Source organism: Dermacentor albipictus, chromosome 6, assembly GCF_038994185.2.
Source record: "Dermacentor albipictus isolate Rhodes 1998 colony chromosome 6, USDA_Dalb.pri_finalv2, whole genome shotgun sequence".
Classification (NCBI taxonomy): Eukaryota; Metazoa; Arthropoda; class Arachnida; order Ixodida; family Ixodidae; genus Dermacentor; species Dermacentor albipictus.
In genome coordinates, this window is record NC_091826.1 from 123,790,012 (window position 1) to 123,934,190 (window position 144,179).

At 46.3% G+C, this 144,179-nt stretch overlaps 1 protein-coding gene across 1 annotated transcript; it reads left to right on the plus strand.

Annotated features, from left to right (window-relative positions):
* The first annotated feature begins 11,763 nt into the window (after window positions 1-11,763).
* Window positions 11,764-80,492, plus strand: LOC135899469 (putative phospholipase B-like 2). Its single transcript, XM_065428742.1, has 12 exons — window positions 11,764-11,917; window positions 18,094-18,354; window positions 24,351-24,597; window positions 27,626-27,723; window positions 28,114-28,343; window positions 45,689-45,780; window positions 55,585-55,745; window positions 62,076-62,168; window positions 62,232-62,303; window positions 65,040-65,192; window positions 72,249-72,408; window positions 80,269-80,492. Exons 2-12 carry the CDS (start codon window positions 18,122-18,124, stop codon window positions 80,440-80,442), a joined length of 1,713 nt encoding a protein of 570 aa, XP_065284814.1. The 5' UTR covers window positions 11,764-11,917; window positions 18,094-18,121; the 3' UTR covers window positions 80,443-80,492.
* The last annotated feature ends 63,687 nt before the right edge of the window (window positions 80,493-144,179 follow it).

Consider the following 144,179-nt stretch of genomic DNA (forward strand, 5'->3'; position numbering starts at 1 on the left):
CATATTTCCCCCCTCATCTTTTATGAGGTTCAATACATACAAGCATTTGTCTCGCAAACCAGATTTATTTCAAGGGAATTTTCCACGTCTCACTAATTTCTCTCGGCGTATTCGAGTGCTGATTGCCATGTTATAGTTTTTTAACGAAGTTTTCCCTCAAGTCTAAATATTTTAAGGCAGTTTTCCTAGTCTCTAAAACCGCTCGAGTTCACGCTGCTCCTCTGGCGGCCTCTGACGCTGCTCCTCTGGCGGCTAACATCAGTCGCTTTCCACATAAGTATGAAGCTCGGAGCAGGAGCTATGGCGCTTGAAAGTAACCGGTGGCTTGACGAACCAACCGACTGAGCTACCTTTCCGGGCAACGTTGAAGGGTCACGAGTTCAAATCACATGGTATGTTCCTTTTTCCCCCTTTTTTTCTTTCTTTTTAATGCCTTTTCCTTCATTTTATCACTGTACGGAAATCCTCCTGAAAAAAAATTATATATCCTCAATTATGTGTGGCCACACATGTGCAGGTCATAAATACCAGGTTCTCTAGCCGAGTGCCATCCATGCGGTATAACCGAGCTCAGATTGGTCCACCTTGACTGATCAAATAGGGCACCACTGTAGGTTAACTGAGGCGTACAACTCCTGCGGGACCCGCCATGGTTGCTCAGTGGTTATGGTGTTTGACTGCTGAGCACGAGGTCGCGGGATCGGACCCCGGCCACGGCGGCCGCATTTCAATGGGGGCGAAATGCGAAAACACCCGTGTACTTAGAATTAGGCGCACGTTAAAGAACCCCAGGTGGTCGAAATTTTCGGAGTCCTCCACTACGGCGTGCATAATCAGAAAGTGGTTCTGTCACGTAAAACCCAATAATTTAATTTTTAATATAACTCCTGCAGGGACGGTAGAGTATCCGTCTCCAGTGCAAGAGGACCGTGATTTAAATCCCGGTGCCGCGCAATTCTCCACCGGAAAATACAAAAAAAACCTTGTGTTGAGAAATTTGCACAAACAGGCCTGGAGTGCGGCCTGATCCCGGTGACCAGAACCGGTAACGCATTCTCTCACCAGAGCAGGAATGGCCACCCTGGTGCAATACTTGGCCACAACCTCCTATATGAATACAACAATCAAACCCCGGCCCTCAGTCTTCAGCAGCCGCGAAGCAACTGACCACGGCGGCGGTCAGATCTGTGACGCTGCAGAGGGTGCTAAGAATACCTGGCTCCGGACAGGCCGCCATTGGAATCTGAAACTGGCAACGTTTAACGTTAGAACGCTATCTAGTGAGACGAGTCTAGCAGTGTTATTGGAGAAATCAGAGGGTAGTAAATGGGATATAATAGGGCTCAGTGAGGTTAGGAGGACAAAAGAAGCATATATAGTGCTAAATAGCGGGCATGTACTGTGTTACCGGGGCTTAGCGCAGAGACAAGAACTAGGAGTCGGATTCCTGATAAATAAGGAAATAGCTTGTAGCATACAGGAATTCTATAGCATTAACGAGAGGGTGGCAGGTCTTGTTGTGGAACTTAATAAGAGGTACAAATTGAAGGTGGTACAAGTCTGTGCCCCCACATGCAGTCATGATGACCAGGAAGTCGAAAGCTTTTATGAAGACGTAGAATCGGCGATGGGTAAAGTCAAAACAAAATACACAATACTGATGGGCGACTTTAATGCCAGGGTAGGCAAGAAGCAGGCTGGAGACAAGTCAGGGGGGGGGGGAATATGGCATAGGCTCTAGGAATAGCAGAGGACAATTACTAGTAGAGTTTGCACAACAGAGTAATATGCGGATAATGAATACCTTTTCCCGCAAGCGGGTTAGTCGAAAGTGGACGTGGCGGAGCCCGAATGGTGAGACTAGAAATGAAATCGACTTCATACTTTGCGCGAACCCTGGCATCATACAAGATGTAGACGTGCTCGGCAAGGTACGCTGCAGTCACCATAGGATGGTAAGAACTCGAACTAGCGTAGACTTGAGGAGGGAACGGAAGAAACTGGTACACAAGAAGCCAATCAATGAGTTAGCGGTAAGAGGGAAACTAGAGGAATTCCGGATCAAGCTACAGAACAGGTATTCGGCTTTAACTCAGGAAGAGGACCTTAGTGTTGAAGCAATGAACGACAATCTCATGGGCATAATTAAGGAGTGCGCAATATAAGTCGGTGGTAATGCCGTTAGACAGGAAACCAGTAAGCTATCGCAGGAGACGAAAGATCTGATCAAGAAACGCCAATGTATGAAAGCCTCTAACCCTACAGCTAGAATAGAACTGGCAGAACTTTCTAAGTTAACCAACAAGCGTAAGACAGCGGACATCAGGAACTATAATATGGATAGAATTGAACAGGCTCTCAGGAACGGAGGAAGCATAAAAACAGTGAAGAAGAAATTAGGAATAGACAAGAATGAGATGTGTGCGTTAAGAAACAAAGCGGGCAATATCGTTACTAATATGGATGAGATAGTTCAAGTGGCTGAGGAGTCCTATAGAGATTTATACAGTACCAATGGCACCCACGACGATAGTGGAAGAGAGAATAGCCTGGAGGAATTCGAAATCCCACAGGTAACGCCAGAAGAAGTAAAGAAAGCCTTAGGAGCTATGCAAAGGGGGAAGGCAGCTGGGGAGGATCAGGTAAAAGCAGATTTGTGGAAGGATGGTGGTCAGATTGTTCTAGAGAAACTGGCCACCCTGTATACGCAATGCCTGATAACCTCGAGCGTACCGGAATCTTGGAAGAACGCTAACATAATCCTAATCCATAAGAAAGGGGCGCCAAAGACTTGAAAAATTATAGACCGATCAGCTTACTGTCCGTTGCCTACAAAGTACTTACTAAGGTAATCGTAAATAGAATCAGGAACACCTTAGACTTCTGTCAACCAAAGGACCAGGCAGGATTCCGTAAAGGCTACTCAACAATAGACCATATTCACACTCTCAATCAAGTGATAGAGAAATGTGCAGAATGTAACCAACCCTTATATATAGCTTTCATTATTTACGAGAAAGCGTTTGATTCAGTCGAAACCTCAGCAGTCGTGGAGGCATTACAGAATCAGGGTGTAGATGAGCCATATGTAAAAATACTGGAAGATATCTATAGCGGCTCCACAGCCACCGTAGTCCTCCACAAAGAAAGCAAAATCCCTATAAAGAAAGGCGTCAGACAGGGAGATACGATATCTCCAATGCTATTCACAGCATGTTTACAGGAGGTATTCAGAGGCATGGAGTGGGAAGAATTGGACACAAAAGTTGATGGAGAATACCTTAGCAACTTGCGATTCGCTGATGATATTGCCTTGCTTAGTAACTCAGGAGACCAATTGCAATGCATGCTCACTGACCTGGAGAGGCAAAGCAGAAGAGTGGGTCTGAAAATTAGTCTGCAGAAAACTAAAGTATTGTTTAACAGTCTCGGAAGAGGACAGCAGTTTACGATAGATAGCGAAGCACTGGAAGTGGTAAGGGAATACGTCTACTTAGGGCAGGTAGTGACCACGGATCCGGATCATGAGACTGAAATAGCCAGAAGAATAAGAATGGGTTGGGGTGCGCTTGGCAGGCATTCTCAAATCATGAACAGCAGGTTGCCACTATCCTTCAAAAGGAAAGTGTATAACAGCTGTGTGTTACCAGTACTCACATATGCGGCAGAAACCTGGAGGCTTACGAAAAGGGTTCTGCTGAAATTGAGGACGACGCAACGAGCTATGGAAAGAAGAATGATGGGTGTAACGTTAAGGGATAAGAAAAGAGCAGATTGGGTGAGGCAACAAACGCGGGTAAACGACATCTTAGTTGAAATCACGAAAAAGAAATGGGCATGGGCCGGACATGTAATGAGGAGAGAAGATAACCGATGGTCACTAAGGGTTACGGAGTGGATTCCAAGGGAAGGGAAGCGTAGCAGGGGGCGGCAGAAAGTTAGGTGGGCGGATGACATTTAGACGTTTGCAGGGACAACATGGCCACAATTAGTACATGACCGGGGTAGTTGGAGAAGTATGGGAGAGGCCTTTGCCCTGCAGTGGGCGTAACTAGGCTGATGATGATGATTATGATGATGATGATGATGACCCATAATAATCGTAAACTCGTCAACTGACTTGGAGCCAGTGAGTACAAAGTTTTCAATATGGGTGACTCGCCGCGAGCAGTAAGTGAGGTGCACAACGACAAAGAATCTGTGATTATTACCGCGTCTGTCCTGGAAGATTGTAGCTTTCGTAAAGCTAGGACAACAGCTAGGAATTCCGCTAGGTATATTGGAGTGAAGTCGGGAAGCCGAATAGAAAAAGACCAGTCCCTTGATGATGAAACAATTCCAACTCCTGCCTTTTCTTCACTCTGCGAAGCATCGGTTACTACAATTACGTTAGTGTGGAGTTGATTCAAGTGATCCTGGAGTAAGCCGTTAAGAATATGCGAGGGAAGCTGCTTTGCATTATTTGGGTATAGTTCATCATAAGTAATAACTAGTGAATTCTAGATGCTGCTTTCCGTGATTATATCATTTATATTTACGTCTAACGGATTCAATAACGATTGCGCCTCAAAGCCACGGCACAGCACTCAACTTTATGTAAATCTTTTTTTTATCCTCCCCGTAAACTCGTACATCTAGCTTCATTTTTTTTTAAATTTGTCAATTATACTTCGTTCTAATAACTACCACATACAGCAACAAAAAGAAAGCACTCGTATTTGATTCCGTAAAGCGAAAAAAAAAACAGTCATAGCAATCGGAATGCAGCCCTTAGGGCCGCTACTCCTTTCACTAAGTCGTAAATAGGTTCGTAGTACTTACGCAATAACGTATTTCGCTCGTTCGAACCCTCCCCCATGGGAGAGCGGCTTGCGCCGGTTTCCCACGCTAAAAGCGGCCGCCGGCCTAACATTTTCCTAGCATTGAAAGACTCTCGAATTCCTCGGTTTAAACTAGTACAATTGCGCTGCCCTAGCAGACACGGATGGATGGATGGATGTTATGAACGTCTCCTTTGGAACGGGGTGGTGGGTTGCGCCACCATGTTCTTGCTACTATACTGCCTAATATTCTACCTAGGTTAAACAATGAAAAAAAGACACATATAAAACACTATGAACTACCACGCCCAAATTTTCTGATCCCCTATTGCGAACTGTGCTTTTGTACGTCTCCCTCTTTTGTCGTTTCCCTACTTTTCTTCCACCAATCAACCAGTCGCCTCCTACTAATGTCTATTGCCGACATGTTTGCTTTAACACTGCTCCCTCTGAACCCAAGGGCTTCAAGGAGGGCAGTGGTTCTTAAATCGACTGCTGGGTAGACGTCTTCACATTCTAATAAAACATGCTCCGTAGTTTCCCTAGCTTTACCACAGCAAGCACATGCTTCTTCCTTCTTATATCTCGCTTTATAGGTGCGTGTTCTAAGGCATCGTGATCTCGCTTCGAAAAGTAATGAGCTTCCCTTTGAGTTATCATAAATGCTTTCTTTCCTGATTTCGTTTTTTCCTCTTAAGTAGTTATTCATGGCAGGTTTCTTTTCCATTGCCGCCACCCATGAGATTAATTCAGCTTCTCTGACTTTCCACTTGACCTTTGTTGTTGTGTTGTCCACCCTACAGGCCGCATACTTGATGGTAAGCTTCCTAGTTCTTTTCCTCCACTGTGAATCAATGTTTTTCCTGTACAGATACCTGAACACTCTCCCAGTCCATTTACTTTCTTCCATATTACTGAGCCTGTCTTCATACTGAATTTTACTGCGAGCTTCCCTCACTTCAAAACTAGTCCAGCCCATATCACTCTGCACAGCTTCATTTGTAGTCTTCCCGTGAGCGCCCAATGCGAGGCGACCACTGACCTTTGGTTCCCGTGGAGTCCTGATGGTACCTCTGATTTACAGCAAACAACCGCATTTCCAAATATAAGTCCTGGAACCATTACACCTTTCCACATACCTCGGAGGACCTCGTACCTATTGTATCCCCATAGCGCTCTGTGGTGATAGAGAAATGTGCGGAATACAACCAACCCTTATATATAGCCTTCATTGATTACGAGAAAGCATTTGATTCTGTCGAAACCTCAGCAGTCATGGAGGCATTACGGAATCAGGGTGTAGACGAGCCATATGTAAAAATACTGAAAAATATCTATAGCGGCTCCACAGCCACCGTAGTCCTCCATAAAGAAAGCAACAAAATCCCAATAAAGAAAGGCGTCAGGCAGGGAGATACGATCTCTCCAATGCTATTCACAGCATGTTTACAGGAGGTATTCAGAGACCTGGATTGGGAAGAAATGGGTATAAAAGTTAATGGAGAATACCTTAGTAACTTGCGATTCGCTGATGATATTGCCTTGCTTAGTAACTCAGGGGACCAACTGCAATGCATGCTCACTGACCTGGAGAGGCAAAGCAGAAGAGTGGGTCTAAAAATTGATCTGCAGAAAACTAAAGTAATGTTTAACAGTCTCGGAAGAGAACAGCAGTTTACAATAGGCAGCGAGGCACTGGAAGTCGTAAGGGAATACATCTACTTAGGGCAGGTAGTGACTGCCGATCCGGATCATGAGACAGAAATAATCAGAAGAATAAGAATGGGCTGGGGTGCGTTTGGCAGGCATTCTCAGATCATGAACAGCAGGTTGCCATTATCCCTCAAAAGAAAAGTGTATAATAGCTGTGTCTTACCAGTACTCACCTACAGGGCAGAAACCTGGAGGCTTACGAAAAGGGTTCTACTCAAATTGAGGACGACGCAACGAGCTATGGAAAGAAGAATGATAGGTGTAACGTTAAGGGATAAGAAAAGAGCAGATTGGGTGAGGGAACAAACGCGAGTTAATGACATCTTAGTTGAAATCAAGAAAAAGAAATGGGCTTGGGCAGGACATGTAATGAGGAGGGAAGATAACCGATGGTCATTAAGGGTTACGGACTGGATCCCAAGGGAAGGGAAGCGTAGCAGGGGACGGCAGAAAGTTAGGTGGGCGGATGAGATTAAGAAATTTGCAGGGACGGCATGGCCACAATTAGTACATGACCGGGGTTGTTGGAGAAATATGGGAGAGGCCTTTGCCCTGCAGTGGGCGTAACCAGGCTGATGATGATGATGATGAGCGCTCTGTGCTTCGTTATGGCTGCGTTTCTCTTCCCCTTTATTGTTATGTCTTTTTCCTGTGTTTCCATATATCGATTGCCTTCGTTTATCCATATACCAAGGTATTTATATTCTGTTACCCACGGTATTTCTTGGCCCTGTATCTCCACTGTCTGTTCACTGTTTTCATTGAATACCATAACACCTGATTTTCTAACATCACTTTGCTTGTTAGCTAGCAACACAATGTCGTCCGCATAAAATAAACCTGGGAGTTGCTGCTCTATTACTGTACCCGCCTGTTTGTATGAGAGATTAAACCCGATATTACTTCCTTCTAGCGCCCTCTCCAGCCTCACCATGTACATCGTAAACAACAGCGGGGATAAAGGGCACCCCTGCCTCAGTCCCTTGTTGATATGAACTTTCTCCTCGCTCCTCATCCCTTCCCATTCAACGCAAACGGTATTTTCTAGGTAAATCTCTCTCAAAAGCTGTATACAATCGTTACCTAAGCCTTCCCCTTCCAGGATATCCCACAAGATGTTGCGGTCCACGTTGTCGTAGGCTCCTGTAATGTCTAAAAAGGCTACATACAACGGTCTGCTTTCTGCTTTTGATATTTCAATACACTGAGTAAGAACAAACAAGTTGTCATCCAAACGCCTACCTATTCTGAAGCCATTCGGAAGCTCTCCCAAAATGCCATTATTCTCTGTCTATGTTTGAAGCTTTAATTTGATTGCCTGCATTGCTAGCCTGTATATTACCGACGTAATGGTCAACGGTCTATACGAGTGAATTCTGTCTTTCTCCCTCTTTCCTTTATAAATCAAATTCATTCTACTTTGACGCCAACTGTCTGGTATTTGTCTATCTTTTAAAGTTCTTTACACTGCTTTCCCCAGAGCTTCCTTACTTTTTGGTCCTAGTTGGTTTATCAGCCTAATGGGAACCTCGTCTAGCTCTATGGCTGTACGCTTAGGAATTTTCTCTTCCGCTTTCTTCCAGTTTAAATTTGTTAGCACCAGCTGCTTTTCCCCTTGGGTCTCTTTCATGCTCTTTTTTTCAACAAGTATAACCTCGTCATTGCCTTGGTAAGATTCGGCTGTTGCTTTTCGGATGTAATTTATTTCCGCTTCTCCTTCGAGTCTGTTTTCATCTTCGTCTAGGATATGTTGTTGTATTGTTGTTGACTTCCTGCCTAATAATTTTATGTGATTCCAAAATATTCTAGGTGCGGCCTTGTGTTTCTCACGTATTTCTGACAACAAACGTTCACTTTCACCTTTTAATTTTGCTTGCACCAGTATTTGAACCATAGACTTTTCCTCCCGGTATATTTCCCATTTACTAGTTACTTCGTCCTGTGGCAACTGCGCCTTCTTTGCCTACCTGTGCTCTCGAGATGCTTTCTGTCGTTCGGCGATCGCTTCTCGTATCTCCCTGTACCACCAGCTTTTCGGTTTCTTTTTTCCTTTCCAACGAACATGTTGGTTCTCTTTCCGTATTTCTGTCTTTATTACACTTATAAGCTCGCCATATTCCCACTCTTTACATGGCCATTTGCCAAGTTCTTCCTCAACTCTAGTGACTGTATTTGCTATTTGTTCAGCGTTCAAATTTGGACTGGCCATTTTGCTCTCCTTGATCTCTTTCCCAACTACATATCCCATTTTCAATATGATGCGTTTATGGTCACTCCCTGTGCTGTTAAACCTTCCTCATCGATGACCATTTCTCTCAACTTATCAACAATTCTTTCTGTCATCAGGCAGTAATCAATGGTCGATTGCCGGGTTCCCACTTCCCACGTGATCTGTCCCTCACACTTAGGCCCTGTATTCACGATCACGAGATTAGTTTGCTCACAAAGGTCCAGCATTGACTTCCCGTTATTGTCGGTATAGCCATCTAAATCCTGTATGTGGGCATTCATGTCACCTAATAGGACAATTTCAGCACCACTCCCGAAACCCCTAATATCAGCGCTTATGCATTCCACTAACTGTTTATTCTTCTCTGTGCAATTTTTTCCGGTCCACAAATACGTAACGCCCAGCCAAGTTTCTTTCCCACTCATTGTACCTGATAACCAAAGATGCTCTTGACATTGTGAATTTACTCTTTTCCATTTGGCTCCCTGTTGGATGAGCGTTCCGACTCCCCCTCCCTTTCTTTCCGACTTAGTTCTGTTGCAGCCTTCCCAAACATAATTGTCAATAACTGGTGGCTCTTCTGAGTCTCTAAGGTGTGTTTCTGTAACCGCATACACCCCTATTTGTTCTCTATGTAACTGCTCCTCAATCTCTGCCCACTTTTCCTTTCTTCCGCCGCCCTGCATGTTTATGTAACCTATCGCATGGCGAGCTCTTTTTCTTGTTTTCCTCCTTTTTCTATTATCGACGGCGATGCTCTTCTGATGTTGCCCTAGGGGACCTTCTTCATTACTATCTACTCTTACCTGCTGAGCGCACGCGGGCCCCCTAAAAAAGCAACAGCGCGACCACCAAGTCGCCAGCCCACTTCTCGTGCTAACCTGTAATTGAAGTGGATCCCGTCTCGTTTAAAACCACCGCAACTTCTCACTTCCCTGTTTACTTCGACAACCTCGAAGCCTTTCTCTCGGCTCATTTTCCATATTGCCTCATTAGCAGCCACTACGGCTCTTTGTATGTGACTGTCAGGCACAGGCACCTCCGGCACCGTGCACACCACGATCTGCACCTGAGCGGATAGCTCACGCAAGTCGTCCACCCCCTTCGCCAAGCGCTGGGCTAGTCCTGGCGCTTTCCTGTTTAGGACGTCATTTTTCCCACCTGCTACTATTACGAGGTTGCGCATGTGGGCATTTTCCGCGAGCTTCTCTTTTGCTCGTTCCATGACAGAACCCAGTGTGTGCCCTGGAAATGTCCCTACCGCCACTCTTTTGTCGCATTTCACCCTCTCCACAATTGCTTTCGAACACCCAGCGAGGTTTGAATAGCCTGCAATAATCACCCTTTCACTCTCACCTACCTCTCCCTGCTTCCCTTTGTCATCTTCCGCGTGATTCGGACTCGACAAGGGGCTTTGTCCACTCGGCTCCTGCTTTTTCCGCGTAGCGGCCTCAAGGTAGGTGCTGCTCTTTCCAGCTAACCCATCATCACCCTGCCTGCGTTTCACGTATTTCTCTGACCCTCCCGCGCCTGTCGCGCCGGGGGTCTGCGTTCAATTGTCACACACATTCTCGGTCACAATGGCTGCCCTGTTCAGCTTTTCCTCGGCTGCTTCCAGTCTCTTTTCAACTACCTTCTGTGCCTCACGTTCTGTGTTTAGCTCATTTTTGAGCTCTTGCACCTGTTTGAGAAGCTCTTCCTTCAGCCCAGTATCAACATCACATTGTGTGGCGGTTGATTCGGCGCCCTCTCCATTCTCACCCGTCTCCTCCTCTGCCTTGAGGGTCGTCCACCATACTGCCTGCTTTACCGGCTTAGGGGAGCGAATTTATCATTAGGGGAGCGAATTCCCATCTCGTTAGTTGAGCTATTCGCATCGTGCTCGACATGCTGCTTGTGGCCGGAGAGGTGGGATAGGTGCTGTGGTTGTGTTATTTGTGCGTTCGAGCTTCGGTGCTACGGATCCCGTCCACGTCGGCCCCTGTCGGATGGTTGGATAAGATTACGGTGCGGATTCTTCTAGACTCCAACCTGCTGCTCTTCGATTTGGTGAGGTGTTCCGGTGGCGCTTTTTGTCCTTGGTTTTCTCCAGTGTTTAGCTGAGAGTGTTTAGCTTCCTACCTTGTGTAGTGCTAGCTTAAACTTCGGCTAGGCGTCGGCGCCACGTGGCTTTCACCGCGATGGCGGCCGCTTCGCGGCTTCGGCCGCTTACGTTTTTCGGGCGAGTTCCAAAATACGCGTCCAATGTAGATGTTTGCAAGGCGCTCGGAAAACGCTTTTCGTTGACCGACCTTAACGCAGTGCAAGACTTTGGTGCAGGAAGGTTCGAGATAACGTTTAACACTAAGGCCGCGGTTGATCGCTTCTCAGCTCATCCCGCATTGAAGGTTCGTGATGTGGAAGTTCGTTTTGAGTATAGAGGTGTGCGAGTGAAGTTGGTTAGGGTGTTTGGCTACCCCGCGGATCTTCCGGGCCAGGCTCTTGTCTCGGAGCTGGAGGTCTTCGGAAAGGTTCATGGGATCTCCGAAGAATGCGTGCCCGGGTTGCCTGCCGTTGGCACGGGAAACCGGTGCATTCGGATAGAGATGGCGCGGCTCGTTCCTAATCTTCTTCGTGTAGGTGAGCGTGTCGTTCAGTGCTTGCTGCTTAGAGCGAAATGTCAATTGCCAAGCCTGGCATGACGAAGGCGGCGACATAAAAATCACCTCGGTTTACTCGGGAGCGTTTCCCTTAGATACTACAGCAGTTGAGCCAGGTAGCATGTCGCCACGGATCGATGTGCACCAGCCTTGTGCTATCTACGAGACGTTGGTCAAGCATCCCTACGCGCTCGCTTGCCCACGAACAATCTCGAAGCACCGCACAGCTGCGTGCAGTTGGCATAACCCTTTCGCATTCACAACTCACAAGAAGGGCTTAGGTGTCCTCGGATATTTACCCTTTCTCTATTTGCGCTGCAGCACGCATAATGATATTTGATACGAGCACGCTTCGAGCGAATCCTGTGTCTCCCCGCGCCCTTTGCCCGGATACGGCGGCGTTGGAGGATGCTCGACGACGCCAGTAGCGCCAATACGTGACGTAGTTCCCGTCGCGATAAGCCAGTGCGCTGCGCGGAGCAGCGAAGACGGACGGACGCCGGCGTCTCCCTACGGTAAGCTTCGCTTCTCGTTTGTTGGCCGCGAGTAGATTGTAAACAACGCGTGTGAGGTCAGAGACGACATGGTGACATCGCGTGGGCACCATGAGGCAGCGCTTTGGAATGCCAGTGCTAATGCGCCCAGAAGTTGGTGAAGTTACAACTTTATTTTGTGCATTTTACCGAGTGAGCTTTCTCAGTTCAACGTGTATCGACGAACTGCGTCCGCGTTTCTGCGATCGTAACTAATCTTGATGGCTAGCGTTAGACTGACATGAAATTCGCTTCAAGTTTTTGATTATTGGGAGCGCTGCAAGCCACTCGAGGTTAAATTTCCGCTTTCGAATCCCGTACTCGGCAAGCACATTATTTTCCGGACCGAGTCTTGGCCTCGGCTAGCACTAAAAACAGCTGAACGCTTTGCATATGTTCTAGGCAATGAAGTACAGCCTAAATGGGCAAAGCCAACATTACCACATGCCGTATCTCTCCTAATGCAGTACTAATTCTTAAAGAGCGTCATTATATGTTACGCCACAGCAACACTTTACAGTATAATTCACAGTCCGACTGCGCTGTTTATACACCGTATATTTCAGTGCATTTGAAGAGAATTATCACGTGTGACAAAACAGCTTCGCTATCGGCGCGTATACCAAAGAAAACGATTAGGTATAAGTGAGCATGCGTTCGTTCACGTAATGAAGTATGTGCAAAGCATAAATATTGCGTCTGTATCGTGGCATCATGGTGTCACTACGTCCGCCAAGTTCGAGAAAAGCTACCCAAATTTCTTATAGCATCGAATACTCCGGATATCGGTGGCCGACGTGCGGCAGAGCCGTTTGTGGGCATCACCGGCACTTGACTTATCTTCGTGCCATATCTTGACAGAACCTATCGTCAACTTCGAGTGTGGCTCTTTCCCATGCATTCAGGTGCGCCCGTAACGACCGACAAGCTTTAAGCTCTTTTACAGACTTTGGCTCAAAAGCTGAGACAGCAGAAGCGCTAACAACTGGTATCGGAGTCCTACGGGGTATTAATATATTTCCATTCAGACATCTCGGAAAAAGGCTGATGGAATTTGGTAAAGCTGGCGGGCAGCTCCTTTTCTTTTGCTATAGTGGTTTTTATATCAGCAAACTAAGTCATATTTCTGCCGTCAAAGATAATGTTTGAGAAGTGGATCCTCACATATGTTTACCTTTTCACGCCCATGAAGCCGCATCTGTTGGGTCATGATACCTGTTCGTCACAGGTATGAAGGGAAATTGTTGTCTCTGTTGAATATATTTTTCTTCTTTTTTTCTAATATTCACAGCTTTCTGAACAAGCGCGATCAACGGTCTTCATTTCGCGGCACAAACAATGCTGATGTAGTCATACTAACGAAAACGGTGATAGCTAACGCCGAAATTTTTTTTTTACAGCGAACCTGCATAACTGTACTTTCCAAGGAAATTTTCGTGCCGTAAGCAATAAACTCCCCATACATGGGTTGATCCCTAAGATAGTGCAATGCCGCGCCGACCCGCGGTGGAGGTATAGTTCATCATTAAGGGGCCCACATACACAGCTTCGCTGGTCATCCTTGTTCACTGAGTGGAAGGACACTGAGTTAATTTTAATGTGAGGAGGATTTCAGAACTCACCGATGTTACCGCTGCGTTAGAACAGTAGCTGCCGTCCTAATCGCTTAATGTTTTCACGCTCCTGTTGCCTGCAGTTTGCAATAAGTGCGCGCTTTCGTTCGCATTGGTTATAGTAACATGGCAACAAAAAGTCACAGCGACGTATGAAATAGCCGGATCTGGTTCTGAAAATTATAAACAAAAGTGCCGTTAATGCATGTTGGTAATGCATGCATTGCTAACATTTTTCGACGTGATTTGCCCACGCATGCACCGTGCTTGTACGTATTCTTTCGATACCGCCCTTCGTATGGTGTGCTCTCAGAATGCTTTGGCATGTATTTCATATATCTTCGTGTCTACCTCTTTTTCGCGCCATACCGTTTCGATTACTTGCCCACCGACTACCCCAAGAATCCGAAATCACAAATAGTTCAGTCCTTATTCACAAACAGTTCAGTCCTTATTCTGTTGCTTTCTACTTCTACCTTCCTAAGTCTGTATTTTCTTGTCGCGCTAATATGGATACCTTAGACACCTGTTTTGACATGAAAGGTGTAACTTCATTATTGAATAATTTTTTGCGAAACAGCATTTGGTCGATGCGTGCAACACGTTCGCTAAGGGCCTTTAGACCAGCACCACTTTTGAGATATCCAACCCAAACCTTGCAGAAAGACCGGCCTTGCGTTCTCTGGGAAACGATGAACTTTTTTTAAAGAGATTATCCTGGCAGAGAGAATAGTTTCGTTGACGGCGCGTATGCCAATAAAAACAATTCTGAGAAATGAGCATGTATGTGTGGGTGCGCGTGTGTGCGTGTTTGCAATGTCTTTTACATGAATCGGCCCAAGGAAACCGCGAGATATCGTTGCACTCTGAATAGATATCCTCGTTTGAAAAACAAATGGAATATATACGAACAGTTCAGATATATCTGGTTATTTGCTAATTTGTCAAGTAAATATATGATGCATAAGTTACTTAACTGGGTTGCGAATTATCCTGTATGTGAGCATGTTATAACGTAGACTGGCGTCTTTAAGATATTGGTCCACGTAAGGTGGGACACTTTTTATGTGCTAGTGTTCACTTTTCGAATTGTGTAACCTCATACGGAGATTCCCTTCCGTTAGGTATTGCAGAAAACATGCAATTTTCACTTTGCATAAATGGCACGATACGAATGCATTTATTGCACATTTAGTTGCCTTGATTAAGTTTTCACGTTTTGGTGTGGCGAGCTTTTTTCGAAGCCTACGTGTACCTATTATTCTGCTTTAGGGCAACCGAAGGCACCGAAATTGTCAATGCCTTTTTTGGTCAAGTGAATAGAACACAAAGTAGCCCCAATGAGGTATCAAAATTTAAGAAAAATTTTTGAATGACATCTAACCTTTATTAAAGTCGGTATTGAACAGATGGATGAACTTGAGTAGGAAGAGAGAAAACCCGGCGTCCCGCATGGGACATCGTCTCGGCAAAAAGATTTTCGAACCAAATTGCGAATCACGCATAGCCAATCACTTCTCTACCACCAAGATTGATCGTACCTTATCTTTCCTTCTTTACAACGTTATTCCTCCTAATTTCGTGAATGTGAGCCAACAAACAAATGTAATAGAAAAAATACCGACAGTGCATGTCCTTTATGTTAGCTCTTCTCAGACCGATATAATAAAAGTGCGAAACAATAACAGGACGTCGACCCACGCAAGAGGCCGCATTTGTACCAGAAAGCTCCCGTTCGTGCATAGCGTTCGCAGCCAGTGTTTCCCGGTAATTTGATTGAAAACATCTTTATTTGCAGAATACTCATAGAACTCGTGGGTGGACCACCTAGTCCGGTAGTCCACTGGTTATTGCTGCTGCGCTGGCCCTCGCTACCAGCCAGTGCTGACGGTCAGGATCATCGCTGAGCAGAATAGCCTCCCACTGCTCTTCTGAGGGATTTGGAATGGGGTCAACTATGGGATTAAATTGGCAAGCCCACACCATGTGGTAGAGGTTAGCTACCTCTCCACGGTGTGGGCATTGCAGGGAGTATAGTGTAGGGTACCACTGGTGTAACTTAGCTGGCGTTGGGTATGTATTAGTTTGTAGTCTCCTGAGAGTGTTCTCTTCTAACTGATTGAGGGATTTATGTGGTGTTGGGTACGCCTTCCTGGCTGTTCTGTATGGTGCGAGATTGTCAGCATACACTGCTTGAGCAGTTAGGTCGCAGCACCCTTCAAGGTCATCAGGGGGAGACGCCCGGTATAGAAGAGCTTGGGTATGCCTGTGAGCGGCTTCGTTTCCTCCTGGTAGTTCCAGGTGACCGGGAAACCAAATGACTAAGGCTTGGCTGGGTGGATGCTGCTTAATCAGCAAGGACAACCGTGACCTGTGAATTAATCCATTATTGAAGTTGGGACAGGCGTTCTGGGAGTCAGTGAGCACGTCGGCGTTGGGGTTAGATGCTATAGCTAATGCAATAGCTGCTTCCTCTGCGTGAGTGGGGTTGGATGTTTTCATTGAGGGGCAGTTCACCATAGATTCTGAAGGTGTTGAGACCACAATAGTCATCACTCCATTCTTTGGCTCTGCAGCGTCCACGTCAAGGGTGTTAGGTTGCTCGTCCCATTTCTTCTGCAGGGCTTCCCCTCTCGCTTTTCTCCTTTCGAGGTTATATGTGGGATGCATGTTCCGCGGAATGGGGTACACGTTCAAGTGTCTCCTCCCATCCCGTGGTACCTCTTCCCTTTGGTCTATCGTATAGGGCAGATTAATATGGATCTTTTCGAGCAGATCTCTATCTGGTTTTGTGAGTGCGAGCCTATTGAGTTGTGAGAGGCATTGTGCTTCCCACATATCTTTGAGGGCATTATGTACTCCTAGAGCCATGAGATTTGCCGTTGGCGTGGAGTTTGGTGGCCCCAGTGCCGTCTTGTAGGCCTTCCTGATCAGTGTCTCCAACTTTTCAATTTCCGACTTGGAGAGGTTTTAAGGAGTGCCATCGCGTACATTATCCGAGAGATCATGATAGCCTGCACTAAGCGGATGGCTTCCCCTTTCCTTCATGCCGTGGTGCTTATTTCTGATTCGATGTATCATCCGGAGGATTTGCTCGGTGGATGTTGTAAGCTTCTCCATAGTGGTGGTGTTCTGTTGCCCCTGCGGCATATGCAGCCCTAGGATATTGATCTCCGTGGATTTCAATACTGAGTGGTTGTCTATATGCACCGTGATATTCTGCGCCAGGGGTGCCCTCGAGTTCTTCAGGATGAGCAACTCGGAATATTCCGGCGCACACTGGAGGCCTCTCTCCCTGGCGTACTGGTCTACCGTGTCCGCTGCTGCTTGAAGACGCTCCTCGATCTCGGTGTCACTCCCCGAGTTGCACCAGACAGTGATATCATCCGCATACAATGTTTGTTTGATACCTGGGATTCCGGATAGAAGGCCTGGGAGATCTTTCATAGCCAAATTGAAGAAAAGGGATGACAGTACCGCTCCTTGCGGAGTTCCTCTCGGGCCTAGAATGACGGGATCTGATTTTATTCCACCGAAGTTTATAGTGGCTTGCCTTGCTGATACGTTTTTGATATAGTTGTAGGTTCTGGTGCCACAGTTGGTGTCGGCGAGGCTTTGCAGAATATTTTTATGCAGAACGTTATCAAACGCTCCTTTCAAATCAAGTGCCAGGATGTTCCTTGTCTGTGACTTGGTTGGTGTCTAGAGGAGGTCCTTGTACAGGTACAAGATGGCGTACTGCGTCGATAGGTGAGGGCGAAAGCCGAATTGAGTGTTAGGTAGGAGGGTGTTCTCTTCTAAGTATCTACTGAGTGTCGTGTTGATGACCCTCTCTATGAGCTTCAACAAACACGAGGTCAGCGATATCGATCTTAGGTTATCCAGTTGAAGGAGTTTGTTCGGCTTCGGAATCAACCGAACCTCGGCCGTCTTCCAGAATATTGGTAGCGTTCCTGTAGCCCAATGCTGCTCGTTGAAGCATTCCACCAGCGAGGTGATGGTGTCATCGCTGCGGTTAAATAAGAGCTCTGCTGTTATTTGATCTGGACCTGGAGCTGTATTTTTTCTCATGTCCGCAATTTCTGCATTGATTTCTTCTTTCGTGAGTGGGATGTCCAGCTTGGCATTTGGCAGCCTAAAATACTCCGGTTGTTCCACGACTTGGGCCATGCACAGACAGGCTCACGAAGATTGTACACACCATCCCGGGTACGGACACAGAGCGTTTCCCGGTAAACTTTACTCTTACATAACGCGTAGTTACCGGGCAACATGAAAAGCAGTAAGGCCCTCTGAACTCTATCACGTTCCGCTCTTAAAGGCGTAGTTTAAGCTCCTCCAAATTTTTTGAACTTATGTTCACACGAAGACATACAATGCTGCCTACAGCATCAATAAACATCATTATACGCCAGAAACCCTAAAATATGTATACAAAATGCTCCAAACTACAAAACAAGGCCAATATTATGATTCACATGTGTTTCTCAATATACCGAGAAATCGCTTATCATATTTGCATGCTTATGTTTTCCTTATGTGCAGGTCTTCTACTGTGAAAACCCAAAGCAAAATGAGGCACTCGGGGATGTCCATTGGTATATTATTTCCGCTTTCTTTCCTGGCCGGTTTCTTGGTTGCGTGTGAAGCAGCCGACTGCAAATGGGCTTGGGCTGCACCGGAATTAGGAACCAGTCGGCTGCAAATCTACGACGGCAAGCCGCCGTCGGCTCCTCATCTTGGTGGTTCATCGGCCTTGGCCCCGGTGGCATGGGCGAATTTTCGAGACGACATCGAGAACAGCGGGTGAGTATGGAGCAAAGGCGCAGTTTCATGCTCGAATACATTTTTTCCCCTGGAAAACTGTGTATTCGCTCTAATACAACAGTACTGAAGTGTACAGAAGCATCTTGAGTAACGCTACGCAGTGCAACGAATCGCTACACGGTCACCCAGTGGCAAAAGGAGGCATCTTGAATAAACAGTAAGCATGATGAGGAGACATTGTTGTTATGACAAAACTGTACATAATCGGTGCTTTCAGTGCGCACGTTAAACGCACAAGAATGAGTAAAACTATGCTGTGGCAGGCATATTTTGCGCAGCGCATGTACTAATTGTGGCTGTTGAAGCCACTCTGCACAACCGAAAACTTGCATTTCTTATTTCTTGCACACAGATGTTTACGGGGTGCTTTTATTGCGATAGCAATTATAAGGACACCCCAGGTGCATTTCTGCCGTTGGCGTCACGCTTGAGGTTCCGTATAAAGTCCAACGGCGATAAAGCCGTCGCCACGCGCCGTATGTTGTGTGCAATTAAAGTGTGCGATGGTGAACCGGCGAACGCGGTTCAATCTCGCGTGCCTGAGCGAGGAACGCAGCCCGGATGCGTACCCTCTCCTGTCGCGCGCGGGGCACGGTGGTCAGGCGAGGGAGGAGGGAGGCTCTTCGGCGGCTGCTGGGGTGCCTCGACGTCCTCCTCACCCTCCGCTCTGTACAGAGTGGAGACAACCACGGCGCCGACTACGGCGTTGGTCACGCGAATCGCGGACGCCGTAGGGACGCGTTGCCGGCGATCGGGTGCCTTGAATGCGATCTGCGACGTGGCGAAAGTGCGTGCCTGCCTGGGCCTCTTCTTCAGCACTATGCGCACTTCAGAGTGCGCATAGTGCCCGTAGCTTCGTATGCGCTGTGCTTTCGACGTCTCGTTCTCGTTGAAGCGAGAGATGCACGAAGGTCAATTCGCTTGCTGCTGCCCCGATTCCTTACTTCAGTATCTTGACATCAAGTTTCCGCGCTCATCCAGAGAGATGCGTTCATGTTTACCTGTGCGTGCGTGCCACCACGCTTGTTAATTTAGCTAAATTCTAGTTGGTTTCAATCCACGATAGAACGTGTAAGCGTGAGTGAACAAGGACGTAGAAAAACGCATTATACAAAGACAGCGTTGTCTCCGTGTGTTCGTTTCTTTCTGCGACCTCGCTCAGTCACGCTTACACATTCGATCATTGTTAATTTAGTAAGCGAATGCTTACAAGTTTATGAGGCCGATAAAACAACTATCCTGACTTCGTATAGCTATCTACTAATTTGCTATCGTAATCGGTGCTTCGCCTTTCGGGAGAAACTGTGGCATTTTTTCAGATCACATGGTAATTTTGAAATTACCTGTGTGGCTGCGTAATTTTGGTCCTGGAGCTGGGTTACTCGAAGCAGCGGAGATTACTCGCACGAGTAAAAGAAATGCCTATTCGACTGTTTAACATGCTTTCACTAAGCGATTTTTTAATGCATTACTTTACGGCTCACGTTGCAACTTACGAATCGTGGCCGGTACGTTTGCCAGGCCACTCAGAACGACTCCAAAGGATACCACATGTTCCGAGATATGCGCAGTGAAAGTTGCGATAAAAATTGAACATTGCTTCAATTCTTTTTTAAAGAAAATGCCGTTGTATGCACTGAAGCGTAAAAAACTTAACTGAATGCCCGTGTATATTGTCACACACTGTGAAAATATCTCGAAAATTGTGTTGTCCTGAAAGTTTGTTCCAAGTTGATATATCGCTTGTGAACACACAGTCTAGGATAGGTTCTAGACTCCGGTTCGTGCACGCCAGCTATTTTTAACGATACCCCGCTAGAGGATAGTATACGTCCACATTTATTGCGCGCATGACTGCCTGGATCACGGCGCGAAGCTCCGGTCTGCCGTTGAGGGCTTTTCGCAAAAGAGCGACTGTAACCGTAGAAATTTGCGCTCGTCATGCGGCTCTCTCAACGCGATGATTTCAGCGAGGGTAGTTTGGTGATTGATAATGGCATGTGCGTTGATGGCAACAGCTTACATACATTTGAGGATGATATACAACTCGGGCGTGGCAGAATCGACGCGACGACAAAGTGCAACGACGTCTACGACGCGCGATGCGTTAGAATTAGCGATGCGTTATTTCTAAGCGTCGAGGCGTTTCTTCGTAAAGGCGAAATAATTCCCGTCGGTTAGCAAAACTTACTCGGTTATAATCGATCAGGCAGTACTATATGCTTTTTTTTCCTTTCGAAGAGCAGCGAAAAGATGGTAAACCCTCTGGTGGCCGCTGAATACCAACGAAGGTGCAGCTTGCTATGTCAGGGAGATCCTGGTGGGCGTCTAGGGCATCTTGTTCAGGGACACGCTGGCGGATAGTAGGAGCAAGTGTTCACCTGAGTGAAGCTCGAAGAAGTAGAACGGATGGACAGGAGGCAGGGAAACCATTAATTGGCCAGGGAGACCCGGCGAAGACCCAACCTTCCCTATGATAATGACCATGACATGCAGGTGATGAACAATACATATGATCGGTACGGGCTTATACGTATTAGAAAACAGGTAGGTTTGCCCGAAGGAAGATGCACCGACCTAATGGTAATCGGTGCAAAGTTTAGCGCGGCGCTTGAACTGACAGCATGGTGTTCAAAGCATACGACACATCTTGGTCCCTCGCATCACTCAAGGCAACTCCTGCTGGCTGCAAGGAACAGCGCCCTCTGCTACGAAACATCTCATATGGCGTTGGCGTTATCAGTGTTGCAGGCGTCGCGCCTCAATGATGCATGAGATCAGGCGGACGCGAAACTGTCGATGTTCGGAAAAGGTGCCAAGCGTTAATCATTGGGGTGTCAGGTGTCTGTGCGAGGGGTATCGGGACGAATCGGGCCGTCGGACGTGTTTATTACTGTTAACATATCTATTCATCCACACACACACACACACACACACACACACACACACACACACACACACACACACACACACACACACACACACACACACACACACACACACACACACACACACACACACACACACACACACACACGCGCGCGCGCGCGCGCACTCGCACACAATGAACGAGAAAAACGAAAACCGGGGACCTGATTTTTTTTTATTAGACATATCACAAGAAGCCAAGAAACAAGTACGTCTTTTTTTCCTCGCTTCTTAAGAAATGACTATATATATAAAGGAAATATATGGTGTTAATACGAAAAAGGGTCTTTATTACCATTTCAATTGCGGCAAGGCCTTCGTCAAATTAAGCAATGTGTTACTGGCTAGGCCGCTTACGTGGGCTCTGATATCGATAATGCCGCAAACACACCTCGTTGTGTGAAAACGAGAATCATAGTTACAATAGGTAAATCGATTGTACATGTGGATATTGAACAACCAATGTTTGCAAAGGCGTTCTGATAAAGTGACGCAGAAACTATAACATTGAACACATGTTTCATGAGTAGCATGTTCTTAAGAAAGCGCAAGATCAGATGAGCTTCAGAATAAGAACTTGAGAAAAAGAGCATGATAATTAAAACTAGGAAAGCACGATGACTGTAAGATTGAAAATAGGGCCACTGTAAGAGCAGTGAGAGGCAAGATACTTCTGCCGAACTTTAGTTAATACCCGAATGAAGAGCGTTAAACTTGTGCATTAAATTTGAATAGCGTTAAATTTGTGTATTTGTGTATTCGCTAACTTATCGCTTGTGATGCGATTTAAAGCCTGACTCTATCATTGTGGCTTTAATCTTTTCATGAGAGCTGCAGGTCATATTAACTTGCTTGGACGTGAAAGATTTGGGATGCTTCTGGGATGTGCTCGGTTGTTGTTCAAAGGAAACAGAAAGCTAGCATATGTCTGGCCAATGTATTGGCATACTGCACGTTCAGCATTCAAGCAAGTAAACTACATTAGCGTTCTCGCAGTTGAAATCACCGTCGACTGTTATTGAAAAGTCGGGTGCTCTGCTAGTAATCATTTGCGGTGTTTTCATATGAATGGAAACATTGCATCGTGGTTTCTTGCAAGCGTGACATGACAGCCTGTATGCATTGAGGCTTTAGTTTTCGATGACACGAGCTTGTCGGGAAGGTTGCGCTAATGCCACTAGGCTGTTCGGGGTAGTTCCCTGAAGTTGTATTTAAGCCGTTTGCTTTGAGTCAATATATTATATCGTTTTTTTTTCTTTTAGAATACGGCTTCATTTGCGCCTGATGCCGAATATGTTAGGGCGAGGTTTGTTTGTGAGCGCGGCACATATCGTTTCTCGCCACTGAGTAGCTTCTGCGATAGAGGCGGTTAGCATGCTTCAATGCGTCATCAAATATTTTTGCCCGGTATTTTTCTTCCCTGAGCGCCTATCACAAATCTTCATAATTTTGCGTGAGCTCGTGCTTATTGGAAGATATTCTCTCACATCGGATGGCTTCCATATATGGGATGCTCGTTTCGCATAAGGCTACTGTTTAAATGAAATAAAATAAGATCAATTTTATTCCCCAGTTTATACGCTGGATTGGCATTTTGGGCCAAGAATTCACGTGACCCAAGAGAACAGACAATGCACTAGTACAGCAGTCTGCGCACATGTACAATAATTCACATGTAATTCCAGCGAGAGCTGGAATTCTTCAAGACCCGAGTAGCTACGAACGGAATATTGAAACATTATTTTCATCCCGGTGAGTTAACAGCATGTGAAGAAGTTTTAACGCGATGAATCTTATAGAATACTACTCTAGCATTGCTATAGCTATATCATATATATATATATATATATGTGTGTGTGTGTGTGTGTGTGTGTGTGCGTGTCTGTGCGTGTGTGCGCGTGTCTGTGCGTGTGTGCGTGTAGATGCATAGATATGTTAACAGTAATAAACACGTCCGACGGCCCGTTTCGTCCATGTTCATGCATGTTCACAACGGCACGCCCCATCACACCACACCATATTACACCGCGCCACGCTATGCTGTGCACTGGTCCACGTGGGCGGTGCCCATTTAGAAGAAGAGAAGCGCCTGAGGGAGGCGCCACGCAGCGTGACGCCATTTCTCGAGGCGACGGAAAGCCCGCGCCGAGGAACTCACGGACGGCTTGCGTTCAAAGTGCAGAGGCAACCCTGTCTCCGTGCCGGAAGATGATAATGAACTGTATGGTGCCCTGTATCCTCCTTTTGAATGTCCTTATTAGAAATGACAGATAAAACTTCAGTCTACTAGAATTTACAGGTTGGGTGATATTGTGAACAAGCATTAGGAAAAACACAGAAGCAATATTTTTTGTAACTTGTTTCGGCAGTAATCAGCGTAAGTAATGCGGTCCTGCACAGAGGGTTGGGGGCCAGAAACCGCATTGTATGAAGTTCTGACTTGTTGTCCGAACGATTTGGTTTTGTGCTCTCAACTTTCCTGGAGTTTTTCGTTTAGTGCCCGGATAATGGCTCTGGATTTTGGCTCAAGCTCACTTGAAGGTCGCCGACAACTGAAGCTAAAAGCATTTCATGCCAAAATTGTCTGCTTACACTTGAATGTTGATGAAAGTTATGGAAATCGGTCAAATTTTTACTCTTTTCATTGAAATTAAATTAAAGAAAGAGATGTAGCCACCTCACTATAATTGTGACGGCTCCTCCTTTTCATGAGTTTTCGTTGCAGTGGTCATGAATATTTGCGAAACCATTTTTTTTTGTCGCCGACATAAAGCGGGAAAGTGCCGAAACAAAATGGGATAGGGGTTAATGTAAACCGCTACAAACAAAGGCGCTGTCCTCGGGAATAACTACAAGCTGCGCATGCGTCTGTAGTTTCTTTGTCAGCATTTCCGTGCTTTAATGTGCTGCTCTTTTTCGTTACCCTCATCAGTATGCCTTTGAACGTGTGATTCCAGGAGATAGTAAGCATGTTTTTTTTTTCAGGTCTGTAGTAGATCGAGCGTTGACTCTGTTGCTGTAGCTACATCGCCGGTTGATTTTCTCAGCTGGGCCTACCTGGAGGTGGAGTCGAGCCCGAACGTCCCGGATGAAGTCCAGGCTTATGCCGCCGGTGCCCTGGAGGCGTACCTGACGCGCAGTCTGATGGAGGCTCAGTGGGAGAACATGTTCGCCCACTACTGCGACAACCAGACCGAGTTCTGCACCAAGGTGTACGATTTCCTCCAGAAGAACCTCGACTACTCGAGCCGGAACGAGAAGCGTCTGCGAGCCGTCGACCCGTACTGGAACCTGGTAGGCACTTCGTATAATTTTAGGAAAAGCGGACGCCCGTAAGTTAAAATAAAGGGAAATTAATATATCTTTAACCCTTTACTGCACAATTTTTTGTTTCCTCAAAATATTATTCATGGCGTTGTAGGGAAGCATAATAGTACCTGTACTCCCATGGAAACTTACTTTAGCGAATGTCTGTGGTTTCAATTAGCAGAAAAAGGGTATGTTGCATATTTGCAACAATGTGCCAATAAAGAAGAAGTTGAAAGTAAAAGATAGATTTAGTGCGATTCATACTCAGATGCTTATTTGCACAAGACAATCATTGGTGCACCTATGATTTAGTGTGGAACAAAAAGAAGCACTTGTACATGTTTGTGCAGCACAGGTGGTTCCCACACTTCGTGCAGTAAGTCATGGAGATTCCCGTCCAGCCAGGAAACAATGCAGTGTTTTCGGGTTATTGTCAAAATGTAGAACATCGAAGCACAGACGTAAAGCTGTGCCCGTGACGACGTGACACAGCAATGTGCGGAGGCACAGCGTACTTTTGAAAAGAAAAAAGGAAATTTGACCAGAGAACATCTTGTCCACACATTGAATCGAAACGGACTTACACTCGTGGCTGTTGCGACTAATTGAATAGTCACTACCTTCACTATCAGGAGGAATTTCTAGGCCATACCAGCGTTTCGAAGCCATTTCATTATTCCAAAGAAAATAAACCATGTACACGTTGTTGCATTTGTGCAACATAGCAACGTTCTGTCGCCAGGAACAGACTATTCCAAAATTACATTATTTTTTTGAACCTACAGAGTCAGAAGGATGTGGAGCATAGCGTAACAAATTTTTTTTCGCTTTGTCTTATGGAGAAATACATTTACAATTTGTAAAACTTACCTATATCACTGCTCGTGGGCGCGCGCAGCCTCCGCCACGTTTGTTTTGGTAGAAGATGCAAAGAATTAGCACAGATTGCAGCACAAGGTGCCGCGTTTTACAGACCAATGTTGCGGATATGCAACAACATGTACAGGAAGCTCGAAACTGACTTTGCTTCGGTTTTTAACGCCGTTCATCAGAATGTTGCGTAAATGCAACAAGGTGCAGTAAAGGGTTAATTTGTGTTAAATGCCATGCGCACTGTAAAGAACAGCAATATAATAAAGTGTTTGGATGCTGTTTAGGCTATGTTACTACCATTGGAATTAGGTTGCGTAAGCCTTATGTGGAGCTTTGAGAGACTAGTTTTAGGCACCTACTGAACGACTTCACCAATGAACTGCTGGGTCAGCCTTAAACTGGAATTAGTCTTTTTACGAAGACTTGAAACTTTATTTACAAAAGCAGCAGTCATGTTCGTCTGATCCAGTGCAAAAGTGTAGCGTTTGTATCGTGCATCTGCGGCGGCTTTTTATTTTAGACAAGCAGCACGACCATGGTTCTGCATTTCTGCCTCGATTAGATTCGAGGTCCATTCATTCTACCTCAGGGACAGTACACCATTATTTGGCAGTTTTGTTCTCCACTTACCGACACGATCTTAAGAAATTCAGGTTTCAGAAAAGCTGCGCCAGGGACAGATACATTATAGCTGCGGCACCTACTCAAATATACTTCTGGTGAAGGAACAGGGAATAGCAGGAAGGAGTAGGGTTGTATGTCATGAACCTAGTTCATTTGTATTTATGTTTTATGCGAAGCATACTAGCCGCACAACCATGCTCTTCCTTGCTGCGCCGCGCACGGCCGCGTAGCTACCATGTGACGTCATAACAGCTGTAAAGCGGACGCTTAAGCTTCGCCTTCAAGAGTGGAACGCGACAGCGTTCCCGTCGACCCGCCAAGGGGTGTAAGACAATGGGCTACGGCGCAGCGACTACGCGCCCCACATCGGACGCGGTGAGCGTCGAGCAAGGCAGCGTTCGGCGCGACAACGAAATGTGCGCCTGAGCAAGCGACGCACGCCTGAGCCGACGCCGACGACACCGGCTTTTCTGCGACACGAGCTCCTTAACGCTGTCGCGTTAAAATAAAGGCTAGTAAGCTTCGCATCCTGGGCTTAACCTTAGCTAAGCCACAGCCATTTTTTTAGTATAATTTTATTTAAAAGTAGCATTTGGTCCCTGTACGGTCCGTTTCGCTACCCATAAGCCCAAGGCGACTTTAATACGACATATTTCATTGTATTGAAGTGCTGAAAAACCGATGGCAGCCCATCCGTGCTTTACAGGTTCACACTTGTTGACCGACGAAAAGTATGCTGTTCACATTGAGGTCGTAGAAATTATGAATACAGAGCTGCGAGTTGGTGAGGGTGCGTCGTCGGGCGGAAAGCGACAGTAGAGAAATGAAGAAGCCTACAAAATAAAATGGCGATCACAGAGTAACATGCTCGTTGGAGTTCATCGACAGCGGCGTAGCGGCCGCCATCTTGTCCATTTTGTTTGAGCGACAAGGCAGAGCGTGCATTTAGCATGCATTTTGTGTATACGAAAGCTGTGCCGTCTCTGCCTCTAATCAGGCAATTACGCTTGAGGAATGCAGATGAAAATGACCTCAAAACTTGCTTGGGCAGGTCCGCTCATTCGACATGAAATTAACGAGGTTTTATCGGTAGGAGTTTCTGCAATGATCATTTTCAGATTCTCTACCGCACCGTCATTACTTACAGGACCACTGGCTTTTATCGGAATTCTGGAGCTACCCCGATGCCTACAAAGAACGGGATCCTAACGGATCCTTAAATTTAGTCTATGCTGGCACACCACATACATTTCTGCAAACACGCATCAAATATGCATTGCAACAAAGTTCATCGTGATTCCGTTTGAATGGCTTCTATAGTCATTTCGCTTGGTCATTAAAAATGCGTAAACTTACTTAACAGCCTTGCAACTTGAATCATTCAAAGTTATGTGAAAGTTTAACTCAACCTCTCAATTCAGCCTTTCGCATTGAGATCACGTGGTATTGAAGTGCACGTGGCATTTATTTTTGTGAGATTTACACGATGGCGTTCTTTCATTTTCTCATTCGGCAGGTACACCTCCAAATGCGGCAGCTTCGTGGTTTGAGCGACGCCTTCGAGGAGGTCCCGCTTGACGCGTCGCGGGAGACTACAAATGTCACCAGAGCTTTGTAAGCTCTTCCACCAATACAGCTACCGACTTTTCTTCAGTGAAAAAAAAAACAACAACATTCCCTGATTTCACGCTTATGATCTATTGACCCCAGTGTACTGAACGTAGCGGGAAAAGATGTTGAGCAGTCGATAAGTGCATTATTTCATTGCGCTTCTGCATGCACTTAGTAAAAAAATATGAACGTAATTGCAAGCTGCTGAAATTCCCACCATACTACTTAAATTGAATGCGCTAGTGACGGTTGCATATTAGCAACTTTTTTTTACCTAACTATCAACTGTGATTATTGTAAGTGGACCTTTTGCTCGTTTCGGTGAACCGAAAGTGTATTCGAATGCACTGAATTTAAACGCAACGGTGAAAAGAGGCCGTTACCATTTTCCAGATTCTTCAGCCTCGTGGGAGATTTCTTGGATCTTGAGCCAACCCTGAGGCGCACTGCAGATTTGCACTCTCTGAGCCTGGTACCAGCATGTTCGGCATTGGTTAAAGTCGTCGGTGACAACGAAGATCTCTACGTGGCCCACGACGCGTGGTTCCTGTACAAGAGTATGCTGAGAATTCAGAAGAAGTACACATTTCCCTGGCACTACGCGCCCGACACCATGGGACCAAGTGAGTATGCCGCGGTATGCGTTCGCTGCATGCACCGTTTGCTCCCGCATAGTAAACTGTGAGACTTGCGCCTTCGACATTTGATATACACGAGTAATTTGAGAAGCACTTGAGAAGCCAATCATGAGCAGAATCGCAGTCTTGATCTCCATTTTACCGTGGCTCGCACACACTGACAATTTTGTTTCTCACACACGCAAAAAAACATTTCCTCTGGCACCTATGTAGCCTACAATGACAAAACTATACCATATTTTGTAGATTATTGAAGAAGTGTAGTAATTAAAAAACCACTGCACACGCGTGTATGGTCACGCGTGTGAATGGAAAGCCTACGAATCTTGTGCTGAAATTCGCGGGTATTTAGGTATAAACAATCAACTAGTGATTATCATCAAATGCGTAACAAAAGAAAAAGCACAACGTGACAACTTCGCCGTTGCTTGTAGATGATTTACTAAAAGCCCTCGTATTACAGGTGCGATTAGTAGATGTCACTGCATCCATGTTCTTCAATATTGTTTTACGTGTTATAGCAAAGCAGCTTTCTGCACCTTTGTCCAGCAAGCATGCTTCCCGTTGCGGATGAGTGACACGTACGGTAAGCACAAATCAAAACGCGATCTAAAATTATCAGAACACCCGCTGGGCGTTAGCTGAGGGCTTGGGAGGTGCAATCGCTATATCGCCAGCATCGAAGCGTGAAACCTTTCCAAATGTATTTTTTGGCGTATGAATTAACACGTTGCTACTAATGCAGGGGAAATGAAAAAAATGCAACAAAGTATCCGAGCTTCTTTGCTTTTTAATTTACGCTGATAAATACTTTCAGTAAAGTACAAGCAGCGGATAACAGCACAGTAAGGAGAGCCTACTCATCGCACCTCAATGCATCGAGATGTCACCATCAAAAGGCTTCCTCTGTGTAATCAAAAAGACCAATCATTCGAAACGAATGTTTAGATTTGCCGTCACTAATACCCATCTAAACTAATAGTCAATGAAGCTAAATAGAGTAAAAGGAAACGAAGGTTTCCTACTGAAGACTCCTTTATTCGCAGCTCTTATCCCGCAGATATTTCGCCGTCTCCTGACAGAAATTATCCGAGATTGAGAGGGAAATTATTTGATTTTTGGGGAAATAGTATATGTAAGATGCAAAATTTCTAGGGTAGGTTCAGGAATGTTGCAGTGGGCTTCAAAATCAAACGGCAGTTAATTTATTGCTAAAGAATTTGCAGTCTTGCACATCAGAAACGAGGCTGTCGACAGATACGCGGATGCCAACGAAGCGCGTGCGCAACCGTGCCAGTAAACATGTCGCGGGACGTGCTTACGAGGCGCATCACGTTTGCCGCTCTGCCAACCACTAGTGCCGGGCGATCTTCCTTCGTGCTCAAAATAGCTTGTTCTCGCACAGACGCTTGCTGCGGGCTTCTGCAAAGTGGGCAGTAGGGCTTGCATATTTTCCGTTGCAGCCGACGAGCTACCTCAGCACTTTATTAATGCAGAGGCCTGTCGGTGCAACGCACTGCTTGCCCGGCATGAAGTATCGACTGTACACGGCACATCGCGCACTCTCCGCCATTTCTTTCGTGTGCTTCTTCAGCCTACCTGTACAGGAAAGGCAGTGTACTGATGGTCCAAGCCAGTTACGCGTCACGTCGGCAGCATGGACGCTGAACTCGTTAACGCAGAAACGAACTGTCAGCAAACTGCGATGAGTGTAGGTGTTTTTTTTTCTTTATTGAGAGTAATGCGCTTTTATTAGCGGGAACAGTTGACGGTATACCCCTACAGTAGCGAAGAAGTGGTCAAGAGTAATCGCTCCCCGCACGCCCACTTGTGTCAGCAATGATGCCGATGTCTCGGGCGCAGCAACAAGAATTGTTGGCTACAATTTAAGGAAGTCGCCTGAACATATGTTCACATATGTGATAAAGGTGTACTTTTCAGGGCAATATGCAATGGTCCATGCAGCAGTCAACAACTTATGTATGCAAAAACTGCGCAGTTTCTATCCTCACGTCGGGTGCGTGCCTACTAAGCTTGTTTTCCCCGTGTTTCTGCCCAAAACATTATAACCCGGGTCGCACAGCCACCCCGAAATGTCGGGTAACAATAAGATCGTGAAATACAATCCTAACTCCCCAGCAGCAAGGCGAAGCAGGTAAATTTCTACACAAGTGAGATTATGAACGAATGTACGCGACATTATTTGTTTACTTTTCAATGCCTGGTGTCTTTCTCCTTTCCCTGTGAGTCGTGTGTGAGGCTATAGGAAAGGATTTATGGAACGTCTTCGTTGCTCATCATGCGCGCCAATCCTTCTCTGTTACTTTGGGAGTACCTTGAATTGAATTTATTTTCCTGTTCAATGGAGGAGCGGAGTTGGCTCAGGCACTGATGATGCTGATGATGCCCTACCGCAATACGCAACTTGCAGGCACTAGGAGACTGCACCTAAACAACCGACATTAGGCGATTTGTTCGCAAAGATTTGCGAGTTCTCTCCTTTTAAATCCGAGTAGCGCAGAGTAGTTCGTCAAACTTCCTGTTTCGCTTTTATTTATTCAAAAAGTAATGAATTGGTAAAACCCCGCATGTTTAAAAAAATCAATGTCTTTTAAGTGTATCTGGTGGTACTAAAGCTCTAGTAAAGTAAATGTTCATGGCAGCTTTCGTCTGCAACTTCCTGACAATCGTATACTGTCAATAAAATAACACAGTAAGTAAATAAAGCTGCAACTACTGCACATTAAATAGGTTTTGTCCCGGGGTCATGTATTCTGGGCTTTTACAATTTCCACCGGCCAAGGGCCTGAAGACTGCACCGCGTTACTGAAACGAAATTTGAGAAGCCAGCGTGCAGTAGGAGTTCTACACGCCGAGGCAGGCGTCTAGGCGAGGCAGGCATTTAACGCGTCCTTTATTTGCACAAATTTCGCGATTAGAAATTGTCGCTAAATTTAAGGACATGCGAAAATTTTAGGGATGAAACATGCACGCTGTGCTGAAAACTGAAAATTTATTTCGCCCTTTAGTTCTACTAGCTCTGCCTTCAAAACCATGACAGATTAGATTTGCTTGCCTGCGCAACCTTCCGCTGTTTCAGTTTTCTCAAATCCCGTGAAAAGATCTGCATTTCTGAAAGGGCGTGCTGAACTGGGATGAGCCAAGCTGGCAGGCAGCGGCTGCATCAGTCAGAACGTTAGAGGCACTTTGTCGTATATGCCTGCTTCACCTACGTTGTGACTGTCGGCAACAATTGCCCGAACTTGGTCTGCATTTCAAACTTGAACACTTTGTTAAAATGCAGGTCTAGGGACCACAGAGGCCTTGTCTACAGCCATCTAGCTTATAGCGGAAAGTGCCTGCTCAGTGAGTCGCGAAAAATTTGACGAATACATAATAGAAGGTATTTTTTAATACACAAGTTCTATATTGCACAAAGGTACCTACACCTTGGGTATTGTATAAAGGTGGGACCCCTTTACTCTCAAAGAAGTTTTAAAAGGGGTCCCTAGAATATATGCGTTTGTATAAACACAATAAGAGAATGAATATAATAAAAAGCCGAGAGTGTTTGCAAAAGTAGAAATCTGTTGCGTTCTTATTGGTTGAAAGATGTAAGCATGAAAGAGTGAATGTTAGTTTTGTAAGGTATAAGGTACTGTTGTGATGTTAGGTCTGTAGGTAATTTATTCCACAACTGTGCTGCCCTACACGAAGAGAAAAAAATGAGCCATAATTAGTGCGGCCGTTTGACACGACTAGCTTCTTCTCCGTTATTGGTCATAGTGGGTGCGCAATATCCAGATAAGTAATCTTTACTGAAGGGCATAAGGTAACCTTGCACAATATTTTTGTAAAACGGGAACTTATAATGGATGCCATCTTTTGCGAGTAGCATGTTAAGCATGAGAGCTAGGTAAGCGAATCTAATCAAGTCCATACTTTTCAAGCAGAGCATAGCTCGAAGCACAGTATTTTTTGCAACAGTAATATGCAACGAGGTGGTGGGGCATGTGAGTCCGTAAATTGTAACTGCGTACGTAATATACAAATGTATGAAGTTAATGTCGAAAGTCAGAAGTGTATGTAATATGAGGACAAGACGCAGTTTATAATGTATTTGAATTTGATTATAGGTAGTCCATAGGCGGAGAGGTTTAATTTTCCTGGAGGGGGGGGGGGAGGGGACGGTCTGGGGCCCGATTAGCTTTCCGAAGCCCATATATATACATATATTTTTTTCTTGCCCTTAAGAAACTTCCTGTGGCCTCGACGAATTGAGCGCTGAAGTGACGGCGTTATATGAGTATGTACAGGACTCATAGTAGGAGACAGTACAATTTCAGAGGCTGAGACCCTTCGGTGGTGTAACCTTCCTTCGTCTAATTGTTGCATACTTGGCTATCACTAGTACTGCTTTGCATTTCCGGCGAAAACGCAGCCTCACTCTCTCTTTTTTTTCTTTTTCTGTGAGTCCGAGTATAGCCTCTGCTGCGCATGAGTGCTGTAATCTGATTTCGAGTGAATCCGGCGTAGCCTCATTTCGCTTACTGAGTGAGTTGTTCTCCAACTTTCCAACGTTCTCCAAGTGAGTGAGCTGTTCCCCAACTTTCATGCACGAAGACTTAAATATAAAGCAGTAGCGTTACACGGAGAAAACCTAGTCCAAATTGTTTGCAGTACAGTGGAGTAGCCGCCAGTAATACTTTCGCTACTGAGATTCAATTCGGTAATTGTAATTATTTATTTAACTCGAGAAGTACTATCCTCATTTTCAAAGTGTCAATGACTCATTTGTAGGCACCCAAGATGACATGTAACTGCGGTGTTTTCAGCGACGTATTAAAATTATGTACAGTATTTCTCGACTGGCAAAGAAACCTTACGAAATATGTAAAATACCACATGAGTGCACTTACACCAGCATCCTAAAGAAGCGCCCTCAAATAAGGTGAATGAAAGCAACTGCATTGCCTATCTCAAACCTGAAAAGACAGCGCATCACCTTGATAATAGTATTGAAGGAGCAGCAACATCAGGTTTCGCGGCTTCGCAGCTACTCATTCCTCTCATTTCTGTGTCACACTTATTATCCGTCTCTAAAGGCCAGCTGATCACATCGATAACAAAAGCCCCTTGATAACGCGGCCAAAGCGGCGCTCAAAAGCAATGTAATAGGCATAAAATATTTCAAAATCCTGACTTTGCTCGCACCGTACCGAAAGAGTGCGTGCGAAGCTATATTTCGCGCTAGAAACTTGCGTCGGACCAAAGACAATCACGAAAATGTATACGTGCTGCAAAAACAAGTTCGTGTCAAAAAATAAAGCGAAATAAACAGACCGGGAAGTGACCAACATATAGAGAATAGGCAAAACCGATGCGTTCAAGTAAATAAACATACCGCTTCTAAATTAGTCGAATAGGCAATCAAGATGTGTGCACATAAAAAAAAAATCAGATTTGCAGTGTGCCCTTATTATCTACGAATGCGCAAGCGCCGTTAAACACCAGTTGCTGCCTAGAGGACGTGTTCGAATAGGTCTCCTTTTGCAGCTACGCATGCAGCACTGTGTCCGTTTTATTACATCTTCAGTGGCTTTCTTGATGACCGACGCCGGAATTCAACGGCAAACATCCGTTATCCTTGTCTTGAGCTTATCTGACGTCCGTCTCGATCATGTAAGCGCGATATTTCACATAACCCGAAAGAAAGAAATCGAGTGGAGAGAGGTCAGGCGACCCAGCCGGACGAATTACCGGCCCTTGCCTGCCAATCTATTGCGCATGAAAAGTCTCATCCAGCTAGCTTCGCGCTCGGCTGCTGCTGTGTGCGGTTGGCCCATCTTGCTGTTGCCACGGAAGTGGAAGGTGTGATAGCACGACTTCGCTGAGAAACTCATCCACTACTTCAACGATTTCGTTCACGTAACGCTGTCCAGTCAGTGCGTGAGCGATTATGATGGGACTGATTAGAGCTCCGTCGTAAATTCCGAACCATGCATTGAACGACCGCTAGTACTGGTGCCGATTAAGCTTTACCCAGTGTGCATTGTAGCCACTGCAATAGTGTGCATTATGCAAATTTATCTGGGAACTTTTGTGATAATTTGCTTCATCTGTGCACATGATGTTGATCAATAAGTCCAGTGACTCATCGGCTTCTGTGAGGACCCAATTCGAGAAATCTAGACGATTCTACAGGTCCCTATCTTCCCAGCATTGGTGCTAGTTAAGGTGGTACGGGTGAAAGTCCATAATTTGGAGCCCTCCAAACTGATGACTTGGAAATTGGTACCTGGGCGGCCACGTCCCGCACGCTAGCATGAGGGTTTGAGGCCATAAATGCTAGAACTTACGGGCGTAGGCTAGGACTCAAAGATGGAATCCTACGCCGCGGTTTCTTGAAACTGCCGGTTTTTCTCTGGTTTTCTGATAGTAGTCGACGTGGTTGGACTACCGCCGCACTTCAATGAATGATATATATTTGCAGCCTACCTCCTGTTGTCTTTTTCAGCTCCCAAGGCAAGGATCATTTTACCTTCTGCTCATTAGAGAAAGACATGGCCACGACTGGGACGAAACGAAACGCACCTTTAAACGCCTGCACTGGCGTTGTGAATTCACTTTTGTGGTAATAGGTCTTGTGGCAAAAAAAAAGAAAAAAAAACACCAGTGGACTTTATCTATGCTAAGACAACAGCTATCATAGCTTGTTTCCAACTAACACCAAACGCGACGTGTTACTTCAACCGGGGCGCGGCAGATAAGGCACTAGCTCGATAACGATGTCTTTTTATTTCCTTTATTTCGTTATGGATAACTCAGAGGGAACCTGTTCGAGGGCGCTGCTTTATGATCCAGCTGGGAGTGCAGTCACCTTGTACTCTCCATATTTCGTGGGATTTATTTATCAGTCGGGAAAAATTAGTGCGCAATTAGTACGTCGCCGAAGATACCCCAAGTTAGATGACCCTTGGCTGTGTCTACAAATGCCTCATTGACAGTTTGATAATTAGTATAGTACGTCTCGAGTTAGGTAATTATAACTACCTAATTCAATCTAAGTAAGGAAAAAGTTACTGGCAGCTACTCCACTGTACTACACTGTCAAAGAAGCACGCCAAGCAATTGGAAGCGTGGTGAACGTACAGGCAACATATTCATTCTCTAGACATAAGCTATCCATACCTTTATAAATATTGGTTGAGTGGCCAGCTCCATCTACTTCAAAAATCTAATAAACTTTGTCTTGTGTGTATATTTACATATATTGTGTATTGCGTTTACAGTGGAAACTTAAAACAATGTTTGAGCAAGAAAATACGGATCAGGCAGCCGCTGCTAGTGCTTCTAATGCGCGTGTCTTCCTATTGCTAGGATTTGGAGAAATAAAGCGAAAGTATGAATTAAGAGCTATGTATGTCGGCGCCATCAATGATGCAGTAAACTATTAGCCCAGTAAAATTGCAAGTGATAAAGTCGAGGAAAGGCAAAAAAAAAAACTTGGAATGATGTGAGTGAAAAATTCTGGTAATGACACTTTGGGTGTGTGCGTGTTCGGGGGAGCGGGTCTGCGCCCGAACCTAAGGGGGGGGGGGGGTCGGGGGGGTTTCGGGGGGGGTCTCAGCCGCCCCCCCGAAAAACATTGGAGAAGGCTTGGGCCGCGGGAACCCCTACCCCCCCCCCCCCCCTACGTGGCACCTCATCATCATAATCAGCCTGGTTACGCCCACTGCTGAGGCCTCTCCCATACTTCTCCAACAACCCCGGTCATGTACTAATTGTGAACATGTCGTCCCTGCAAACTTCTTAATCTCATCCGCCCACCTAACTTTCTGCCGTCCCCTGCTACGCTTCCCTTCCCTTGGAATCCAGTCTGTAGCCCTTAATGACCATCGGTTATCTTCCCTCCTCATTACACGTCCTGCCCATATGCCCATTTCTTTTCTTTATTTCAACTATGATGTCCTTAACTCGCATTGGTTCCCTCACCTAATCTGCTGTTTTCTTATCCCTTAACGTTACACCCATCATTCTTCTTTCCATAGCTCGTTGCGTCGTCCTCAATTTTAGTAGAACCCTTTTCGTAAGCCTCCTGGTTTCTGCCCCGTAGGTGAGTACTGGTAAGACACAGCTATTATACACTTTCCTTTTGAGGGATAATGGCAGCCTGCTGTTCATGATCTGAGAATGCCTGCCAAACGCACCTCAGCCCATTCTTATTCTTCTAGTTATTTCAGTCTCATGATCCGGATCCGCCGACGCAACCTGCCCTAAGTAGATATATTCCCTTACGACTTCCAGTGCCTCGCTACCTATTGAGAATTGCTGTTCTCTTCCGAGACTGTTAAACATTACTTTAGTTTTCTGCAGATTAATTTTTAGACCCACTCTTCTGCTTTGCCTCTCCAGGTGAGTGAGCATGCATTGCAATTGGTCCCCTGAGTTACTAAGCGAGGCAATATCATCAGCGAATCACATGTTACTAAGGTAATCTTCATTAACTTTTATCCCCAATTCTTCTCAATCCAGGTCTCTGAAAGGTCATGTAAACACGCTGTGAATAGCATTGGTGAGATCGTATCTCCCTGCCTGACGCCTTTGTTTATTGGAGTTTTCTTGCTTTCTTTATGGAGGACTACGGTGGCGGTGGATCCGCTATAGATATCTTTCAGTATTTTTACATACCGCTCGTCTAGACCCTGATTCCGTAATACCTCCATGATTGCTTAGGTTCGGACTGAATCAAAGGCTTTCTCGTAATCAATGAAAGGTATATATAAGGGTTGGTTATATTCCGCACATTTCTCTATCACCTGATTGATAGTGTGAATATGGTCTATTGTTGAGTAGCCTTTACGGAATCCTGCCTGGTCCTTTGCTTGACAGAAGTCTAAGGTGTTCCTGATTCTATTTGCGAGTACCTTAGTAAATACTTTGTAGGCAACGGACAGTAAGCTGATCGGTCTATAGTTTTTCAAGTCTTTGGCGTCCCCTTTCTTATGGATTAGGATTATGTTAGCGTTCTTCCAAGATACCGGTACGCTCGAGGTCATGAGGCATTGCGTATACATGTCGGCGCCTATGAGGTAGTAAATGTATTTTCGTGGACGTGCTCATTGAATTGAACTGAATTTATTCTGCAACAAAGCTGTGATGACAACCAGGCGAAAAAAGCTACATGTTGTAGCTTGAAGGGAACCTGGCCACCTCAAACACAGGGCAGCTTCGTAGCGGTGTATAGAAAGCATGCGTTTTACCTAACACTGTTAACAAAATGGAAAAAAAAGTAGCTGTTTCTCCCGAAAAGCGAAACATCGAGTGCAATAGCAAATTAGTCGACAGCTATACGAAGCGACAATAATAGCTTTGTGGGCCATACAAGCTTGTAAATATAGGCACAAAAACAAAATTTATTTATTTATTTATTTATTTAGTCATACTGTTAACCCTCACTTGAGGGTCGTTACAATAACAAATTAACAAGCACGGTGTCATGCGCACGCATGCAAACATGAACACAAAAACTCACTGACCGCGGCAACTCGATGTCAAAACGCTGGAGTGAGGAAGCGTGGCGGCAGCAGCAGCGAGCGAACTGACCTTCGTGCTGCGTCTCGCATCAACGTGAACTAAGCCGCGGAAACAAAGCGTGCGGCGTACTCTTCCCCCTTCGCAGATGGCTTACAAGATACAGCAGCCCAAGCGGGCGCGCGCGGCCGCCCTGGCCGCACGGAGTAGAATGCGCCTCCTGCACTACCCTCCTCCCAAGGCCTTGCGTGCGACGGAAGACGGCGCGCTTCCTCTCTGCTTCCCACGCTTAAGTGTACGAATCCCTGGCTCACCCTCGCACGTTTGTACTCGCACATATAGTAGATAGGGCGCACGGCGACGATTTTATGGCTCTTGGACTTGATACCAAACCTCACTGCGACGGCAGAAATGCGCCTGGAGTGTCCATATATTTACTGTCGCAATAAAAACAAAAAAAATATGCTGAAAGACACGCCACTCTCGATCAGATTACATAAACAAACGACCGTGGAAAGATTTGACAGCTTTGTGAAAGGGGTATGATAGTGATGAAACGAAAGGGAACTGAACTTGTCACCGGCAGCAGAACTCATCGTAAAAACATTTCACGTAGTTTTTTTTTAATGTAGAGCAGATACACTGATGCTATTTTCTTTGTAGATTTAGTTTAAAATTGGCGGTAAAAATACTGACACGTGTACTTGTCTTTATCGGGTGACACGTTTCACCGCCTAACAAATGTTATCGCACAGCACAGGACGCGCTTGCATGTGTGGGAACTTTCTGGAATGTTATCGATGGTTCCATCCACCGTCTGTGACCTAATGAGTGAGTGAGTGAATAAACTTTATTGTAGGTCCGGCGAGGACGCGAACTCGTCACGCGCCCGGCTAGTCCCACGTCGGGACTGGCAGGTCTAGCCCCCCGGCCCGGTCGCGGGCACGCCGGACGGCCAGGATTTGTTTTTCTAGAGCGGGGCTACGCAAAAGCGAGTCCCACTCCTCCTTGAGTCCCACTCCTCCCGCAATCCCCGAGCATGTGAGGTAGAATGGAGGTCTGGCCGCAGGATGGGCAGGTGTCGTCGCGATACCCTTCGGGGTAAGCCTCGTGGAGAGCGGACAGACACGGATATGTGCTGGTCTGTAGGAGCCTAAGCGAAACGGCTTGCGCCCTATTCAACTTGGGGTGAGGGGGTGGAAAGACCCTTTTGGACATGTAGAAATATTTAATAATCTCGTTGTGAGTAGCGGGAGCGTCCCTGTGACCGTAGAGAGGAGTGGAGTCAGTGCTCCTTATAGAGGAAGCGCGGTCGGTGAGGTCACGCGCAGCCTCGTGCGCAGACTCATTGAGGTTCGGGGCAGCACCCTCGACCGATCCTACGTGAGCGGGAAACCAGTGAATTGAATGGTTTGTGAGAGCATGTGGACTCGAGCCGCTAAGAAGACGAAGAGATTCCTTTGCGATGCAACCCTTTTGAAAAGCCCTAACTGCCGTTTTGGAATCACTATAGATTTCGGACCCACGACCGTCTAGCAGGGCGAGGGCGATGGCGACTTGCTCGGCGACTCCGGGGTCTGAAGTGCGAATGGAGGCGCTATTGGAAATGTTTCCGCTCGAGTCGACCACAACGACGGCAAAGGTCTTCCCGTCACTGCACTCCGCAGCGTCGACGAAGCTTGCGCTAATGTCGTGTCGCTTGATCTGTTTGAGGATGGCTGCTGCTCTGGCCTTGCGTCTGCCCTCGTTGTGGACGGGATGGACGTTTCGGGGCACAGGGGCCACTACGAACTTGTCTCAAATGCACCTAGGGATCGGGGTACTGACCATCTAGAATTCCGCAGGGTGGTAACCCAGCTCATCGAGGATGCGTTTACCTGCCGCTGTGGTGGCCAGGCGATTGAGTTACGTGCGTTTTTGGGCTTCAGCAATCTCCTCGGTGGTGTTATCGGTATGATCGGTGTTATCGGTAGAGATCCTCGGTATGGGTCCTGATGGGTAGCCCGAGAGCCCCCCCCCCCCCGTCACACACCCCCCCGTCACCCCCCCCCCCCCGTCACAAGTGCCAAGTCTGATGCTGCTTTCAGAGACTCGTTTCCAATCTTTGGGTCTGCCTCCCTTCTCTTTTCTGTAATGTAGCAGCTCCGACTTGGCGGGGGAGCATCGAAGTCCGGTTGGGCGGAGATACTCCTCGATCACGTCAATCGCCTCCTGCATGGCTTCTTCGACTCTGCCCTCGCAGCCGCGGGAGCACCATATGGTGATGTCGTCGGCGTATATAGTGTGCTTGACGTCCTCGACGCGCGCCAACCTCTCGGAAAGACCAATCATACAGATGTTAAACAATGTTGGGGAGATGACGGCACCCTGAGGAGTGCCCCGCCCTCCGAGGGGCACATCTTCGGAGCGGAAGTCTCCAATGCGAAGCTCAATTGGCCTTCCTGTCAGTTAGAAAAGAGCTGACGTAGTTGTGGAATCTGGAACCGAGACTCAGGTCTGAAATGGTCTTGACGATGAAGGTGTGGAGCACGTTGTCGAAAGCCTTCTCAAGATCCAGACCGAGCAGAGCCTTGACGTCTCTGGAACGGCCATCCACAATCTGATGCTTGATTAGTTTCATGGCATCCTGCGTTGAGAGTCCGGCGCGGCAGCCGATCATGTTGTAAGTGTAAACCTCGTTGTCTTCGAGGTACCCGTTAAGCCTGTTGAGGACGACGCGCTCCATGACCACGCCGACGCAGGAGGTCAGAGAAATCGGCTTCAAGTTTTCGATGTTCGGGGCCTTGCCGGACTTGGGAATGAGCACCGTGCAGGCCGTCTCCCATTCTGCAGGTACAATGCCGCTCTTCCAGGACTCGTTTATCTTGTCGGTCAGAAAGACAATCAACACGTCGTCGAGGTTTCTCAACATTCTGTTGGTGACTCCGTCCGGACCCGGCGCAGACTTGCGGTTGAGCGCGAAGATGGCCTGTCTGACCTCGGCAATGGAGAAGTCTTCATCCAGCTCGGGTCGTGGAGGGTCTCGGTAGTCCGGGAGTTGGGTCGACGGTTCTCCGTCGCGACGGACAGGCAGGTACTTCTGTATGAGTTTTGCGACGAGTTCATCGACCGTGTTAGACATGGTGGCTTCGTGAAGGGCCCGGGCCAACGTATGCCTTTGATTTGACTTCGACCCGCTTTGATCGAGAAGGTGCTTAAGCATACCCCAGGATTTGCCGTTGCGCATCTGTCCGTCGATGGATTCGCAGAGCTCGTCCCCCTGCTGCTGCTGCTGCTCGTCCCACTGCTGTGACCGAAACTTGCGTAATGTGATTTCATGTCGGCGCGACGCGAATAATGTAGAACTTTGTGGAAGGCGCGCGGGTCCCAGCGATTAGTCTGGAACATTCGACGATTGATGTATAAAAACCGACGCGCTTGACCCATTGATAAGATTTTAAATTCTGTGAAAATTATCTAATAAAACACCCATAGTTATTATTTTTCGTTGTCTTTTTCTTCTGCGAAGTTCAGTTGTGTGGCCTCTGTCGACTTGCTTTTATATACTAAAATTGAATTTTCGCATAAATATTGTGTGTTGCAGATAACATGTCTGAAGGAGGTAACTGCACCTTGTCAAAAATTTCGGAGAACGGAGACAATATACACATCGGATGTTTATTGAACATATTTGTTTTATTACTTCCTTTAAAAACCTTTGAAATTTTAAGGTGCATCGTAAATGTGCCTGAAAAGAACATGTCATTATTAATATGTCACAAGTGGTCACAAATGCTAATTGGGCAATGTTTTGGTAAGGCGGCACAAAAAGTGTCTAAACTAGATGATGAAGTGTTTTCTGGAAGGGCGTTACCTTAGGGACCTCTTGTGGGTCAGTAGGTTCAAAAAAGGAAGAATTAGGGCTACTAGTTTTCAACGTGGAGTCTAATTGTTGCTTATTTGTCTCGGCTGTGGTCACAATAGAAGTAAGACTTGCGAAGTAACTATTGAAGGTTTGAGCCATTACACAGGTGTCACATGCTATTGTGCCATTCACAGAGATACCACGTAGGCTATTGCCAATGCACGTGTTTGGTTTAGTATTTAGAAATTTCCATGTTGCTCTGACGTCCCGCTGCGCTTGCTGGACCCGAACAACTCCGCTCAGAAATTTGACTTAAAATTCCCAGCCCTTTCTTATATGGCCTATACTTATCTAAAGTAACGCTGTGTGGCTTTTGCTTTAGTTTCGTGAACCGAATTGTTCGTATATATTGTTGGTGGTCACAGCTGTGTAAACCTTCTGCAAGTTTTTTTCATTGAAGCATCAAATACAATGTAGTATTTGTATAAAATATGGGTCTGTAAAGGCTTTGCATTACTGTTGGATTGCGCTGATGCTCAAACAGGAAGGTGGTCTTTAATATCAGATGATAAAGTGCTACTTAAAAACATGGTGCCAGGTGTGCTTATGATTATGTGAGCTAGTGTGCTCTGTCTTGAATGAGTAAAGCGTGTTGGTGATGTAAATAATTGCCTAATACGCACCTGGTTAGTATATCTGTGTAATTGCAGTTGGAAAACTCGCTTTATTTAATGTCAAGGTTAATTGAGGTCGTCCAAGAAAACGATCGCAGTAGTGAAGTAACTTTTTTTTTCGAGCAATTTTCCAGCTCTAGCAGAAACTTACTTGTCTTTTTGTTCTGCGATGACCTGTAGATCACGCCTAGTAATGTGCGTTTGTTCTTGTGAGGCGCAAAACTTTAGGATTCTTCATCAGATGCGTCACGTTGATAAACACGTACATCGCACCGCGCGGACCTAAATGCAATGTCGTCTCTAATTTTTATATGTCACCTCTTCACTGCACCAGCGTACATGGTTTTAATACTTGTCATACTGGAACGTCAAAGGTGGCAGACACGCAAGCTCGAAATTATTGCCAGGTACGGCGTAACGTTTAAACGCGTTTTCGGGTAACCAAGTTTTGAACGAAGCAATGAAGTGAAATGTGTGGTTCAGTATGGTGAAAATGGCTGAAAATTCCACGTAGTGCCTCTTGCTCTTTATGTTTACATTCAATAATGAGAAGCAACATAAATTCGCCAGCTGGTTACTGAATTCAGAGGGTTTTAGAAGTTCTAGCGCCGTTTTAGGCTTTGCTTTCTTTTGCGTTAAAACCTGCTATCACGGGATAACGCGCAAGTCGACTTGCTTTCTTATTTGATTTGTTTATTTGATACATACTGCCGGCCTGAGTGTCAGGCCTTGGGCAGGAGTGGGTATATATGAAACAATACAAAATGAAGGAATACATTGGTACAAAAATTGCTTATCAGCACCATGCTAACATTGCGCGTAACAGCACTTGGGACTGCGCATAACAAAGTGAACATTCGATATTACAGCTCACATATATAAAGCAAGAAAGAATACAAGTGAAACAATACAAAAAAAATTCCACATAAACAGCATCCCAACGTCGCGGATGGCAGCACTCGGCACTGCGCATAACAAAGAGTATTCGATGTTACAGCCCACAACGAACGCACATGAAAAACGCATGAACAAAGGATGCTTGATAAACAATGCAATTACTTATCGCAATCGGCCAAGCGCGCACATGAAAGACGAAATAGTGGGGCTTTCGACCACCTCAGCGGGCAGGTCGTTCCAATTACGGATTGTACGCGGAAAGAACGAGTATTTGAAAGCATTCGTTTTGGCAAAATATTCACAGACTTTCCTGGAGTGAAACGATCGAGTTTGCCGTCGCTGTAATGGTTGAAAGTATAAATTCTTATCTATTCCTAATTTATAATGATACAGTAAATAGAAGAGTTTTTGTCTATCACGATACCGCCTTGCCTCCAAGCTCTCCAAATTGGCTGCCTGTAAGAGGGCTGTAGGGGATGTTGTCCAACTATAGGAGTTATGAATAAATCTGACCGATTTCCTCTGTACTTTCTCGAGTTTGTGAATTTAGTTTTTGTATGGGGCTCCCACACTACTGCGGCGTATTCGAGGATTGGTCTTACATAAGTTTTGTAGGCCAAGAGTTTAATTTCTGTCGTTGATGTACCTAGAGATCTGCGTAAATATCCTAAGCGTTTCATAGCTTTCCTGGTTATGTAAGTAACGTGATTATTCCAACGAAGATCATGGTTAATTAATAGTCCTAGGTACTTGTAACTCGATACTTCATATAGACTGGTGCCACTGAGGACGTAAGTAAACTTAAAAGATTGAACCTTACGTGTTACCTGCATTGCCACTGTTTTCTTGATGTTAATACTCATTTGCCACGTCAAACACCATGTCTGTACGCAATTTAACGCATTGTTTAACAATTCCTGATCTGCGGGAGTGCGGATTTCTTTATAAATAATGCAGTCATCTGCGAAAAGCCGTGCCACTACAGGAAGATCCCTAAGCAAATCATTTATAAAAATCAAGAACAATAAAGGTCCTAGTACAGAGCCCTGAGGGATTCCAGGGCTCTGTCCAGGATCTGGCAGATAGCGCTGGTAATATTTTTTCTTCCAATCATGGCACCTTGTATTCGTCCATAGAAATTTCCACTGCTTGTTTTTCTTGAGCTTCAAGGCCTCAGGAAAGAAAGCTTTGTTTCTTGAACTTGTGATCGTTGAAAAAAACTTGATTTTGATTCTTGCTTATGACAAGATTTTTCGCACTCAAGCGGGCGTTTTTGGTGTATTGTGCATAAAACCTTGAAAGTAGAAGATAGCCCGAACGCTTTGTCGGTGCTGTTTCACGTAGGAGATGGTCACATTTTCTGTGTGATGAGTTATCGTGCCAGCGGTGCTGTGGCGGTTTTGACAGTGGCAAACGTCTCAATATTGCCAAGTGGCCACGTATATATTTACAGAATCCCCAATTCACAAACAACCGGGGCCAAAAATTAATAGAGCTTTACAGTCGCCATTACGCTTCTGAAGTTTCTATATAAAGTGTAACAAAATAACAGACAGCATTTAGGCTACATTCTCAATGCATTCACAGACGCTGTTTATTCATATAGTTTCCAACAAAGTGATTGTTCGCTTCGGTACTTTTGCAAATATTGATATATCCTGTCTCGAGTGTATGGTAGATGCAGATTGGTGGTGCAGAGCGAAAGAAGGCTGAAGGACCACAAAAGACGAGGACCAGCGCTTACTGCACAAGGAAACCTATCGCTTGCAACGAGGGTTCATATAGTGGCAAAACGACAGAAGAAATGGTAAACCTCATAAAACAATGCAAATGTCAATGCAGACCTAGTATACAGGGAAGGTATCGGCACTTTTGAAAGTGTTTGTATATACAGACACAGCATAAGAAAAGGTGCTGCACCAAAGACAGAAAAGGAGGAGATGGTTTAGACAGGAAAACCGCAAGTTTTCAACTAGCTAGCTTTTGCGTCACAGGCGTCAATGTGAGGAGTTCACTACATATGCCCAATGTAGCAACAAACCAGAAAACCCACTGAACTATGAGCATGATGTTTACGTCACCGCAACATACCGCTCATGAACTGTCACTCGCCGCTATACAAAGAAATAGAAGTTTTGCTAAAGCATGCGTTCCCTCTCGAGCCTATGCAAAAGCTTCTATCGGCCATCTGACCCCGTTATTTTCGCTCCTGCCCAGAATATTGGTCCCGCGAAGTCGCTGAGCGCAAATCCAAACTTGACAATGCACAGGCAAATGCGCGATACCGTTGTTTCTTACCGTAGTCTCACGTATTGTTGCACGATTACTAACGCAAAAGTCCGTTTTATTTTGCGTATACTGAGGCTATGCTTATATTACAGGTGATATCATTCCCGGCCACACCATAACCATGTCCTCATACGCCGGCAAGCTGGTTTCCTTGGACGACTTCTACCTGACATCTGCCGGTCTGGTAAGAGTACACGGTGTTCTTCGATACCGCACGCGCTGTTGTACACCCGACGTGGGGCTGTGAACAGGTTACGTGTGTGTCCGTGTTACTTAATGTAACGTTTCATATACCCGTCTGAAGGACAGCGTAACACATGTTAACATCTAAGCACTCTTGACGCGTCGTAACGCGCAATGTAGTTTTCGGCGTAAGTGCTCTCGAAACGTTCCAAATATACCCGTGGAACCCAACTCACGATGGGTGCCGCCATTATTGCGATTCGCACTGAAGCGAGGAAAACACACACCGCAGCACCACCGTCACCGAAACGCGTCGTGTATGGCACGTCAATTTGGCGTGCCGGCAATTTGGCGTGCCGTGCGAGCCCGTGCGAAAACGTTTTGAGCACATTCAGTTGGAGTGTTCGTCAAGGAATGAATCATCATCATAATAATAATAATTAACATCATCATCGTCATCGTCATCATCAGCCTGGTTACGCCCACTGCAGGGTAAAGGCCTCTCCCATACTTTTCCAACTACCCCGGTCATGTGCTAATTGTGGCCATGTCATCCTTGCAAACTTCTTAATTTCATCCACCCACCTAACTTTCTGCCGCCCCCTGCTACGCTTCCCTTCCCTTGGAATCCAGTCCGTAACCCTTAATGACCATGGGTTATCTTCCCTCCTCATTACATGCCCTGCGTATGCCCATTTCTTTTTCTTGATTTCAACCAAGTTGCATTAACTCGCACTTGCTCCCTCACCCAATCTGCTCTTTTCTTATCCCTTAACGTTACACCCATCATTCTTTCCGTAGCTCGTTGCATCGTCTTCAATTTAAGTAGAACCCTTTTCGTAAACCTCCAGGTTTCTGCCCCGTACGTGAGTACTGGTAAGACATAGCTGTTATACACTTTCCTCTTGAGGGTTAATGGCAACCTCCTGTTCGGGATCTGAGAATGCCTACCAAACGCACCCTAGTCCATTCTTATTCTTCTGATTATTTCAGTCTCATGAGGAAGGAAGCAGTGTGTCAAAATGCAGAGAAGGGTGGTGGCCGAAAAGATCTTTACGAAGCTGATCCGAAATATGTATTTGCTGCTCTAAAACGGACAATTCAGGCTCGAATGTGTCAAATTTGCTTCTCTAAGAGCGGCCCCAAAACTTCTTTTATTGCTTCCATTTTTTCCCTCTTGTTTTTCATCCTGTACAATTATGTATAATTCATACGCATTTGTTCGTCACTGTCCTGATCGCCGTAGCACATACGTATGTATACCACATGGGCCCACACTAGCCTTGGCTTTGGGCCCAACAGTTCTTCGCTTATGTTGATGTACAAATTTATGATGAAATAAATAATGTCTAATGTCTAAAAGCCAGCGGTCTGGTGACGGGACGAATTATAGGCGAAGGTCACGAACGGTAGCATGCTGTCCCAGTCTTTGTGGTCGACAGAACCGTACATAGAAACCATTTACGTCAACGTTCCCGCTCCGTTACTCCGTTTGTCGGTGGGTGGTTGGCGGTGGAAAAGTTGTGCTCGGCAGAACAGGAGCGAGGTTGGTCTTCAACTACTCGGGACGAGAAGGTGCAGCCGAGATCAGTGAGGAGTTGCCGGGGTGCGCCGTGATGGAAGATGACGTCATGTAAAAGGGAATGTGCCACCTCAATTGCACAGCTTATGCACAAAGCTGGCGCGATCGCGTACCGGATCGCGTAAGCAGTCGCGACAACAACCAGCTTATTCCCAGATGTCGACGTCGGAAAAGAACTGAGAAGATTGAGACCAACGCGAAAGAATGGTTCCGAGGGCGCATCGATGGGTTGAAGGCGTCCAGCAGGCAGCACAGCAGGCTTTTTGTGGAGCTAACAGAGCGCACAGGCTGTAACGTAGTGGTGCACAGAGGGGTACACAGGCCTGGCCAGTGTGCGGTGGCGTACGCGGTCGTAAGTACGCGAAACGTTGAGGTGGCCTACAGTAGTGGCATTTACCAATTTTGTTGCGTGACAGAAGTCACATATAAACATCTATTTAAAATTTTTACATTGTATAGAACGGTGCATAAGTAAGATGGGTGTCGAGAACGATTCGACCTCTACACGGCAAATCGCCTTCTTCGAACTGGCGCCATACTTGGCTGCGCCATGACAATATATATATATATATATATATATATATATATATATATATATATATATATATATATATATATATATATATATATGCAGAATTGTCTGTATATACAGTTTTATTGAAGGCCCCGCCATATTGCGATAAAGCATGTCTTACTATTATTATTATTAATATTATTATTATGTGAGCGCTGTCCTTCGTCCGGTGCTATGCCGATACGTAGAATCGCACTGGAGGGCGCACGGCGTACGGACTAATTGAAGCCGAGTGGCAAGTTTTCGCGTTTTTGCGCAGAGGTCTCAACAAGGTTTTGCGATAGGGGAAACTTCTTAGCGCGTCGTTAGTAAGCTTTGAGCTTTGTTATAGTCAAAATGTCGAACAGCGAAGGGCTTATACAGGTGCTACCACAGCTCTGCCCGCGATAGGAATGGGAGGCGGGCCAATTATGAACATTGATGACCCGTAATACACGTACAACATGTCATATTGTATGTCTATGTAGCCTTGACTTATAATAATACGATTTTCTAAGCATTGTTTGCCAGGCGAAAGACATCAAGCTTTAGAAAATAAAGAACTGCAATATAACTCCACCGGAAGGCTCATTAACATGGATAAATAGACCTGATGGCAGTGGCTGCGAATATGCCGAGATAAACCATACACACGCGACGCGTTCAGAGAACATACGCGCTCTTAGGTCTCGAGTGGTGCCTGTTCAAAGCCACCTCAACGAGTCAAGCTACTCTCTGCAAGGGCAGCTTTATTTTCTCAAGTATTACAGCGCAGGCTGCGTTGCGTCGGCCACAGATCGCATCGGCGAGATCCGGAAGCGCGGAAGAGCCCACGCGAACTAGGGGCTGTCGGAACAAGGTAGGCATGGCTTTGGTTACAGAACGAAAAACAACAGGTACTCGTTTTCTTCGCCCGTGCTTACTGTTTTCCCTATACGTCCCTGGCCAAATTCCACCGTTCTCGGTTGCCAACCTTGGTAATCTTAGAATGCATTTGAACAGAGTAACTTGAAGGTGCGTGCACGAATAATTGACTTCGTCCGTTCGCAACAGCTTACTGACCATACGCGCCTTTCGTTCATATCCCAGTTTTATCATGGGTGCCGAGTTCGTCACCATGCGCTTACTGGAGACAAAATCTGAACATACACTCGACGAAATTGATGGCGTCAATAACACCTGTTTATGCTGGAAATCAAAAGCGGACGCTTATCTGCAATCGCTGCGGGGGAATCGTCATGGCTAAAGATACACTTCACATTCGCTTCCGAAAGTTATGTTTGTAGGCGAGTATAGTTAATGAGTTAATCAACAAGCGTAAGACAGCTGACATAAGGAAGTATAATATGGATAGAATTGAACATGCTCTCAGGAACGGAGGAAGCCTAAAAACAGTGAAGAAGAAACTAGGAATTGGCAAGAATCAGATGTATGCGTTAAGAGACAAAGCCGGCAATATCATTACTAATATGGATGAGATAGTACAAGTGGCTGAGGAGTTCTATAGAGATTTATACAGTACCAGTGCCGCCCACGAAAATAATGATAGAGAAAATAGTCTAGAGGAATTCGAAATCCCACAGGTAACGCCGGAAGAAGTAAAGAAAGCCTTGGGAGATATGCAAAGGGGGAAGGCAGCTGGGGAGGATCAGGTAACAGCAGATTTACTGAAGGATGGTGGGCAGATTGTTCTAGAGAAACTGGCCACCCTGTATACGCAATGCCTCATGACCTCGAGCGTACCGGAATCTTGGAAGAACGCTAACATAATCCTAATCCATAAGAAAGGGGACGCCAAAGACTTGAAAAATTATAGACCGATCAGCTTACTGTCCGTTGCCTACAAACTATTTACTAAGGTAATCGCAAATAGAATCAGGAACACCTTAGACTTCTGTCAAGCAAAGGACCAGGCAGGATTCCGTAAAGGCTACTCAACAATAGATCATATTCACACTATCAATCAGGTGATAGAGAAATGTGCGGAATACAACCAACCCTTATATATATCTTTCATTGATTACGAGAAAGCATTTGATTCTGTCGAAACCTCAGCAGTCATGGAGGCATTACGGAATCAGGGTGTAGACGAGCCATATGTAAAAATACTGAAAAATATCTATAGCGGCTCCACAGCCACCGTAGTCCTCCATAAAGAAAGCAACAAAATCCCAATAAAGAAAGGCGTCAGGCAGGGAGATACGATCTCTCCAATGCTATTCACAGCGTGTTTACAGGAGGTATTCAGAGACCTGGATTGGGAAGAAATGGGGATAAAAGTTAATGGAGAATACCTTAGTAACTTGCGATTCGCTGATGATATTGCCTTGCTTAGTAATTCAGGGGACCAACTGCAATGCATGCTCACTGACCTGGAGAGGCAAAGCAGAAGAGTGGGTCAAAAAATTAATCTGCAGAAAACTAAAGTAATGTTTAACAGTCTCGGAAGAGAAAAGCAGTTTACAATAGGCAGCGAGGCACTGGAAGTCGTAAGGGAATACATCTACTTAGGGCAGGTAGTGACTGCGGATCCGGATCATGAGACAGAAATAATCAGAAGAATAAGAATGGGCTGGGGTGCGTTTGGCAGGCATTCTCAGATCATGAACAGCAGGTTGCCATTATCCCTCAAAAGAAAAGTGTTTAATAGCTGTGTCTTACCAGTACTCACCTACGGGGCAGAAACCTGGAGGCTTACGAAAAGGGTTCTACTCAAATTGAGGACCACGCAACGAGCTATGGAAAGAAGAATGATAGGTGTAACGTTAAGGGATAAGAAAAGAGCAGATTGGGTGAGGGAACAAACACCAGTTGATGACATCTTAGTTGAAATCAAGAAAAAGAAATGGGCATGGGCAGGACATGTAATGAGGAGGGATGATAACCGATGGTCATTAAGGGTTACGGACTGGATTCCAAGGGAAGGGAAGCGTAGCAGGGGACGGCAGAAAGTTAGGTGGGCGGATGAGATTAAGAAATTTGCAGGGACGGCATGGCCACAATTAGTACATGACCGGGGTTGTAGGAGAAATATGGGAGAGGCCTTTGCCCTGCAGTGGGCGTAACCAGGCTGATGATGATGATGATGATAGTAAAGCGGTAGCCTGTTGACCTTTAGTCATCCGAAATTCCAGCAATCTCAGATGGAACGCGTTAGAATCGCACTAATTCGCTATGGCACTGCTACTGTTCCGAGCTACTACTGAGAGATGCGGCGATCTGCACATTACAGTGCGAGGAGGTGTATATCTGTCGATCTATACCCGTCTATCTATCTACAAGTCTATCATGCCCCGCCCTACCGATTCAGCTCGCAGTGACGGACAGCGGCCAGGAGCTGCTGGGAACATATGGGTCCCGTAACTAGGGAAGCACCCCGTCTGGTACCTGCGTGCACCACCGATTTATTTCGGGCCGAGTAAACGTTGCTTCATCATCGTCATCAGTCTATCGTAGATCAATCAAGGGAGTTTTTAGACATGTACTGATAAGATCCTCTGAGCTGGACTTCTGTGCTATAAGTTGGCCTTGTCACCTGCAGCGTTACCTGACTGAGCTGTCTCGGTTGCTCTGTTGCCATAGCCAGTTGTTCGAATATGCGGCTTTTTTTAAGATCTGAAGGTAGTCCGCTAGAATTAACCTCCTCCGATACACTACATCCCCAAGCTCCGAGTGGCGCCTGACACCGGCAAAAATTCCGAGAGCCAGTGGGGCTATACTAATCCAGGTACAACCATATTAGGAAGACCCACTAAGCTTCAACAAACGACACTCCCTCACCAGAACAGGAAGTGGCGTCCCTGATGCAATATTTGGCCAATCCCTTCCGAATGACTCATTCGATTAGCCAGTGGTTCTCAGTCCCTAGCAGCTGCGGAGCACCTGACCAAGGTGGTGGTCAGACCTGTAACGCAACAAAGGGTGATAAGAATCTCTGGGTCCGGACAGGCCGCCAACGGAAACGGAACCTGGGAACGTTTAACACCCGAACTATCACGAGTGAAGCTAGCTTAGCAGGACTCTTTGAGGAACTATCATACATTGTTTGGGATATCACTGGTCTTAGTGAGGTTAGAACTTTGTGAGGCTTGTACAGTGCTGTCTAACGGAATGTCCTCTGCTATAGAGGTCTCCCAGTTAAGAAGCAATGCGGGGTAGGATTCCTAATCCAAAAGGGCGTAGTGGGCAGCACTGACGAATTCTACAACGTTAATGAGAGGGCAGCCCTATTTGTAATCAAACTCAAGAAATATAGTATAATGGTAGTACAAACCTATGCTCCATCGTCCAGTCACAGTGATGATGAAGTAGATCAGTTTTATGAAGATGTTGAATTAGCGATGAGAAAAGTGCAAACTCAGTATACTGTAGTAATGGACAATTTCAATAAAAAGCGGGGGAAAAGCAGGCTGGTGAACAAGCAATTGGCAACTACGGCGTCGATTGTAGGAACGTCAGAGGGGAGGTGCTGGTAGAATTCGCAGACAGGAATAAGCTGCGAAAAATGAACACCTTTTTCAGGTAGTGTAGCAACAGAAAGTGGACCTGGAAAAGCACTAAGGGTGAAACAAGAAACGAAATTTATTTCATGCTTTCTGCCGACCCCATCATAGTGCAGGATGTAGAAGTGATAGGTAGGGTAAAGTTCAGTGGTCATAGCTTAGTGAGGGCTAGGATTCACCTCAATTTAAAGAGATAAAAAGTTAAATTGGTCAAAAAAAAACAGGTCAACGTAGAGGGCAGTAATGGTAAAAGCAGACAAATTGAGGCTGGTACTTGCAAACAAATATGCAGCCTTAGAACAGAGACATGATGACATAGAGGGAATGAATGAAACCGTAACTAGGCTGGCTTCAGACTAGAAATTCAAGTGGGCGGCAAGGCACCAAGGGAACCAGTAGGCAAGCTCTGCCAAGCAACGAAGGACCTAATAAAGAAACGACAAAGAATGAAACAGTTCGACTCCAGAGATCAGATAGAATTCGCGAAAGTCAAAACTGATCAACAAGGAGAAAATTAAATATTATAGAATTTATAACGTAAGAAAGACTGAGGAAGCAGTAATAAATGAACGCAGCATGAAATCAGTGAGAAAACTTGGCATAGGACGAGCCAAGATGTATGCACTGAACGATAAGCAGGGTAATTTCATCAGCAATCTCGAAGGTATAGTAACAGCAGCGGAATAATTCTGTACTGACCTGTACAGTACACAGACAAGTCAGGATACCTCCATTCGAAGCAGTAATGAACAGGATGCAGAAGCTGCTCCTATACCTAGCGATGAAGTCAGAGGGGCCTTGCAAGGCATGATAAGGGGAACAGTGGCAGGAGAAGATGGAGTAACCATCGATATAATAAAATATGGAGGAGATATCGTGCTTGAAAAGCTTGCGGCCCTTTTACACAATGCCTCACGACTTCAAGTGTACCAGAGAACTGGAAGAATGCCAATATTATATTACCACAAGAAGGGGGACGTTAAAGAATTGAACAATTATGGACCCATTAGCTTACTTTCAGAGTTGTAGAAAAATACTCGCCAAGATAAATTCCAATACAGTAAGGGTAACACTTAGCTTCAGTCAACCAAAAAAAAAAAACATTGTGGCTTCAGGAATGGATATTCTACAATGAATAACACCCATATCATCAATCAGGTAATTGAGAAATCCGCAGAGTGAAATCAGCCGCTTTATGTGGCTTTCATAGGTTACGAAAAGGAATTTGAGTCAGTAGAGATACCGGTAGTCACACAGGCATTACACATTCAAGGAGTACAGGACCCATACATCCTGTTGTACTTACGCTTCTGGATAAGAACATTTATGTGCTTATCCAGAAGAAGAGTATGAAGATACCTATAAGGAAGGGGGTCAGAAAAAGAGAAACAATCTCTCCAATGCTATTCACTGCATGCTTGGAAGAAGTATTCAAGCTAGTAAACTGGGAAGGCTTAGGAGTGAGTATAAACGGAGAATATCTCAGCAACCTTCGGTTTGCAGATGACGTTATCCAGCTCCGGAACACTGTGGGCGAGTTAAATAAATGATTGTGGACTTTAAGGGAGAGTGTACATGAGTGGGGTTGAAGATTAATATGCAGAAGACAAAAATAATTTTCAGTAGACTGGCAAGGGAACAAAATTTCAGGACCGCCAGTCAGCCTCTAGACTCTGTGAAGGAGTACGCCTACCTAGGCCAATTACTAACAGGGGACGCCGATCATGAGAGGGACATTTACAGAATAAAAATGGGATGGAGCGCATACGGCATACACTGTCAGCTCCGGGCTTGAATCTTATCATTATCTTTGAAAAGAAAGTGTACAATCAGTGCATCTTAGCGGTATTAACATATGGGGGGGCATAAACTTGGAGACTGGCAAATAAGCTTGAGAACAAATTAAGGACTGCGCAAAGAGCGATGGAACGAAGAATGTTAGGCGTAACGATAAGAGACAGAAAGGGAGTGGTGTGGATCAGAGAGCAAACGGGGGTAGCAGATATTCTAATTGACATTAGCAGAAAGAAATTGAACTTGGCAGGCGATGTAATGCGTATGTTAGATAGCCGAACCATTAGGGCTACGGAATGGGTTCAAAGAGAAGGGAAGCGCAGTCGAGAACAGCAGAGGACTAAGTGGGGCGATGAAATGAGGAAATTCGCAGGCGCTGATTGGAATTGGTTAGTGTAAGACAGGGGTGATTATAGATCGCAGGGAGAGGCCTTTGTCTTGCAGTGGACATAAGAGGCTAATGATGATGATTATTTTTGAATTCTGTTACCTCAGCACAGCAGCTCGCTGCTTTACCCATTCGACCATTCGACCCAGTCGCCCAGGTAGGTTGGAAAACGGTTAGACGCAAACATATAAGCAATCATACATAGAGAGATAAATAGGTAGCCCCAGTAAAGTACGTGAAGTACCACCAAAGAATGCTAACGCATTAAAATCCGACAAGACCCACTCACGATGACTGTCGACGGTAATGCATTTAGTATTGAGTCAATATAGCTACGCAATGTATTGGCATCGTCGAAAAGATTTATGTATAAATCGTGCACTGCAGCGGGTCTCATCTTTCGCGCTTCCCTAAGAGCATTCGGCGCCATCTAGCCCTGCAGCCGCGAAGCCAGCACTTGGGCTCCAAAATTCATGGCGCGCTGGTGCGTGCAAACGTTGAGAAACCTGTCATGGAGGCCGCCGGACTCCTGTCGTGATTTTTTCTGGATATGCTGCCTCATCTAGGGGCGCTGCCGAAAAGGCTCCTCATGGCTGCCGAGACGAGAAGCGTAACGAACGCTGAGAATATTTCCCTTGCCTGCTGCACACCCAATGGTAGCTACGCAGTGATCGAATGTTGGTTTGACGGTTGACTTAGAAGCCTGTTTCCACACCACTGCAACCTGATGAACTACCCATTCTACCGCAGACTACCCAGTCACGGAGGTAGGCGAGAAAATGGTTAGATACAAATTTACCTTGATGCGTACATAGATAGATGCTCCAGGGCCACGGAATATATGTATAGTAACCCTGGATGCTAAGCCATTAAATACAAAAAAAAATTGATGTAGTACACTCCAGCACCCTAACGCTTGAAACGGTAGCGCTGTGGTACGCTAGCGACGCTTAGCTAAAACTGTCAATTTATCCAAACCCTGGCAGGCCGTGACAGAGACGTCGATCGAGAACAGCAACCCGGACCTGTGGCTGCTGATCGACGCAGAGGCGTCGCCGCTGACCTGGGTGCGCGCCATGGTGGCGTCAAGGCTTGCTACCTCCGGACGCGAATGGGTCGACATATTCGCCAAGAAAAACTGCGGCACGTGAGTATGGCTGCACCGGTGCGTAGGGTCTCATTGCACGGCCTGTGTAAGAATTGCGCTGGTGTAGGCGCCTTTGCAGTCTCCCCCGACATTCGGCGACATCTGCATGACGTTCAACACCTACGCGTCGGGCACTGTGATCAATTTCCGGTTCCGCTCGCGGATGCGATGGTACTGTCAACCACAAAAATTTTACGCAGCAAGAAATCTCAGAAAAAAAGCTAAATGTCTGGGAAGCCTCACCATGCAGCCTAGTATCCGCATTTACAAGCCTCTACTAATATATGTGAACAACATTCTGACGTTATGTTTTACTGACTGCTGCTGTTACTGACTGCTCAGAAATTTGAACGTTTTCCGAGATCTCGTCCTCCGTAAATCTTTGTGGTTGACTGCACATTTGGTAGTTGCTTCGATGTGCGAAGGCACATGGCCGGGAATGAAATCTCAAGCTCGTGAGATTTGGCGGTCGCTGTTGCTAAGGCCGATGAATCTCTGAATTTTTTCATATCCCGAGGCAACAACGGCAGTACTGCGTGCTTATCGTGGACGCTCTATCGGTTCGTTTCCCATTTATGGTTCTCTCGTGCATTGTGGAATTGGTAAAAGGAGAAACTTCACGAGCCATTGCTGCCTTTAAAGCGTGCTAGCCATTAGCGATGTTCTCGTGTCAATTTCGCCAGCTGTCATGCCAGTTTGGCAGCAGTGAGTTTGGCAGCATAAACAAGTTCTATTGGGCATGATGTGTATCTAATCCTTAGTTCTTTACTTCAATCACGAAAGTATTGCTCTGCGGCATAGTGTGCCATTACGCACTACCATCCTTTTTTCAGCTCTTTTTCATGTTTATGATTATCATGAGCGTCACTATAATGTGCGTGTTTATGACCGTATCTCGTAGTGGATGAAACACAGATGACCATATATTTCGCAAAGGAGTAAGTGCCGGATGTTTCTTTGAGTGCGGAATGCATCTTTTAAGAGACGCCGTCTGAGCTCCGGGTGGAGGGCAGGGAGGCGGTGGGGGCGCGTTCCACTCCGGATGACCCGTGCAGCCGCGCGCGTCCGCCCGAGCCGCTGTAGCTCGAAAGCCATCTGCGACGGGGACAGAGTCCGCTGTATTTTCGCGGCTTAGTTCGCGTTGAAGCGAGAGGCAACACGAAGGTCAATTCGCTCGCTGCTGCTGCCGCGCTTCGTCACTCCAGCATTCTGACAGGGAGTTTCCGCGGTCATCGAGTGAGATGTGTTCACGTTTTTTAACATGCTAACAATTAACAATCTAAAATGTTTAAGTTAGTAAGTATGCACACGTTTACAAGATTACATGGCCGATAAAGCTACTATTCTTACTTCGTACAGTTGTCCACTAATTTGCTATCACAATGGATGCTCGCCTTCTTGGCGATTTTTGATTTATTTATTTATTTATTTATTTATTTATTTATTTATTTATTTATTTATACTGCATTCCTGTTTGGCTATATACGGAGTGGTATATCTAGTGAGCGTTCCATGGTCTAATCTTGCAAGCGTGCTCACTTGATATCCGCAGGGGGCCCGCCCTGTTCAAAAGTGGCGGGCGCAAACTGCCATTCCTGTCGTGCTGCCCGAGCCTGTTTCACGCCATTTCAGCACCCTACGGGTCAAATGCGAGCGTGCATAGCCGTGGAACCATCATATTTCTGCAACTAATTGCACGATTGTTGCCCTTACAAATACTGATGAGCGTAGGATTGAGTTTGATGCAATATTCTTACTATGACTGAGTGAACTGTTAGTGTGCGCACGTATTGCGTACTTCTTCTCGTCTTTCGTCCGGGTTGCGCTGCCCACCCATAGCAACTTGTTCAATCACCAACTCGCGCAGCTTGCCGTGTAAACTGAGTGAGCTCTCTCGAACGCGATCTCCCCGTCTCTCGGATCGGCACACGTGCTGCTGAGCTATGCCTCTCTGCCGAGCGAGAGGCTAGCTCTGATTGTATCAGGGAATATGGCTGCATTTTCCACTACAATCAATATAGTGCGCCAATGGTGTCATGTGTGCTCGCGACCCGTCCATGGTCAAGTAATGGCTTTCTTTGATCTACAAAGTAAGGCGCGGGTGTATGGCACTCTTGCAAAGACGAAGGCGATCATCGCATTAGCGCTCACTGCTTCTTGTACACACGCTGTAGACAGAAGGTAAAAAAAAAGCTTACCCGAAATTGCTTAGGCCAAGAGGGAACTCCGGAGCGCATTCTTTTTTCTATTTACCATAATTGGATATTCTTGAGGCCAGAAGAGTCGAGCACGAGTATACGAAGTCAGCCAGTGCATTATGTCGAACCGCCTGGACAATCTAGGCTCCTACGCGACATAGGTGGTTGGCGATGTTTGAGCTCCGCAAGCTTTACTATTAATATTATTGTACCGGCGAAGCGAGTGGAAGCGCACGAGTTTACTTAGCTACGTTTTGAGGCGATGATATTGATTAGCGGCTGTAGCTGATTGGGGTTCGTTTAAAACGCGGAGGGTTTTTTTATTTCTTGTGGTCGGCACGAAAACCAGTGCACGGGCGGCTAAAGTGAACATATCACACGTCGGAACGCTTGAACCGCTGAAGGTGTGGCGCGTCACATTCACGCTACCGCTCATTATTTTGTAAGGACTTTCACTCCACACCGTCCTCATGTTCACGGCAGAAACTCTGACTGCTACGTACAGCAACCACAAGGACCGTAACCCCTAGTTAGAGTGCTATGTTTCATGTATAGTTAATAGGAATATTTATTCGTTTACAAACGGACTAAAAGTTCACCGTCACACCTAACGCCGCCGTATTTGTTGCTGGAAGTCATTCTACGTTAACCACGAGCTCAAATTTTTCAACATGGTGGTGGACAGTGTGAGAATTCTGTTCTAATGCAAGCATTATTCTTTGTCGCACTTAATCAGCGGTCCGAATTGCGCTCCGCCAGCGTTATCACCGCAATCGGTTGTACATGAAGAGCGAATCGGCTAAAACTGAGCGCCCTATAACGTGAGGATGTACAACATTTCCTTTTCTCGCCATCCAAAGTTTCACGTTTGCACTGTATGAAAGCAAGTTAGTCTCGCCTGCACAACAAATAATGCTGGCCTGCCTCCTTATGCTTATATTATCGGTTCAGGGCAGTAAAAATGCCTACATTTCTTTTTACCTTGGTGGCTTACCACCGTGCAGTAGGACGATCGTTCGTTGACTCTGTCACCGACAGCAGGAAATATCGGTCCCCCTTTTTAGCGCAATATATTTGCCCTAAAGTTGCCTCTAGTGGTGAAATATAACAACCACTTTAAAGTTTTCTGTGTTGGCTGTTTTTGGACATGATTACCATACTCTTTTTCATTTATTTCGATCTTCATCATCACTGCTGGCGTGTTTCTCAATTTGTCATTAAAGCGAAGCTTTCTTTGCCTCTTCGATTTTTCCACTACTGCTGTTGCTTCTGTCGCTGTCTTGCTCGCCGCATTGGGGGAGCAGAGGTTAACTGGGGGGCAGCACGAAGCTTGTACGTACACGGCAGGTTCGCTGCAGAGGGGAAATACCATGCGAGAAACTCCTTTGGGCCTTTCCATCGCGTCCTGTAATGAACTCTAGAGCTTCCTCAGCGTCACTAGAATACTCCCTAGACTGCTGTAATGGTCCGTGAGCACTGCGCCGGTTAAACGCCGCTCACGGACGCAGGGCTCCACAAGGACTCTCGACACACGTTCAACGAGATTAGAAAGTCCTATCAAGTCCTCCCGCCCCACGCCAAAACTCTCCAGGCATTAGTTTGCCACCCTTCGCATGCCGCAGACCGGGTCCTATCGCAGCCTATAGCGAGGCTCAGCTGATACGCGGACCCGTACGAGCCCGATTGTGCGGATTGCGGAGATCCCTTCTGCACTTTAGAACACGTGCTCTGGCGGTGTCCCTCGTTACGGGACCACAATCATCTCACGACGGAAGGAGAGTGGGAGGTGGCGCTCAAGAGCTGCACCCTGGCCGCTCAGCTACGGGCCGTCCAGAGGGCCAGGTAGGCAGTGAACTTTAATCATGTCCTGAGGAGCTCCTCAGGACATGATTAAAGTTCACTGCCTACCTGACACTCTGGACGGCCCGTAGCTGAGCGGCCAGGGTGCAGCTCTCCTCAGGACATGATTAAAGTTCACTGCCTACCTGCACCTATAAAAGCACTTCACAAGCTGCAGCACTTACCTTCGTACTAACGCGCCACGGTACAGAATGGCAGATAGGAGGCAGGGTGAGAAGGATGTAGAACGCGTATAATCGATGCAGTCACGGGACTAGTGAATGAGAGTATTGCCACTTCTTGCTCCTGGCAGCTCGTACACATGGCAGGAGCGCGGGTTAGTCAGAGTGCGATGTAAAAACGCAAGGAAGCGCTACTACTAGACACGGCAGCAGTGGCGGAGAGGCTGAATAAATTTAAATTCAACGTGCGATACACTTACGTTTCTGCTATTTCTGAAAAAAAAACAAAGTGCAAATTTGTCAAGTGGACAACTGACAGAGAGCGCGCAACCGCAAAGCCGTATTAAAGCGTCGTTTTCTCTAGGCGACACTACGGAAGCAGCCGCAGGTCAAATAAACACTTCCGTGCTCGCTGCGGTAGCTTTGCGGCTATAGCGATGCTCGAGGTCGCGGGTGCGATCCCGACCGCGATAGCCGCGTTTCGACGGGGACGAAATCCAAAAAGGCTCGTGTCTTAGATTTAGGTGCATGTTAAATGAACCCGAGGTGGTGGATATCAACCTGTAGTCCTCCGTTAAGGTGTGCCCGACTGTGGTTTTGGCATGTGAAACACCATAACTAAAGTATGATACCTCTGCCCATATGGGATGTGCCATGTGAGGCAATGACAATGTTCAACCTTCTCAGAGGTTAGAAAGTATGGCGCATCACAACGCCTCAAGCAAACACCTCCCCTTGTGTGTGTTCTGTGTACTGTGCAGACAAACAGCAGTGCTTCACGCAAGGTAACGTTTAACACCAACTCACCGCTCTCGTTTTGCACTAAAATACCGAAGCACTTAAACATTAGCTGTAAATATCCCCGTGAATTATCGTCAGTCAACGCAAAAATAACAGAAATAGTCGCTTACATCGATTCACGCACTGCATAGAGTACGTATAACTTGTCTTCATTTCCCACTATTCTTTTTTTATTCCTTGCGTTTTTGAGGCCGCTCAAACGATTAATGGAGGTATTTATTAGCGAATGTTTTCCATATTCATGCTTTAAATTATCGCGAAGACATTTTGAGGACGTGCTCTAATAATTGTATTTGCAATTACTATAGTGAACAGTCACGTATTGCTGATTTATTAACCTCCTGTGGACATTAGGGTATTCTGTATAGTAGAAGATTATAGTTTCTGAGACTTTTAAAGATGCATGTGTTTTCTGAGAACTCCTGAAGTTAACAAGGTAATGCCTGAAAGGTGATGCTGGTATAAATGGTGCAGTTGTCCTACGCATACTGGACAATATACATCCCGCTTATTACTCTCATGGAAAATGCTTGTCCGGTTTTAGATACGGCTTTTTTTTGAAGAAAACTTAATAAAGAAGACATTCGTACGTGTCTGTGCTTTTGTGGCGTGTACCCGTGGTTCAATGACGTTGATTCCAGAGCATCATATTGTACGTATGGAAACCCATAAGTGCTGTTAATATAAGGCTGTGTTGTGCGCTTCTTCCTTTTTCTTTGCGGGGAGGGGTAGAGGGAGAATTTGCGTGCGCATCTCATTGAAGTGTCTTAATGACTTACCACAGTGGAGCATAGCCCTTCGTTTTCTATAATATGGTAAGGAATGAAGAATGTTTAATTGTTCAGTCCTATGTGAAAAGCTAACATAGGGGAAGTCGTAGTGGAAAGCTTCGGAATGATTGTGTCCACCTGTGGTTTTTAAACAAGCAGATGCGTATACGCTGAGAATGCGCGTGCCTGGCTTCAGGCTTTAATAATGGGTATCTGCTAGTTTATGCTGTGCAGAGGAACACCATGACCACTGGTTCACTGCTGAAGCAAGGGAAAAATTGAGCAGTGCTACCTGACTTTGAGAAATCGCTGGGTAGTTGTCATCGTAACATGCGGTCTTTTTAACCTTCGCTTCCGAATCAAGAAATTAATTTTAACTATTGGTCATATCATTTCACATGTGACATTGTCACCGTGTGCAGAAACTGCTCGTGGTCTGGAGAGCTTGAAATATGTTCTCGTTTTCGTATTTCTAACCAATTGCTCTATGCAGCGTGCCAATGTTGGACTGAAAACGTAGCAGGTTTACCACTCTTGCAGGTACAACAACCAGTGGATGGTTGTCGACTACAAGTTGTTCAAGCCTGGAACTGCTATCGTGAACGACACGCTGTGGATCCTCGAACAAATGCCGTAAGCACACGTCCTTCTCATCTCTCGTGCAACTTGATATAGCCCTTTTCTTTTTCATTGCAGTGGGATAATGCGTCAAAAGGACGTCAGTGACATTCTTCGAAAAAAGTCGTATTGGCCCAGCTACAATGTCGCGTGAGTACTCGGTTCGTTTTGTACCATGTGCAGGCATTATTTTCAAGTGAAATGGCACTTACTTTCACATGTTTTTCGCGTTCTAGTCTCGTACTTTGCGAAAAAATATTGCGCCAATAAATATGATTGTTTATGGGGGACGAAGTTGTATTTCGCCCTTGCCAGCCTTTCACCATATCATTGCTAAGAATCTGTGTGCGGGTGCTACGTTTTCATCAACACAAAACTGCACCGTGCTTTCTTTAGCCACAAAGGCTAACGGGCCCAACCACGCCGGGCCTGAATATTCTCGGTACCGCTCAAGTTTGGCCAATATTGGCGTTGGGCAGGGCTCATGTGGGCTGTTCATGGCACTTTAGGACTCGGGCTGGACCCGTGCCTGAAAGACGACTATCGCGGTACTCTAATTTCCGCTCTCTTCTCTGTTATCTTAATTGCGCGGGGCAAATGTCTATCCGGAGACTTCGGGCTGTCCGCCCATACAACACCGTCACTTGTGCCTGAAACTGAGCTCCTGTAGGCTCCGCGAATTAACAGTTGAAAGTGATCAGCCCCGCATCCCACGTCTTCGCCAGATGTTTATCATACGCTGTGTCTGTGCACTGGGCTAAATTCTGCATAAGAGAGAATGCTTAAGTATGCGGCAATACGGAGGTCTCAGAATGAGAACTATGTGCGCTTGCTCGGGGATGATCAGTTCCACGAGTGACGTGCGCAGCTTCAAATGAGAAGCGCAGTGAAGGCGAAAGACGCACAGAAAAAAAACAACAAACCGTTTGCCCCATTTGTCTGTCTTTCCTATCCAGCACGCGCTTAATATTTAATAAATACTGTTACGAACTTGCTCAAAGGTTGGGCGCCTAAGCCACTTGCTTGCCTCTTGCATGCAGCCGCTCTACTCGTACCTAGTTAACTACTATACTGTGTCGTGTGACAATCCGTTAACAAACTACTAGCCAGTTTGGGAAGGCTTGTACTAGAGGCCGGTAGTCAGCATTGTACGATTTCCTGCTGTCCAACGCAACGCCCAACGAATTGTCGAAGCCTTTTCTTCCTGTCTGAGAAACATATTTTACCGTAATACTAACTGAAATTATATTTATTGTCGTTTCATACTTAAAGAATGATAGGAGAAAAAGCTGCACTGAAGAAGCCTGACTAGCCCTTACCGTAACTTAACAAGTGCTAGGTAATTATACAAAACAAAGGAAATATGTATACAGGAATAACGTTGCAGTCAGCGAAAACAGCAGCAGTATCACGCGACCGAATACACGAAAATAACTACAAAGAGTAAGCTGAAATGTAGGTAATACTACAGTAAAAAATAAATAAATAGCAATAATGGTGCATAAATTCCAATAACCAATGTTATATTGTGATACATTTTACTTTGCAATAAAAATGACGGACACTTGTTTGAAAGTTGGCCCATTCACAAGGACACAGTGATCGAGCATTAGTAATCGGCTCGCATATAAATAAACGCCAATTGTAACTACTTACGACCAGTGTCTTCTGCCGTGCTGGACTTCGCTTCCCGTCTCTTGGTACCCATTTTGTAACCATAATGGTCCAACGGTTATCTAACCTGCACATTACGTGACCTGCCCGGCTATATTTTTTTATCTTAATGTCAATTAGAATATCAGCTCTATCCATTTGCTCTCTGATCCAAATTGCTCTTCTTGTGTCTCATAACGTTATGCCTAATATTCTTCGTTCCATCGCTCTTTCTTTGCATCTTCAGGCATCTTCATCTTTACAGGCATCTTCCTTTGCGCGGTCCTTAACTTGTTCTCAAATTTCTTTGTCATTCTCCAAGTCTCTGCCACATATGTCAGCATCGGTAAAGTTCGCTGATTGTGCACATTCCTTTTCAGTGATAATGGTAAGCTTCCAGTCAGGAGCTGACAATGTCTGCCGTATGCGAGCCAACCCACTTTTATTCTTCTGTAAATTTTCTTCTCATTATCAAGGTTCCGTGTGATTAATGGACCTAGGTATACGTACTCCTTATAGACTCTATAAGCTGACTGGCGATCCCGAGCTATTGTTCCCTTGTTCGGCTATTCATCATTATCTTTGTCTTCTGCATATTAATCTTCAACCCCACTCTTGCACTCTCTTTGTTTAGGTCGTCAATCATTTGTTGTAACTCGTCTGCATTGTTGCGGAATAGAACAATGTCATCGGCAAACGTAAGGTTGCTGACATATTCGCCGTGGATCTTTACTCCTAAGCCTTCCCACTTTAATAGCTTGAATACTTCTTCCAAGCACGCAGTGAATAGCATTGGAGAGATTGTGTCTCCTTCTCTTACCGCTTTCTTCAGAGGCATCTTCCTACTTTTCTTGTGCAGAATTAAGGTAGCTGTGTAATCTCTGTAGATATTTTCCAAGATGTTTACGTAGGTGGTTTGTATTCCTTGATTACGCAATGCCTCTATGACTGCTGGTATCTCCACTGAATCAAATGTCTGTTCGTAATCTAGGAAAGCCATATAGAGAGGCTGATTGCATTCGCAGATTTCTTGATTACCTGATCTATGGCACGCATGTGATCCATTGTAGAGTAAGTTAGGAAATTTGGGGGCGCTAGTTGGAATCGGTTGGCGCAGGACAGCGGTAATTGGGGATCACAGGGAGAGGCTTTCATGCTGCAGTGGACATAAAATTTGCTGCTGCTGCTGATGATGATAACCATTGTAATTTTGATTTGTTTTGTTTTTTGCAGCTACTTCGAGGACATATTCGTGATAAGCGGTCAAACAGAGCTTGTGGAAGAGTATGGAGATTACTACAGCTACGACAAGGCACCGAGGGCAAACATATTCAGGCGATACCACACGAACGTCACTGACGTGGAATCCATGACGGCTCTGATGAGGTAATGTAACATGTTCTAGCCACTTTCTCTTACCAATGGCAAGGACGAGACGATACATAAGTCAACAGTATTGTCGTCAATACAGGTGACCTACATAGCGAAATTAAAACACAGCGTTCCAACATTGAGAACATTGAGCATCTTACAGTGAATTTTGACAGGTTGACCTGCCCCCCGTTTTCTTGCTAGGTGTCAGAAAAATAAAATTTCACTGGCTGATCAAAAAGCAAGTTTGTGTTTTGCTCTGGTAGATTCGGATCAACTCGCACCGCGACGGAGCGCTCACCGTTGATCCGCCTAGGAGAGACGGATTTCAGCTGAAGCCCAATGACGCGTCCCCGTCACTTCCGGTTTAGCCGGATGACTCGGCGGTTTTCTGCTGAAGGCCGAAGTGAAAACGCGATATGGCGGAGGGATGCGGGCCCAACTTTCACTGCGCTCCCTGCCAAAGCGTATTTATTTTTCTCTGGGCCATCTGAATTGGGTCACCCTGTTGCTTTTTCGCAGATTCTGCACACCACTCTAGATTGGCCAGTGGAATTGACCATTATATTTCGTGTGCTTTCAGGAAGATGCAGTGGAAGTGAAAAACCCAGAAGCGGTTTAGATGAGGGCGTGATAGTGATTGCCTTCTTCAGTAACGCATCATCCGTAGCGATGAACGTACGGGTTATGCGATAATCACTCATAAAGTGAATAAATAAATTTGACCAAATACTTTTTATTTCGTGACGTTAGACGCATGTTGTAAATCCGGATTCTCGGACAGCTATGGGAACATATCTATGTGCATGAATTGAATGCACACGACCGCTTTGCGTTTAACTCCGTCGCGGCCTCGGGTGACGCCAACGCTCTTCGTTGACGTCTCTGATAGGAGCTTCTAAGCACGTGCCCGGGGCATGGAGATGTCGAAAGGGGGCAGCGCGTTGCTGCGCTTTTGGTCCCTGCCATTGCGCCATAACGTTCTGGCCGGCATGTTTGCCCAGGATTTCCTCTGGTCCCCAAAGTAGTGAAAGGAAATTAAATAAAAACGGGGAAACCCGTACCTATTGGTAAGCAATAACGGGTTTAGAGCCGATGAAAACGAAAAAAAGGAGCGGTTGCAAAAATCCCCAAAGTGCACCATTTATGATAAAAGCCATTGGGAAAAGAAAACGTGGGCACGGTAAATCCTCATGTCCTAAGGGTCAATCAGCGAGGGCACAAGGCCCTCGTGGAGAGCGTTTATTGAGAAGGAAGCAGGAAACTAGTGTGAATGATGTAGAGCGATTGTCAGGTAGGAAGTGGCCGTAAAGAAGATGTCGACGGCAGGCTTGATTCAGCATCAGGAACTCCTCACCCACGATTCTGGCAACAGAACTTGCAGGCGAGGGAAAACAAGTGAGAATAGAACAAAAAACATGACAGAAAATAAGTAAAGAAAACGGAACGAGAGAGAAAGAGAGAAAAAAAGGAAAAACAGTATTCCATCTGTGGAATGTGGCTATATGGAAACGTGCTCCAGCAGTGGTCAGGGGTTTGCTGCTGTGGGCCAGGCATGTTGGGCGCGCCCGCTACTGGGGCTCAGACGTGGGGCACACGCGGACGCCAGCAACATGGCCCCACGCTCCGCACGGCGTCGCCTTAGCATACACGGCAAACAGGAGTCAACGCTGGCCACGAATGACCCAGCCGGTCATTCGTGGCAGCTTAATGATTTACGAGTGTTCACTTACATTTTTTTAGGGCTGCTGCCTTCTTTGTGAACATGTGGTTATTGCCAAGTTCTTTTCGAACTAGTCGTGGTGCATTTTTGGCTACTTCATTCAGCCTACACATTTGATGCCGTATTGCACAACGTTTTGCGCCAGCCAACCACGGGCCACCGCTGTTTACTGGAGCATTTGCGATAAATATTTTTGATCATTGTTGTTTCAGTCATGAGTTGAGCGGTTTGATAGCTGGTCTAGTCAAACGGGTGAAGTGGCAGACAGTTTTGCCACTGATTCAAGTGAGATGATGAACAGAAAAAAAATGGCTGTGGCATAGCTAAGGTTAAGCCCAGGATGCGAAGCATACTAGCCTTTATTTTAACGCGAGAGCGTTAAGGAGCTCGTGTCGCAGAAAAGCCGGTGTCGTCGGCGTCGGCTCAGGCGTGCGGCGCGTGCTCAGGCGCACATTTCGTTGTCGCGCCGATCGCTGCGTTGCTCGACGCTCACCGCGTCCGATGCGGGGCGCGTAGTCACTGCGCCGTAGCAAAGCCACCTAGAAACAGTCTCTGTAGCACGCCGCAACCTTCGCTTCTCATTCCAACGAGCACCTCTGTCTCCAGGAGGCATCTCACCTCGTGAGTGTCTAGCAGAGGCAAGCGCAGCTGCTTATATACCGTCGCGACGCCGCGAGCGACGGCGCGAGCTGGCGCCCCGTTTCTCCTCTGTCGTGACGTCACGGTGTCACGTGGTATTGAAGGCGACACCGCCGCGCCTGAGGAGCTGGGTTGAGCTCTAGTAATATGCTTCGCATAAAAACATAATTGTTTTCTCTGGGTTCTTGCACTTTCACGCGTAAACATAGATAGTATTGTCGCGAATAGGTATACGCATTTCCACCATAACTCACCAACGTTTATGTCACATCGCTACGCCCATCGTTTAGTCTAGCGTTGCCATGCATATTTGAACTAGGTGCTTGTTACGGAACAATCTGCGCAGCTCAACAACTCAGTCCCTGAAAACACCCAAGAAAGCATTTTAGCGTCCTTTTCGCTTTATAAAAGGGTGCTATGTTTGCGCAATAACACCTTCCCGCTTAAAGGGCAAGATTATTTGTTTATTGCGAGTAATAAAGTATTCTTGACGATTTTCGCGAGGAGTAAACGGGATGGTTGTTGCGGGAGGACCCAAATACATTATGAAACAATCCCTAGCAGCTATCGCTGCCGAACTGCAGAGTTAAATATTTTGATGCTCACCAGGTAGCCAGAATTAAGACACGGTTTAAAAATGAGGTTTCCTTTATTGCAGATTTGGTTTGAGTAGTCAAGAAGAATAAAATGTCCTATAGCCACAAAAATAGGTGCCGTAGCCATGGTACACGATGGTACAAAGCAGCAATTTTAAGGGCGTACAATATCTTATAATGCACCTCGAAGGGTGGCCACTTCACTATGGGTTACTATATATGGTGAGGTGGAGTATGTCGAGAAGCAGTCCTGGGATGTTGTGTCAGAAATAGTACCGCAAGAACCGTTTGGGTTTTATGCCAGGGTGTCGAACCAAACCTTAATCCGAACCGAAAGGTGTACTTGAACCGCAATCGTAGCCGGAAGTGAACCCGAACCGATATTCTTAGAACATGCCTACACCCGAACTGAACCTGAACCGCAAAAATAATGTAGGTTACCGGTTCGGCACGACACGGTTCAAGCATATAGGGGCGCCATAACGTAAAGATATTTCAAACATTTCCAATTGTGCAATCAGCTCTCCAGGATTGGTAAAAAATTGTCGGGCCACCCGCAATTCGCGTTCGCCTGCCTGTCACGCGACGCCACGAAAACCGCGATAGCTCCCCGTATGATATTATGTGTACACTCTGATTATGTATTAATAGACCGAACAAGAAAATAATTATTTCTGACTAGGAGCCTTTTCGCCATTAGCCTTTAGCTATTAGTCAAAAGGTTTCGGGCTGCGCCCGCTTCGCCTTTCACGCGACGCCACAAAACCGCGAAAACTCACCACGCCAAAGTGGCGTGTACGCGTTAAGAATGCATTAATGTGCCGAACGAAACTGAATTTTCTCATGAATAGCCAGAGCCTGCCCCCTTCCGAAAAGAATAAAAGATGACTGCCCCCTGAAAGCTCAGCCACAAACTATTGGCACCTGCAGGAGGGCATGAATTTATTTGCGTATAATATATATATATATATTTTTTGCATGGCAGTATAACGTTATCGAGCCCTTTGGGCACGTATGCGACATCGCTACGCCAACTTTTCATTGTGGAGGATCCGTTTCAGCGGCATTCTTAGCCTTCCGCTGCACGCCACTGTGATTTTCGACCAGCCACCGCATGCTAACGGGAAGCCGACCACTTGCAGACGCCGGCACCAACCTCCTGATCCGGTTGTCTAGATTCGCTGCGTTGCCTCGCCCTATCAACACTTAGCGTGCCCATCGCGTCTTTTCAGCCAATTAGATAAGAAAAACCGCCCAATGTAGGTAATCTTATTCATTTTGAAAGTAAACAAAAGTGACGTCTCATGATTGCGGAGAGCGTTTAATTGGGCTCTTCAGAGAAAGCTGAGGGTCACCGCCCGATGGTTACATCGGCCGTTACGGAAATTTGACGTCAGGAGATTGGAATAAAAAAGATTGGTATAGTTTTAACGCTACAGGGCCCGGGATGCAAATGGATGCTAATAATAGGCGATTCTTCGAAGGAATGATTCTTCATTGGCTGCACCCGTCCAGAACGTCATTACGGGTCACGAGTTGCGTTATGAGCGAGGAAGGGGTAGGCGATAACTATGTACTGTATGGTATGTCCTGTATCTGCGGCAGGTACACGGCTGCTTCGGCAGAGACGATTGCACTTCGGGACTGGGCCACGCCAGCTGCGTACTGAAGGGGAATGCAGAACCACTGTTTGTGCTGAAGCTCCCACTTCAACCGTTATGCCAACTCGCTGCTATTACTAGATGAATTCTCAACTGCGCAGGCGAGGGCGCACGAAGAGCAAGAAATGTGGTGAGGTCAAGGATGGAAATTGGCAAAACCAACCAGTTCATCTGCTCGGCATCCTGTAATAATAACAGTGTGGTCGCTAATAGATGTCGTCATACATCTTCTCAGTGCGCGGTGAAGACAGCTGCACAGGACACAGTAGTGTCATGGTTCAGCGCACGATTGGCGTCTTTAAGCAGAGTCGAACCCGCTCTTCGATTTCCAAGCGTGAATTCCGGGTAACAATATATGAGTGATTCGGACCATTTCGTCCGCATTCAGTCTGTGCAAGGCTCTGCGCCACATGTAACTGCGCAAAGAGGATCGCCGCGGCGTCTAGCACAAACTGTTCTCGTTCATCATTGCGAAGTGTCCTTATTTGCTTTCATTTACAACATAACTGTAAACTAAGGAGCAATTCACTTGCTGGCTTCTTTCTTTGCTGCATACTAGAAGTTTGGAGTTGCACTTTTTGTAATGCAATGTGATTACGCCCAGCGTCACGTGCCGCACTTTGTACTCGCCACCAGTCCAGTATTAATGACTCGAAACAGCCCAAAAACAATTGGCTACGTCAGTTATTGTCAAGGCGTGAAAGCTAAGCTCACACCATGTCGACACAGGCGTTCTCACTAATTAGGTCTTTAAATGAACATAAAAATGTATCCGTATCCGTTCAATCTATTCGTAAAGTGCACGCTGCAGAGAAAGACGTCATTACAAATTCTGTCAAGGGGTGCTCGGGCCACTTTCCGATAGCTCATGTTCAAAAACACCATTGCTGAAATCGTGGCTATGGAAGCAACACGAAGGGTTTATCCAAGCAGCGCGCATCACGCTTCGAACGAGTGTAAAAAAATAAAAAAAATAAAGAGAAATAACACAGCACTGAACCATAGCATAGCTGATATGTTCGGCTCCTGAAGCGCCGGGGCTTCCCTGTATCCTCTCATATTGCCGCGAGCACAAAGAATTGGAAATGGAGAGAGGGCTAATGCGCACTTTTGTTTCCGTGCTTGATCGGCAAACGATGCGTTGAAAGTGCCTTTTCTCCTATGCTGTGGTGGTGGTGCTTGCGGCAATGAACATGTATTTCGTCATGCAAGGCATGCGCTGGAGGGCCGTGTCGCAAAAAAATAAAAGAAAACGAATATCATGCACATTCAATGCAATGTTGTAACCTTAATGAGGTGAATGTCGCTTGAGCTAGTGACATAGAAGCAGTTGCGGATAGCGTAGCCGTTAGCTGTCTGCCTCACAAAGGAAGGATATCGATGACGGGTGTATGCACAATTAAAAAAGTACGATGTATGGCCTGACGCACCGTCAATTGTGCACCGTCAGAGCATACGGTCTTTAGCGTCTGCTTCGCATCTCTACGTACACAAAATTATTTATTGATTCATTGAGTCATTCGTGAAGCCATTTCTTTATTCATGTCTATATACTTTGGAACGATCTTTCTAGGGGATCGGCCAAGAATGGGCACATATTTAGCAGTGCATACCAGGTTGTGCGTAATTAGGGAATAGAACGGGCAGCAGCCAGCAGCAGGTATATTTGGACACGTGCTTAGCGGAATAAATTGTTCTTGTATATTCACAATGTATCCTGCGAAAAAATGGTGACGAACGCCCAACCACGAAGAAGAGAAAAAGCTTCGCTTTAAAAACAAGCGCGAACAAACGTTGTACTGAGGCAAAGGTTGAGCTGTTCACGCAGAACTCTCAGCTGCGGGTGTCGTTGTCACAGTATTCAAACTGCACTGCGCACTGTGGCACGACGGAGTTAAGCACAACCACTGTGGGGGCTCAGTTTTTACGAGGTTGAGGTTTATAACGTAGTCGTGGAATCAATTCTCGGCTGTATCAACCACGTGTCTTCTCAGACTAAGATGGTGGTTTCAGAATCCCTGGTGAAAAGTTATCCGGGACCAATTACTGCGGCTTCCTCCAAAGCACCGTTGTTGTTTAATGAATTGAACTCCATTCCGAGCAAGTCACGAAACTAAAGGCGAGAATTAGCACTATTTCTTTTAGCATGAACTCAGCCATGGTGAAGGCTGTCGTCTCGCAATCAAACACTGATACCCGCTTAGCATGCAGTGCTTGTACGTGTGTGTGGCCATGGAGTGTATCACATATCTCGCTGATCACCTGGAGCAGTACGTTATGCCATCACCCAGGCAAATATTTCCAGCTTCTTATTGAAGTGAGCAACTTTCTCTGGAGTGAAAGGCAAGACCTGTCGAGGTCATTCTGTCAGCGTTGTGCAGTCTGAGTTTTTTCCTTAGTGATGTGCGTGTGCTCCTTTGCAAGACGTTCTTGTTTGTTTTTGTTCCTGAAGGTACAATGACTACACCCACGACCCGCTCTCCCAGTGCAACTGCACTCCACCGTACAACCCAGTGTACGCCATATCGTCCCGCTACGACCTGCTGGACCCGAACGGGAAGTACGACGTTCCAAAAATGTACCCACGGCCAGTCGGTGGCATCGACATGAAGGTATGCGATGACCTGCCGAGGACAGTTAAAGGGACTGGCAAGAGGCCAGAATGTGTTGTGAGACGTTGATGGAAATGAAATTACCCTGATTTATAATGATAGAATGCAGCATGCTGTTCGGTATTTAGGTAGGATATATAATCTTAAATTCGCAAAGAAAGTCAGAAATACCAGTAAGTGGCGAGGCCTGACGGTGAAACCTTGATACTTCAAAATGAAGTCAGCAGATCACTGTACGCAAGTAAACTGTCATTAATTCCAGTATTAATTATTGCTTAAAATTGGAGTTCGTCTATTATTAGACACTTGCGCTTTACTTTATGCGTATTACGAAGAAAAGAACATCCACGCTAACGAGTGGCGCTCGCGTCGTCCCACATGTATGGCGGCGCGCATCCTGTTGTACGCAGGCGAGCATGGCACGAGTTTGCAAGTACCCAGAGATTTATGATCTCGCCGTGATACGAGATGCCATCGACGAGTTGTGCCCTAAATGGCTGCGTTCTTTACCTTGGTGTCGCCGCCTCTGTCACACTGTACCGTCGCCGAGCTCTCTCCGCCAACCGTCGGCAGATTGTCGGTGCCAGTACAATATGGCAGAGGCGCCGACATGAAGGAAAAAAAAACGCTGTCGCCGACAGTCGGCAGACCGAAATCGGTGTTGGGTCGGCCTACTGTGAATCAGCATTTACCAATAGGCATTCCCCAGGTGCGCTGCTTGTGGCGAGGACGGTGGTCTATCGTGCAAGTGGGATGCATCGCCTCCGCTGCCGCTTTCGTCCATCGAAGCATGACGTTCGGGTGTCACTTCGTAAGGATCTAAATTCTCAGCATACATGCGAGCTCGAATCCTTTGTTCCAGCTCACTCAGGTCTTAGAGAGACGACATCGGAAATCATAGGCGCACGCTTGGCTACAGCAACACGAGCCATGTATCACGCGCAAAAGCGTTGTTTCGTTTTCGGTGGGCTTGGTTTCGTTTTGACTAGTCGCATTCCAAAGCAGTTGGACAGGAAACTGCAATAACACATAGCTATTATGACAGGAATACCTTAAAACTTTGGAAAACATGAACCGCAGCAACATCACCTTTACAAAAAAACAATACTCACTCACACCAACGGTGCTCACACCTACGGCCGCACTTGTCGCCTGTCTCCCACTAATGCCGACCTATAAATCGCTGTCGCTCACACCAATCACAGTTTCCAGCATGCTTCCAGTGAACGACTTCATCGTCAGTGCAGATCCGAAAATTCTTATTAAAGATGTTCTACAGCGTTTTCCGCGTTACTACTTCATGACTAGACGATCTGGCCGGTAAGCTTTCGATCGTACTAAATAAAGTGGGTACCGTGAAAATTGGTTGTAAGTCCCTTTAAGTTCAGTTCAGCTTCAGCTCATGTTCAGCTCATTTTCTACAATGGGCTCCTCAACCACTGGAGCTCGATAACTTGTTTTAATATAGGACGACAAACGCATCTGTACAAAATAAGTTGGAAATGCATAACGGCAGCCAAGACGGTGCGGATGGTGACCGTGATGATGATGAGTATGATGATAATAATAATTATTCTTACAGAGTTGGCACGTATCTACGAAAGGAGATGAGACAGGCTTTGAATGTACTGATATTTGTAGGAACGAAGAATCGATAACTGGCAAAGTTGAAACATCTGAGAAGAAATGCCTATTTGGTACAGAGTACGAACCAGATGAGACGATTCTATTTAAGCAAATAAAATAAGGTTCGCTGGACAATTTAGGTTGAAAGAAATTCAGAATTTTAATACGAATTGTAAGAAGATGATCACCATGGTTACTGTTTGGTAGCTTGAGTGTAATCACTCAGAGAGTTGAACATATCCTTGTGGCTAACACCTTGTTATCCTGCCATTGGGGAGAGCGAAGACCAGACAACTGAAATTTTTTTTCTAAATTTGCGAGGCGGATCTTGAAGCAACGTTTTTGTTCGTACCACCAATTGTCGACACAATAAAGACTAGTGATCGATAGGTTCCAGGCTCGTGCAAAAGTTGCAAGACTGATGAACCTCTACATCGTCTTTGTAAGGGTTGGCCTAATTTAAATGATTTCTGTCTCGTGGCAGCGATGTGTCAGTCAACAATGGACATCCAGCCGCTAGGGCTTAAAATTTTTTTGCCGTAGCAGGGAAGTTACGCGTGTTCAATGAACGACTAAGTGACCACTACGTTTTCTTTCTGGTATTGCATACCCTCCCCAAGGGCACTATGGCAGTGAAAGCTATAGGATGTTTTAGAGAATGGCAAGAAGGACTCCTCCAATATTCGTCTTTGATTACAATTGGTGCCATGTCAACTGATGGGAACCTTTCCGGAAGTATCAGTTCAGCACGATGAACAAGACCCTCGTTTTTTTCAAAAAACACACAGCGAACTTTCGTCACGTGTCACATTAGCGACCTCGTCCCCCGTAGGTGGAACAGCGAACATGTTTTACCGGACCTGGCGGTGGCGCGCGTGCCACTACGGCGCGCCTCATAAATTGATCGCGGTTTTGGTGCATAAAAAGACTACAATTTAGTTTACTATACATCATGGGTATTACCCTGGCCTCCTGACGGTGCCCATGGAGGCACCGAGAAAGCCACCAGAAAGGAATGACACTGTTCTGCCTTCGTTTTTGGCTTCCTCATGACGCACAGCGCTTCAAATTTCGGCAGTGAAAATATTATCGCGGTTCTCAAACCGATAATTGCGTTTACCTTAAATCAGTAAAAAATTATGAAAGAAGGTTTAGCGGCCGTCTCTAAGGAAGAGGCATTGCTTTAAGGGTGGGTTTGGAGGCTCAATCAAGAAGAAACGATCAATAGAAGCGTAAATACAATTCTAGAAAAAAAAAATCCAAGTCCCGTGGTTTATGTCGCCGTTTAGTATTTTTCATGTTGCAATTTCCAATTCTAAGAGCAGCTGTCCTTCGAATGCGTTCAGACAACCTTCTGTCCAAATCTTCTAAATACGATTGTTATTAAAAAAGTAAGGACCGTTCGGTCCTAAAAATGAATGTATTCGTTAGTAAAAAGTTTGTATCGGCGGGTTTAGTTTAGTACAAGCCTACTTCACTTTTCTACGCAATCACCTTTAACTTCTAAGCACTTTGCGTACCGCTGCACCATTTTCTTCAGCCCCTATGCCTAGAAGTTTGCCACCTGGGAATTGAACCAGTTGACAACGGCGGCCTTGCGTTTCGCGTTCTCTTCAAAGCGTTGTCCCCCAAGCCACTGTTTCAAGTGCACGAAGAGGAAATAGTCACTTGGTGCAAGGCCATGACAGTAGGGTGGGTGATAAAAATGTTCCCAACTAAAACCTTGAATTTTCTCTTTGGCTTGGGCAGCGGTGTGAGGACGCGCCTTGTCATGGAGGAGGACAATTACACATGACAGTTTCCCGTGCCGTCGATTTTCGTTCACATATCTCAGTTTGGTTAGCGTTTCGCAGTATGCGTCCCAAGTTACATGAAATTGATAATCAAAAGAACGCCCTTTTCGTCCCACAAAACGGTAGCATTATTTTCCAACACGAGTAAGGAGATTGCTTGATTTTTTTCCGGTTTTGGTGAAGAGGAGTGGCGCCACTGTATTGATTGTTCTTTTATTCCTAGAGTAGCGTAGGATATTCTAGTCTCGTCGCCTGTAACAAGGCGCAAAAATTACTTATCTCCAGCTTGTCGGTAGCGGTCCAAAAACGCTTGTCCACTTGACATTCTTTGCTGCTTGAGTTGGCCGGTAAGCATTTTTGGTACGCACCCTGCACACACTTTGTGATGTCTGAGTTTTTTAGTTACAATTGTGTAAATTGTAGCGCGTCCAAGACGGGGAAATCTATCCGTCAGACTACTTACTGTCAGTTGTCGATCTAATCGCAATTCCTGGACCACTTGTAAAACAGTTTCATTGGCCTAGGTGCAGGGCCGGCCATTCCGCTCTTCATCGTGCCCATTTGTGCGGCGATTTTTGAAGTCTCGACACCATTGTCTGACCACTCCTTCACTCATCACTGTAGGTTCATAAACTAGGCCTAAATCCCCCTGATTTTGAGAAGTTGGTGATTCTTTTGCATGCAAAAAATGAATTACAGCACGCACTTCACAACAGGCGGGAGCAACGATTTTTGTTGACATTGTCTGCATTCCCCGACAAGCAGACGACTACTGGTCCAAAAAAAATAACTTCATTACCATCGTGAAGAACGAAAACATGGCGCTGCGCAATGAAAACTTTATTCTGATGATTAAATATTTAAATGTAAGCAAACTACCCTTACTTTTTGAATAACCCTTGTAATTGTTGCTAAGAACAGGTGCTAGGCGCGGTCCTATGCGTACTACGTGCTTTTGGCGGTACATGCAGGCCATTGCCGATTCGAATAAAAGTAGAATTCAAGAAATTGATTCACCATTCCAGCCCTGCAAACGTGAATCTCCTGCGAAACATTTGAAAACCACCACTACAACTGCAGAGGGGGTATGCAATATTTTTGGCTTTAGAGTAATGGGAGCAATGCTGTTTTATAGTAATAGTGTTAACGAGAGTAATGGTAATTTTATCAGCACGCCGCCACCCATAGCAGTGCTGAAACAACGTTGAAATCAGTGGATATGCTGCTTATTTTATATGCGAAGAGCTAAGAACGTCTCTCCCAACTTCAGAAGCTGCCGTAGCCACGGCAGCTTAAGCAGCAGTAATCTTTAGCGTGAATCGTATGCGGGGAGCGCTACGTGCTTGCATTACTTGTAGGAGCAGGAGTGCCTCATCATCAATTGCATGGTTTGGGTGCTTGTTTTGAGCTTGTTCTTTACTGAAACGTACGCTGTTCTGTATGCTGTATGCGTGATTTCAAAGAATGTATGCACTCTTCACTTTACTTTGCCGAGTGCCTGCAGCCTCTGCCTTATGGGGGTAGGAGCCGTTGCATCGGGGGCATGAGTCATTCATGACGACAGTTTTCTGTCGACGTTACGACGCGAATAAATCCCGGGATTCCAGCCATATAGACGGCTTCACTGTAAAAGTAAGTGGTTCTAAAAATCCTCATGCAGTACTAAAACGAACAGAACCAAGTTCCTCAATGCACCTCTCAGCAAAATTTAATAGGGCTGTTGCAAGGAATAGTAAAGGTATTCTACGTATGCAGAAGAAGGCCTTGAGGCCCTTGCCTGAGTGATTATTTTTAAAATGAAGCTCATGCTTCGATGTTTTTCGCAAGTACTGAGCAATGCCGGGAAGTATCGAAGATACATGTATCTTAGATACCATGCAGCTTAGATAATTTTTTGGTATCTTGTATTTGTATGCTAATACTTCTGGCAAGACATGTATCAGTATCCGTATTTCCGATACAGAAAAGAATATATTGTGTATCTTACGATACATGATACTACTGTCGCAACATCATTGTGCGAAACTGTAAACGTTGGCTGAATTCCGCTTCTCAAGCAGATACTGCTGCCACTAAGCCGCCTGAATAAAACTAAAGGCAGCGACATTATATTTCCTCCACAGCCTTCCCGCTAGGGCAGGCGATGTTTGCGCGTCCCTAGCTGTTGTTACAGCAGAATCACGTGGTGGCGCTCGCGCCGTCTCGATAATAACAAGCGCCCAAATGTCTGCGCGCACCCGAACTTTTGTTTTCTTGATTTTTTTTGTTTTTAATCACATAGGCCCCATGACATTTGCTCGTAACCACCTTAATGTGCTGCGTACGCCAATGCGTGCGGCTTCTTTTGTGCAACTTCTGTTGCCGCTGTAGTGTCGTTATCGAAGTTCCTCTCGCATGATGTTGAAGTCTGAAGAATGAAAGAATGGGGTTACCTTTATTTTTTTCAGTATTACTTCGCGTTAAGAAGCAAGCTGAAGTTCTGTGTTTTTTGTCAGAAAAGTACCATGGAACTGCTAAGTATGCGGTTAAAAGTCCTGTGTCGCCATCTTTTCTTGGTAGCGAACGCATCCAACGAGAACAAATAAACTGTTTTCAATATATTTATTAAAACTGCAATGAATCTGTGCTTATGCCGTTAAGCAGCCCAGCAAAAGGTCTCGGGCTTCAGTGCTTTTTGGATAAGGCGGAATAATGAGCGCTCTTATACGCCGAGCTCTGGTTGCTTATCGTAGATCCAAAGGCGGCCGAAACTACCCAGAAGGCGTCCACTATATAGTGAACTTCACCATCCTTATGTTAAAGTGGGGCAATAAATCTTATCAATCAGTCCTTAACGTATGTGCATTTTAGCCACAGTGTTCGCTTACTCAAGCCGCATAGATTTATTTTGGGGCACTATACAATACACTAAATACACCATACAATTCTGTACCGCACCGCGATTCGGCACGGCAAGGGGCATGAAAAAAGTAGAGGTAGGTGAGAAAAGGCGATCCACAACACCAGAGAATCTCACTACACATTACACTACAGAATTCAGCATGAACCAACTAGCCTGCAAAAAAAACAAAGTTATATTTGAGCACCCTAACAAAACTGTGGGTGCGGTTCATGCCTGCAGCAGGCTGTCTTGTCGTCCGCTTCCATTCCTCTTTTCGCATGTCCACATTGCTAATAAAAGAAACTGTTCTTCACCTGACCACACTATTTGTTGCATTCATGTCATTGCGACAACCAGCACACCTCCCCCCCCCCCCCCCCCACCACCGTCTGTTTTTCTTATTCTCCATCATTGCAGATCGAGAATATCGACTTCTACAACGGTAATGTCACAAGGTAGCACACAAAAGTTTATTGACCCCTTGCCAGCTCCTACGTTCGCATATTACATGGCGACTCCAGTTAAAAAGAGCGCGAGCGATGCTGGTCAGTAAGGAAGATTTAGAAACGGTTTATCCAAGTGACTTTGCTTGCGCGAACCCCAACTCCGTTGTGTTTCCTTCGCGTTCGTTCGTACTCATTTTGCGTTCTTTTGCAAGCCCGCTAGTTGACGTCCCTGAACTTCAGGTGCGCAAGATCTGGAACTCCCTGTTACTGCTGCGGCTATAGATGCAGTGCCCGTACCGAAACACCCAAGAAAGCGGGCTGGAGATGCGGCGCCGAGACAGCGCAGTATAAGCGCACCGCATGGGCAATGCGAACGGTGTGTGTTAGGCTTACGCGTAGTGGAAGTTTGGCTTACTCTTATGCGGAAGGTGCGTTGGGCAAGTTCTGTCTTTTGGGTCACTTTCGTTGCTTCTTGCAACTATTGCGATCATACGGACACGAGAGGTCATGCTGCCGCGGTTCGTGGTTCACGCACTGCCCGACGGCAGAGTTACCAGCATTGAGCCACTGCGCCGCGCATTGTGCGCCAAACAGTAGCACTGCTACTTTGCAGTTATGCGCACACTGATGCCTACGGCGGTCTGAGCGGGCTGTAAGTTAAGAGCTACGAACGGCCGCATTATTAGGCGGAACGCGTATCTGGTGCACCGTCAATGCGCGTCGCCTCTAATGCCGCTAGTCAATGGTGCACTTTTATACACGCGCACACCCTAGAAGGGCGTAGGCGTGTGCGCGAATGATATCTGAATGAATGATAGCGTTGTGAGAGGCCTCGTGGCTGTTAGGGCGCCGTTACTGCGGCGCTGCAGCAGTTACATCGGGTGCATTGTCGCGCCAGCAAGTCAACCCGTATCGTTAAAACAGTTGCCAACAAGCTCGAACGTACCGTTGACCGGTACGCTGAGGAGTATGAACGCAGTACGAAGCTTCCATGTTCGAGGCATACTACGTTGGTGTACTGCAGCGGTTATCGGGCCCCGCAGGAAAATGCACGCTACTCGGCCCTTAACAGTGTGAGTGCGCATCTATATATTTGTTTTCTTATTGTTTTCAGCTCACCACCTTCCAACAATTCAAACAGCAGCAGTTCTTCGCTATCAGTGGTCCAACATGGAGCCAGCAGCCGGTGTTCCAGTGGAGCACCAGTGGTTTCAACGACAGCCACGTCGGCCACCCCGACCGGTGGGAGTTTGGCCCCGTGCTGAACTACTGGGGATCCTGCAGGTAGTGAGATGGCACTTACAAGGAGATGAATAAATCATAGTGCGATTGTCTCAAGCAAGTCTTTTGTTGTTTTTTTTCTATGGAATGAGCATCACCTTCACTATGATGGAACACGGATAGAAATCGGGTTAGTGTTTTGGGAGAATTCCTTTCCCTCGATTCTTTCCCCTTTGACCATCCGACATTCATGACCGGCAGATCCCGCTTGCAAAGAAGATGCCGTGCCGTTAGGACCAGTCACGAAGCGAGATAGGAAATAGCATTAGAATAGAACCACTATATTATCCCGGTACAACGCTTCTGTAACATGCACTAACGTATTTTAGCTCTGAACTAGTGTACATCGCCACATTACGATTAATTTTTCACGCGGGGAATTGTGATATAGAGTTCATAGTAAAGAATTCATTCATTCATTCATTCATTCATTCATTCATTCATTCATTCACGCGGGGAATTGTGATATAGAATTCATAGCAAAGTCAATGGGCACATACGTTATATGTTCCTAATTTATCTAATGTTTTTGTAATACTGTGCTAAAGCTCAGCTCGGGATACGATAAACCATGGATGCCAGCGCAATAAGGCAAAAACTATTACCAGAATTGACATAATGAATTCTCGCAAGGACAGGCAATACAGCATCGCATCAAAGGCGAGCAATGCGAAAAGCTGGGATTTTGACGACATATTGCTCGGGGACACTCGCATTATCTTGGAAAATCGGCATGGTGGACCCGCTAATAAAGTTGAGTGAACACCAATAGTGCTAGAATTATTTCGGTTACATTTATTGATTCACATATGGGGTTTAACGCGCGAAATTTATCGAGGGGCTATGGAAGACCCCTTATTGGGCTCCTTCAGATTATCTTTAACATACTTGAGTGCATTAACGTGTACCCAAAGTCAAAGTATACTCGTCTTCTTGTATTTGGTCTTCGACGAAAATGTGGCCGATGCGTGTGGGATGAATCTGAGCTCTGGCTCAGCAGTCACTGTGCCTCCAGGGCGGGTAAATCTGCCTGATAGTCCACCTCAAAAGTTGCAGGGCTACGTTGCTAGACAAAAATTACTGCCGCCTGCATGTTTAGCGGTAATTTAAGTGGAGGTTTGTACAGCTGACTGCGCACAGAGGTCAAGACACGTCTGGAAGGCCCTTCTAACGGTCAGTAGTTCCAAATAGTTCCTTATGATCCAGCCGGTTTCGCACCAAGTGGTATTGCTAACGTCGCCAGCGCAGTCTGGAGTTCTCGACTCGCTTGTGTTAACCAAGTGTACTGGCCTCGGTTTGCTAAATAGAAAGCTTGCTAAATAACTTTTATATTTTTTTCCTTTACGGCCCATATTGCGCTTGCGAATTGTAGCCAGTGATTTAGAAAGCGAAATACACTTAGAACGAAATCTGATGATGACACCGGTTGGGAGATACTCGTTCCCAAATTTTCTCACCTTCAGTGCACAAAAAAAAAGGCATTTTGTTAAAATGGTAAGTACAAGGGTGAACATTTCCTGGAAGTTGAGCAGCGCTTATCTAAAATTGGTGCTAGTCTTAAAATTATTGACAAGAAAATGTGCCTGGGGATGTCGTTGACCTCAATTGGTATTTCGCAATATGAGCGCTCAAGTAATAAGGTAAAAAGTTTATTAGCAAAATTTTAGTAATTAAGTGCCAAGTTTGGCTTCCAGTGGAACTAAGGTCCACTACCCCGAGTAATCTAGCCTAATAAATGGATTTGCGCAGCATGCCGCAGATATTGACAAAAAAATTATGTTAACGTTAAAAAATACACCCGGCATATGCAAAGAGGAAGAAGACGCAGAAGAGAGCGGACGTTCCCTCTAGACTGGTCATTTGCAATTAGGATTCCGGACTTCTTTTCCGTATTTTTGGCTGAATTTCTAGCTGTAGTTCTAGCCTTACGCAAACTAAATTTGTCAATATCGGCGGTAGTAATAATAACAGATTCCTTATCCTTATCTTCCTCGCTCACAGCAAGTGGTGTCACTAACCTTTTGCGTACATTTCATTTTCTAGTGCCTGACCACATAAATTATATTGCTTTGGGTGCCTGGACATAAAGGAATAGTCATGAACGAAATGGCTGACAGTCTAGCGAGAGCGGCCCTCAGTGGCCCTGTATTACCTTTACTTCCTACAATAGCTTACCTAACGACTACTAGATTAAGGAGATCTACAATTATTCAAGACTTTTTTGAACCCAGCTGTAGCTAATTTTTCAGAATATCGACACCTCCTATTCCCTTGGCCCAAAAATTCCTTTCACACCAGAAAAGCTGAAGTCATCTTTACCCGATTACGTTGTGGAATACCAAAATTAAACTTCTATCGTCATAGGGCTGGTCTGGTGCCCTCCCCTCTGTGCCCAGTCTGTGGAGAAGATGAAACAATCGATCATTTTTTCATATTCTGCCACCGTTTCACTTCTTTAAGAAAAAAATATTCTAGAATCAAGATTTACACAGCTTGGTTTAAGCTTTTCAATTATAAATGTTCTTTCTCTAGGAGCCTCCTCTCTTGGAAAGTGCCACAGGAATATTTGCTCAACCGTGGAGGAATTTATAATTGCTACAAAGAGATTGTCTTGAATTTTTAAACATTTTATTTTTGTTCATTTGGTCCAGTTACCTTTACCAATTTTAGGATTGAATAAAGATTGCCTAATTTCACCCAAACCTCGGCCAATCCCCCACATTGGGTGTGCGCCATCGCATAAGGAATACATACCATACCATTCCATGCCCCGCATAGGCTCCATCTCTTTGAGTGATTCTGCAGGTGATTTGGCAGGACCTCGCATTGAAGCACATCGGATTCGCGAGGCTAACGTGAATCGATGGATATTTTGGACAAGGTGGGCCAGCATTTCTTGGACTTTTGTCACCTCTTTTCTGTGGATCGCGTGGTGCCGCAACGCTGGGCCTAACGCCACTTGGTTTTAGCGAGCCCGCCAAGCCAGCATGGCTGATTTACGTATGGACGACGAACTCTCCTCGGAGATGGAAGACGGCAAGGAAAGAATGGGCTGACAGGGGATCACCAACCGAAGATTCCGATCTGCGAAAATGACCTGGGGAGCTGGTGGAGCCGCCAATTTGACCCAAGAATCACAAGGAAAGGACATCGCCAATAAAGGTGCTGCCGGGGCTGACAAGCTCAAGCGCCGCATTGTCAAGGCGTCAAGGATGCCACAACTGCTGGAGGAGCACAGGAAAATCATCGTTAGGCCTCGGGGAAGCCTAAACCTGAACCAGGTCAGCCCTGCTATTGGAGAAGCGATCGTCGAAGCGGTCGGACTTATAGCTGACCGAGCGAAGGAAGACATCGTCTGCCCCAACTTCACACAGAATATCGTGGTGGTTAGTATACCGGACATCGATCATGCCGAATGGTAAGTAAGAATCAAGTCCGTTACAGTCATGGAGGTGGAATATGAAGTGAGCGCTTAAAATACGGCCCCCCACTCTACGTGCAAGGGGGTTATTAGAAGAGTGAACCTCACTGACCGTCAAAGTGTGATCACGAAAAAGATTGTGCATGAATACAACCTAACTGCGTTGGCTGCACAGCGTATCAAAGCTACGGGCTCGGTTATTGTGCTTTACGACGAATTCAGGTTGCCCAACTTCTTCAAGTATGGGTTAAACGTCGTGATGTGCTATCTGTAAAGGAAGCAATTTGACATATATTACGCATGTAGAATAATTGGGCACAAATCAGACGTTTTCCCACTCCTGATGGTATGTAGTGCAGGGGATGTGGTATGCAAGACACAGGGGAGGCTCATATCTGCTCTCCCAAATGCAAGTTCTGCAGCGAAGGTCACACTACAGGTGACAAGGCTTGCAAGCAGCTGCACCGAGTACCATATGTAATAAGAATAAGAAGAAGACAACGGTCCAAAGTGGACACCGAAATGGAATTGGCCCAACCGACAAAGCAACCCTCGCTGGGCGCCGGCAAGTGCTCACGCTGAAGAAGCACATCAATATCAAGACAGCGTTCAACAATGAGTGGAAGAAACCGTTCCAGGTCTCGGGCGGCGCAGGACCGGTTCGAAGAGCAGGAGCTGAAGACAAATACGAAAAACGAGCCAGGAGCGACAAAGGCCCAGAAAGTCACAGGTACTGTGAAAATCACAGGTGCAATAGCCTCGCAGGAACAAATCAATGATGCCAGAGTAGAACAGCTGATCCGAGAGGTTATATCACTAATTAAAGCAAATGAAGATCTTATGAAGCAGATGCAGAAAATGAACAAAGCGTTGAGGGCAGAAAGCGGCTGTGTGGCAATAGCTAAGCTGGGGAGTAGAAGTAACAGCCAGAAGGAAGAAGGCACACCGGCGCCCAAAAAGAGAGCTGTAGTTCCGGAGGTGGAATCGATGTGCTCGGTTCTGGAGGAGATTAGGTATGCAATTAGGGACCTAAAGTACACAGTAGACAGCGTTAACCTTAAAGCGGATAAAACGTAGAAGTGTAATACCCCAGAAAAGGCTGAAAAAGCTAGAGGCCTAAGGAGAGGATGAGGGATATATGCCGTCGGAAGCCGAAAGCGCTAGAACACTCCCAGGAGCACTAGATGGTACAGTCAAGAGAACAGTGACAGAGGGTTGCATGTAAGGGGGTAACGGCAATAATAATGAATAGCGGAGAGTGTGTGTCAGTGGAACTGCAGAGGATTTCAGCAAAAAGCGGCATTAGCAGAGATGAAGCGGTTGAAAATAGGTCGAAGTTATTAATGCTGCAGGAAACTATAGCGGAGCAAATCGGGCTATCTGGCTTTAACTCGGTCTGCAAACGTAAGGAACTAGGCAGAGGAATTGCCACCCTGATTGACAAGAAAATTCCCTACATAGAGCATGATTTAAAATAGGGTCGGGTAAAATTGAATACGTATTGATAGAAATAGTCCTAAAAGGCACAGAGGTACAGCGCAATGCTTGTTCTGCCTCAACATATATAGCAGTCGCAGAGAGATGAGGCAGAGCTTCAGAGCAATTTTTAACAAGGCTATGGGGGTAGCCAAACTGCACCCCTCATAATAGGAGGGGACTCCAACACCTCACACCAATCTTAGGGCTACAGCTGCAGTTGTAAGAATAGGAAGCAGTCTGACATCTCGCCACGGATTTACGCCACTATCTTATGACGGGCCCAACCTATCCTACTAGGTGTGGCACTTCCACATTTAGGGACACTACCCCGGACTTATCCTTACCTTTTAACTTACCCAGGGCAGACTGGATCAACTCTGGCGCGGAACTAGTGAGTGACCATTATATACTACACTTAATGGTGGAAACGACGGGGGTGGAGCTAAACCTTTTCACTTACACAGACTGGGATAAATCTAGAAAAATTAGAAGAAAAGACAGTGCATACACAGATACAAAAGAGGCGCATCATACTGCCAGAGTAGGTGGTTCAGCTTAGGGATGACTTGAATGCAGCAACTAAGGCTATAGAGATAGAGGAAGAGGTCGAACAAATTGAGAGTAGATAGGCGCATTTGAACAAGCCAGGCAGTCTATTTTACAAAGATGGAAATCACAAGGCTCAAACAGAAGACTTATGAAACAAATTGCTCAGCTCAATAGGGATCTCATGGAGCACGCACGATATTCGCCGAAAAAAAAAATGGGATGAGGTGTGTAAATGCGTAGGTGGAAGGATAAAACGTGGAGGCAATTGGCGTCTGCTCAATCAAAAAGGCACTAAATCGAATAGACGTACGGCAGTGGTGATGTTGGTGCACCAGGAAGGTCAGACTACAAGCGCAGAGAGCATAATGGAGCGATTGGCAGCTAAATACTTGCTTCTCAGGAAAGGGTATCAGCTGGGGAGAATCAGGCAACAGCAGATTTGTTGAAGGATGGTGGGCAGATTGTTCTAGAACAACTGGCCACCGTGTATACGCAATGCCTCATGACCTCAAGCGTACCGGAACATACTCCTAATCCATAGGAAAAGGGACGCCAAAGACTCAAAAAATTATAGACCGATCAACTTACTGTCCGTTGCACACAAAGTATTTACTAAGGTAATCGCAAATAGAATCAGGAACAGCTTGGACTTCTGTCAACCAAAGGACCAGGCAGGATTCCGTAAAGGCTACTCAACAATAGACCATATTCACACTATCCATCAGGTTCAATATCCATAATGCATTCATTGATTACGAGAAAGCGTTTGATTCAGTCGAAATCTCAGCAGTCATCGAGGCATTATGGAATTAGGATATAGACGAGCCGTGTATAAACATACTGAAAGCTTTCTATAGCAGCTCCACAGCCACCGTATTCCTCCATAAAGAAAGCAACAAAATCACAATAAAGAAAGGCGTCAGGCAGGGAGATACGATCTCTCCAATGCTATCCACAGCATGTTTGCAGGAGGTATTCAGAGAACTGGATTGGGAATAATTGGGGATAAGAGTTAATAAAGAATATCTTAGTAACTTGCGATTCGCTGATGATATTGCCTTGCTTAGTAACTCAGGGGACCAATTGCAATGCATGCTCACTGACCTGGAGAGGCAACGCAGAAGAGTGGGTCTGAAAATTATTCCGCAGAAAACTAAAGTAATGTTTAACAATCTCGGAAGAGAACAGCAGTTTACGATAGGTAGCGAGGCACAGGATGCGGTAAGGGAATACATCTACTTAGGGCAGGTAGTGACCGCGGATCCGGATCATAAGACTGAAATAGTCAGAAGAATAAGAATGGGCTGGGGTGCGTTCGGCAGGTATTCTCAGATCATGAACAGCAGGTTGCCATTATCCCTCAAGAGAAAAGTGTATAACAGCTGTTTCTTACAAGTACTCACTTACGGGGCAGAAACCTGGAGGCTTACGAAAAGGGTTCTACTTAAATTGAGGACGACGTAACGAGCTATGGAAAGAAGAATGATGGGTGCAACGTTAAGGGATAAGAAAACAGCAGATTGGATGAGGGAACAAACGCGAGCTAAGAACACCTTAGTTGGAATCAAGAAAAAGAACAGAAGCATGGGCAGGACGTGTAATGAGTAGGCAAGATAACCGATGGTCATTAAGGGTTACGGACCTGATTCCATGGAAAGGAAACGTAGTAGAGGGCGGCAGAAAGTTAGGTGGGTGGATGAGATTAAGAAGTTTGCAGGGACGAGATGGCCAGAATTGGTACAAAATCGGGGTAGTTGGAGAAGCCTTTGCCCTGCAGCGGACGTAACCAGGCTGATGATGATGATGATGCAAGAGGATCAGGATGTAAATTATCCCGAATACTTAGAGGTAGAATGCAACTATATGGATCAGAGATTCACTGAAAGTGAGGTACGCACGACACGGTATGATTTGAATAGCAGGTCAGTAGCGTGCCCGGATGGCATCTCCAACTGATTGAATAAGAATTTGCACGACGGATCAATAAAATATTTGACCACATATATTTATGAATTATGAAAAGATGGGATATTTTCACAAGAATGGATGACGGCAGTACTATCTTAATGCCAAAGCCGGGCAAACAATTAAACTTCGATAAGCTCAGGCCAATTTCGTTAAGATCATGTCTAAGGAAGACAAGGGAGCATGTCATATTCAACAGGGTAGCGAAATATGTGGAGGAGAATGATATCCTACCGTATAATCTGATTGGTTTCGAGCCAGGTTTGTTTCCACAGGATGCCATGTTGTTAATCAAACATCATCTGCTATTAGCCAAACCAAGAGAGAGAGAGAGAGAGAGAGAGAGAGAGAGAGAGAGAGACAACTTCATGTGGTCGCCTGCAGAACGACACCATGACTAAATGGCGCCATGATGCGGGCCTTGACGTCTTCTCAGCGAGTGGTCTCTACACAACTCCAGCGCGTGTTACTCCCGCGGTCGGTCGCCCTCTCGAGGTTGGATGTCAAAAAAGCTTTTGACAGACTTAAACATAGAGCAATACTTTAAGTCATTTTTGAAACTAAGATTGGGCAGAAAACTCTATCAAATGGTCAAATTTTTCATGGCAATCATTCAGCTCACCTTAGATTCGCGGATATTAAATCAAAGAGGGATCTCGCTGACGGAGGGACCTCACAAGGGTCGGTCTTGTCACCTATGTTTTTCAATTTGGCCATGTCAAAAGTGGCAGGGGGATGAAAAAGGATAGAGGGCAGGCACGTACCCAGTGCGAGAAGGCCGCCTCCCCCCAGAACCTAAACGGCACACCCCCTCTCACCTCCCCGCCTACGCTACCACTCCTCACACACACTCCTAAAGCACCGCCAAATCAATGTTGAGAATCACAGCTATCTGACGGTCAACGTTTTGCGTCCTTTTTCACTCGTTTTGGATGGCGGTAGTTATTGGCATCTCCTTGGGTGTGAAGGCCCGTTTTCTCATAGAGTGAGTGCCCCTGCGATTAACTCGACATGCGTTCAGTTTTCACCACCTATTCAATGGTCACACGCATTGCTGTTGCTTCGTTAGTTCAACCTTCTTTGCTTACACCGATCCAGGCACCACGAAAGTGATTCGGTTCACAGTCAGCTGCTCTGTATGCAGGAGAAACGAACTGCGGCCGGAGAAAACACGAGTTGCCTATAAATTGTCCTTTTGCTTTAATATTTCCTCGAGTGACGGCTCGCCGCGACGGTGGCAGATCCTCAGAACCACATACTCGCGATATGGGTTAGACAAGGTAGAAAATAAAATAATGCGAAACAGCGTGCACCATCAAACACTGCAATAACTCTTAAGAGGAAGCTTTAGCTCGAGCCCAACTCCGACGCGGCCTATTCAAATACATGTAAAACGCAAAAACGCTTTTTTGAGATAACCGTTGCACTGATTTTAATTAAGTTTGTTGCATTTGAGAGAGAAAGTTAAATTCTAGTGACTGCTGTAATCGAAATATTGATTTATGGCATGAATATTGTGAACAAGAATTTCAAAAATTTGGAAGATCGAAGAAAAGTAGACGCACGAAGTTCATAAATTAATAGGTCTGCATGAAAAATAGATACCGCAGTTCCGCAAACGGCGTTGTTAAGAATGGCGAGCTACAATGCAAGATTGCCCCCCCCCCCCCCCAGTTACGACCGGGGAACAAGACACGCATCCCCCGCTCTCCGTCGCTTCAGCTAGGGTGCGTTCGATGAAGCGGGCTTCGTGCTGACACTGCCGCCATTCCTCCAGCCCCATCGCCGTTGTGACGAAACGGGTTCAGCGGGCGAACTATTGTGCCCGAGCTCTCCAGCGCGGACCTGATTTGCTACGCGTGAGCAAGCTGCCGCGGGAAAGCCGTTTTTTGTTGCTTCCCACGCGCGGTACGCGGCGCAGGACAACGAGCTACCCACCATGGCTCCGAGCTTCCCGGAACGGCACCCCTCTGACGGCGGCGCCACACATCGGAATGTGTGTGCCTATGTGGGCGTAAACGGTTCTGCGGAACGGCGCCCCTCTGACGTCGGCGCCGGACATCGGAATGTGTGTGCCTATGTGTGCGTAAACTGTTCTGCGGGGCGGTGGCAAGTTGACAATGAGTAAACGAACGTTCGCGTCACCTTGTATCGCGGGAGGACCCAGTGTTTAAAAACGGCTGTGGTGCGAATGCTGGACACACTTCTCACGTGCAACCATGTTAGACTGATGCACTTTTCTCAAGCACTCATGTTAGACTGATTTAAATACTGTAAATAAACCCATATTCCTCGTTCTCGATGAGTAGCAGTTCTTCCCTTCACCAACGTCCTCAGCGTGGATAAGTTGGACGACGGCATGGGCCAGCTACCTTCGAATTCATGCCGGACTCCAATCTTGACAAAGGATCACGAGCGATGGGATTGAGCCCCCAATCCTGACAGCATGCATTAGATCATTCAGAGCTGACAAACTCTATACGTCAATTTATTCCTTACGTGAATTTGTTGCGTTGTGTACAAGGGTTCAGCAAAAGCTGCATTTCCATATTATTGAATTTCTTTAGATTCATGGGAAAAGATGGGGAATGCGGGAGATGGAGATTCAAGACGATGAGGAAAACATGAACAAGGTGATGCAGGAGCCAACGTTTCGACAATTGGACTTTTCTTCAAGGCGACGTATGCTTTCCTCGCCACAGTATATATAGGTGGGGTTCTTCTAAAGGGGAGAGGGTGTGAGGCGGGTGGATGAGGAAACGAGGGAAAATGTGTTAGCGTGTGGAATTGAGCGTAAAGGAGCGCTGTGTACAAGGTCAAAGCCGGGGCACCCCTCCCCCCCACCTGCATGTGTGTAACATGTGTAACATATATATGCAACATGTGTAACATATATATATATATATATATGTTGTCCCCTTTAGCTGTAACATCAGATGAAATTCACAGAATTGTGATATTTTTTCTTGCTGAGTTAGAGAGCTGTAAACTTGATAGTTTCGCTTTTTGAAAATTTTAGATTTTTGCAAATTTTTAATAAAAAATTGACGATCTAAATCAAAATTGGGAACCAACAGTCACTACATTTTAAGTTTCTCTTTAAATGCAACAAACCTCGTCAGATTTGGTGCCGTGGTTGCCAAGAAAAACGAATTCTGCTTTTACATGTGTTTAGATAGGAGCACCCGAGCTAAAGCTTCCTCTTAAACCCATAAGCAATATAACTCTCACCCGTTATCTGGCCTGGTTTTTTTATAATTGTACAGCACTTTTTGTGCAAAATTGTCAACTGGAAACAAGAGTAGCAAGGAGTTGAGAAATTAAGCGATGTAGTACTAAAGGAGAGAGCCAAGGCAGCAGCCAAACAGGAAGAACAAGCGAATATTAACAAATTGAACCATTGTTCATGAAAATCTTTATGGATCAACATCTTTTTATTTAGAAAGTAAGTAGAGAAAACGCCGCCGGAAGTGGAGAACTATTGCGTGTGTTTTCAATGACGCTTCTACAATTATCAGTCGAGCCGCCTGACATAGCCACTCCTCTGCTGTGCTTGTGTAAGTGTTTTTCTAACCTTCCACGGTGGGCGCACTACGTCTATAACCGCAGCTTCCTGCGCTCTACACAGTTATACGGGACTGGCGGCCACGCATCGTTACGCAACTTCCCAAATAACAATACGAGTAGGTTGTGGCACTTAACTTCGTAGAGCAGTAAACGAGGGATCAAAAGGAACTGTGATTGTTCCGCAAAGGTATATTCCTCTATAATTCTACCAGAGCTAATTCAAAAAACGCTGCTATAGTTAGATACAACTCAAGTTTACAGTGAAGCCCCGCCCACGCCCTCATAACCGCCAGCCACTGTTCCTCCGCGAGGTAGCAAATAATTCGTAGTACAAACTTTTCCTGTTACCCAAACCACAAAAATAAAGTTATTAGCGCCTTAATTTCTATGTTTTCTCTCGCCTATTATAGTGGAATGGCGAATGCCTAATTCTTTATTGAACTGAAACAAAGTGCTTGCTTCGCTGCAACTGTACCGTATATTGTCAACTTGCACTTCAGTTGGCAGTGAAGCTTCATGAGTAAGACGGGCTCAGCAATGAAATGAACTCTACCACAGATTTTCGAAGATTTAATAATTATGAACTTTGACGTGCCGAAACCATGAGGCATGCCGTAGTGGGGTCTCCGGAAATTCGGACCACCTGGGGTTCTTTAAGGTGCGCCTAAATCTAACTACATGGGCGTTTTCGCATTTCGCCCCAATCGAAAGGGCGGCCGCCATGGCCGGGATTCGGTCCCCCGACCTCGTGCTTTGCAGCCCAACATCACAGCCACTAAGCAACCATGGCAGTTAGACTTTTGAAGAGATGAATGCTCCGACTCCATACACTTTGTACATGTCTGCTGCGCACCTCATTGCTTCCTTCGATGAAAAGACTCTTCAAGAACAGCAGACGGAGGAGCGTGTGCTGTTCGACGTTCCGTTTAAGTACGACGCCATTTTGAAAAGACCGCATGACAACGATTTTTTTCCTTCTGGGGTTGGCTGGCGGAGTAACACAATCCCGCGTGGGCCGACTGCTGTTTTTTTTAAATTGCATGCTACCATAGAAATCTTTACTTTACACTTTCACTTGTTTAATTGTTCTTGGCAGTGTTCTTCCTGCGCGAGTCCATTTGATGTGGTTCCATATTTGCCTAGTAAAGGAGAGGTGCATCTCACAGGCGTACCTGTGAGATACTTCTTATTTCATTTCTCTTTTGCGGGTTTACGCGTCTTTATGGCGAATGGCGGGCGTTATTAACATTTGTACCAGTAAAGGTACCCCCTCACATTTGCATAAAAAAGGTACCTTGGGTAGCCCCCCCCCCCTTCCTCTGAAAAGAAATCCTGGGTATGTGCCTAATAGAGGGCATTCACTTGACCATTTTGCAGACGGTGTGACTATATGGACCACTGAAGGAAATATGACAGAGGTGGAAAGCAGACTTCAGAAGAACATTTATGAGTTCGAGTTCACTTTGGAAGACATGGTACTCGAATATTCTGCTAATAAGTCTGAACTCCTTGTACTCAAAACAGGAGAAAGGCTAGAATACCGAGGGGATATGTTCCCGAAGAAGGACACAGCTTAGTACTAACCACGAAGGCAGGCGAATCTATTGAGCAAGTAGAAGCCATTGGAGTCTTAGGGTTATTGCTAGAGGCAAACGGGACAAACAGAAGAACAACACGTCGCAACCAAGACTGAGGAAGTAGTAAGATTGCTAAGGAGAATCACTAAAAGACACAGAGGGTTGGGAGAGGAGAGTGCCATGACAATGGTCCACTCTTTCGCCCTGTGTCACTTCTCATATGTAGCTGGGATGCTCAATTGGACACCGAGAGTTCATTAACACGTTGAACAGACTAATTAAAAGGCTCGTAAAAACCGCGGCATTACCGATTAACACGTCGGATGATAAATTAACGAAACTGGGGTTCCAACAACACAATAGCCGAGATAGTTGAAGCTCAGCAAATTGCCCTCAGAGAGAGGCTCTCTAGAACACGGTCAGGTAGAGCAATACACGAAGAGGTAAAGTGGTGCCCAGCCGAATAAAGAATTTCACGTGAAGACACAGTAGAACTAAAAGATAGCATAAGAGGGATAATCAAGACGACTCCTTTCCCCAGAAATATGCCCCCGGTGCACAACCTGGAAAGATGAAAGGCAAAGCCCAAAGCTCTCCCGCAAGAGATAAAGCACCACAGAGAGGCTGCGGCTTTTGTAGATGCTGCATGGGTCAGAGGAAAGAAAGCCTTCACGGCAGTAATAGTATATGCAGATGGTCTCACTCGGCATGTTATTACCATCATGACTAAAGACACGTCAGTCGTGGAACAAGCAGCGATAGCATTGGCTTTAAGAAATAATAGGTGGACGCGAATTTATAGGGACCCTAAGATGACTATTAGACATTTTACCAAAGGCTTTGTAACCAAAGGGCTGCCGAGCTGATTGGCGAGATGGACAGCCGAGGGATCGAAATTCGCTGGTGTCCTGCACACATGGGTCTGTCAATCCATCACGGAAGAATTTAAATCAGATGGCTAACGCAGCTGCACCAGGACGTACTATCCGTGCACTACGCGACAAGGACTATAACAATATACATACGTTAGAGTGGGGCAAATATAAAGGAAAATAACAATATACAGGAGGAGAACAGGGAACAATTACTTACATATAATGAAATCACGAAGCATTACTACATAATCAGAAGGGAATTCCCAGTGCCACACGCTAAGCTCAATAGAGCTCAAGCGGTGAGTCTGAGATTGTTACTGACAAGAACTTATCCGAGTCCAAACTTTATAAACAAGCTATATCCGGAAAGAGAGGTACCAGTCAATTGCGGGAAGAGTAATGGTGTCATTACTCTGGATCATATGCTTCGGCAGTGTCCTGACAGTGGCCTTGACAGACTGTGACAAGGAAAGAGACTGGTGGCGAAGAACCCTTCACAATGTAGTTCTTTTAGATCAAGTACAGGCCGTGCAGAAGGCCCATTATACGGCGGTAAGGTTAAACCTTACTGTCCCGACGTGGAAGCCGCCTGCGTCAACCTAAGGGTTGATCTTCAGGACTTGAATAAAGTTCATCATATCATAGCATATGCACAGCAATGACATTCGCAATGGCTGCGAAATATAACACACACAATGACGACCATCAAACAGGCTATTCATACTTAGAGGCATGCCACTAACATTCATACCTTCCTTAGAAGGGTGGCAAAGCTAAGCCTGTCGTCCATATAGCACACCAACACTGGACTGAAGAATCCAGGCCTGTGGCGTTGCTACGGGACGCACCACTGCCCGTGCTGAGCACAAAAGAGAGCGGTGACGTCCAGCTCGACCCAGCGGTCTGACTGCGAGACGTCTGCTACACGATCGCGTTGACGAAGCTAACGATGCGGCATCACGCGATAGTGAAGCACTCCACACAGACTGGCATTGCGGCGGGCGGTAGCGTCGCAGACTATTGCAAACGCCGTAGGATGGCCATCATTGAGTTTAAATTGCATGCTGCGCGTGTTTCTCTTAATGTGTCAACGCTGAAAAGACAGCGCGCTGTGGACAAACTGAAATAGTGGAGCTAGATCCGAGCCTTTAATTTAGCAGCGCTGTGGTACCTGGAGGGTGCGTTTTGAACAGACATGACCGCGAAGAGCTGATAGAATTCCTGGTCCCTAACACGCTTCCTTGAGCAGGCCACAGTAAAATATTGTAAATGCTTCGGGGAACAGAAGCCGCGCGAAATAAAGGACCCTTTGAAACGTTGACGAAGCCCAGTCGGTCAGCGACTTTCCTTATGCAGGCTCCGATTGCGACACGCAGACGTCTCACAGATCATCGGATATCGTAGAACACCACAGAGTACCAGCGCAATATCGATGACCACGTAATCTCTCAACATCGATGTTATCTGTTACACGAGGAAGTCCTTAGTCAAAGTAAACCACAGGAAGCAGGGCACCCGATCCTATGCTTTTAATGTAAGAGATGAACACCTGGGTGAGAGAATTGTATGTCACAATGACTGGACTTCCTCTTCGTTATTACTATGTGAGTAGGTATGAGTCAACATAAGTTCAATAATAGCATCATTGTATTGCAATTTGCATCATTGGATTGCAAAACACGATTGTATGTTTGTTGAAGAGACTCACGTGATGCCCTCTAGCATGTGCGCACCAACATCTGTGCGGCATACGTAACAAATATTTGTATCGTGAAGTCAGTTATCTGTATGTAATATTATCATTATTTTTCATGCAACGTAAATGCACTAAAGCGATGAATGAATCAGACAAGAATTAGCAAGGTTTTTAATATGTTTGAGAATCGGTAGCCGCATGATTCTTGGTACCCTGGTAAGACAAACTGTTATACTTAAACAATACGCTTCCATGGGCTGTCCTGGGCGGTTGCAAGGCTGTACATATTTGAGAACTCGTCTTCCTTGAGGATATCGAGGACATTTGCTGGCACGTTGGTCATAATGCCGTCAATATTCTTCCTAAAAAGAGGAAAAAAGTACAGCTGAAAGCTTTTTTTCACTTTTTCCAGGAGTCGGCATATAGCATTGGTCAAGTTTTAATGCAAGAGCATCAAGCGGTCCATTGAGCGAAAAAGGTCGTCGTCTTTCTTCGAGTAAGAGGGCGTTGACCAAGCGTCTCAATGCGCTCGCCTGTCCGCGAGAAGTTCGTAACTCAAAGTACGACGCAGCGGCTTCACATTCGCAATTCATACGACGTGCTTAGGTGCCCTTGTATTTTTTATTGAGCTTATTGGTTGTGGCGAAAATTTGTGTGCATATAACCGCGTAATAGCTTGGTAAAGGAAACAGACAATGAGGCCCAAGAAAGCACCGGGGAAATTAGGCGTGGTTGAAATTGGAACGTAGAAAACAACAAAGGAAACGGAAATGAAAGTGGACGAAAAGATACCCTGTCGCCAATGGGAGCCGAATCTCCTACCTGCGGGTTATGCATGTGTTGCACTGCCACTTGTGCTACGGTGACGCTTATGAACTCGTCCACTAGATTGAGTATTTATGTTTAGTAGATCTAGCCTTAGGAGTATTAGTCAGCGCCACTCAGAGCCATGTTGGGCGGATGTGTAGTATTCTTTGTGCCCGATGGCGTAACGTGACACATGATATTAGGAGAGCAGGCACGTGGCTAATAAGCCCTGGTATGCTACCTATGACATTAAGGCTGTCACATTCGAGGCCCTCGTTTTGATTAGACGAGTGAAGAAGGGGAACTGAGGGAATCGATTTCGTTAATTATATGGGGAGCTCAGTTTGGAGGAGGCAAGGAATACAAGTTTGGTAGCTTGAGAACGGAGAGTCGACTGGCTTTGTTCAAAAGCACAAGCAGGTTTGCCGAGTGGCTATGGTGGTGCCCCAGACGGGCAGCCACTTCTGTTGCAAGAAAGAGCAGGTGGCGATCACCCCCCAAGGGCGAGGCACAGCTAGGTAAACGGAATCTCTGGAGCGAGGGGAAATAGCCCCCACTGCGAGGCACGGCGAAGTGGCGGACGGTCGCTATAATTATAACCATATAAAGTCAACAGACAATGAAACCAAGGAAAGCGTCGGGGAAATTAACTGTGGTTGAAATTGAAATGTAGAAACTTAAAATGGAAATGATGCGGTGCTCTCGGGCCGCTAGATTAGTAGCAGCGCCAGACGAAGCTTTTCCACCGCTAGCATCGCTCATTGTCCCATGTGCGTATCGGCCCACGCGACCCACGGGAACGCCTGGGTCGCGCACAGCGCATCCTCTAGCGACAGGGGCGGAATTTAAGTACAACACGCGCAATGGGTCCGGAGGCCACGCTAGCGGTGGACGCACTCTGTACATGCCTGTTCGCCGCCGTGTGGCACGCCTCGTGCGGCACTTCGTTTTCCCCCTCCGCTTTCCTTCTCACGCACCGCTGCACCCTCCTCCTCCGCTTTCCTCTTCGCGCTCTCTTCGCTGTGGCCGTCTCTCAACCCCCATTGCGTTCCGAGTTCGCTCTTTCATCGTTCACTATGCTCGTTCACTCGGTTTCGCCGAGGGATGCTGACGCTCATACGCTCAACGCAGAAACAGGCGCCTAAGATCTGCCCTCTAAAAAAATTTGGAGGGCGCTTAAGCTTTGTCTATAAGAGTGCAACGCGATAGCGTTCGAAGATCTCTGATCGCACGCTTCTCACGCTTCCCGGCAACTACAGCTTATGTAACTGTAATATATGGCGGGAAACGTGCGGTGAACGCTATGCACGAAGGTGAGCTTTCTGGCAGAAATTCGGCCTCTTGCGTGGGCCGTGATGCGGTGGAGGCGAGCGCCATCTGGAGATGTTGCAAGGGAGCGGGCGCGCCGCTTCATGGCCTTTGAGATTTGGGCGCGCAAATCTAAGACGCCATGACTGCTTTATAAATGGTAGAAACGCTGAAAAATGTGTTTGCGTTTTGTTTTCAGTTTTCGCAAAGAGAATTATGTTTTCTCGTATATTAAAATTACAATACGACTCTACCATGTCTGTAAGTTGTGTGTAACTGTTACTTTACGATTTTTCTACGTATGTTACCTTCGGAAATTCAATTAGTTCAGTAATTTCCTTGCGCCACATAGAGGGCCTGCGCGGTTGGGTATGCGTGGTTTGAAATTCTTTTTGCTCCGGGGGCGTTTGATGCTAGACATCGGATTTCATGCGACACGGGGTCCTTAACCCTGTCGCGAGGACTCTTCATGCGTCGAGGAAGCTTTCGCACGCTCCGTTCTTTTTTTTTTTTTGCTGCGGCTTGGACGGCGCGAGAGAAACGGGGATTTCGCAGGATTTCTTTACTATTAGGAAATGATAGCTTACGGTGTGCGGTGGGCAGATATAGTTCTGGCGGCCATTAATTCACATTCGCGTTAGTATATGTTGTGCACAACCATTCCCACTACACCCCCGTGGGTATGTAGAAGCGATACATCTCTGGAAGCGTTCGTCATAAGATGGATAGAGATTGTGAACAGCCACCCACTAATCCCTTTCACCGAACTTTTGAACTACGTGCGTAGTGTTTGCTTGGTTAACGAGCGAACAATCGTAATTCGCAGAAATAAGGGTGCCATTTCAAAGGAAAATATTCAAGATGAAGTGTCGCTGAAAGTGCAGACACACAATGAATGTTTCAGCTAAGGCGCAGCAAGCTTTAAAAAAAGGTTTTATTGCGGATAAAAGAAAACCCGTGAATTGTTTTGCGTTCGTTCGCTTGCCACTGCCTGCAGCGTGCCGCAGTTTCACGGCTGCACGGAGCAAGAAATTGTGCAAGACGCGTGAAATGATAAATTATGCAAATATTCAGTCGGTTATTAACATATTGGAGAGATTGTGTCACTTTGCCTGACCCCTTTCTCGATAAGTAAGTTTCTACTTGTGGAAAATAAGGTAGCTGTGGAATCTTTGTAGATATTTCCCAAAATATTCCCGCAGGCGTCCTGTACTCCAAGAATACGCTATGCTTCCACGACTGCTGGTATCTCTTCTGAATTGAATGCATTTTCATAATCTATGAAGTCCATTAGAAAGGTTGATTATGCTTCACAGATTTCTAAATTACCTGACTGATGACATGGATGTGTTCCATTGTGGAATATAGCTTTCTGAAGGCAACCTGCCTTCTTGGCTGATTGAAGTCACGTGCTGCCTTGATTCTGATGGATCGGGGCACCACTTTACTTCAATCAACAAAGAATCTCCAATGCTATTCACTGCATGCTTAGAAGAAGTATTCAAGCTATCATACTGGGAAGGCTTAGGAGCGAGGATCAACAACGGATATCTCATCAGCTTGTCCAGTCCTGTTCAGGAACATTGGACACGAGTTACAACAAATGATTGAGTGCCTTACCAGAGACAATGCAAGAGTGAGTTTGAAGAATAATATGCAGAAGGCAAAGATAATGATGAATAGCCGGGCAAGGGAACAAGAGTTCGCGATCGCCAGTCAACCTCTAGATTCTATGAATGAGCATGTTTCAGTTATTCAAAGGGAACCCTGATCATGAGAGGGAAATTCATAGAAGAATAAAAATGGGGTGGAGTCCATACGGCAGGCATTACCAATTCCTGACTGGGAGCTTACCACTGTCGTTGAAAATTAAATTGAACAATCATTGCATTTTACCGCTGTTAATAATGGGGCGGAAACTTCTAGATTAACAAAGAACCTCGAGAACAATTTGGGGACCGCGCAACCAGTGAGGGAGCGAAGAATGTTAGGTGCTACTTAAGAGATAGGAAAAGAGCGCTGTGTATTAGAGAGCAAACAGGGATAGCCGATATTCTAATTGGCATTAAGATAAATAAATGGACCATAAGTTATATAAGCGGTGCACCATTAGGGTTACCTTATGCGTGCCGAGAGAAGAGAAGCACTATCGAGGACGGCAGAAGACAAGGTGGAGCGATGAAATTAAGAAATTCGCAGGCGCAAATTGGAATCAGCTAGCGCAATACAGGGGTAACTGAAGATCGCTGGAAGAGGCTTTCGTCCTGCAGTGTACATAAAAGAATAAGCTGATGATGCTGCTGATGATGATTAGTACACTATAGATGCCAGTCTAACGGCATCATAATTAGTATGAACATTGTGGCTGAAATTTTAATTATACCAAACACAAAAATTCGCGTCTCTCACATCACGTGTCTGCTTACGGCAAAGTTATTTTATTTATTTTCAGAAAATATATTTATAGATTAATACCTGACAGAACCTTCAGGAAGTGCAAAACTATAGTTAAATTCGTCCCGGACCAGGACGAATTTTTCTCAAACTGCGAGGCTTTTCTTTCGATGAACCTGTGTCGGTTTCCTTTGTAGCAATATCTACGATTGGGTGGATGTCTCATTTTCCCCAAATAATTACGGTTAGATCAACGTAAAACAAGTGTTATGCAACAAGGCAAAAACAAAACATCAACGTAATGATACCTTTATTGACAGAACGTAGCAGCGTGCAGTAATAATTCCGTCACTGAAAAAACTACAATAGAAATCAAAACCAAAAACTGAAAAAAGTACGCGCGGTAAGGCACTACAGGAAAAATTACACGAAGATCCCCACACTACAGTGTAGGCGTATAGCATAGCAACTCCCATATCAAATGATGAATCACCGAAACGATAAGTGCAAGAAAATGAACTAAGTAATGTAAGGCAACAATTAAATTCCGCCGTATGCAATAAACTACAAGTTCAGAGACAATGAATGGCGTGTGAACGTACATATGATTTCTTTAAAAAATAAGTTATTAATGATAAGTCACACAACATCAATCGATAAGAATATAGAAAAACACTGAAAAAGAAGGGTGCTAGAGAACGAGATGGTTGAGACGTCAAAATGTGCGAGGGAGAGCTCAGAACTCGGACGGGATGTATTCTTCGAAAATCTCCCGCAACACGCGAAAAGAGAAGCAATGCGCACATTGAGATCTCTCGCGGTGTCCCTTCTACGGCAGTCTACGCATTGGGTGGACACGTCGGCTAAGAGCCATCCAGAAGCGGCGGAGCGCACGCACCTGATTACATTTCTTTTTTCTTTTCTTTTTTCTTTCTTTTTTTGCTGGGGAGCGCACCGAATACGTCGGCCGGAGAAAAACCTGCCAGCGTGCGCAGTATCGGAGGCCATGCCACGCTATCCGTGGTTTAGCCAGTGCCCGCCAGGTGGCAACTCTGGCCGACATCACGGCCAATGGGGAGTTCTCTAAACTGCACGTTTGAAGAGCTCTGGGCATCGTCACGTCTTACATACACTGTCTCCGCGAAACACTGTCTTGAAAGAACAGCCGCTGCATTGGCTCCACGAGTGTAGTGTCCTGTTCCTGGACTCAACTTCAGGAGTCCTATTCCTGGCTGCGATGGCGTTATTTTGACGGGGGTGGATTTTCAGAACCCTGCAATATACTGAGGAATCCGTATATGTTGATGAACTGACATTTAAATTGCTGCCAAGGTCTGCCTCCTAAAAGAAAGAGCACCTTAGTAACTCTAATTGTGCTTACCCACGTGTTCACACTGGAAGATCGTGAATAACGCAAACAGGCCATACCTCAGGAATCGACGCACGCTGAGTGAAGTGTCAACCGTCCACACGTACGCCTTGTCCACGTAGTCATGCGTCGTGTTCGCCGCCGTTCGTCGTGACGTCACTGCTTCCGTGCGTAAATCCCCGTAGCCGTCAATGACGCAATTAGCCGAGCCATCACCCTGCCAGCGATGTTGCCAAATGCCCAGCTCTTCGTACGTGTTGGCTATGATGTTCAGCAACTCGTGTCCACTGATGTCAAAACCTGCGAATCAAATTGTTTCTGTGGTTGTTCTTTTCGCGTTCTCAAGAAAAAAAGTTCAGCAGAGGCACTTAAGACTGCTTACGTGCGCGAATGCGCAGGAATTGTAGTCCGTTTGGTGAAATGGGGCCCCACAACGCAAGACTATTCCAGTATATTTTTTATTCAAGTTTCCTGACGTTAAATTTATGCAACGACCGACGCAAGCGTCGGGCAGTAACCCGCAGCGTTGTTTGAGAAGCCAAATCAAACGCTCTCCTCGCTTATAGGAGCTCACTTTTTTGCATTCAGAGCGAATAGCATTGCCTGTATTGAGCAAATTTTCTTATCGAATTGGCTGACAAGAGGCGATGAGCTCGCCGAAGTGGAGATGGTTTCAATGGGGTCGAGCCAGCACAGTGAAAGTAGATATCCGGATGAAGAGGATGGTGCCGGCGTCTGTGATTAGTCCGCATCCCCTGACTTGGCTTGCGGTGGCTGCAGCCACCGCAAGCTAAGCGTGCATCAGAAGGTAAAAAATGCCACCAGAACTGATCCTCAGCAAAGAAGTGCTGCCAGAGCGACGCCGTATACGTGTCGAAAGGGCTCGATAACGTTATACTGCCATGCAGAAAGTTAAATTAAATGCTAATAAGTCCGCGCTGCTCGGCAGCTTCGAGAAGCCAATACCAGAGCGATCGGCGGGCAACCATCTGCTATTTATTTCGTAACGGGATATAATATTATTTGGGGTTTTACGTGCCAAAAGCACTTTCTGATTATGAGGCACGCCGTAGTGGAGGACTCCGGAAATTTTGACCACCTGGGGTTCTTTAACGTGCACCTAAATCTAAGCACACGGGTGTTTTCGCATTTCGGGTAACGGGATAGTCTTCGGCTATTCAAGAAAAGAAAATGTTTTGTTTATCATATAATTGCGTCTTTAACGCGCACATGTCACTTTGACCTTGACGAAGTGAGTTTTCGCGGTTTTGTCAGATCGCGTGACGGACAGGCGAAGTGAGCGCAGCCCGAAAACATTTGAGCGATAACAGAGGACAAATGGTGAAAAAGGCATTCGATCGGAAATTATTCTTCTTCTTTAGTTTTGTATAATCATCCATAATCAGTGTGCACACACCATATCAGATGGCTCGTTCTCACAGTTTTCGTGATGTCGCGTGATAGACAGGCAGAACGGGGAGGGGGGGGGGGAGTGGCCGGAAAACTTTTTGACCAATCGTGGAGAGCTGATTGCAGAACTGGAATAGAAAAGCTTGGAATAGCTTCGCGTTATAGCGCCCTTGCCTTCGCTTGCGTATTCTTCCGCATGTCATCGTGCATGTTGTAAACTTGCAAGACATTTCTTTCGAGACATGATGGCGGGATACACCTCATTTTATACCCCCATGATTTGGCATCGAGAGTACTGTTGTTGTTTGCCGTCACATATTCGTATGTCACTTGTTGTATACGTCTCAACACGGCTAAGGGCATTAATTAGATGTTTGCTACGAGGCAGCCCCGCCATTATTCAGCGCCTATCCAGAAGCCCATGCAGGGTTGACGCCGATTGTTGACGAGTCCTCAAAGGACCCCTCTTCCTCTACCTGACAACCTGAACCAATGATGAAAAGACCGAACATTGAATGCTACCGTGGGAACGGCTTCAACCTCGGATTATCAGATTGCTACGTCCTTGCATATATAACACCATCGGAGGCAGAGCTCGCCGGAAGGGTGCAATATCATGGGTGGGCTATTGCGACTGACTCGACGATTGTAATTGGCCGCGATACAGTCATCAGGTTCTCTAAGTCTAGTCACCTAGGGAAGACGACGGCAATAAAAGCTGAGACCCCTCGTGCCGGGAAGGGCTGACGTGTCTTGATGTGAACTCCTATGTTTAATATGCTCCAGCATGAAGCGGGCTTCCGTATCTGGAGCCACTGTACATAAGGCAATATAAACCCTTTACCCTTCATTACTACTACCGGACGCACTGGTCGATGGGCTTGCTGGATTCCTGGCCGAAACGCCTCCTCGAGCCGCAGAAGGCAGTCTTCACGATCTGGGATCAACGAACCTGGAAACTTTTGTAAGGTTGAGGTAAACTGCGGACGGAAGAGCTACTTTTAGCCTGCGGGCGGGGGTAGAGGTCCGGTTCAAGTATTATGATCAGCCGTGCCCAAAAATTGGTGTGTGTCATGGCATGATATCGTTGGATTGTCAAGCGCTCAAACTATTGAATCTCCGTGCACAGACAGTCTACATAGCCCTTGCAGCCTCAGTATCTGATCACCATCAAACATCTAATCAAACCTCTTACAGGTACAACTGTCGCATTTCATTGTGTAATCATCAATTATCGTAGATATGTTCGTGAAAATGACCATGGTCGAACGTGCAGAGCCATTTCTATGCCAATAGAGCAGTGATCTGTATTATTTTTCAAGGCATGTGTCATTTCTGATTTCGCCGATTTCACTTTCAGGCTGTTTCTAAATAAGACCTATATACACTATTACGTGTTTTCCGGCAGGACAAAAAACACCGGATATTTCATATTTTGAAGAAATGAAGGCCCTTTTTTGGAAAGGTGTACCGGAAATTTGAACTAAGCTAGTTGCTTATGTGCTCCGAAAAGAGACACCGAATATTCGCTTTCTCCCAATTTTTATGCGTTATACACACAATTTAGTTGTTTTACCTCGTTATCGCAGGTGAACTATGTGCTGCATGGTGTCTATATTAATTCGAAGTACGAGGCTTGATTCTTAGTGACGAGCGATATACGTTTTTTCTGGGTAGGTTCATTACAGCCTTTGTACAATGTTACGCATTCGAGCGTTCCAGGGTGTCATACTGCCGCTAGTCGTAATGTTTCCCCGACTTCTAATACAACTCCAAAAGATACGGACTTCGAATTCCACGAAAGTAGAGAGGATTGCAAGCGCAATGCATTGCGAAACTTTCACTTTCCTGCTTTATATGCAGCTGCTGCGGATAATGACAAAATCCTAGTTTTTCCATGTGTTTTCCCGCATCATAAAAGACCGTAGACACGGTGAGCTAAACAAGGCATCTTGTTTATATCTGGGAAAAGTTCGGGCATGGTATGGGCAATATGAGGGCAATGTTCCAAAATGAGTGGGTGAAATGCGTTTTTTCTAATAGAATATCTACGCAAGTAGTCCATTGCGTTATAAGTCTGTTTTAGGGTTCCTGGAAAACTTGGATGGCTGCGCTGGCACAATTACACCTGCAACAGAGGTCAAGTTTTGCCAATATAGGGTGGTAAATACACCAAGCTTATGTGCGATGGTAAATGCGTGTTAATCAAATACAGCTTAAAAAGAAAGCCGGCAGATCCCATGCCCTGTGGGAATCGATGTTATGTGAAGCAATGGGCAGGGATCCTACCAAGTTAAAGAAATGACCGTGGCAGCACCAAGACATAGGCGGCTGTTTGATGACCATAGGCAGCTGTTTCATGACCTACCTGACACGCATGTTATGAAATTCATGTCATGCCCTATCATTTATGTTCGCCATACGTACTTGTCATACCATGTCAATTTTAGTACATACCAAATTGACGAAACGACCATGAAAGCACCAAGACGTAGGCGGCTTTTTCAAGACCTACATGACAAACATATCATGATATTCTTGTCATGACCTATCATTTATGTTCGCTATACACTCTTGTCATACTATGTCAATTTTAGTACATAACTTAATGAAACGACCATGAGAGCACTTAGACGTAGTCGGCTGTTTCATGACCCAGATGACACACATGTCACGATATTCATGTCATAACCTATCTTTTATGTTGGTCATACACTCTTGTCGTACTATGCCAATTTTCGTGCATACCAACTTAACGAAACGACCATGAGAGCACCAAGACGTAGGCGGCTAGATGCATACTGTCAAAGTAGCAAATGTTCGCCAATAAATGCTTCGTATTTAAAATGCTGTAAGCAAGTATTCCAAAGTATAACGGTGCATTTATTAGCTAGGTTTCCTAATGTCCCAAGAGAACTCTTCGGTTCAGATGTTTTATACTTTGAAGGAATAGCCAGCATATAAGTGCACTGTGTCGCAAAATTTCAACGTTTCTGGCTGATTTACAAGCGATACGAATAACTATTGAACCTTCATTTTTTTACCTCTTACATTTTCATTAGTGATACATAAGTTTGGCCTGGTGTTCTCACTGAACTCATGCAGACCTCTTCGTTATTTTTGGTGAATATAAAGAAAAATTAATGGGTGATGTGCAGGTGAGGTTCAATATAGACGGGTAATTGGGGTGGTCGAAATAAAGTACATATGCAAGCAATATACAATGTTATGAGCGTATCTAACGAGTGGGAAAGAGTTGAGCCTGCTGCCCTGGCAGAACTATAAAAGCCACCAAGACAAAATTTAGTGAACATTGGTGGTACGCTACGGAAACTCTCAGTGCCAAGTGCAAAGTGGTTGGAACAAACAGCGTCTGTAAAAGATTTATTTGTGTGCACGAGCGTGGGATATGGCCAGTTTCAGCTATGCTTCCCAGTGTCTCAACATAGCTTTGGGTTACAGCAGATTAATATTTCGTGCAAGGAGGAGGGCCGGGTCATAATAAATGCAATGCGCGACAAGATTTTTACGTTCCTGGTCCAGTTAGTAGCGTTGCAAATAATTATTGAGCCGCTGTTCCCTCCCCCTCCGTATTTTCATGCGTAAAAAGATGTTTCTAGATGGCTTCAGCGATGTCCTCGATGAACAAGACAAGACACTTTGTTTATACTTGCCGAAAGTAAAGAGGGTGGTGTGGACAATATGAAGATAAAATTCAAAGACAGGAGGTTTATTATGACATTTGCAGTAAATTACGCATGCAAGCGATTCCGAGCTTTAAAAATGTGTTTTACGAACAAAGTAAAATGTATCCCTTTGCCCTGAGAGAATTCTGAACTCACCAGATATCAAATATAGCGAAAGTTGGATGGAGGGGTGGGGGGTAATGGAGGGATGACACCATGGTAAATATTATGTTGAACTAACATTGGAGGGACGACACCATGGTAAATATAATGTTGAAGTAACATCTGTGTTGATGAATTACTGGCTTCGTAAAAATTTCAACAAGAAGGGCTCCAAAGCATTACACGCGGGCAAAGTTTCAAACTGAACACTCGTACATACTGGCAACTTTATCCGATATAATTAGAGGACACAAACTTTTTGCAACTGTTCGAAAGAAGCAGCTTCGTTGCAAATTGGGTTGTAATTCTCTATGGTCGCACACATCACCTGTCTTTTTTTGTTGTCAATATTGCAAGTCACTTATGTTGAGTGTACTTCATTGTTTACAACCTCGCCACTTTATTGATCGGCGAGGTTTCATACAACAAAGTACATTGATAAAAAAAAGGTATTGCTATAGTGTTACTTTCTTTATCAATGTAGGGGGTGCCAATTTGGTGTCGCGGTTCCATCTTAGAGCTCAGCAGGAAAGCTAGTTCTGTGCATTGGGCGAGTTGCACGTAGTGTGGGTGGTTTGTGCTTAGTATTGGCTGAGCATGGTTCCAACCGGCTGCCCTTGATAAGCTTAATAAGCGGATATTGCTAGACCCCTCACTAATCTTTTCAAGAAAGGCGTACAATTATCGCGGGGTACTGCAGAAGCCCCGCCTTCTCTCGTCTCCTCACTCTTCTCTCCTCACCACCCATTTTCTCCCACTTCGACCCTGATGCCCCTACAGAATTGCGTACAGATGCCAGCGGTCATGGCGTAGGTGCCGTCGTAGCCCAGCATCAGCGTGGCCAGGATCGCGTTATTGTTTATGCGAGCCGCCTCCACACACCACCGGAGCGCAACTATTCCATTACGGAACGAGAATGCCTTGCTGTAGTCTGGGTGGTTGCGAAGTTCCGTCCTTACCTCTACGGTCGCCCTTTCTCCGTAGTCACTGACCATCATGCTCTCTGCTGGCTCTCATCCCTAAAGGATCCTACAGGCCGGCTTGGTCGATGGGCTTTGAGACCACAAGAATTTTCGTATTCTGTGGTCTACAAGTCTGGCCGCCTGCACCAAGACGCTGACAGCTTGTCGCGTTACCCTGTTGACGACCCTTCTGTATTCTCTGTGTCGCAGCTGCTTCATTTTGCCGGCGAGCAACGTCGTGACACCAACATCAGAGCACTCATCGACCGTTTTGAACACTCTCCGGCCGACGCCACTCTACGCCTCTTCGTCCTCCGCGACGGTACTCTGTACCGTCGTAACCTTCATCCGGACGGCTCTGAGTTCCTACTTGTCATACCTAAACACCTCCACTCAACCGTTCTAGAAGAGCTTCACGACGCACCAACAGCAGGACACCTCGGCGTATCTCGAACCTATGACCGTGTACGTCGCCGTTTTTTCTGGCTCGGGTCCGTACGACGTTACGTCGCCGCTTGTGAACTTTGCCAACGACGCAAGAAGCCTTCTCAGCCCCCCACTGGTTACCTGCAGCCACTCGACATCCCTGCCGAACCCTTCCATCGTGTTGGCTTAGACCTTCTCGGCCAATTTCCGGAATCTACATCTGGAAACAAGTGGGTTGCAGTCGCGGCGGTTTACGCGACCCGCTACGCCGTAACCCGCGCTCTTCCGACCAGTTGCGCAACTGACGTTGCGGACTTCCGTCTACATGATATCATTTTGATGCATGGGGCTGCGCGTCGATTGCTAACAGACCGTGGCCGTACATTTTTGGCGAAAGTCATTGACGACATCATGCGTGCCTGCTCAATATAGCATAAATTTACCACCTCCTACCACCCTCAAACTAACGGCCTCACTGAGCGTTTGAACCGCACCCTTACAGACATGCTATCTAAATACGTTTCAGACGACCACTGTGACTGGGACCAGGCTCTACCTTACATGTGCGTATTTATTTATTTATTTGAGTACCCTAAGGGCCCGTTAGGGCATTACATAGGGGGGGGGGGGACGAAAAAGTTTAAGCAAGATTGAAATCTGTACTATGTAAATATATGAAGGCATTAGGAACCATAAAAAACATGTAGCAGAAGCAAACAAAAAAAGAAAGAAAGAACGAAAAGGGTAACGAAATTTATACAATGTTTAGTAGCGTGACACACGCATAAGAACGTAAAATGTGATGCAAACAATCAGTACCCATCAGAACACGAGGTTAAGGATAAACACTTAGGTAAACAGCCTACACAGACACATATCTGATGAAACGGAATGAATTTTACACAATGCCAAGCACTTGAAAACACTGTTTATATAAATATTCAAGAAAACGTGGGTTCTGACAGGTTGACACACTCTAAAAAGGTTAGCAGTGCTGCATGAAATGATGATGACTCCGTAAGAGAGACAATGTTTGCAGGTAGCGAGTTCCAAACGGCAATAGATAAAACTAGAGGCGAATTTTGATAAGCGGTAGTCCTGGCAAATATAGGTTTTACTTTATGAACATGGTCTGTGCGGGTAGAGATGTGGGGAGCGGGAAGAATATGGGCTCGAGCGAATGCAATGTTGCTGTGGTAAAGGCTATGGAAGAAGGTCAACCGTGATAATTTCCTGCGCATGTCAAGTGAAGGGAGAATAAGTGATTTCTTTAAGGCGGACACACTTTGGTAGCGAGAGTATGAAGTTAAGATGAACCGCGCAGCTTTATTTTGAACTGATTCGAGTAGGTTCGTGAGATTACAGTGATGGGGGTGCCAAATTATTGACGCATATTCTAAAGAAGGCCTGATAATAGAAGTGTATGCGCGAAGTCTGGTATCTGTGTTAGCAAGGTGTAAGTGACGTTTCAGGTAACCAAGTTTTTTGCATGCTTTTGAGGTGATGTGTGCAATGTGAGCATTCCAGCTTAAATTGGAGGTAAACAGGACACCCAAGTACTTGATTGAAGATACTGAGTCAACAGTAATACCGCGTATTGTATATTGCTCAGAGGTAGGTCGAGTTATCGAAGCAAATTTTACGTCTTTAGTTTTGGCTATGTTAATTTCCATCTGCCATGTGTCACACCAGTCAGTTAGTTTTGTTAAATCAGACTGCAGCGCAGAGATGTCGGCAGGGCAGCTTACTTCATTATACAATACGCAATCATCTGCGAAGAGACGTATTTGTGAGGTAATATTAGTTGCGATGTCATTTATGTATATTAAAAACAGCAGTGGCCCAAGGACGGATCCTTGAGGAACTCCCGAAGTGACGTGAGTGCGGTTAGAAAAGCAGTTGTTGAGACTGATTACTTGAAATCGGTTCGTTAGGAACTCCTCAATCCATCGCGTCGTGTTATAGTCAAGCTGTAGGTTTCTAACTTTCAGTTTTAGTCGAATATGAGGTACTCGGTTGAAAGCTTTTGAAAAGTCAATAAAAATGGCGTCTGTACTAATCAATCTGTGCAAAGAAATGTGAATATCTGTTACAAGTTCATAAAGTTGCGTCTGACGTGAGCGATTTTGGCGAAAGCCATGTTGGTTATTGAGGAGCAGGTTATTCTCGTTAAGATAGGCTATAATGTGAGAGTATAGGATGTGTTCCAGTAATTTGCAGCAGATATATGTCAGTGATATAGGTCTGTAATTATTAGGGTCTGCTGTATCACCAGATTTAAATACCGGTATCACTAACGCCGATTTCCAATCTTCCGGTAGGCACCCTGTATTGAGTGATTGCTGAAATATTAGCGATAATAAAACTGAAGAGTAGTGCGAGGTTAATTTTAGAAGTTTAGCACTTATACCGTCCGGACCTCGGCTGGTTTTATGAGGAAGCCTGTCAATGGCACGAGAAACACCATGTTCCGTTATTATGATGGATGAAAAAGGGAATCGAATAGATGGTTGTTCAAGTATGTGAGTGTTATCAAGTGGCAGTTCGTTAGTAAAAACTGCAGAGAAGCATTTGTTAAATAGCTCAGTGCTATCTTTTGTGTTGAGCACTGCTCCATTTTCGGAAAATAGTAAGGGAGCAGTGTGATCTGCTTTTGGGTTTACTACTTGCCAAAACTTTTGGGATCAGTTTTTATCATATTGGGAAGGGTGCAATTAAAAAACTTGTGTTTAGCTTCGACAATTGTTGTTTCTGTATGGCGTGCAATGGTTTTGTAATTTTGCCAGACTTCTGGTGCATTTGTTCGGGCAGCTTTTCTGAACGCTCTTTTTTTCTTGTTTATACACTTCTTCACTTCGCGGTTAAACCAGGGATCGTTCTGCCTTGAGCTGATGGTCATTCTTGGTAGGCATGTAGTTTCAACTTCTTTGAGTTTATCGCGGAACAAGCTCCAGTTATCGTGTGCCGTTCTGTTTTGAAAATTGTTTGCAAAGTGTGCTGTAAATGAGGCTAACATATCAATCATTCTGCCAGTGTCGGCGCGTGCGTAGTTGAGAATGTATTTTTTCGCTGTATATTTCTTGGCAGGTTTCAATGCGAAGGAACATTGCACCACCCTGTGATCACTTAATGGTTCAAGCACATGTGTCGCAGCAAGGTCTGGATGATTTGTTAAAATTTATTTATTTATTTATTTATTGAGTACCTGCATCGCCTTAGAAGGCATTACAGCAGGGGGGTACATACATATCTACATCAGTTGACACTCATTTCAACACACAAAGCACGGTAAAACGTTTCATTACATTGTATACCAACAATATTTGACGGGAGAGCATTCCACTCCCTCGTGGTCCTGTAAAAAATTCACAACGCAAGGTGTCACCCTTAAAAGGAAATTCATGGAGTTTCAAGGCATGGTCTCTTCTACGGGAAATGTACGATGGTAATTTAATATATTTGTTCCTGTCGATGCCTATTTTAGAATAGTAAATACTGTGAAAAAATTTGAGTCTGAGGCACTTTCTTCTATCCTTTAGATCTTGCCAACTAAGTCTGCGCTTGCCTTCGGTAATACTGAAGTTTTTGTCGTAATTACCAAGAACGAATCGAACCGCCCTATTCTGAATTTTTTCCAGTAAATTGACTAACTGACACGTATAAGGATCCCAGCGAATGCAAGCGTACTCAAGTACCGAACGTACGTGAGTAAAATACAGCTGTTCTTTCAATTTACTAGGTAATTGGCCAAAATTTCGACGGAGGAAGCCCAACTTTCGTGCCGCCGTCTTTCTTACCTCCTGTACATGCCTGTTCCACCTTAAATCCGAGGTAAACCAAACTCCCAAGTATTTACATTCCGTAACCCTGCTTAGAGTAACGCTATTTAATTTGTACTCGCATGTCTTGTGTGAATGTTTCCTTGTAAAGGTGATGTTTAAACATTTTGAAACGTTAAGTGACATTTCCCATTTGATATCTAGTATGTGATCACCCTTAGTTGGTTCGTGCACTACTTGAGTTAAGTGATGAAAATACAAGGTTTGTAGAAAATGAAGACACTCAGATCTGTTGCAATTTTCCTTTAAGGAAGAGGTTGACCACTCGATACCTGGGTAATTAAAATCACCCCCTAATATTAGTATGCATTTTGGAAACTGGGATAAGACCTGTTGTACAGCATCATTGAATAAATGAACAAATTCCAAACGGCTATCGGGTGGACGATAGCATGCACCAATAACACATTGCGCATGTCCAATACGTGCAGAGACTCACACTATTTCAAGAGGAGAGTCGATTATCACTAGAGACGGTTGATAGTCATCTTTAATGACCACAATAACTCCGCCTCCTCGGAAGCCTTCCCGGTCCTTTCGAAAGATTACAAAAGATGGGTCAAGTGCAAGTTCGCTATTAGTGATGTCACTGGAAAGCCACGTTTCCGTACCTATTACTATATCTGTGGTGCAAGAATGTATGAGCGTTTTCAGTGCATCAATTTTATGAAAAAGGCTACGCAAATTTGCCAAGAGCAACGAGACTGCATGTACGGGCGCAAGCTTCCGCCTCTCAGTTGTTTTTCGTCAATTACTGGAAGGTTGGTTCCTTGCAGCAACCTGTACAACATTATTAGAGACTGAATCGAACCGGTAAACAGAATCTTTAAAATGTAGAGACGTATAACGAAGAGAAAGACGTTCGTTTCCCTCACGATTGCTCTTAGCAAACTCGCGCAACTTCCTACGAGCCAACTGTACCTTAGGCGCAAAGTCTTCTTCTATCCACTCTTTAGGGGACTCGAGATTTTTCAGTTTATGGGCATTTTGTAGGACTTCTGTTTTAGATTTAAAGTTGAGGAATTTAATTATAATAGGACGGTGAAAACCCTGACGGCGCTGACCAATACGGTGAGCACGCTCAATGTCTCCAACGTTGACCTTCAAGGGAGTGGATTTTGGATTGTAAAACTTTATTTGTCCAACAGCTGTAGGGAAGGCTTTAAGTCTTCCCGCCTAGACGACGGCCAGGAGTCCTTGGACCCTAGCGGCGATTTCGGCCAGTTGGACGGTCTTCAGTTGAATCTCCGGATCGGAGCTGAGTAATAAGGTCTCCCATTGTTCTAAACACGTTATTCTTCCCTCAGAGGGAGCCTGTGGGCATTCCCACAGAATGTGGTTAAGATTAGCCCTGGCTTTACATAGCTTACACTGGCTAGAGTACTGACCCGGGTAGTAGAGGCTGCACGACACCGGGCTTGGAAACGAGTTGGTTTGCAGGCGACGCCAAGTGGAGGCCTGGCTCTTGTTTAAGGATGCATCAGCCGGAGGATATTTAACCCGCCCTAGTCTGTAGTGTTGTGTGATCTCTCTGTAGCACACTAAGCGGTCTCGCCCCGTGAAGCCTTCGGCTAGCCCACCAGCTCGGAATGTGAGTCCTCGAGCTAATTCGTGGGCCGCCTCATTCCCAGCGAGGGAGGCGTGCGCAGGTGCCCAGATTATTTCAATTTTCCTGCTATCTCTGCAGGTCTGCAGGATTCTGTTCACCTCGGGAGAAATTCTGCCTCTGGCAAAGTTCATCACCGCAACCTTAGAGTCGCTGACTATAATTTTGGCTGAAGTACTTGCAATTGCAAGTGCTATGGCAGATTCTTCTCCAATTTGAGAGCAATCCGTTGGAACTGTGCCACTGGCTATTAATCTAGTTTCAGCGCTCGCTACAGCTAGGGCCATGCGGCCGTTGCCATAGTCTGCAGCATCAACGTAGAGCACGTCCTTCGAGTTTTTGAAACGCTTCTCATGAGCCTCGGCCCGTTTCTGTCTGCGTTCCTTGTGATGGATTGGGTGCATGTTTTGAGGTAGTGGTGGGATTATTAGTCGGTTCCGCAGGCTTCGCGGCAGGTCTATTTTGATGCGTTCCTGCCCCGCATAGTTTATGCCTAGCCTAGCTAGGATTTTCCTGCCCGTAGGGCTTCCCGCAAGTCTCTCATACTGCGAGATCCTCACTGCTTCAATAATCTCCTCAAGCGTGTTTTGGAGCCCTAGAGCTAAAAGCTTTTCATTTGCAGTGCGGATGGGAAGCCCCAGCGCCTGTTTTATACTTTTACGTATGATTCCATCAATCTTCTTCTTCTCGAATGACCTAAAACTGAGGAAGGGAGCAAAATAAGCTATTCTACCTATCACAAAGGCCTGGACTAGCCTAACTAGATTCGCTTCTCTCATCCCGGACCGCCTGTTGGCGATCCTGCGGATCAGTCTCATGGTCTGCAGTGCGCAGCCGTCTAGTCTCCTTATTGTTTCGCCATTAAAACCGTTGGCCTGAATAAAAAGTCCCAGAACTCTGATTTGGTTCACTTTTGGAATGGGGATCCCCCCAGCTGTCAGAGAGATTTGCGGTTCCTCCTTACTGGCCCTGCCTTTCGGCTGGTATAGAAGCAGTTCCGATTTCTGTGGTGAACATTTAAGTCCCCTAGGTCCGACATAACCTTCAACTGCCTGGATAGCCCTTTGGAGGGCTTCCTCTATTTGGGCATCGCTGCCCCTAGCTATCCACAACGTAATGTCATCAGCGTATATGCTGTGATTTAGTCCTTCAATAGCCTCCAGTCTTTCAGGGAGTTTGATCATGGCCACATTGAAAAGAAACGGCGAGAGCACAGAGCCCTGTGGGGTCCCTTTGCTGCCTAATTTAATGTCATCCGATTGGCATTCTCCAATCTGGATTTTTGCTTCTCGGTCTGACAAGAAGTCCCTAATGTAATTGCAGGTTCGTACGCCTACTCCCAAGTCCTGAAGGTTCTCAAGAATGGCTTTATGTGTGACGTTATCAAAAGCCTTCGCTAGGTCAAGCCCTAGAATTGCCTTTGCGTCCCCCGTTTCCGCATCGATGATTTGGTGCTTTAGTTGCAGCATCACGTCCTGGGTGGAGAGCCTGGGCCTAGAGCCCACCATCGAATGCGGATAGAGGTCATTATCCTCCATGTAGTTATTGAGCCGCGTTTGAATAACGTGCTCCAAAAGCTTGCCTGCACAAGAGGTTAGAGAGATAGGTCTTAAGTTCTCTATCTGGAGTTTCTTGCCTGGTTTTGGGATCATCACCACCTTAGCGGTTTTCCACTGATTTGGTAGTTTACCCTCTTCCCAGCACTTCTGCATAAAGTTAGTTAATGCAGTTATAGAGTTATCATCTAGATTGCGTAGCATTTTATTGCTAACGCCATCCGGGCCTGAAGCTGATTTGGTTTTGAGCTTGGCAATCTCCGCCCGGACCTCCGCCTCGCTGATGGGTTCGTCTAGGCTGGAGTTGCCTACGCCTTCATAGTTAGGTAGGGGTTCCTTGCTGGTGTCCCCTATGTATCTCTCCTGTATGTCCTTCATTAGATCTACCTCCGTACCTTCGTACAAGTGAAGAATTTTTTGAAGGTTCTGTCGCTGCGCTCTTTTGCAGCCCTGTGGATCCAGCAGGTAGCGGAGTAGATTCCATGTCCTAGCTAGGCCTATATTTCCGTCCATCCTATCGCAGGTGGACTCCCAGTTCTGCTTGGTTAGTTTGAGCGCGTAATCTTCTATATCTTTATTGAGCCTAGCGATCCGTCTCCTGAGATTGCGGTTCCACTTTTGCCTCCTGAGCCGTTTTTCCATGCTGAGCTTAGCCTCCCACATATGGAGGAGGTGGCTGTCCGCTATCTCCAGTGCAGAGTCCTCCGTTATCTCCTTGGTTGCGTTTTTAACGTCCTGGCCTAGTTTCTTAGCCCATTCATCAATATCCTTTATCTCACTCCCTGCCGTCTCCCTTCTTATTTTGCGAAAGGCATCCCATTCAACAATTAGCTGGTTTCTGCCTTTTCTCCTGGCAGGGCCTGCGCTCACCACTGTTTCGAGAATAAAGTGATCGCTACCTAGGTTTTCCTGGGTATTAACCCAGGTTGCATCTCCCACGTTTTTGACGAATGTGAGGTCGGGTGAGGTGTCTATGCTGACACTATTCCCCGTTCTAGTGGGGGTTTGGGGGTCAGTCATTAAGGTGAGCCCCTCTTGCTGTGCATCCAGCCAGAGTTCCCTTCCCTTAACTCCTTCTTTTCTGTACCCCCAGGCAGCGTGTTGGGCGTTAAAGTCTCCCACCAATACCAAAGCTTGCCTGTTGGCAATACGGAGAGTTTTTTGGAGAAGAGGTCCAAATCGGGCCTTCCTTTGTTTCGGGCTGCTATAGATATTGAGAACAAAGAGGCTGCCTTCTTTCTTTTTTGCTGGAATGAGTTCAACAAGGACGTGGTCTACGTTGATAACCTCCGTGTCGTGCTTAACGACTGCCAAGTTTCTCCTGACCAGGGTGGTCACCCCGGATCTTCCATCATCTGTACTAAATGATATGTAGCCCGATAATTTTGCCATCCCCGCAGTTTCTTGTAAAGCGATTACGTCCGGATTGTCTTTGCCAAGAAGGAGCTGCTGTAGGACCGCCCTTTTGCGACGGTACCCGCGGCAATTCCACTGCCAAATCGTGTGTTTATTGTGACTGGCCATGATTGAATTGTGGATTATCACCCAGTGATATTAGGGTCGCAGCCGTCTGAGAACCACCATGTACCTTCTGCTCTGTTTCCCTCTGCCAGTTATTAATGCTCACCAACGCGGCCCTGTGTTTCTGGCTTTCTTCCGATAGCGCCTGGATGGCTTGGATGACTGATGCGAACCTTGCCTCCCAGCTCGCCTGGAAGTCGTCCATTTTCTTGCACAGATCTGCCATTGTGGGTTCTTGTGGCGCGTTCGCGCCTGGTTTCCTTTTCAGAGGTGGGGAGCGGGTGTCATCTACCTGCATCGCCACAGTGCTTTCAACGGCTGGGTGGGTTCCAATCGTGTTAGCTGTTTTGACTGCGTTAGCTACTTTCTTCTCCCTTTTTAGCATAGCGTTTTCCTTTTCGAGGTCATCTACTCTTTTAATGAGTTTCTCTACCGTGATTCTCATCTTGGCGAGTTCCTCGGACTCCGTATTTTTTGGGGAGACCTTATCTACCCAGCTGACCTCCCTTTGCTTGTTGGCTTCATTCCTCGGCCTTGACGACGATCTTGCCCTGGAGCCGGAGTGGACCCCGGAGCCGGAACGATCCCTGGAGCTGGAGCAGCCCCTGGAGCTGGAACGGCCCGGGTGATCGAGGCGAGGGAAGGAGCCGGAGCGGCTCCGGAAGCCCTCCCGGCTTCTTGATCGGCTTTTTCGCCCAGACGAGGGTGTTTTCTTCGCCTCCTCTTCTTGGAGCTTCCGCTCCCACCGGCGTTTCCTGACGATGTATGGAGTTCGGTAGATCTCGCGACACTTCTTGTTGCCCAGTTCATGTCCCTTTCCACAAAGAGCACATTTGGGATCGCACACGTGTCCATCCGATGGCTTCACCGTACCGCAGCCGCGGCACTTGACGTCGTCCGGGTCCGGACACACATCAGAGCGGTGCCCAAGATGTCCGCATGCGTTGCACACCTCAAACTTCTTTTTGTAGAGGTAGCACTTGAGGAGCCCGCCTCCATAATAAATCCAAAACGGCACATTATCGTTTACGAAGAGTATCAGAACTGAGGTCGATGTCTTCCCCATTCTTCTGACCCCTCTGATTTTGGGGTTCCTTGAACAATCCAGGTTGTCCAGAATCTGTGCTTCCGTGTGTTCCACCGGGATCCCATGAATAACTCCTTTGCCACTGCCATCGGGGGCTGACAGGTAGGCGTTTACTTCGTATTTTGCCTGATCAACCTGAAGTATTTTTATCTTCAGGTACCGATGCATTCGTTCTTCACTCATGGTGCCCACCAAAATGGTGTTTTGCTTGGTGTTAAGTTGAATAATGTCTTCCTTAGCCTCCTTCAAATTCACGCCCGCAGCGGCTCGAACAATCTCATATATCTTCACGTCTCCACCCAAAGATAGAGCTTTCAATCCTCCGCTCGGTCGGATTATCACCTTATGCAGGCCAGTAGGTAGCCGTGGTTGCTGTGACGCCACGGAGCGCAGCGCCAATTTCCTCCCCGCCATCTTGATTGATTTGGTGCTCACGTGGCCGTGGCCGCCATCTTGTCTCTCTCTTCGATCCGAGCCGACACCTTGGTTTCCTCCTTCGCGGCCGCCATCTTGGCTGCCGCGTTGCCGGCTTGTGTTGATCGTGAACCAACCGACCTTCTCGGATAATTCTTCAGGAGAAATATCCTCCCCTTGAACAACAACCTCCATTTTCGCCGAAAATATCCAGCCGTGCTAAGCCCCAGGGGTCGGCAGCGCGACGCACCGACGCTTGGCCGGCGGGAAGTTGATCGGAGTCGACGCTAGGTCGAACGCAGCTGCCGGGACGACGCGTCAGAGTCGAAAAATAGCCGAAAATTGGGTCCACTTGCCGCAATTTCGGTATCCAGGTGATCCTGGTGACTTCCGCTGATGATTCCAATCGAAGTTGGCTTGAGCACAAGCATAAATCCGCCAGGAACGTCGAAAAACCTGGGAGCGCATGCAAGACACATCCGCACGCCTCCTCGTCTTCTTCTTCCCTCTCAAGGGAGTGGAACAAAATTTCTTCACAATGGCTTCGGATTCGGCGTATCCTTCATGGCCCTCTTCGGGTATACCCTTGATTATAAGGTTGTTGCGCCTCATTCTGTCACTTATGTCGTCCACAACATCGAAGAGTTCTTCATTGGCTTTAGATATGTTTGTCTTAACTTCCTGAACAGAATTTTTGACAGCGTCAAAGTGCTTTTTGATTTCCGGTACACTACTAATATTTTTTTTTCAATGGCGGTGACCCGGGTATTTAAGCTTGCAATTTGGTCGTTAACTTGTTTTAAATCGGATGAACTTTCTTCACGAAATTCTTTCAGAAATGTCAGTACGTCCTCAATCTTGGGCCCGGGATTACTCTCCACGTCTCCAGCTCAAAGCAAGAGCAGAGCGAGACAAATGCACAGCAATGTCAATGAGGGTCTGGGGCTAAGCGCGCGAATAAAGCACGAGCTATCATGTAAAAGTTCAACCCCACTGTGACTGCGGCATGCAAACAAACCAATGCGTGCCCGGTATGTGCACAGATCCACACTCATTTGAACATCAAAAAAGGCACATACACGGGGGATCAACGGCCAAAACAAAAATCACGTAGGGCTAAACGAACAACTCAAAGTTATGGCCTACCTATGTCAGGAAAACGCACAACTCAGTACATGCTGCTTGTGGCCGCGAATCCCAACGAGTTGCTGCAGTGCTGGTCCTTTTATAGGTCCAGGTGGCGCTGCTTCCGATACCGGCGACGCAGACTCAGTGAAGTTCGCTGCGGAACCAAGATAATCTTCGGGTGATGCAGAGCTTCGGTTTCTGATGATGGACGGCCAGGCAGCACACGGCGGCCAGCACGAGTCAACCTATGACAGGAAAACGCACAACTCAGTACATGCTGCTTGTGGCCGCGAATCCCAACGAGTTGCTGCAGTGCTGATCCTTTTATAGGTCCAGGTGGCGCTGCTTCCGATACCGGCGACGCAGACTCAGTGAAGTTCGCTGCGGAACCAAGATAATCTTCGGGTGATGCAGAGCTTCGGTTTCTGATGATGGACGGCCAGGCAGCACACGGCGACCAGCACGAGTCAACCTATGACAGGAAAACGCACAACTCAGTACATGCTGCTTGTGGCCGCGAATCCCAACGAGTTGCTGCAGTGCTGATCCTTTTATAGGTCCAGGTGGCGCTGCTTCCGATACCGGCGACGCAGACTCAGTGAAGTTCGCTGCGGAACCAAGATAATCTTCGGGTGATGCAGAGCTTCGGTTTCTGATGATGGACGGCCAGGCAGCACACGGCGGCCAGCACGAGTCAACCTATGACAGGAAAACCCACAACTCAGTACATGCTGCTTGTGGCCGCGAATCCCAACGAGTTGCTGCAGTGCTGATCCTTTTATAGGTCCAGGTGGCGCTGCTTCCGATACCGGCGACGCAGACTCAGTGAAGTTCGCTGCGGAACCAAGATAATCTTCGGGTGATGCAGAGCTTCGGTTTCTGATGATGGACGGCCAGGCAGCACACGGCGGCCAGCACGAGTCAACCTATGACAGGAAAACCCACAACTCAGTACATGCTGCTTGTGGCCGCGAATCCCAACGAGTTGCTGCAGTGCTGGTCCTTTTATAGGTCCAGGTGGCGCTGCTTCCGATACCGGCGACGCAGACTCAGTGAAGTTCGCTGCGGAACCAAGATAATCTTCGGGTGATGCAGAGCTTCGGTTTCTGATGATGGACGGCCAGGCAGCACACGGCGGCCAGCACGAGTCAACCTATGACAGGAAAACCCACAACTCAGTACATGCTGCTTGTGGCCGCGAATCCCAACGAGTTGCTGCAGTGCTGATCCTTTTATAGGTCCAGGTGGCGCTGCTTCCGATACCGGCGACGCAGACTCAGTGAAGTTCGCTGCGGAACCAAGATAATCTTCGGGTGATGCAGAGCTTCGGTTTCTGATGATGGACGGCCAGGCAGCACACGGCGGCCAGCACGAGTCAACCTATGACAGGAAAACCCACAACTCAGTACATGCTGCTTGTGGCCGCGAATCCCAACGAGTTGCTGCAGTGCTGGTCCTTTTATAGGTCCAGGTGGCGCTGCTTCCGATACCGGCGACGCAGACTCAGTGAAGTTCGCTGCGGAACCAAGATAATCTTCGGGTGATGCAGAGCTTCGGTTTCTGATGATGGACGGCCAGGCAGCACACGGCGGCCAGCACGAGTCAACCTATGACAGGAAAACGCACAACTCAGTACATGCTGCTTGTGGCCGCGAATCCCAACGAGTTGCTGCAGTGCTGGTCCTTTTATAGGTCCAGGTGGCGCTGCTTCCGATACCGGCGACGCAGACTCAGTGAAGTTCGCTGCGGAACCAAGATAATCTTCAGGTGATGCAGAGCTTCGGTTTCTGATGATGGACGGCCAGGCAGCACACGGCGGCTAGCACGAGTCAACCTATGACAGGAAAACCCACAACTCAGTACATGCTGCTTGTGGCCGCGAATCCCGTCTCTTCTGTCTCTTCCCGTCTCGAAACTGCTGGCTTTTCGCCTTCTTACCTCCTGTATGGTCGTGAACCGACGCTACCACTGGAGAAGGGCAGCGGATTGGGCGAGTTGGTGTTCAATGGCAACAATAAAATTCAAACAGCGCTAGACGACAGGACCAGAAAGAGGAGGAGACAAACACGGCACTGAACTTATAACTACCACTGGACACTGTGCTTCCGTCCACCACAGCTTCAACTAGAGCTTATGCCCGTGATGCTATCGCCCATGCTGACCATGCTCGCCTACTTGCGCGCGCTCCTCTACAAGTCTTTCAAGGCAAACAAAAGCAACTCTACGACCTCCGTCACCGTGCTGTCCATTTTGTGCCCGGCACCCTCGTGTTGCGTTGGTCACCATCGCGTAATGTTGGCCTTTGTGAAAACCTGCTTTCCTGCTACACAGGCCCATATCGCGTGCTTCGCCAAGTAACCGATGTCACTTACGAAATCGCTCTAGCCACGCCCACTACGTCCTCCGCTGTGACAACCAGTGACATTGTCCAAGTCGCCCGACTCAAACGCTACAACCCTCCAGGCGCATTCGATATTTAACAGCATCGTGACGGCGCCTTTGCCGCCGGGGGGTAGTATTACGAAATCATCGAGCGATGCTCAAGGGACGAGCCGCCGCGAGAACGACGACGAAGTGGGTCTGTGCCCTTGGCGCGGACGAGTGTTAGCCTGGTGGTCTGGCTCCAGTGTAAATACCCTGTATATAGCCTCTTTCATCTGTGTTCTTCCACACGTAACAATACTAAAAGGGCGAACACATACTTTTCTAATCAACATGTCAGTACTACCATGCCATCGTTACCCGGGCTCTTGTAATTTCCTGAAGGACGGAAATTCCGTTTACGTCAACGACGCGACAAGGCGTAGACACTACGCCGCATAAGAATACGCTTCGAAAACCGGCAATGAGGATATTGTTAGATCTGCACACTGGTAATATATTCAACAATCTTTACAAGCTACTTGAGAGCTGCTCTATCAGCTACGTAGGCGTCACTTTGACATTGAGTAGGCGAAGCAAGTGGCCTTATAAGGGAGGGTTCTCGCTGTCGTTTAAACATGACTGAAGAGTGGCCATCGAATGGACTGGACGAAACGTTTGCAGCATTCTGCGGGGCATGGGAAGGTGAAAATTGCGATACCACCAAATATATTTGTCATCCAGAACAACTCGACAGTGAAATTGTAGCAAAGCTATTCGAAAAAGAATGTGGCGGAACGAATCTACGCAGGTGTGAAGAATTTAGTGGAAACACGCACGCAAATTCTTCGGGGTCTACTAGTGCCGGAGTAGACACAATTTCACTATCCTGTAAGTTCCTGTGGAAGCAGAGGGCCAGCCACTCCTTATACTGCAACACTTCATGAACCAGTACGAAAACGAAATACTTCTACAGATGAGAATGATGGTCCAAGGAGTAATCAAGATGCTCACTCAAAGGTATCACCCAAGGAAAGAACGGTTCTTGCGCCAATAGATGATGGCATCGCACATGTTAAGCTTGAAAATGGCAAAGCAGAAGTACCGCAACTTCAATAAGACGTGGGCGGAATTTCTACTACTGCTGTACTGCGGGCTGGAAGCGCCATGTAAGCGTTGTGGCGTGCAGGAGTGCGCTGTGGACAGTCCTTATGCGGACTGCATCGATTTGTTGATGCGTGTGCGTGCAAAACGTGTAGACTTATTCATGCAATTTTACCCGAATGGGCGGTACAACAACTAGCCGGGTATTGCAGCAGTTGCATACCGCTCGACGAAACAATGGTATGTGGCTCGTTGTCTACTCGTGCTAGTGAATTCGTGGAGGAGCCAAATATCACTTCAATGCGGTCAGAAGGACTTGGGATCGGACAAGAAATAAACAGAAGTGCTCCATGTGGACCCTGGAGACCCAGCCATGTTGTCCGCTGCAAGCTACTGTCGCTCCAAGCCATTACATGGGATCCCAATCAAACGAAGAATAAGACCTTCAAGGCAATGGCAACAACTAACCGAACAGTATTTTGCCGAGTTGTTATACTTTCTGTCACGCCGCCGACAGCTGTGCTTCATTGAAATTTGGAGGTACTGCTATCAGCACCGCACCTCATTCAGGAAAGTGTGTTCAAGTAATTTTTTACGCAATGCCTAATAGAACTCTGTATATGTAGCTCCGAGTAGAGAAGATGGAGCCACCGATAGAACCTGGGAGCCTGCCTATACGACCGTTCATTGCTACGCATGACTGTACAGATTGGGCTAGAATCAGACTGGGATTCTGCAGCAGACGCAAAAGAACATGAATCGCATGTTGCAAACCCACTTGCAGAATTGCATGAAGTGAAGAGAAAGCAGGATTCTACAGGGGATCATTGGCATGTGTGAGTCTTCAAAGTCCGTTTCTTTATCACTACCCAAATCTACGTGTTCCATATTGCAGTGGGTCAATGGTCCACTTGGTCGTCCCCCGCTAAAGACGGTGAATACATAGAAGCAGTATGTAGATGCTAAATTGAACTTTAGTATTGGAACATTGAAGATTTCCTTCATCACTATCAATACGTTCAACATAAGCTCGTGTTTGTCCCTATGTGTCAGTACCTAATTATCACAGAGAGTGTAGTTATACTTGAACACATCTTTGTATTCGTAATATTGTGAAACAGTTTATAAATGAAGTTTAACCTGCGCTAGAAAAAAACTTCAGAAAAACTGCTTTTACATTATTAGTGCGCCAAGCTCTGAGAAAAATTATGTCTTTGACGGCATAATTTCATTCTATCTAAACACTGGTAAAATGGGGACTTCAACAAAATTACTAACTTTCCATTTCAAGACGTCAAGGGAGCCTTTGATAACGTTAGCCACGACACGATCCTCAGCAACCTCGAAGGAACCGGTAGCGGCACTGGGACCTACGTACGTCAGAAACTTTCTGATGGACCGCACAGCAAGAGTCGGGATCTGCAACATCCGCAGCGAAAGCTTCCTCCTTCCAAGCAGAGGCAACCCGCAAGGGTCCGTCATTTCACCGCTACTCTTTGAGGTAGGTATGATCAAGCTACCCGCATTCCTCGAGACCATACTAGATCTGCGTCACGCGATCTATGCTGATGACATCACGCTCTGGATCAGAGCTACGAACACTGGAAGTCAAGAAATATATCTTATTTTCTTGTAGCGCAAGCTGAACAAGGGCAACAGAAAGGCACATCTGACACACACAGCTGTGTCAGACGTGCCTTTCTGTTGCCCTTGTTCAGTTTACGCTACAACAAAATAAGATATGCCGTAACAACATGCCCCTATTGCTATCCTCAGCAAGAAAGTAGCTTACAAGAAGTCGTAGACACCATCGAAAGCTGTCTCCGAAACTGCGGCCTCCGCTGTGCACCCGAGAAGTCTGAGTACCTCGTCCTGAAAGAAAGAACGAGAGGCCGGCCACCAAATACGAAGAGCCCGACCCCAGTGTCGCCCTCAACGGGTCAACAATGCCGAAAGTCAACACTATACGAATACTTGGACTCCACATCCACAAGGACGGATCGGAAGCTGCCAGCCTACCAAGACTGCAACGCACCCTTTCGCAACTCCCACACCTCGTCAAGATGATCTCCAGCCAAAGACGCGGGGGAGGAAGACATGCTGAGAATAATACAAGCACTGCTCACCAGCCACATCACATACGGCACGTCATCCCTGGCGTTGAAGAACGCTGAAACAGAAAAGCTCAACACCAGGATAAGGAAGGCAGTCAAAGTTGCCGTGGACTCTCCGCCATGGCCTCAACTTCACGTCTCCTTACGATGGGCATCCACAACACATGGCAAGAGATCGCCGTAGCGTACAAGAACAGCCAACTGCAACGACTCAAACTCACCTTCACAGGGAGATCAGTACTCCCGACACCTGAACTACAGCGAGACGTACGTTGCAGACACGGACAAGAAAGAGCGAATCCCACCGGACGTTCGAGAGTTCATTTGTATCGTACGTGTCCAGCGCAACATGCATCCTTTATACCACAAGAGTAGAAGACAGGCTAGAGCTAAAGCCATCAAACGAAGTTTCATGCACGACTCGAATGCCCGCTACACCAACGCGCCAAGTATCCGCAGCGAAACGCGTACGCTCTGAGCGTCGTAGACTCCCGAGGCTGCGAGTTAGCACCGGCAACCGCCAGGGCACGCAACCCGGAAACGGCAGAAGAAGCGGCGATCGCTCTGGCCACCACCACATGCACATATGCAGCGGTTATGTTAGGTACACCTGCGGTTATGTACTCCTGCGTAACGTGGGTACCCGGAAACGAGGGACTAGAGAAGAACGAAGCGGCCCACGCCGCTGCCCGCGAGCACGTCAGCCGGGCTCCCATCTCCCCACGCGCTCTCCGACGCGCGACAGAAGAGGCAGAGGCCGTACTCGAAAATTATTTGGCCCTATTACAACGCTACAGGCTCGAGCGTCGAGTGTACCTTCTACGGCACCCTAAACTCGGTAGGGAAGAAAGAATTATCCTTCTACAACTGCAAATTAACACGTACACTCACGGAACGGTAATTCATCACCTCTACCCGACGTTACACGGCTGCCTCTGCCCACTCTGCAACGTACCCGACACTCCGGCACACTTGCTCCTGTAATGCCCATGGCAGGAAGGCAGCGAAATGCAACCGGAAACGGACGCGAAACGAGCACTAGAAGCAAACCACCTATTCGAAACGTAGGAGGCCAAGCTCGCACTCGGGGATCTGAAGACCAACTACGACTCGTCGCCGGGACCAAGAGGGCCGTCGAAGCCAGAGGGTTTCTGGACTAAGGAGCCTTCCCACCTTGGGGTGATACCGGGCCTCGGTCGGTACACTGTTTCAAATAATAAACGTTTCTTTCTCTCTCTGTCCATTTTAAGACTGTGAGTGTTGTCGTGTTATACTTTGACATGAACCAAACATTGAGCCTAGCTCCTATGAAACTGTACAGATTCTCGTGGGTGGTGACAAACTAAGTGCAATAAAAACATTAAGATGTGGTAATTATGCCACTAACATTGAAGTGCTTGCTGCCAGGGCAGCCAGTGTGGACTGACATATGATATTCAGAGCACAGTTCTTAGGTGCCCGTTCCTGCGACGAGCGTCGGCGGCGGCGGTGCGCAACCGAGTGAACGAGCGCAGCGAAAGATGAAAGCGAACGAGGAGCACAGCGACGGTTGAAAGACGCGGGGAGATATTATTGCAGTCTGTAGGACAATGAATTGGGGCTGGATATTACGTTAGCATGCTTCACTGCTGTACGTGTCTCTTGTCTGCAGGAGAAAATATATTGTTACGCAAATCAAGGAGTGAATGTACGGAACACTATTTACAACACACAAAGACATGCACAGTCATGGCATTCTACGGGTGCCAACATATGGGGGAGAAACCTAGAGCTTTACAAAGAAGCTCCAGAACAACTTAAAGACCGGGGAAAAAGCGATGGAACAAAATAAGTCAGGCATGAGGTTGAGAGGCAGGAAGAGACCAATGCCAATTAGAGAGCAAACGGGGATAATAATATACTAGTTCACATTAAGAAAAAAAAAATTGGAGGACGCTTAAGCATCGCCTTCAAGAGTGGGACGCGACAGCGTTCCCGTCGACCCGCCAAGGGGTATAAGACAATGCGCTACGGCACAGCGATCTCTTACGATGCGCCCCGCATCGGACTTAGCGCCCACCTATCACGCGGTGAGCGTCGAGCAACGCAGCGTTCGGCGCGGCAACGAAACGTGCGCCTGAGCGAACGAAACGAACCAAAGAACTCGGTGTCTCGGAGGGGAAACGATCTACGCCAGCCAAACGTCGTGATCGGCACGGGCAGAGAGATAGATAGTAATCTAAACCGGGAGCACGGCGAAGCGTCGTCAGGGGAGAGGGAGTCCCGCGACGCGCCTGGCAGCGGTCCCAATGCGCGCGCGGCGCGCCTCCTGTCGGGGCAGCGCCGTACATTGAGAGGAGGGGGTCTTCTGTGTTTGCCGCAAGATGGCTCTGCGTGTGCGGAAAGCGCAGAAGAAATGCAGCGGAAACGCACTTCGCAACTCGTGTAATTGTGACTTCTGTACGTTACATGTTCATAATTACCGATATACACCGCAGTATAACTTTCCACGGCTCGTTTCGAAGGCAACACCGCATTCACTAGAGGCGCGTTTGCACCGCTTGGAAGCATCGAACTCGTGGCTGAGTGGTAGCGTCTCCGTCTCACACTCCGGAGACCCTGGTTCGATTCCCACCGGGCCAATCATGGAAGTTGCTTTTTATTTATGAAGCGCCTGCCGTGATTTATCGCTCATGGTCAACGCCGCCGACGCCGACACCCGACGCCGACGACACCGGCTTTTCTGCGACACGAGCTCCTTAACGCTATCGCGTTAAAATGGGGCTGGGCAGGCAATGTGATAGGATAGACAGCCGGTGGACTACTAGAGTGACAGTATGGGTGCCAAGGCAATGGAAGCATAGTCGAGGACGGCAGAAAATTAGGTTGGGCGATCAAAATTAGGAATTTACACGTGCAAGTTGGAATCAGCCAGCAAGACACGGGTAATTTAAGATCATAGGAAGAGGCCTTCGTCCTGAAGTGAATATAAAAATAGGTTGGTGATGATAATGATGACGACTCACCCCTGACAGCGTCGTCGTCATTTTTTTCAGCCCTTTTTTTCAGACCGACACAATAGGAAGACACTCTAAAAAAAAAGAGAATATAAAGAGAGTCAAGGCAACTTGACTCTCTTTTTTCTTCCGAAAACCCATTTTTGCACGAGCAGAGTAACAAAACAAGAGTCAACATTTGTGCATGGGTCGTTTGACTCTCAATAGCAGGCGAACAGTCGTCGTGGAAGATCGCGACTCCTCTGATATTCGAGATGAGTCTGGCGAGAGAAGGATTATAATTCAGAGGAAATGCCAGATAACGTCTTCTGTTTTAGGGAGGCTCTCGGGTTCCTGTGCCTGGTTGTAATGCAGCGTATCATTCTTTCGTCCTTGTCATGTTCTGCAATTACTTCAAACTCTAAATATTGATTTTTCTTGACCATGTTTGCTAATATATCACATGCTTAAGCGATAGCTGGTTTCCTGTGCTAACGAAAACATGAATTTGTCACACTGGATTCTGACTATAAGAAAATGTAAAAAAAAGGTATTGGCTACTAAAGAAAGCAAAGCAACGAGATAAAAACTTCAGTAGGCGCACTCAACAGTGTCGATCTTAAATGTAATTCTGCGACGTAAAATTGAATTTTGAGGATTTAAGTTCCCAAATCAAGATCTTCTTATGAGGCGCACGGTAATGGAAAACTGCAGATTTATTTTCAGCAGCTCGGGTTATTTAACGTGTACGGAATGCACGCTATACGCGCGTTTTCGCATTGTGCCCGCATCGGAATGTGACTGCCGCGGTTGTGATTGGAGCCGCCACCTCGAGCTCGGCAGCGCAAGACCAAAGCCACTGGGCTACTGCAGTGCGTTGCGTTCCGCAACAAGAAACAAACATTAGCGTACGCACCACTGCTTTTTCGCCCCCCTAGAAATATAAAAACAAACATGTAGCAGTTTCACCCCCATGCGGCGTGAACCACTGCACGAACAACTGCACGAACAAAGGTTCGTAGCTTCATCGGCTAAATAAACTGCAGTAGACATTCGCTTGCTCCTTAAATTAGCAAGCACGGGGTCACGCGCTTACGTGCATACATGAACAGATCTCACTCAATGACCGCGAACACTCGCTGTCACAGCGTCGGCGTGATGAAGGGCGCAAACAGAGCGGAACGAACGCTTCTGCTGCCTCTTCCTTCAAAGCGTCTCCGAAACTTGAACTTGTGCTATATCAGCGCCCCCCAGCTTCGCACCCATCGGAAATTATCTCCAAGACAGAGCGAGGGTAACGCAAGACCGGGCCAGAGGAGGAGAAGCGTGCTAAACCAGCGCCTCCCTTGCCCGGCTTGCGCGCGTTTTATCACGTGACCACCTATAGGTACTTGGGGCGCCCATACAGGCACTATACGTCTTGGCTCACCCTCGAACACTTAGTCAGCGTTAGAATACGAACGTTGCAGCATTTCTGACACTTCCACGAGGAAACAAAACAAGAGGTGAAAGGCAGAGATGTTAACCAGATTAAGCGTCCCTTACTCCCACGAGAAAACATGTTTCACTGGATGCCAGGAAATATGTTGAAATATTCGTCCAAAAACGGGCGAATAATATTTTCAAGCTAAGCGAATAGCCTTCGGCAGACAGCATAAATTAAATAGACTCAACAGCGCTACTTCCGAAGTAAATTGATGACATCGATCAGAGCGCTTAATGATCGCTCTGCTAATTATCGTCTACATATTTGGGTAGACGCCATTGCAACGTGGCTCTGATGGGGGAGACGAAACGGTGATGGCACGACGATGATGGAATGACGACGACAGGGTGGATGGCGCAACGACGCTGGCAACACGATCAAAACGGCGGGGTTACAATGGAATTGCGACAGTTTGACGGCAATGGCAGCATGATGACAACGTAGGGATGGTAGCGTGAGGAAGGACCACGGTGACATGACGACAATACAACGACGACTGCGTGAAAACGATGGCATCGCGATGGCTGCGCACGTGCGCTTCTTTGTCAGCTCGGTTGCTTCGTGGTTGCCCAACGCTCTTCAGACCATCCGGTTGGAAATCACGAAGGACGACGCCGCAAAGGGATGCGCAGCGGAGTACGGCGAAGAACCTGCTGCATTACCGTCAACCTACGGGTGGGCAGCCAAGACGCAACGCCACTATCAACCACATTAACAAAGGAGAAATCAGCCATCCACCCGTTCGTAGCGATAGCTACAAACGAAACCCATACGGGTTCCTCGAAAGAAAAGCCTCAGAGTGGAAGAAAAATTTGTCCTGGTCCGGGAGTCAAACCCGGGACCACCGCCTTTCCGGGGCAGCCGCTCTACCATCTGAGCTAACCAGGCGACTAGCAGATGGCAGGGCGAAGTGGAATTCGTCGACAACACACGAAGCAAGACAAGTGTTTGAGGTAGTAGTTCTGCGGAAACCCGCAAGGTGGGGAGAAGTAATTAATGGAGAAGTAATTAAGGTGGAGAGAAGGGTGGATGGTGATTTCTCCTTTGTTAATTCCGTCCACCTTGCGGGTTTCCGCAGAACTACTACGTCAAGCACTTGCCTTTGCTTCGTGCGTTGTCGACAAATTCGACTTCACCCTGCCATCTGCTAGCCGCTTGGTTAGCTCAGATGGTAGAGCGGCTGCCCTGGAAAGGCGGTGGTCTCGGGTTCGAGTCCCGGACCAGAACGAATTTTTCTTCAACTCTGACGCTTTTCTTTCGAGGAACTCGTATGGGTTTCCTTTGTAGCAATAGCTACAAACAGGTGGATGGCTGATTTCTCCTTTATTAATTACTTCTCTCCACCTTCCGGGTTTCCGCAGAACTACTACGTCATCAACCACATCATGTAAAGTCCCACCCACACGGGGCTGATCGTACGCGCCTGGATACGAATCACGCGTCCCTCTAGAGAAAATGCACGGGTGGTGCCGACGTCTGCCCGTGCCAAATATGAGCGCACACGCCAGAAGTGGCAGGTTGTGCGCCGACATTACGTGACTGGCATACACGCATCTATATCGTGGGTACTGAAACTAGCTGGCTTCTGTTTCGAGGATGTACACATTTAATCTTTGTTTCTCTATGTGAAAAAGAACGTAGTGCCACTGATATCGACAAATTAAATCGAGAGAAAAGGTAGCCTAATGAGGTTCGCAGTAATCTTTTCTCAAGCCCACACACCAACAGTTCAGATTAAGGTAGTCTAACAGCACTTCATCCATGCCCAATGAAACGGGCATTTGGAGAACGTATCACATGTCCGGTCAGCGTTCCCGTTCTCACATGCGCACTGGCTCCGAGGCGTGTATGCGCAAGCATACGCGTATGCTGTGCTCCGTGTGGTTAGGCTTCAAAGATTCGGATGCCACGAAGTTCTCGCACGAGTGCAGGTACGTCTCAGTAAAACATAGTTTGCGTTTAGCGACACATACTCTCCGAAATATCACTCCTCTCCCTGCGTTACTCTCTGCCGTCTCCAATGCCAGTGCTGGCACTCGGTATTTTGAGAGTGACGTCAGTCGTGACAGACGCACTGGCGCTGCCTGTGGGTAAGCGTAGCAGAGATAAATCAGCGATAAGTCTCTCCGTTTCGGACTTATGCCATTTTTCGGGCTGTCCTATCGCTCTGGCGAGATTCTTGGCCGTGGACATCTAACTATGGAAGACGCTGCCCCCCCCTCCCCCCCCCAAAAAATATTCAGTTTAAATAAAAGATCAAGTCAAAAGTGACTGGAGGCATTGCTAGTTTTCTGGAGCTTCAAAATGTGCCGTCCTTACCCACGTGGTCGAGATACTGCGAGGAATTGTCGGCCCGCTTGATGGTATCCAGTGCTCCCGAGATGATGTATTTGTCCAGCGTTGTGAATACAGACAGGATCACGTTCAGCTTGTTCTGGGACGTAACTGTGCATTGTAAGGAAATGAAAATGAACTTTGGCCAATAAAACATGAATACTGTTAACAAGAGTGCAAAAACGAGCAAGGACAAAAGGGCCCGAAATGAAGTTCGAAGGTAAAGTTACTGATAACAAGGCGGCCTTGCTGGCAAGCGTTAAAAAGCTAATATTTCGTAGAGAACCAATGGCGAAGGCGACATGGCTAATTAGCTAGAATCTGGCAGTGCGGCCTTAACAATCCGCGGGAGACAGAGCTGTAAAGATATTTGTGAAAACTCCACTGCTGTGAATTCTTTTGTAAGGAAAGTATCACAGTTTATTATCATCATCAGCGTATTTTATGTCCACTGGAAGACGAAGGCCTCTCCTAGCGATCTCCAGTTACCCTTGTCTTGCGCTAGCTCAGTTCCACATGCGCCTGCTAATTTTCTAATTGGATCACCCCACCTAATTTTCTGCCCTCATTGAAAGCACTTGTCTTCCCTTGGTACCAATTCTGGGAGGCTAATGGTGCAACGATTATCTACTCTACGCATTACATGACTTGCCCAGCTACATTTTATTCTCTTAATGTCAACTAGAATATCGGCTATTCCCATTTGCACTCTCATCCACGCCGCTATCCTCCTGTCTCTCGACGCTACGCCAATATTCTTAGTTCCATTCCTCTTTGCGCGGTCTTTAACTTGTTCTCGAGCATCTTTGTAAATCTCCAAGTTTCTGCCCCATATGTTAGCACCAGTACAATGCATTCATTGTGCAACTTTCTTTTCAAAGGTAAGCTTCCAGTCAGAGTCTAAGAATGTCTGCCGTATGCACTCCAACCCATTTTTTCTTCTCTAAATTATATTCTTCGGTATCCCTGTTAGTAATTGACCTAAGTAAGCGTACGCCTTCCCAGACTCTAGAGGTTGTTGTCTTCTGCATATTAATCAACACCACTTTTACACTCTCTATGTTAACGTCCACAATAATTAGTTGTAACTCATCCCCAGTGGTGCCGAACAGCACGTCATCTGCAAACTGAAGTTTGCTGAGATATTCGCCGTTCATTCTCACTCTTATGCCTTCCCAGTTTAATAGATAGAATTACAGTTCTGGCAGAGTTACTGATAATCACTTGTCAAAGAAAATTGTTGAAAAGGGCAAGCAGCAAAGAAGTGTAACGCATTCGCCCGCCCTATTTGCCTGCGCTGTGCCTTTGCGTTTGCGGGTTCTCAGGCTGTTTATATATGCAGTTTCCGTCGAGTTTCTTTGGACATAAGCCTCAGGTTAGGAAACAGCCGTCTGTATTAAATTTTTACGTCGCCTGAGGCTCTTGTTTTTGCGATGAAGATGAATTAAGCTGAGCAGTAAATCAACAAGGGTCAGTAGGCATCTAACAACGCCTGCACCAACTAGTGCGGCAATTAGGGGAGCATTTTAATACGAGAACAGTACTGAAATAATCTCTTGTCTTAAGAAACGTGGAACAAACAGGCGGAAATTGGAACCAAGGGGATTTCTACACGGGTAACATCCTCGGCAGTTTAGCCCTTGTTGCGCTACTGGTAATGGCAACTGCTTTAGAAATATTACGGTTAATGCATAGTGCCTCTGCACAATCTACGTGGCTAACTCGATGAATCAGCTTTCACTAACTCTAAGTTCTCCATTTTTAAATGCAGTCATATTATCCAGCTTTTTTATGTTTGATAAAATTCGCTGTTATATTTCTAGGCTTTCTTGTGGGGAACAACCAAAAAAAAATACATACGATTCATTCCTCTTAACAAAAAACCGCCCTCAACCGTCTTTATTGAAGAAAGAACACGCTTAAATTGCAATAGGAAGTTGTCCTATATAATGTTGGAAGAACAAAAATAAGTTCCACACCATGGAAAAATCTGAGGAGGTAGAGAAGCAGGTAGCTTTGATGGGGGTATGGGGGACGGGGAGGGTTGAGAAGTCAGCGTTACTGAAATGGCTGTAGCCTGCTTCCCATGCGCCAATTTTGGGTATTGACATAGACAGGGCAACGTTGTATGAGAAAGGACAGCGCGTCAAAAGGGACGAGAGTTTCCTTGTTAAAAATAACTTAGAGTAATGAGCAGATCAAAATATTACCATTTCATGTACGTATTTATTTTTTTCTCTTTGGATTGTTTGACTTCAGTGGTATTATATAGCAGCTTGTAAAACAGTTGATGTTGCCGTAGTTACGACTGCACTCTGCGGACCAGAATGGCTACAGGTGCACAAGGGTTATAAACAGCGATAAGGTGCCTCAGAAAGGCAGGCCAACGATTCCATAGGAGGACCCATCTTGGTCAAAGGCATAGGTCGTCCTATCGAAACATTGGCCAGCCTTTCTGAGGTACCTTATCTCTGTTTATAACCTTTATACCACAGTGTGCTATTCCATCTGTAAGCCCCTTTCTTGATTTTGGATCAGCAGGTGCACAAGGCATTCAATACTGTTGAAAATTTCGAGTGCACAGCGCTGCTTCTCAAGTGAGAGATGGTGTCACGCTGATGTGGTTTTTCTTGGATTACGTATGGAATCATAATTCGGCTTTTCATCGATCAAAGGTTTTCTTGAGATAAAGCACCTCAGAAGTGAAAAGCGGCAGCCAGCTCGAATAACTTCTCCATAAGCTTTCCTTTCTAATGTGGAAGTCTCAAACTTCGCCTTTCTTATTGCACATCTTCTTGTTCTTTTATTTCTGTTGAAGCTCATCTTATAAATTTCCTTTGACGATTTTAGCATTGCGTAACCATGTCATCTGACAATCCTAATAATACATCCCACTATAAGAGGGGGATGCAGCTAATCTTGTCATATTGTCCACCCGGCTATGTTATGCGCTCCACTCAGGGCATATCCCCGTACCTTCAACAGAAGAGCCTAAAGTTATGTAGTTATGCAATTATCCATAGTGAAATGAGAGCAGCGCGCAATAACCAAAGGTTAATGCGAATATACAACAGAAGTGCTTGCTCGTAAGTAGATGTGTATTCGAAAAGGTAAAAAGACTTGTTTAAAAGTAAGGAGTGGAAACGGCGTGCACGTCAAAATTCTGAGTAAATTCTGAGTAAGTGCTTTGGTGCCTTTTCTTATAAAACCTTTGTTGTCGCGCGTCTTTCATTTCACCATGAATTCCACAATCTCGCAGAAATGTGGCTTAGAAGAACTTTCTGTGGGCCTAGTTGGTGCATAATTGATAAATATTTTTCAATGCACAAACAAGGAACACAGCACAAAAGGAAGGTCATTCACAGGACAGGCGCCGGTCCTGTCCTGTGAATGACTTTCCTTTTGTGCTTCTTCCTTGATTGCGCGTTGAAAAATATTCGCACATGTGTCTACTTTGCTGCCTTTTTACAAATTCCTCACCGGCTCATATGTGTGGTATGTTGCCAGAGGAAATGGTATATAAGGGACGATAATTGTTATTCTTAGGTTAGGGTACAGGCCTAGCAGGTAAACAAAAAATAATGTCATAAAAAGGGTTAATGCAATAACAAAAACACCAATTAGTTACTATACAACCGAGCAGCCATGGTTGCTTAATGTCAATGGCTTTAGGCTGCTAAGCTCGAGGTCGCGGGACCAGATCCTGGCCATGGCGGCTGCCATGGAGGCTTCAACACAACGTGGTCCAATTTCCCCGAGTCCTCCACTACAGGGAGCTTCATTATGAGGTCGTGCCTTTGGCACGCAAAACTTCAAAATTTTTTAAAATAATGTAACCTGTAACTGCACAGAACATTTTAATAAACTTTAGGTAATATGCGATATCACGCAACAACCATCGTAATAGCGTTCACTATGCAGTGTCATAGATGATCTTATTACGTTTCTACGCGCAATATTGTCGCGGAAGATCTGAACACTGCACTCAGGAAATAATTCTAGTAACTGCCTGCTCGGAATAGCGCCTGCACAATAGTGAAGGATGAGTGTGTATTCACATTCATTCGGGCACTGTAAGTGCAAGAATCGGGACTATTATGAAAATCGAATTGGTGAGAAATCGTAAGAACCAACCGTTGTTCCAGAGGTAGCGCAATAAGCTTTTGGCCAAGTGGATGCCGGCCTCGTATTTCTTGCCAGGAAGAAGGTTTCCAGCCTTCGCGTTGATGTGCAGGAGCTGCAACTTGCCGGCAAACTTGCCACCTTACGTTGACGAGAACAAGCAAATTCAGAAAGTTGCGTTTCCAGCGAGACAATTTACATTTAAAGATATCGCGTATTCATGGTTAAAGCATATTTCTGAGAATAATTGTGTGCTACTTAACAGACGCGTGAGTCTCCTTAGTGAAAAGATTAATTAAAGTTAACAACGTTATTAGCATACTTTGGGAAATTCAAGCGCTTTTGGACCTGCTGTGTCCGTTTAATGCTTATTTCGCGTCAACGTCCGCCACTGGGCATGTGCGCTAAGTAAGCAACCTCGGCTTCTGAACATCTACAACAAGGCATATACCATTGTGCATGTGCCCCTACAATCTGTGCTATCAGCTATGCGTCGTGGGGCCATACGAAAAGCTCGTATTCGATATTAGATACCTACTCCCTGCATGACATGAGAAAGGGCACCACGTGACGTTTCAGTGGCTACCAAGTCACTGCGGCGTCATAGGAAACGAAGGCGCCGATAATGCCGCTCGGGCCGCTCTTGAAGACACACAGGAAGAGGCCATGCCACTTTCACAGTCCGACGCAGCCAGCAGACTTCAAATGTTTGCATAGAAGATCACGCTCTTCCTAATGTGCACACCAAGCAGCCAGACCAACCGCAGCAATCGGCAATACCACCTGCCCTCTTTGATGCATCTCTGTATACCAACTGGACTCCACCGAAGAGAGGCCACTCTGCTTTGTCACCTATGGCTAGGGGTGGCATTCACGAAATCTTACTCATTTCGCATTCGAATGACCGACAAAGCTTTCTGCAATGGCTGTCTTTGCGAGGAGACACTAGAACACATTCTGTCCATGTGACTGTCCTGAATATATTGTTTAGAGACAGTCCCTGGCGTCCGTTCTAGCGCACCTTGACAATATACCATTGTCAGCTGCAATGATGTTCACATGTTACCGACAGAAGACATCGCAGCTGAAGATGACGAAGGGACTACTTCGGTTTTTGAAAGAGACGGGCTTGGACAAGTCACTGCGACAGTGATGTGACGTACCATGCGATAGTGACGGACTGTAAATAACGATGTGTGTGCTGTGCTATGCGCTATCTCTCTCTCCTCCCCACCTTTCATCCCCCCATCCCACTTCCACGTGTAGGATAGCAAACCGGTTGAGCTAAACTGGTTAACCTTCCTGCCTTTCGTTCTCCACTGTTTCCTTTCTTCCGAATATACAAATTGAGGCACTGGCTACGTGAAACTAGACGTGTGCCATTTGGATTGCGCACAAATAGACAACTTGGGACGCTGGGTAAGTGCGGCTGTCATGTCCCATTGGGTATGTGTAACGGGACATGTGACGCTGAGACGCCAACATTTTTGGCCACTCCTTCAGAATGGCTAGGTTCGACCGGGTAGGAGCCCAAATAGACGAGCAGAAGGAGATGCGTGATGCGAAGAAGTCAGCAATAGAAAATGAAATAAATCAGTTAAATATAATTTAAAAAGGCATCAATAGCAGCCGGCTGCCGAGAAATAAGCGAACAGAATGGGATGATTGTGTGCATTTAGCCAGCACTGTCGATCTACAAACAAGTGAAGAAGTTGTTCGTAAGAAAAGACTGGGGCAGTCGGCTACACCTGAGTGAGGAATTTGGAAATGCGGTTTGTGGATAAGTTGCTTTATAGCTTATTGTATGACCATCGAAGGTCATCGTGTGATGGGTGCGGCCGCATAATTTCTCGCTTACTATGTGCATTTGCACCTCTATTATTGCAATAGCAGATGCATATACAGCCTAGGCTAATTTTCGCTGTCGTCATCACCGTGGCTATCAGCGTGATGTTCCTTATATATAAAGATATCAAAAGTGGCTCTATATATGTAGTGTCTTTTGTGCTTCAATGCATAAAACAGTGGTTTCTTAACAAACTAACTGGAGCGCCAATGCATTTCGTCTGAGACTTTGCAAATGATTATCTCGGAACTGTTGCTGTCCCGACAATTCGTTCGAAGCGGATACGCCATGCGCACTCAGTGGCTATGATTGCTAGATTTAAATATGTGGCGTACCGTAAATAATTAGAATGTTAATTAGCGTAATTACGTTATTTACTCAATTGAACATTTCGATTTTACGCACTAAGGGTCGCCCAATCGAGTAACTTAGGCCATGAATTAGAATTGTGCTACCTGCAGGAGGCAATCATTAAAAAAACTAGGTGCACCTGCCCATGATCTAGTTTGCTTACACACACACACACACATATATATATATGTATATATATATATATATATATATATATATATATATATATGTATATGTATATATATATATATATATATATATATATATATATATATATATATATATATATATATATATATATTTATATATATATATATATATATATATATATATATATATATATATATATATATATATATATATATATATATACGTATATATATATATTTATAGAGAGAGAGAGAGAGAGAGAGGCAGAGAGAGAGATAGACACTTGGATATTAACTGCTCGGCTATCGGCAACCTTTGCCGATGGAAAGCAATGAAGAGTAAATACCCTGGACAGCTTCCACATTCCCATACGAAAAAAAAATTGATAATTGATAAATTGCTGCACATCGAGCAGGAATTTGAATATATATATATATATCTATACATACATACATACATACATACATACATACATATATACATACATACATACATACATACCTGCATACATACATACATACATACATACATACACATATAGTCGGCAAAGAGGAATTTTTCAGGCTACTTTCAAACATAATGAACTTGAGCGGTGCTACAAGGTAAACAGAACATGTATTTAATTCCAACAGTTTCGAGCAGTGGACCAATCTTCATCAGGGTTTACAAGAAAATGGCAGTTCGGCGCTGATCTACCATTTCACCGCCGAACTGCCATGAAGATCGGTCCACCGGTCGAAACGGTTGGAATTATATGTACTGTTTACGTTGCAGCACAGCTCAAGTTCATTATATATATATATATATATATATATATATATATATATATATATATATATATATATATATATTATTTATTACATGTATATATATTACAATATATATATAATATATATATATTGTTACAAGGACGGGGAAAAGGGGTTTATTTAGGCGTGCGAGAGCAGGAACGGCAGGCTACGAACAACAGGAATGGCCGCTGCACAGTCTTCGTTCTCTTCTTCCCCCCTCTTCTTGATCCCCGCGTCCCTTTGACGCGCTTGGACGTAACATACCTCCCCTCGCAGACAAAGCCCCCTGGGCGAGTCAACTAGCTTGTCGTGGCGTGCATGATTTCAACCGTGCGACATGCGCGACTTGTGTCCTAGCAGAACGTCTACCAGTGTTCGTGAGGCGCGCGAGAGTATAGTCCACTTCGCTGACTTTGTCGATGACGACATATGGTCCATCGTAGTTTGCCAGCAGCTTTTGACACAAACCGCGCTTCCTTGCGGGAGTCCAAAGCCAAACGAGATCACCAGGGTTATATGTAACTGGCCGATGTCGTGCGTCGTAGCGGGCTTTGGAGTTTTCTTGTGATGCCAAAGTCCGAAGACGCGCAAGTCTCCGAGCCTCTTCAGCGAGCCACAGCGTATCGGCGACCGTAGGATTGTCGTGGTGGTAAAAAGGGAGGACAGTGTCGAGCGTATACCGGGGCGGCCGAGCATATAGAAGGAAGAAGGGGCTGTAGCCGGTTGTCTCGTGCTTGGCGGTGTTGTATGCGTAAGTAATAAACGGTAGAACTTCATCCCAATTCTTGTGATCGGACGCAACATACATAGAAAGCATATTTGTGATCGTTCGATTAGTGCGCTCAGTGAGGCCGTTCGTTTGCGGATGATATGGCGTCGAGTGCCTGAGGTGCGAGTTACACAATCGCACAAGCTCTTCCACTATATCCGCCGTGAATTGACGTCCTCGGTCGCTTATGATAACACCAGGTGGTCCATGTCGTAGAACAATAGCGTGAAGTAAGAAAAGCGACACTTCGGTGGCAGTTGCTGATGGTATAGCCGCCGTCTCGCAATAGCGTGTGAAATAGTCGGCGCAGACAATTATCCAGCGGTTCCCCTTAGATGACTTTGGAAAAGGGCCTAACAGATCAATTCCAACTTGCCGAAAGGGTGAGCTGGAAGGCGGCACAGGTTGAAGGAGACCAGATGGGGCAGTGGTTGGGCGTTTCCGACGTTGGCACTGTATGCAGCTGGCGACATAAAACTCAACCGAATGTCGCATCCGGGGCCAGTAAAAGCGTTCTTGAATGCGATAAAGTGTGCGCACTGTGCCTAAGTGCCCGGAGGTAGGGTCATCGTGCATAGCCTGAAGGATTGCTGGCCGGAGACGCTCCGGCACCACTAGAAGGAAGCGTGCACCCGTGCTTGAGTAGTTCCTTTTGTACAGGAGCCCGTCACGTACACAGTAGCTGCTTGTTGCACTTGAGTGGGCAGAAGTAAAGAGTGGCTCCAATTTAGTGTCTGTCCGTTGTTCTGTTTTGAACGCATCGATATCTGGAAAAGCGGGTGTCACAGAAGCGACGAGATGATCAAAATCGTCTGCGTCGCAGTCCGTCGTGGCAAGCGGCATACGGGAAAGGCAGTCTGCGTCAGCGTGTTTTCGGCCACTCTTGTAGGAAACAGTGAAGTTATATTCCTGCAACCTCAAAGCCCAGCGCGCAAGGCGACCACAAGGGTCGCGAAGGTTCACGAGCCAGCACAGGGAATGGTGGTCTGTGACGACTTGGAATGGGCGTCCGTACAAGTACGAGCGAAATCGCTGAACCGCAAAGATTACAGCGAGGCATTCTTGCTCTGTCACCGTGTAATTCCGTTCAGGTTTGCTTAATGATCGGCTTGCATAAGCAATCACGTGCTGACGGTCATCATAGCGTTGGACCAATACGGCACCTAGACCAACGCCACTAGCATCTGTGTGGATTTCTGTCGGCGCAGTAGGATTGAAGTGGCGAAGGATAGATCGAGAGGTTAACAGAAACTTCAGCTGACGAAATGCAGAATCGCACTCGGGTGTCCACTCAAACCGTGCGTCTTTATGTAGCAGATTTGTCAGAGGATAAGCGACGTCAGCAAAACCAGGAATAAATCGGCGAAAGTAAGAGCAAAGACCCAGAAAACTACGAAGTTGCTTCACTGACTGCGGTGCATTGAATGCTTCGACAGCTGCCGTCTTGAGAGGATCAGGCCGGATACCGTCTTTGTCAACAAGATGACCCAGCACAAGGGTTTGACGGTCACCAAATTTACATTTCTTGGAGTTCAGAACCAGGCCGGCGTTTTTGATGCAGTCGAGGACAATATCCAGGTGCGTATTGTGCTCATTGAATGTGCGCCCGAATATAACAACGTCGTCAAGATAGCACATACAGATGTTCCATTTTAACCCACGCAGAATGGTGTCCATGAACCTTTCAAAGGTTGCTGGAGCGTTGCACAACCCAAATGGCATCACATTGAATTCGAATAATCCATCCGGGGTTATGAAGGCTGTTTTCTCTCTGTCTGTCGGGTGTATCGGGATTTGCCAATATCCTGAGCGCAGGTCCACTGAAGAAAAATAAGAGGCCGAATGAAGGCAATCAATTGCATCATCAATCCGGGGCAGCGGGTAGACATCCTTCTTAGTCACGGCGTTTAATCTTCGATAACCGACGCAAAATCTCCAGTTGCCGTCTTTCTTTCTGACGAGTATGACCGGAGCTGCCCAAGGACTCGAGGACTCTTGTATTATCCCATTTTTCATCATGCCACTCACTTGTTCCCCGATTATCTTGCGCTCGTTAGGCGACACGCGATAAGGCTTTTGCCTGATCGGGCGCGCAGATCCCGTATCGATAGTATGGCGCGTTCGTGACTCGGGAATCGAGAACGCTTTGTCCGGCTGCGCAAAGTCAAACACTGAGAGATGCTTAGAAAGCGTATACACCAAGGTATGGCGCTCCCTTGTGCTGAGCGACTTGTTTATCATAGACAGAAGCTTTTTGTCTGAGACTTGGCGAAGGTCAGCAGGTTCACACGGCGAGTCTGTTAGTACGGCTACGGACGAAGACGTGTATTCTGTAAAGTAGGCGAGTTTCAAGCCGTCTGGAAGCAGGACGGGTTCTGCCGAGCAGTTGGCCGTCCACAAGCCAGCACGCCCGTTGCCGATGGATACCACACAATGAGGGACAAAAACGTTCTTCTTCACAAGATTTAGATGCATTGGCTCTACGGAGGCATCGAAACTGTATGGAACTTCACCGCGACATACAACCGGCACGCACACCGAGGTGGACGCAGGCACAACAGTATCTGCAGACACACAAAGTTCACCTTGACTACAAGTCTCCTCTAAGAGCCCGGACGAAACATGGCCATCGACGCAAACTTCCCCCGTGCGACAATCAACGGTCGCACCACACTGCCGCAAAAAGTCAATGCCCAAAATCACTTCGTGCGTCGATCGGGGAATAACTACAAACTCCGTCGCGAAAACTCCACCAGCCAGGGACACTTCAGCAGTGCACACACAAACAGGACGCAACGACTCGCCGCTCACTCCACAAAACGTTGCAGCTTGGTCCCACGGAAATACAACTTTGCGCCCCAACCGACCTTTAAAACTGAGACTCATTACGGATACAGTTGCCCCGGTATCCACTAAAGCCATTGTAGGAACACCATCAACAAGTACATGCACTTTGTTCTTAATCATAGCAACTGCAGGGGGCATTTCTGTCGATAGCACGTGTCGAGCGACCTCACCCCCATCGGCCGCGCTAGCTAGTTTTCCGGTGGTGAAGGCGAGGCTGAGCGGCGCACTGGCGATGGAGATTGACGTAAACGCGGTGCACGAGAAGCTGGCGGTGGCGTCAAACTCCTGTCAGATGCCGGCGAGCGGCTCCGGAAGCTTCTCTGCCAGTAATCGTTGCCAGGAGGGACGCCAGCTGACCAAGAGGTGGTGCATGGCTGTTGAGTTGTCCTCGTAGGAGGTGTGGTCCTTGTTGAACGCCCCGATCGACGATTCCACGTTGTTGGGCGACGATTGCAAAATCTCGCTATGTGGCCCGTGACACCGCATTGGAAACACACCGGAAGATGCCGCAAATTTCGATGTTCTTGCACGTAGTCACGCATGTTGCTGTCGACTGCATAGCCAGCAGGTGGGTCCCATTCATCATGGCTAGGCATCGGCCGCCCGGAGGCGTGCGTGCGGCGAGGGCGTTGGTCGTAGTCATGATCTTGATAGCTCAGGGTCCCTCTCGTTTGTGGAGTAGACCTATACTCGACGGTCGCTGAGTGAACCGTGGGTTGCCATGCGGTCGAAACGGCCGTGTTTCGCATCTCGTGTGGTAAGTACGCACCAGTGATGCCGGGTGTGCAACGGTACATCTCTTCCCGATGGAGCAACTCTTCGCGAACAATCTGCCGTATTGTTGATGGAAGGTCAACGCACGAACTCGGGTCTACACTTGCCACCGTTGTGACATTCGCCAGGCGACCAAACTTCGGTATTATCCGTCGCATCTTCAGCGTCTCAAAGGTCCTGCAATGGCGAATGACGTCAGACACGGAATCCAAGCTTTCTTTGCCGATCAAAAAATTGTAGACGTCTTCGGCTATCCCTTTCAACAAATGCCCAACTTTGTCCTCTTCAGACATTTGAGAGTTCACTATTTTGCACAGTTTCAGCACTTCTTCGATATAAGTCGTACAGGTCTCGCCGGGAATCTGAGCTCTTTGCGAAAGCGTCTGTTCGGCGCGTTTCTTTTTCGCGCTAGAGTCGCCAAAACACGCTCTGAGCTCCTCTACGAAAAGCTCCCATGAAGTGAGCGTGTCTTCGTGATTCTCATACCAGACAAGTGCTGTGTCGGTAAGGGAAAACACAACATTGGACAACTGCGCGGTCGAGTTCCAACCATTAGATCGGCTCACCTTTCGGTAGTTTGTGAGCCACTCGTCGACATCTTCTCCGGCTTTTCCTCCGAAAGTGAGTGGCACCCGGTAGCATTGCCACGGAACGCCAGGTGCTGGCCTTGAAGCCGCGTCAGAACTTTTGGGAAGCTGGCAGGCGTATTCAGTCATGTCAGGTGATGGTGGCGGAAGTCCGGCAAGTCGACGGCTTCGGCGAAGTTGTAGCAGCGTAGGCTCCGTGGTTACGAGGTGTACCCCGCACCTCCACCAATTTGTTACAAGCACGGGGAAAAGGGGTTTATTTAGGCGTGCGAGAGCAGGAGCGGCAGGCTACGAACAACAGGAATGGCCGCTGCACAGTCTTCGTTCTC

Bases quoted from the DNA above. Each gene is read 5' to 3' on its own strand.
- LOC135899469 (XM_065428742.1), top strand. From the start codon at position 18,122: ATGAGGCACTCGGGGATGTCCATTGGTATATTATTTCCGCTTTCTTTC. The intron at 45,781-55,584 runs GTAAGAGTACAC...AAACCCTGGCAG, and splicing joins ACCTGACATCTGCCGGTCTG to GCCGTGACAGAGACGTCGAT. The intron at 55,746-62,075 runs GTGAGTATGGCT...CCACTCTTGCAG, and splicing joins GCCAAGAAAAACTGCGGCAC to GTACAACAACCAGTGGATGG.